The sequence below is a fragment of the Salvelinus fontinalis genome, chromosome 34 (genome assembly GCF_029448725.1).
Source record: "Salvelinus fontinalis isolate EN_2023a chromosome 34, ASM2944872v1, whole genome shotgun sequence".
Lineage (NCBI taxonomy): Eukaryota > Metazoa > Chordata > Actinopteri > Salmoniformes > Salmonidae > Salvelinus > Salvelinus fontinalis.
The window spans coordinates 8,531,752-8,657,127 of NC_074698.1; the positions used below are offsets into that span (position 1 = coordinate 8,531,752).

At 45.3% G+C, this 125,376-nt stretch overlaps 4 protein-coding genes and 3 non-coding genes across 12 annotated transcripts; 3 read left to right on the forward strand and 4 right to left on the reverse strand.

Annotated features, from left to right (window-relative positions):
• Positions 1–2,444: 2,444 nt before the first annotated feature.
• LOC129833002 (LIM and SH3 domain protein 1-like) lies at positions 2,445–37,114 on the reverse strand. Of its 2 annotated transcripts, none has more exons than XM_055897208.1 (7): positions 36,834–37,114; positions 25,928–26,022; positions 17,305–17,389; positions 10,371–10,478; positions 7,538–7,616; positions 6,578–6,696; positions 2,445–6,203 (listed from the first exon to the last, which is right to left on the reverse strand). In XM_055897208.1, exons 1-7 carry the CDS (start codon positions 36,900–36,902, stop codon positions 6,030–6,032), a joined length of 729 nt encoding a protein of 242 aa, XP_055753183.1. In that variant the 5' UTR covers positions 36,903–37,114; the 3' UTR covers positions 2,445–6,029. The 2 variants fall into 2 exon arrangements, with proteins under 2 accessions (XP_055753183.1, XP_055753182.1); XM_055897207.1 differs by lacking the exon at positions 36,834–37,114 and adding an exon at positions 26,902–27,043.
• A 730-nt stretch (positions 37,115–37,844) lies between these two features.
• Positions 37,845–53,575, reverse strand: LOC129833003 (plexin domain-containing protein 1-like). Of its 2 annotated transcripts, XM_055897210.1 has the most exons (13): positions 53,416–53,575; positions 42,015–42,160; positions 41,319–41,462; positions 41,165–41,234; positions 40,856–40,978; positions 40,646–40,764; positions 40,406–40,505; positions 40,205–40,297; positions 39,971–40,052; positions 39,828–39,888; positions 39,583–39,709; positions 39,023–39,180; positions 37,845–38,907 (listed from the first exon to the last, which is right to left on the reverse strand). In XM_055897210.1, the coding sequence occupies exons 1-13, from the start codon at positions 53,489–53,491 to the stop codon at positions 38,788–38,790; spliced, it is 1,419 nt and encodes a 472-aa protein (XP_055753185.1). In that variant the 5' UTR covers positions 53,492–53,575; the 3' UTR covers positions 37,845–38,787. The 2 variants fall into 2 exon arrangements, with proteins under 2 accessions (XP_055753185.1, XP_055753184.1); XM_055897209.1 differs by having other exon boundaries at positions 41,165–41,462.
• A 2,495-nt stretch (positions 53,576–56,070) lies between these two features.
• trnac-gca (transfer RNA cysteine (anticodon GCA)) lies at positions 56,071–56,142 on the forward strand. The gene has a single exon. It is a non-coding gene; the product is annotated as a tRNA-Cys (tRNA).
• A 5,937-nt stretch (positions 56,143–62,079) lies between these two features.
• Positions 62,080–62,151, forward strand: trnac-gca (transfer RNA cysteine (anticodon GCA)). The gene has a single exon. It is a non-coding gene; the product is annotated as a tRNA-Cys (tRNA).
• A 256-nt stretch (positions 62,152–62,407) lies between these two features.
• trnac-gca (transfer RNA cysteine (anticodon GCA)) lies at positions 62,408–62,479 on the forward strand. The gene has a single exon. It is a non-coding gene; the product is annotated as a tRNA-Cys (tRNA).
• A 3,608-nt stretch (positions 62,480–66,087) lies between these two features.
• On the reverse strand, positions 66,088–71,247 carry LOC129833004 (ADP-ribosylation factor-like protein 5B). Its single transcript, XM_055897212.1, has 6 exons — positions 70,813–71,247; positions 69,886–69,946; positions 69,630–69,777; positions 69,095–69,178; positions 67,117–67,268; positions 66,088–66,971 (listed from the first exon to the last, which is right to left on the reverse strand). The coding sequence occupies exons 1-6, from the start codon at positions 70,856–70,858 to the stop codon at positions 66,923–66,925; spliced, it is 540 nt and encodes a 179-aa protein (XP_055753187.1). The 5' UTR covers positions 70,859–71,247; the 3' UTR covers positions 66,088–66,922.
• Positions 71,248–76,951: 5,704 nt separating this feature from the next.
• On the reverse strand, positions 76,952–119,671 carry LOC129833006 (voltage-dependent L-type calcium channel subunit beta-1-like). 4 transcript variants are annotated; one of them, XM_055897214.1, is made up of 14 exons: positions 119,198–119,671; positions 115,175–115,261; positions 89,311–89,430; positions 88,793–88,915; positions 88,339–88,475; positions 87,720–87,787; positions 86,095–86,255; positions 83,241–83,321; positions 83,079–83,137; positions 82,823–82,932; positions 80,418–80,569; positions 80,179–80,274; positions 79,783–79,968; positions 76,952–77,591 (listed from the first exon to the last, which is right to left on the reverse strand). In XM_055897214.1, the coding sequence occupies exons 1-14, from the start codon at positions 119,285–119,287 to the stop codon at positions 77,031–77,033; spliced, it is 2,031 nt and encodes a 676-aa protein (XP_055753189.1). In that variant the 5' UTR covers positions 119,288–119,671; the 3' UTR covers positions 76,952–77,030. The 4 variants fall into 4 exon arrangements, with proteins under 4 accessions (XP_055753189.1, XP_055753190.1, XP_055753191.1 ...); XM_055897215.1 differs by lacking the exon at positions 86,095–86,255 and adding an exon at positions 85,486–85,514 and having other exon boundaries at positions 119,198–119,668; XM_055897216.1 differs by lacking the exons at positions 115,175–115,261; positions 119,198–119,671 and adding an exon at positions 109,583–109,818.
• Between the last annotated feature and the right edge of the window lie 5,705 nt (positions 119,672–125,376).

The window sequence follows — 125,376 nt, forward strand, 5'->3', positions numbered from 1 at the left end:
AACTACTTCTACAGAAGTATTTGAAAATATTTTGAAATACTTATTTCTAAAAACTGAACTGGGTCAAATGCATGGGATTGAAGCGCCTTTGAATGGGGTATAGTAGTAGGTGACGGGCGCAACGGTTTGAGTGTGTCAAGAACTGCAACGCTGCTGGGTTTTTCACTCTGAACAGCTTCCCATGTGTGTCAAGAATGTTCCACGGCCCAAAGGACATCCAGCCAACTTCACACAACTGTGGGAAGCATTGGAGTCAACACGGGCCAGCATCCCTGTGGAATGCATTCAACACATGGTAGAGTCCATGCCCTAACGAATCGAAGCCGTTTAGAGGGCAAAATGGGGTGCAACTCAATCTTAGAAACGTGTTCCGAATGTACTCAAACCTTCAAAATGTAGGCAATTTTTAAAAAATCCTACAAATGATTCACTCCCTCTCGAACACCTATGCACATTCACACATTTTGAAGTGAAATAAAGCTAGCCAGGTTTTCGTGTACAAATCTTTATTTCAATGGCTTAACACAAAACTATCGCCATTTGCCTTGGCTCTGATAAATATAACACTTGTGTTTGTGAGTGATAAACAAACTGCAGTGATGGATCTGAGGGATCAAAACATGCATTTAGTGTGTGGACGACTCGACTGTTATCAATACTGTTTAAGATAAATCAGTCATCCATGATTACAGTGCCTACAGTGATGTGTGAGTTACTTCCGGATCCTATCAATTTAATGCAATAATTAGATGGAATTCCTCTCTTCCAGGACAACAGAGCTCCTGACAAACAGTTTAGCTCAGACCTAAGACAATCTCTCTCCCCTAACACAATTCTTATGAATACTTTTAATGTGTACATTTTTTGTTAGTACTGCCATGTCAATAGAAATCTCTGTCTGACTGTTGCTAATAGCTGTTAAAGGGCAGAGAGGATATATTCCTGTTTCAAGACATATCAAGTAGAGGTCAATCAAGAGCATCGCAGCATGTTCATAGAAAACCACTATGACTAAGAAGATAATAGCAATCAAAGTTCATTGGGACTTATTTATACAGCCTAACACAAAACCATGCACTTAACATGGAGATATTGTACATTGCACAGTTTGGGGGTTAGTGTTAACCCTCACAGTGTAGTCAAATAGGCACAAACAATACTACTGCAATACAACCTTACAGCTTTACATCCTTACTAATTTGACATCTTTACTAACTCATATCTATTTTACACACAGATAATCATTTTAGAAGAGTCAGAAGGGATAGAGCATAGGGTACAGGGGTTGCCAATTGGAGCCTACTAGGGTACAGGAGACCCGATCTCGAGCGGGTCATCATAGTAGGTTGGCTGAATCTACACAGAGGGGAAGTGTCCCACCGGCTGCCAGTCTGTCCTACAAGGTCTCCCCCCTCTGATGGGCCATCTTCATTTCCTCCAGAGTGGCAGTAAAAGCCCGCCTTCTCCTCCATGTAGAAGAGCACTCCTCCCTGGAACAGAAATGCAGCAGGATGCACAGATGTCACATTTATTATGCTCCCCGTCTGTTACGCGTTCCTTTTATTTATATCCTAAGGGACACGTGGTAAAGGGAGTTCACAGCACCTTAATAACCATTAATATTGCTTCATAAGTGAAAGACAATAAATACAGGTGGAAAGAATTCTAACAGTATGAAGTAATATTTCCGTATCATAACGCTGACTACAAACACTGGTTTCATATTATACTCAAATATTATTTGCCCATCAATGTTTCAGCAATGTTATATATACACACACACACAAAAAGAGTCTAAATTATCTTTTCAATGTTACATCTATAATTCAATAACTATAGCATAAGAGGCTGACTTCTTGCAATACAGCTATACAGAATTCTTAGTATAAAACGTGCGCTGCTTACCATTTTCAGCGATGGGTACCGCGGATGCAGGAGAGGCTCGCCACATCTCCGGCCCGTCCACCAGCTGGGACCAAAATCCGGACACACATCATAACATGTAAATGATGTAGGATAGGAAAACGAGTCCCATGATGGCGAAAAACATCAACATTAAAATGTCCAACATGATGAGAATGCAAGAAACGGAGGATGCAGATGTATCGCAAGAACACACGACGAAGAAATAGGCAGCCTCAACACCGGCGCAGATCGGCGGATTCCGGAAATAGTCGGACCAGAATAATCTCTTCCCTACATGAAACCCCTCCCGTCAGATATGTTCTATAATATTTCACGCGTGGAAGCATACCCGTAGACATTAAAACCAGGGTGGGACATATTTATTTTTTGCTATGTCCCTTGTTTAACGCTAAGGGCCCAGTCCCATATACGTTTAAGACATAATCTGCGTTCAGCAAACTCGTAGTCATATAGCCAAGTAATCACAACGAATGAGGAAGCATTTTTCACTGAAGGAAGCAAATAATACTGGACGCTACTGAGTAAAAATGACATTTTATTGAATCTGTAGAATGTTTAAGTACAATTCGAAGTGCTGTAACAGGGCAACATAATGCTTTTCTCAGGTCCTTAAATTCAACTGGAGTCTGTTTTTTTTTTAAAGAATGTCAATATATGCATGTTAAAAAATAGGAATAACAAAACCAAATCATTTTTTTGATGGAATGCACAACATCGGTCTGAATGCTAGGTCAGTGTTTGGTTGATGTGATTTTATATACCAGTATCATACAAAAGCAGGGAATGATTGATTCATCAGAAGCATAGGACATAGGAGTCTTTAATTGGGGTAGAAGGTTGGAGGACTCTTGGCCATAGGACTGATAGGACCACATTGGGGGAGGAGAACAAGGTGATGATATGAGATATGATACAGCAGAGTTCAGGAGTGATACCAAAGCCGAGGAGCATATTGGTCTCCTGGCAGATTCAACGTCTTTCCTTGCTCCCCCTCTCTCAGGTTGGGGGGGGGGGGGGGGGGGGGGGGTAGTATGTGTTAACAGCATCTCTCCCTCTCCCCTAACCCCATCCAACCCAATACAGACTATAACATGGTACAGTAAATGTCTATGCCTTGCCAGTGTGGTCTATCATCACTCCAGTCACAAACACCATTGTCTCGTCTTTGGCCACTTTGGATTCGTTTCCCGCCAATCAACTATCACCGTCATTCACCTCCCTCCTAAGTCTACCTAGCAACTAAAACAAATCCACATCACTTCAATGCAAAGGACAAACAGCTGTGGCAGCCAACGTGGGCTTGGTTTATTCCCCATCTGTAAAACACACCAAAGCCTCCAAGTAGCCAAGGCAATTTTCTTTTGAGAGGCATCGACTGCAGATACTGTACAAGGCAATCCAAATTCATAAAAACTCAGAGCACTCCATTCACTTCAAGCCAAACTGCCTCTTCTTCCTCCTCACTCTTTATTCAGTTACTGAAGCAAAAACAATGAGACTTCCAATAGTTCGGCCCCAAAACTGCCCTTCATACAGTGTATGAGTTTAAAAACGTCCAGTTGTCAAGTAAAGAGGTCTTAGATGCTAAATGCAGGCCTAGACTTACCTTTTTATCTGCATGGCAATCTGATTATCTAGTCAGGTTGAGGTGTGCATTGTGTTCATTCCAATTCATTTAAAACATTGTTATAACTCATCACATTCCAAAAGTTGAAGACAAAAATGATATGAACGGTCAACACCTACTTATTGTCCAACACGTTCCACCACACGGGTATTAAAATGGGTAGTGTTTACCCTTTATACTGCCCCTCACCTCATTAAATCAAATCATTCCACACTACATCTTTAGTCTGCAGGCAAAGCCCCTTCCCCCAGCACCATGACCTGTAACCCAAAACAACTCTACAATATCATCAAACTACGTGGGGAGAGTATTGTTTTCATAAAAGGTGAACATTACTTTTAATCCCATGTTGTCCCCCTCATCTGTGACCGTCACAGTGAAGAGAACGAAACAGTAGGGTGGGAAAGAGAGAAGTAACAGAGGTCAAGGAGGAAGTAGAGTTCACGCTCTACTGAAACCACGTCCCTCTCCAAGCCTCGCGCGGTCCCTTAGGACATGGACTGTACAACGATCGCCGTCACTGGAATTATCTGCCCACGATAGGACAGCCAGACGGATCTCGTAGCTACTACTATGACAGTTAAGTCATTGTTGCATAACATTTCTACGTTTTCCGTGCAACAAAGGAACACTGGTTCGCCACTATATTTGGTAGGGAAAGTCCGCCCATAGAGTGTCAGAAATATCTATACCGCAGGTGAGAGGGCGGGCCTAATGTTACTACGCGCCATGACAACTGCTCATTAACGAGCATGTGAATATTCATGAGCCAGTGGCACTCCAGAACATCGCTGTCCACTTCTCAAGAGTTTCAAGGACAAGAGAACTGGGTGAGATAGTCCAGTCACGAGTTTGCACAATAAAACAGTAACATTGGGTTGACGATTATCTGGCAAAAACATAACCCGGGAGGTTGAAGGTTGATTTACCACATGAATCTAAATCTGTGGGATTGCTAACCCAGCACACGCACACGTCTAGACAAACTAGCGTGCCTTATTGGCTCATAAATCGAGTTGCCGTTTTATTTCTGAAACGTATTTGATACATTGACATTTTTAGAATAAGCCTCTTACAATAACAAAAAAACAAAAACAGCATGATATGAAATATAAACACTAACATTTACCACAGCCTGGATTTCTGACCTCCGTTCAACACTTCTCATAAGGATTGGAATGTTAAACAACCGAACAAAAGAAAAGAAAGATTCACAATACAGAATTCTTTTGAGAATTGTGTTTGGCCTTCGCGCTTACGATCGATCAACTCGGATGTTGGTCATCTTGGAATAGGGGGCAGGGCCTGGCCTGAGCCCGCCCCCTCTCTCCTCCCCAAACCCCCTCCAACCATAACCATCACGTCACTCATCTTCCTGTAAGACTGTCGGAAGGCATTTGAGGCTGCGAGCGGGAGACAGCAAGAATGAGGAATATCTTCACACCCACTGACTAAGGTGATGACATGATTGTAAGATGATTGTAACCACGTCCCCTAACTAACTCGTCCCTGATCCCTCCTGCACTTAAAATGCCTGAACTTGAGGTACAAGGCATGGGCAGGAGGTGCTCTTCAGTTAAGATAGGATTCCAGTTTAGTTTCAGAACAATACCCACAATGCAGTGCAGGACAGGGTAAGACAGGTGAGGGAACAGATAAGTAATATTGATAAATGCGCATGTGTAGTAATATAGAAATATATAAGACCTCTCTGGTAAAACTGATACTGTAGACTGCTCACTGACTGGCTGATGCGACAACAATGGGGTATTGATGGTTAATGGAATGTACACAAGTCAAATGTTCAAGCTTAGTTCTAACTGCCCAGATACAGTAACATTCTACACTGAGCTTCCAGTCAGGCCAATTTCAGACAGTTTCAAAAATGGGAAAGAAGAAGAAAATAAGAAAGAAAAAAAACTTCTGAAGATGCCACACCCACATTCCAAACTCATTTCCTCAGGACCACATTGGCCTCAGTTCTCTGCCGTCATGGCAACTTGATTCACGAGGTGGGGGAAGGGTTCATATCGTTTTGCATCATAGTTTGCTGGAATATGAAGTGCTGTAGCTAGGACAGTTGTGATACACTGTATGACCCCTGACATATATATATAGCCTGTAAGATGGAGGTATGATACTTCTGTAAGACTTAAATTCCACTTGGGACAGCACTTAGTGGACCGAAGAATTGGGACAGAGACAGGCAGACACATTTAGACAGACGGCAGCACAGACAGAGACAGACAGACAGACATTCAGACAGAGAGACAGAGAGGGAGCCTGTCTATGGGAGGAAAGCAGACCAAGGGTACACCGGGGGAGGTTGGAAGGGGAGATAGGGGAGGAAGAGGGGGTCTTACAGGACAGGTCAGAGAACGGGTGAAAGAAATAGAAAGCGGCATTAAGATGAGATGGCACTGGGCTTTTCACTTGCTTCTCTCCCCCCCCCACTCCCACTTCTCTCTCTCTCAGATCAGATGGCCTCTACATAGTTAGCAGGCAGCATGCCCTGCTGGCCAGTGCGCTCCACACGGCCGTACATCCAGCCCTCGTCGATCACCTGCGCGTCTACGATCACGTCTCCCTCCAGGAAGCCCACCTCGTCCTCATCGGCTGCAGCATAGTCATACACTGCCTGGTACCGCTTCTACACACAGAAAGAGAAGGGGGGGGGGGGTGTAAAGGGAATAGGAGGGAAGGGAGAAGGTATGGAGAAAGGGAGAGAAAGAGAACATGAAGTTCCTATAACAGCACATTCAACAGAGACAGGAAGAGTCTCTGCTAACGAGACAAAGCTACAAGGGCGGGTCATGTGGATACTGCCAGGCACAGTGGGGTCCACCTGGACCACGCAGAGAGAACAGTGGCTGCGTCCCAAAATGGCACCCTACTCCCTATATAGTGCACTACATTTGACCGGACCCCAATGGGCCCTGGTCAAAAGCAGTGCTTTAAAGTAGGGAATTAGAGTGCCGTTTGGGACGGATCCTAACACAGTAGAGAGGTGGGTCTCTGTCGTACCCCGGAGCTGGCAGGGGGGGCGGCAGCCGCCTGGCGGACAGGTCCAGGAGCAGCAGCCGGCTCATAGTTGTAGTTCTTAGACGCAGCAGGGGGCTGGTGGGGCAGTTGCTGCTGGAACACTGGTGAGAGAGGGAAGGAGGGGGAGGAGAGAGAGTAATGTGAGAGGGAGAGATTGAGTGACTGAATCAGAGTGAAGGATAGACATTTCTGGCTATTCAGTCTGACAAAAAGACCCCCCCCCCCCCCCAGTCCCTGGCACTCTGAAACAACCCCACCTGTCTCATCTCCTCCTGCTGTATTCCCCCTCTATCTAACTGGCATTCCATTGGTCAGCCCCAGGGCTCTGAATTCCACAGCAAGTCAAAACTTGTAGCCATCATTTAGCGCCTTTCAGTTAATTATTGGCGCCTTTCAGTTAGAGTCATTGTTATAATAGTTATGTTTGTGATATTGAAAGCTGATAACATGTACACAGTGAATGCACAGGTTAACCACTAGCTCACAATCATTGTGTGCTACAAACAGGAACTGTCCACAGAGCAGAAAGATCAAACACATTTTATGACCAGGGATAATGGAACCATTTGTCTACTCTCACGGATGTTAAAGCTCCAAAATGTAACAAAATTCACAACAAAAATGTGAGTTATAGATCTGTCATCCTCATTAAAAGCAAGTCTAAGTGGTAGATTTGTTCTATGTGCGCTATTTCTATGCATCCCGTTATTCTGTCGAGTTTTTGCGTCTTTTCCTTTAGGTTTTGTACACAAACAGCTGAAAACACTATATTTTTGGTTGTGAAAAATATATTTTAGATGGTACAATGATTCTCAACAGTTTACTTGCTTGTGGAATGAGGCAAACTATTCGAATTAAACCTCCCAAGAAATAGCATAGTGAATCTTTAATAAATGCATTTTCATAGTGTGTGTGTGTGTGTGTGTCTCTCAGCATGTGTACCTGGATTGGGGCTGTTGGGCTGGGGAGATGGGATTTCTCCTCCCATCCTGTTCTTCTCAAACTCCTCATGGTACTTAATCTGTACAGACAAAACACACGTGCGAAAATCAGACATTATATTCCCATTGTGACATTTTGCGCCTAGAGTGACTAGAGATAACACCCAGATATCATGTATGGTGCTGCTTAGTTTGATAAGAAAACTCTGATTGCATCCCGTCTCAGTCCAGCAGATAGCCATTTCGAGAAGCAAAATAAAATACAGTTCCTGTTGTGTCCAGCAGGTGTCTCCAGATCCCTCCCCAGGCAGGCAGGCTGTGTGTAATAGGTGGGGCGCTACAGTGCTAGGCTACATACTGCTGTGTTTCTACAATAGGCCTGCTGACACAGAGGAAATGACATCGCAGCCAGGAAGTTGGGTGACCTCAGCGCTGCCTAACAACCCTTGCTGACACATGAGGAACGAACACGAGAGAGACAGAGACCTAAAGCAAGGGTAAGACATTGAAAGACAGAGACCCAAAGTAGGAAAACAGAATGAGAACGGTGCTAACTATATCACGCCTTAACATCTAACAAAAGCAGTGGGTGAGAATGTCCCCTTGTTTATTCAGGTAAATCAAAGCGGCATCAACACCAGCCCTAACATAATAACCCAGCCAACATCACAGAGAGAGACAAGGACAGCATTCATCTCCAGATGACCACCAGCCCAATAAACCGGAGACAAATCCTTTACTGCAGTATAACAGCCCTACTCACATTCCCAGCCTGACTGACATAAAACTGACTGGCACACGCCACCTAGATTCTGCCCTCTTTCTCCCTCCCGCTCTCTCTGTCCGGCTGGGTGAAAAGAGGCCTGTGTGTTCAGGTTGTCAGAGAAGAGTGTGTTCACAGACTGACTGGAGGAGATGACAGTGTTACGTGTGAGTGAGGACGTTGCGTTCAGTGACGGCGAGACAGAGCGAGCAATATGTTCAATATGTTATGTGAGAAAGTGCGTCTGACATTACTTCGGTTTGTCCGGAAGGCGAAGGTTGCACAGAGACGGCGTGTGCGTGCGTGAGACTGAACAGGAAAAGCCCAGCCCAGTCCCAGTCCCAGACACAAAAGAGCCCCCACCCCTCTTAACCTTCACTACACGAATCAGGAGAAAGTAGAAGGCGGTAGGAAGGGAGAGAGGGATGGAGGAAAACAATGGAAAACAAGTGAAAGTTCAAAATAAATGTCAATTAGAGTCATATGACAGAGAGATAAGAAGGAGAGAGAGAGAGAGAGAGACAAGTCCAGACAGACGGCTGTGAACGAGAGGGGGCTGGAGTTGGACATCTCACATTTCAAAGATAGCCGGACATGTCTGTCTCTCGCCGGCCTACTGAGCGTGTGTACAGCCGAGGTGGGAGAGAAAGACGGAGATGATCAGCCGCGCCCCTTGGCTTGGTCTGTCCACACATACTCCTAACAGCTGCGACGTTGCTACGGACTTCTCAAAACTCTTCATGATGTTTCTCTCCTCTCTGCATTTGCCTGGGGTTGCAGAAGTGTTGATGTGTGTGGGGAGGGGGTGGAGGGGTTTGGTAATAAGTGTGTGTCCGTTTCCACCGTCTCAGACACACAGGATCTGTTCCTGTATGAAAGCAGTAATTAACCAACACCCTCCACACACTCATTAAGTCATTAGAGAAGAGCGAGCAGGGCAACTGCATGCTGCGATGCCAGGGTGTGTGTCCTTGGTCAGCCAGCGCAAGCAAGGCCCTAGGTAGCGGCCTTCCGCAACAGAGGATCACACAGGGGGACATAGTAACGTAACCCTGTGCCCGGGCTTCACTCAGCCTAGATAGACACACTGTACTTCTGGACTAAGAGACAATCTGCACATCAATGGAGTGGTAAGGAGGTACATGGAGATATATATATATACACAGACACACCCTATTTCAGCCACACCCATTGCTGACACCATGTGCAATAGTGCCATTACTCTAGAGCAGTGGAAACGCGGTCTCCGGAGTGATGAATCACGCTTCACCATCTGGCAGTCCGACGGACGAATCTGGGTTTGGCGGATGGCAGGAGAACGCTACCTGCCCGAATGTACAATGCCAACTGTAAAGTTTGGTGGAGAAGAACTAATGGAATGTGGCTGTTTTCATTGTTCAGGCTAGGCTCCTTCTTTCCAGTTAAGGGAAATCGTAACGCTACTGCATACAATGACATTCTAGACGATTCCGTGCTTACAACTTTGTGGCAACAGTTTGGGGAAGGCCCTTTCCTGTTTCAGCATGACAATGCCCCCGTACACAATGCGAGGTCCATACAAAAATGGTTTGTTGATATCGTTGTGGAAGAACTTGACTGGCCTGCACAAAGCCCTGACCTCAACCCCATCGAACACCTTTGGCATGAATTGGAATGCCGACTGCGAGCCAGACCTAATCACTCAACATCAGTGGCCGACCTCACTAATGCTCATGGCTGAATGGAAGCAAGTCCGCACAGCAATGTCCCGACTATATATGTGCGTGTGTGTGTGTGTGTGTGTGTGTGTGTGAGTGAGTGAGTGATCTACAGTGCTGGCTCCTTTCAGGCATACCCCAGTACACAAAGGCTGGGCACTTGTGATGATTGGCACCCACTCAGAATATGAAGTGGGTGGGCAGTGTAGGGGGCTGAGTCCCAAATGGCACCCTGATCCCTATATAGTGCACTACTTTGACCAGGGTACCATTTGAGACAACCTGAGGGTGAAGGGGAGAGAGATGGACTGGTTGTTGATCCCGTCCTGTGATAGCTACTGTGTGTGTGTGTGTGTGTTGACAGACAGACGTACGTTGCTGATATGGTCCTGGGTTTTCTTGATTCTCTGCATCTCCGGCGTGTCGGCCACAGCACTGAAACCTTTCCCTTTATTCTTCTCAAACTCCTCCTTGTACTGCACCTAGAACACACACAATCACACCCGGTCAGACCACACTGTATAGTCATAGTAAATCCTCACACACACCAAGAGTCAAACGTTTCAGAGTCAAAAATAACAGATCAAATCACATTTTATGTCGGTACATGATTCGTAAACAACAAATCAAAATGTAGTTATAAAGCCATTTTTTGAAATCAACAACAGGTGTAGACTAACAGTGAAATGCTTACTTACGGGCCCTTCCCAACATCGTAGAGAAATAATAGAAAAGTACTAACACCGTAATAAATACACAATAAGTAACGATAGCGTGGCTAGTCACACACGGGGTACGAGGTAATTGAGAGAGCTATGTAGATATAACTAATGAAATGTAAATATAGGCTATAGTTTTAATGATTTTTAGTGTGTGTGTGTGTGTGTGTGAGAAGCCCGCCCGCCCTCCCTCCGTAGTGGTGTTGACAGTCATTTCCTGTTGCCAAGGCAGTGAGACCATACACACAGGATGTGCTGACATAGCCTTATAAGGTCACACCAAGAGGTGTGTGTGTGTGTACAACAGAGAGGGTGTGTATTAATGCACATGGATGTATGGTATAGGCATAGCAGGGATTCCATTAGGAAAACATGGCGCCGGACATTTGACCGGCAGCATTTGAATTCTACTGGACCTTTGAGAAATGTACTGGACCCATATGGATTGGTAGCGTAACCTGATCAGAATGCCAGAAATCACATTGAGATGGTACTTCATACTAACAGAACATGCAAGTTGAGGATGCAACGATGTGCACAGTCCCTTCTTGACGAATTCTGATGTGCACTTTGAAGAAGTTAGAATAACGGTCCACGTTCACTTTTCCTCAGCCAACAAGACAAGTAGGCCCAATGAACAGGACAATCACTAGCCTACGCCAATCTACAGTCGTGGCCTCAAACGTTTTGAAAATGACACAAATATTAATTTCCACAAAATGACACAAATATTAATTTCCACAAAGTTTGCTGCTTCAGTGTCCGGATATTTTTGTCAGATGTTACTATGGAATACTGAAGTATAATTACAAGCCTTTGATAAGTGTCAACGGCTTTTATTGACAATGACATGAAGTTGATGCAAGGAGTCAATATTTGCAGTGTTGACCCTTCTTTTTCAAGACCTCTGCAATCCGCCCGGGCATGCTGTCAATTAACTTCTGGGCCACATCCTGACTGATGGCAGCCCATTCTTGCATAATCAATGCTTGGAGTTTGTCAGAATTTGTGGGGTTTTGTTTATCCACCCGCCTCTTGAGGATTGACCACAAGTTCTCAATGGGACTAAGGTCTGGGGAGTTTCCTGGCCATAAACCCAAAATATCGATGTTTTGTTCCCCGAGCCACTTAGTTATCACTTTTGCCTTATGGCAAGGTGCTCCATCATGCTGGAAAAGGCATTGTTCGTCACCAAACTGTTCCTGGATGGTTGGGAAAAGTTGCTCTCGGAGGATGTGTTGGTACCATTCTTTATTCACGGCTGGGTTCTTAGGCAAAATTGTGAGTGAGCCCACTCCCTTGGCTGAGAAGCAAGCGCACACATGAATGGTCTCAGGATGCTTTACTGTTGGCATGACACAGGACTGATGGTAGCGCTCACCTTGTCTTCTCCGGACAAGCTTTTTTCCAGATGCCCCAAACAATCGGAACGGTGATTTATCAGAGAAAATGACTTTACCCCAGTCCTCAGCAGTCCAATCCCTGTACCTTTTTCAGAATATCAGTCTGTCCCTGATGTTTTTCCTGGAGAGAAGTGGCTTCGTTGCTGCCCTTCTTGACACCAGGCCAGCCTCCAAAAGTCTTTGCCTCACTGTGCGTGCAGATGCACTCACACCTGCCTGCTGCCATTCCTGAGCAAACTCTGTACTGGTGGTGCCCTGATCTCGCAGCTGAATCAACTTTAGGAGACGGTCCTGGCACTTGATGGACTTTCTTGGGCGCCCTGAAGCCTTCTTCACAACAATTGAACCGCTCTCCTTGAAGTTCTTGATGATCCGATAAATGGTTGATTTAGGTGCGATCTTACTGGCAGCAATATCCTTGCTTGTGATGCCCTTTTTGTGCAAAGCAATGATGACGGCACGTGTTTCCTTGCAGGTAACCATGGTTGACAGAGGAAGAACAATGATTCCAAGCACCACCATCCTTTTGAAGCTTCCAGTCTGTTATTCGAACTCAATCAGCATGACAGAGTGATCTCCAGCCTTGTCCTTGTCAACACTCACACCTGTGTTAACGAGAGAATCACTGACATGATGTCAGCTGGTCCTTTTGTGGCAGGGCTGAAATGCAGTGGAAATGTTTTTTGGGGATTCAGTTCATTTGCATGCTAAAGAGGGTCTTTGCAATTAATTGCAATTCATCTGATTACTCTTCATAACATTCTGGAGTATATGCAAATTGCCATCATACAAACTGAGGCAGCAGACTTAGTGAAAATTAATATTTGTGTCACTCAACTTTTGGCCACGACTGTACTATCCCCCATAGTAAAAACAAAGTCGACCTATTATATTGGTCAGTATTTGATTGGTCTATTGGTAGACAGGAAAGTGGAGAGAAGACAGGAACGTATTACGTATTTGATTGGTCTATTGGTAGACAGGAAAGTGGAGAGAAGACAGGAAAGTAGGTAGAGGTGCACTCTGGGCCAGATTGGAACCCATGCTGACTCATGTTGGTCAGGGTCTGCGGCTCTAAACACTCCTTGACCACAGGTCACCTGACTGCTGTTTGACTGACACAGCTCTACAGAGTGCTGACCTGTCCTCTCTGGCCTCCATCAGTCTTAAATGGAAGAAGTTTGGAACCACCAAGACTGACAGAGCTCCAGAGTTCCTCTGTTGAGATGAGAGAACCTTCCAGAAGGACAACCATCTCTGCAGCACTCCACCAATCAGGCCTTTATGGTAGAGTGGCCAGACAGAAGCTACTCCTCAGTAAAAGGCATGACAGCCCGCTTGTAGTTTGCCAAAGGGCACCTAAAGGAAAGGACTCAGACCATGAGAAACAAGATTCTCTAGTCTAATGAAACCAAGATTGAACTATTTTGCCTGAATGCCAACAGGATGAAACCTGGCACCATCCCTACGGTGAAGATTGGTGATCCTGCTGTGGGGATGTTTTTCAGAGGCAGGGACTGGGAGACTAGTCAGGATCAAGGCAAAGATGAACAGAGCAAAGTAGAGATCCTTGATGAAAACCTGCTCCAGAGAGCTCAGACTGGGGTGAAGGTTCACCATCCAACAGGACAATGACCCTAAGCACACAGCCAAGACAACGCAGGAGTGGCTTCAGGGCAAGTCTCTGAATGTCCTTGAGTGGCCCAGCCAGAGCCCGGACTTGAACCCGATAGAATATCTCTGGAGAGATCTGAAAATAGCTGCGCAGCGACGCTCCCCATCCAACCTGACAGAGCTTGAGAGGATCTGCAGAGAAGAATGGGAGAAACTCCCCAAATATAGGTGTACCAAGCTTGTAGCGTCATACCCAAGAAGACTCGAGACGGTAATCGCTGCAAAAGGTGCTTCAAAGTACTGAGTAAAGGGTCTGAATACTTATGTAAATGTTCAAAAGTTTGGGTTCACTTAGAAATGTCCTTGTTTTTGAAAGAAAAGCACATTTTTTTGACCATTAAATTAACAAATTGATCAGAAATACAGTGTAGACATTGTTAATGTTGTAAATGACTATTGTAGCTGGAAACGGCTGATATTTTATGGAATATCTACATAGGCCAATTATCAGAAACCATCAGTCCTGTGTTCCAATGGCAAGTTGTGTTAGCTAATCCAAGTTTATAATTTTAAAATGCTAATTGATCATTAGAAAACCCTTTTGCAATTATGTTAGCACAGCTGAAAACTGTTGTTCTGATTAAAGAAGCAATAAAACTGGCCTTCTTTAGACTAGTTGAGTATCTGGAGCATCAGCATTTGTGCGTTCGATTACAGGCTCAAAATGGACAGAAACAAAGAACTTTCTTCTGAAACTCGTCAGTCTATTCTTGTTCTGAGAAATGAAGGCTATTCCATGCGAGAAATTGCCAAGAAACTGAAGATCTCGTACAACGCTGTGTACTACTCCCTTCACAGAACAGAGCAAACTGGCCCTAACCAGAATAGAAAGGAGTGGGAGGCCCCGGTGCACAACTGAGCAAGAGGACAAGTACATTAGACTGTCTAGTTTGAGAAATAGACACCTCACAAGTCTTCAACTGGCAGCTTCATTAAATAGTACCCGCAAAACACCTGTCTCAACGTCAATAGTGAAGAGGCGACTCCAGGATGCTGGCCTTCCAGGTAGCTGGGAATAAAATCTTCCGTTTCTAGCTACAATAGTCAAGTACAACATTAACAATGTCTACACTGAATTTCTGATCAATTTGATGTCATTTTAAATGGACAAAAAAGGGATTTTCTTTCAAAAACAAGGACATTTCTAAGTGGCCACAAACCTTTGAACAGTAGTGTACATACATTTCTAAAAACCTGTTTTTGCTTTGTCATTATGGGATAGTGTGTGTAGATTGATGAGGGGGGGGGGAAATGATTTAATTCATTTAAGAATAAGGCTCCAATGTAACATGTGGAACAAGTCAAGGGGTCTGAATACTTCCCGAATGCACCGTATGTGATCATTAGTCGGAAAACCACATCGTTTTACTGACGACTGCCTTTCAGATCTTCCCGTCAATCCCTGTACTGTAGTCTACTGGGTACATCCCCACTCTCCTGTTCTAGCAGTATGACAAACCAATGCATTTTCCAGACAGTGTTTCTTAGGGCCAACTGTCTCTCATAACCTTTCACCCCCAGTCTTAACACTCCCAACCCCCCAAAACCATGTCCGGATCTCCCAGCAGCCCCCAGGCCTCAGACCCTGGCCAATAGAAAATCAGCCTTCTATCACAGGATGTACCAGAATAACAGTCTATTTGGAGGGTGGAAAGAAACAGAGCAAAATACTCAAACTGGGTCACCTGTTATTGCTATAATAAAGATGAGATTGGAGATTTGCTCTCTGCACACTAAAAAGTTGGTAGTGTGTGTCCGTTTCAGAGCTACTGCACGTTGTCATATGATGTAGGCTGTGTGTGTGTGTTTACACGTAGCAGAGACGTGGAGCTGGTTGATCTTCTCTGTAGGTTGCTGCTGGAGATACTCGGCTCCAGCATCTGTCAGTGGTCTCATTAGCCTCCTCTGAGAATGTGTGTGTGGCTGGACTCTTATCTCTGTGTGGCCATGTTGCCTCGGTCTGTTTGTTTACTGGTCTTCTAGGATCCTCCCAGTCCTCTTGGAGGCCCCCTGGGAGCCGGTTGAAAGACTACACACACAGACTGTCAGTCAGTGTGGCTGCTAATCCACAGCTAACGCCGACACACACACACACCCCTCCCCTCTGCATGTAATCCGGATTGGCGGTGGTGTTATTAATGAGCATGGGTCCGGACTGTGACTGCGATGGCCATTTCTCCGACTCTAGTCTTCTAGTCATCCTCTCACTTTATACAGAGAAAGAGATAGAACGAGAGAGAGAGAGACGCCAGTGAGGGGGCATCGGGGCTCAGTCGGACTATAGTTTCCAGTCCACATGACTCTTGTGGCAACAAAAAAAAGAAGAGCTGTTGGAGAGATCAGAGAGAAAGAGACGGGCACAGATGGCGGTTTTTCTGCACGGGGTGTGTTAGTCTGTTCAACCCACAACAACTAATAACCAGTCCTTCTAAATACGTATCATAGTCACACATATGAGAACATGCTTATTAATATATACTAAAGGATTTATGAAATGTAGCTGTGTGTGTGTGTGTGTGGGGGGGGAATACTCCATGTAATTGTGGCTGACTACGGGTCCATTGTGAGCATCCCATAGATGTTTCCTGAATATACTGTGTGTGGCCGTAGCACAGAGGCCCTGTCATAGATTATTAGAGGAGAAGACAGGAAATAGGCTCTGACTCAAACTCTCCGTGTGTCTCGGGAAACCGTCAACATCCAAGTGTGTGTGTGTGTAGCCAGCTACTGTACGTCGTGTGTGTGCGCGAGCGTCCATGCGAGCTCATCATGTGAGTGTGTGCGAGTGGAAGTCGAGAGTGCGTGCGGGGAACTGGGGCCGCAATTCCTCTATCCCCCTCACCAATGCCTGCAGTGTTGCCACGGGAACCCTATTGCTATGGTAGCAGGGTAGGGAGGTCTGTCACACCTCATTACAATACTTTACGAGCGGGAGAGAGCAGAGAAAGGAAGGCACTGACACAGGAAGAGGGAGGGGGGCGGTCGAAGGAGGAAGAGATAAAAGTGAAATCTGAAGAGGAAGGAAATGAGAGGAATGCAAAAGAGAGAGAAGCGGAGACAGAGAGAGGATCTTCGTCATAAAGAGGGGGCGCTCCATTGGCGGGGCGCGTACTTTCTGTCTGGAGGAGGTCAAATATGAATGAACGAAAGAGAGGAGAACAGTGGGAGGGGAAAGCGCCGAAGGGGAGGAAAAGGAGAGCCACGAGTGGAGGAGAATCAGCGATGACACAGACAGAGGAAGATGGAAAAAAATGGAGGATGACTACGCTAACATATGGGAGAGAGAGACTGCACATAAATCCCCGCAGTTTAAAGGAGTGTCTCCACAAATAGGCCTGAGCGTCATAGGTCATTAGAGCGTCATAGGTCATTAGAGCCAGAGCGTCATAGATACATTTCAATAGGAGGATCAGTGGTGAGGCCTTTGTACGCATCTCTAATTACTTTCACACTGACGGCCTTATGAGGCCTGTGGACCGGGAGTATCTGTGTTCAGGTGAGTAGGTAGGTACCTGGCTCTGCATCTTGCTCTGCTGTTTGAGGCGGAGGTTCTCAGGAGTGTCGGCCACGCAGGTGAAGTTTGTCTTGGGGTAGTGTCTGTAAAAAACACACAGGAGAGGCAGGAGGAGGAACACATTAGCACAGAGCATTCACACAGGCACACCGTCTAGAACTGTGGTTCACACACACGCACACCTTTTAACCCGCTGTAATTACAGCCATAAAACGGTGATGCATTTTCAAAACACAAGATAACATTTCAATGTCACATGCGCCAAAAAAAAACAGGTGTAGACTTTTTTGTTTTGTGTATTTGACTTTAGGCACAGAAATAAAGTGAGTTTTAAGCCTGCGTTTTGAACTGAAAGTCATGTTTGTAGCCAATATGAACGAGAGATCTCAGGTCACTTCCCTGGAGTCCAGGCCAAGCAGGACCACACAGCCTACCTGTACGCAGCGGGGGTTACAGAATCAGATGGAAATCATGATCCGTCTATAGCCTCTCTTCCTCGCAAATACCGTAATTCATTTGCCAGAATGTTACACCTTCATCGCAAAAGGATTGAAGGTTGTGTGATGTTACAGCTATATTTAGACATACAGCCAATACCACCCACCGAGGTATATAATGACAACCCACCCAAACTAGGCCTATCTGAAATAGGAAAATTATCAATGAAAATCGCCAAGGAGCCATATTGCCGTAGCAGATTGCTAAACTGTATTTTATGTGGATAATATCCACTACCGGTCAAAGGTTTTAGAACACCTACACATTCAAGGGTTTTTCTTTATTTTTTACTATTTTCTACATTGTAGAATAATAGTGAAGACATCACAGCTATGAAATAACACCTATGGAATCATGTAGTATGCAAAAAAGTGTTAAACAAATCAAAATATATTTTATATTTGAGATTCTTCAAAGTGGCCACCCTTTGCCTTGATGACAGCTTTGCACACTCCTGGCATTATCTCAACCAGCTTCATGAGGTAGTCACCTGGAATGCATTTCAATTAACAGGTGCGTCTTGTTAAATTCATTTGTGGAATTTATTTCCTTAATGCATTTGAGCCAATCAGTTTTGTTGTGACAAGGTAGATAGCCCTATTTGGTAAAAGACCAAGTCCATATTATGGCAAGAACAGCTCAAATAAGCAAAGAAACGACAGTCCACTATGATGAAACTGGCTCTCGAGAGGAACGCTATAGGAATGGAAGACCAAGAGTTACCTCTAATGAACTTATCCTTTGCAGCAGAGTTACCAGCCTCAGAAATTGCAGCCCAAATAAATAATTCAGAGTTCAAGTAACAGACACATCTCAACATCAACTGTTCAGAGGAGACAGCGTTTTCCTTCATGGTCGAATTGCTGCAAAGAAACCACTACTAATGGACACCAATAAGAAGAGACTTGATTGGGCCAAGTAACACGAGCAATGGACATTAGACTAGTGGAAATGTGTCCTTTGGTCTGGAGTCCAGATTAGAGATTTTTGATTCCAACCACAGTGTCTTTGTGAAACACGGTGTGGGTGAACGGATGATCTCCGCATGTGTATTTCCCACCGTAAAGCATGGAGGAGGTGGTGTTATGGTGGGGGGGCTTTGCTGGTGACACTGTCAGTGATTTATTTAGAATTCAAGGCACACTTAACCAGCATGGCTATCACAGCATTCTGTAGCAATAATCCATCCCATCTGGTTTGGGCTTAGTGGGACTATCATTTGTTTTTCAACAGGACAATCACCCAACACACCTCCAGGCTGTATACGGGCTATTTGACCAAGAAGGAAAGTGATGGAGTGCTGCATCAGATGACCTGGCCTCCACAATCCCCCGACCTCAACCAAATTGAGATGGTTTGGGATGAGTCGGCTCCGCAGAGTGAAAGAAAAGCAGCCAACAAGTGCTCAGTATATGTGGGAACTCCTTCAAGATTGTTGGAAAAGCATTCCAGGTGAAGCTGGTTGAGGGAATGCCAAGAGTGTGCAAAGCTGTCATCAAGGCAAATAGTGGCTATTTGAATAATCTCAAGTATAAAATGTATTTTGATTTGTTTAACACTTTTTTTGGTTACTACAGGATTCCATCTATGTTATTTCATAGGTTTGAAATTATTCAATAAATACTCTTGAATGAGTAGGTGTTCTAAAACTTTTGACCGGTAGTGTAAACGTACTGTTTTTGCCAGGCAAGTGCTTTCTAGTCACTATTCTGAATATGCGCTTCCCGCCTTGGCGCTCCAATGCTAATGACTGGTCATTGGTCAACAATCAAGACCGATTAGATGTTTTTGAGACAATAATTTGATGCAATACTGTAAGCCTGTGTTCGTAACCAGGTCGAATGGGAAAAGGTATCAAATTTTTTTTTTTTTAATAACGTAAATGCAGCCTATTAAAATGAAGGGGGAAAAAATGTATTTGATCCATTCAGATTTACAACCCCCCAAAAGCTTTTTTCGGGACCCCTGGTCTAGAAAAGGGGTAAATCAGGGAATTATTTTTTTTAAAGCAATGGAACTGGCTTGAGGTCCAGATTTGACTTGAAGGGGGCTAGAATTTTAAGAAAAGCAAGGCATTTCAAATAAACCTTAGTCATTGTTCGAGTTTGTCTCCCGTGTGAATTAGGAACCACTGCAGACAGATGACTAACAGATGACTAACAGAATCTCTCGATCTCTAACAGAATACAAAAAGTCTGTTTCTATGGGTCTCCTGTCACCGTCAACAGAGGTGACTGGCAGAGGGGTATGTGTTGTGGGGAGCTGTTTCTTTCAAGGTTACTAAATGCCTGGTTGAGAGTCATAGCAGGTGTGGGAACAGGAAGAGTAACAGAATACAACACAGAAAGAGGGAAAGAGAGAGGGCCAGGGAGAAACACGGTCACAGGGAAAATTGTCATGGTGTTTTCCACCCGAGCATGAACACAAAGCTCTTCTTGAATAGGTTTTAGGGGATTTCTGGTCTGGTCAACCACACACACACGGAACCAAGCCAGTCAGTCCCACCTCCCACTGCCCTTGAAAAACGCTCTGCCTCAAACACACGCTTCAAGGACCCAAACACATTCTACATACACACCGAGCACAATTCCAAAAGCCCCGCACTGCAGACTTGCGTACTGATTCCTGATCTGTGTAAGCGATGCGTACAAGTATGTTTTTATTCACCAGAGCGTTTCCTGCTAAACTCAGCTGCACTCCTCCTTATGCTGCCTGCCAGTTCACTCAGTCGTCCTGAAGGCAGCGAGAAGCACAACGAGGTTCAGGTCAACATTGAGAGAGAAAAAAAAAAACTCAACTGAATCTAACTGCTCATATGGACTCCACTACCCAGCATGCCCCAGGGGGTGGGACGACCTCAATCTCCCCCCTCTCCGTGCCTCGGGGTATCCCAGTTAGGTCATATGTTTTGTGTTTCCTTGACGACTTGGTAAACACATTGAATTTCTATTTAAACTGATGTAGAGAGATGGACGAGCTCAAAGCCTCAAACAATGAGGCCTTCTGAAGAACGCGGTGCAATTATCTACTACCAGGAATGAGAAGCTAATTAACAAGCACTTTTAAACCCACACACAGCAGAGAGGGAGTGTGAGCCCAGAGTCCTGTGGAAGTGTTGAACAGAGCACTTTACAGGCTCTGTGTGATATTAAGATTACTTTATTGGTCAATTGCACACGAGGACCAACCAAAATTTGACTTCTGCTTTTAACTCCCCAAAAAAAGACACACATACAGGTTTTTTGGAGAGGTGTGGGGAGCTGCCACACTGAGCAACCAGGGAGTTAAGGGTTAAGGTCCTTGCTCAAGGGCACAACGGCAGGCAAAGGCATCGAGGATTTGACACCAGCAACCTTCTGGTTGCCAGTTCACTTCCTGGACGATTTCTCCTGTCGGACCCGGGATTCGAACTGGGAACCCTCTAACGGTTAGGCTACCTGAAACCCTCCTTGCACTCGAGCATGCAAGCACACACAGGCCCGCGTATGCTCAAACACACACGTTCCTGAAAAGGCAGAGAGGCTGCTGCTATCAGATTCCATTCAAATGTAGCGGTTGGCTGTGCTCGTGGCAGCATAGGTCAGGCTGAGCGAGCTGAAGCCTCAGTTTGCCATTGGCATGCGTTACGTTCGGTAACAGCACCCTGTTGTAGCCCGCGGTGCTGTTCTTTAGAGCACTAGGAGTGTGACTGGGTGGCTTGGGTCAACAGATTGCTTGTAGGTTTTATTTGGGGATACGGGTGTGTCTGGTTGGTTTGTGGCGGTGGCCAGCGTGTGCTCTACAGAGCGTCTTTGTGCTTTAGGCTGCTTCAGCATGGAACAGAGAGACCAGTGTGCAGCTGGCACACAGATACCTGATACTCATTGTGTGTTTGAGCTTGTATTGGTGTGTAGTATGTGTGTGGACGAGTTTAACTACACGTTTGTTTCAGAAGTCCCCACAAGAAAAGTAAACAAACAAAAATTGGGAACATTTTGTTAGTCCCCACAAGGTCAAATGCTATTTCTAGGGAGTTTAGGGTTAAGGTTAGAACTAGTGTTAGAATTAGGGTTAAGAGCTAGGTTTAGGGTTAAGGAAGATAGGATTTTGAACGGGACTGAATTGTGTCCCCCCACAAAGTTACAAAGTTAGTCATACAATAATGTGTGTTCTGCGCGCATAAAGGCTATGCAATGCCTGTACATGCATGAGTCAGTAGCCGACAACACTCATGTCAGGCTGCAGTGTAACAAGGTTAGGAGTCACACACTGCCTCCCCCTGCTATCGATGACAGCCACAAACACACACTAGTGCTCTCGTAACAGTCAACATGATAGAACAGGAACTAACCCGTTACTGGAGGAGAGAGTGAGGGTTGTTAGCATAGTGGAACTAGGAGCGGGTGGAAAAAGAACTTTCTGGAAGGTCACACCCGCTCCTGTCCATAGGGGGCACTCAAGGACAAAGTAGCTGATCTAGGATCAGTTTAACCCCCAACGCTAAATTAATTAGCCTAACCCTTAAAACGGGACGAGAACACCTGACGTGACCCCGGATCATGGTTAGGCAAAACGTCAATGGCAGCTACTCTGAGGTAGGCTGGGGCAGAGTACTATAGAGTAGATGTATAGTAGTAGACCTCTGGTTTTAGCTGTGGGACTGAGCTGGTGTAGACCGAGTGGGACCGAGCCGTTGTGAATTCTAGTCTGACTTGACATCCACACAGGGAGACCGACAGAAGCCATTAGGCCGAGTCGAAAATGTTAAAACATGTCTGGCTGAGATATTTCACTGACTGGGGTTCTTATCCAAATCAGTTTCGATCAAGACCCGGCACTGAGCGCTTGGGCAAACCGGAAAGTACCTGTGTGGCGACAACACTGGGATTATGTCATTCTCTCTGAAAGAATGGCTCGTGTTGACTTCTGTTATTGATGAACTATACAGCTGCACACAATTTGAAAGTAAAACTTGCCCGCCGTGTTACTAGAGAACAGGGCTATTCAAATCTGAGCCTAGAGGTCCGGAGTACTGCTGGGTTTCTGTTCTACCCGTCCTGATAATTCATTGCACCCACCTGGTCTCGCAGTCACAGATAAGAGGGGAAGATCGAGTCAAAGTACTACAGCTGATTATCAAAGTATCGATTTGTAAACATAAAACAAAAAGGTGGGGTTAGCTAGTGCTCCTCGGCTGTACCTGCGCCAAAACGCCGGTCATTGTCATCCAATAGTTCCTTCTCCATCTTCTTAAACAGTGAGGCAACATGTTTTCAGCACTTATTTCCATGACTGATCAAAACTCATTTCTCCCGTGCTCTCTCTCGTCTCTCTGCAGCAGACATACATGCACAGAGCAATATTTTTGGAACATCAAATCAGCATCGAATCGCAATGCATATAGAATCGTGCGTCGCAATGCATATCGTACGGGCACCACAGTGGATAACATCGAATGGCAAGGTCCCTGGCGGTTCCCAGGCCTAATCAACAACGGTACTGACTTAGGAAAATTCAAATCTGGACCTCCCGCTATAGAACATGGTGGGACTGGTCAAGGTGAAAACGGCCTCTGTAAACACTATTGATTCAATTCCAGTTTGTTTGCAGCGTTTGTGAATCCGGGGGTCATGAGAACAACAACGGTATGACAGTAGCTTGCCCAAGGCGCGCGCTTCTCCCTCTCAAACTCCACGGAAACGAATCGCCGAGAAAAACGTCCAATCTGTCACGTCCGTCCTAAAGCTCCCGCAATCCCCCTGCGAGCTGGCCGACTAATCAGGGCACAGGGATTCCCAGCCCAGCTGTGGGTGGGCAGCGTTCAGGGAAAACAAACAGGCGTCTATCAGTTGCTGACAGATTTTTTTTTTAAACGATGATTATAGCATAGTTTACCACAGTACAACCACAACACAGATAGAGGAGTTAGAGCCAGCATTCTTTCCCTGGAGAGGGAGTCTCCTCCGCTGATGGGGTGTAAAACCCTAACTAACGGATAGGGATTTACACAAATGGAAAGAAGAGCAATACACAGTCTGGACGGGCCTGCTTCCTGAAGGAGGGATAGCGAGAACGAACGGAGGTCTGAGGAGAGAGTCGAGATTATCCTGCTAAAGGCAAAGCCGCATGATTTCTCTGAAAGATCGGGATCTAAGAGCGACTTGAGAAGTTCATGGGAAAATCCCTACTCTCCAGTATTCAAAATGGACGCGTGTGTGTGCGTTACTGGTTGGATTCTGGGCAGAGGGACGAACATATTGAGAAGCGGTGGAGGAGGTTGCAGGGGTGTAACATTAGTAAAATAGAGTTTGTATTTTCGTAGCTAGGCATGTATGTATTAAGTGCATGCATGTAACCAACTGTGTGCGTTCGTGAGGGAACCAACTGTGTGCGTTCGTGAGGGAACCAACTGTGTGCGTTCGTGAGGGAACCAACTGTGTGCGTTCGTGAGGGAACCAACTGTGTGCGTTCGTGAGGGAACCAACTGTGTGCGTTCGTGAGGGAACCAACTGTGTGCGTTCGTGAGGGAACCAACTGTGTGCGTTCGTGAGGGAACCAACTGTGTGCGTTCGTGAGGGAACCAACTGTGTGCGTTCGTGAGGGAACCAACTGTGTGCGTTCGTGAGGGAACCAACTGTGTGCGTTCGTGAGGGAACCAACTGTGTGCGTTCGTGAGGGAACCAACTGTGTGCGTTCGTGAGGGAACCAACTGTGTGCGTTCGTGAGGGAACCAACTGTGTGCGTTCGTGAGGGAACCAACTGTGTGCGTTCGTGAGGGAACCAACTGTGTGCGTTCGTGAGGGAACCAACTGTGTGCGTTCGTGAGGGAACCAACTGTGTGCGTTCGTGAGGGAACCAACTGTGTGCGTTCGTGAGGGAACCAACTGTGTGCGTTCGTGAGGGAACCAACTGTGTGCGTTCGTGAGGGAACCAACTGTGTGCGTTCGTGAGGGAACCAACTGTGTGCGTTCGTGAGGGAACCAACTGTGTGCGTTCGTGAGGGAACCAACTGTGTGCGTACGTGAGGGAACCAACTGTGTGCGTACGTGAGGGAACCAACTGTGTGCGTACGTGAGGGACTAACTGTGTGCGTACGTGAGGGACTAACTGTGTGCGTACGTGAGGGACTAACTGTGTGCGTACGTGAGGGACTAACTGTGTGCGTACGTGAGGGACTAACTGTGTGCGTACGTGAGGGACTAACTGTGTGCGTACGTGAGGGACTAACTGTGTGCGTACGTGAGGGACTAACTGTGTGCGTACGTGAGGGACTAACTGTGTGCGTACGTGAGGGACTAACTGTGTGCGTACGTGAGGGACTAACTGTGTGCGTACGTGAGGGACTAACTGTGTGCGTACGTGAGGGACTAACTGTGTGCGTACGTGAGGGACTAACTGTGTGCGTACGTGAGGGACTAACTGTGTGCGTACGTGAGGGACTAACTGTGTGCGTACGTGAGGGACTAACTGTGTGCGTACGTGAGGGACTAACTGTGTGCGTACGTGAGGGACTAACTGTGTGTACGTGAGGGACTAACTGTGTGTACGTGAGGGACTAACTGTGTGTACGTGAGGGACTAACTGTGTGTACGTGAGGGACTAACTGTGTGTACGTGAGGGACTAACTGTGTGTAGATGAACAGAACATGAAGCCACGCCTTCTTTCCCCAAACACACACAGTGAGAAGAGACCAAAATTATTGGAGCGGAGAGAGGGGGATTCCAAGGATTCCTAACCAGCCGTGGGAGCGTGGGCTTGAATGGGAGTGGGAGTGTGTGTGTGTGTGTGGGCTGGTGTGTGTCACTGCTGAGGAACTTCTGGAATTTCTCTTGTTGACCCCCAGAGGACGGGGTGTGTGAAAAGGGGTGTAAAGCGTGCTCTTTTCCACACCCCACACAGCCCTTCTCTTTGGTGAGCCAGAGACACAACTGGAGACAAGGAGATAAGGGAGCCTCTACACTGCTCTGAAGTACACAAAGCTGGGTCTGTAACATTGCACACACCACCTTGGGTCAGTCTCTGGACCAGTCTTCTGCAATAGGCTAAATCGGCCACTTCTGTTTGGTATGAGGGATGAACGCCTGAGCCTTTTGTGAACGTCTATTACGTTTCTCAAACACACACACACTTGGGTACTACTTACGCATTGCAGTATGGTCTCTTCTCAAAGCCTTTGTAATTCTTCATGTTTAGAGTCATTTTGCAGATCTCACAGCTGAAGCATCCTTTGTGCCAGTACTGTCAGAGAGAGAGAGGGAGAGAGAGAAAAGGGGGAGATTAGACATTCGTTTCACTGTTCTCAATGCTAGCACGGAGGACCTAAACCACACAGCATATTCACACCAGGAAGTGCCATATTTGGATGAATAAGGCCATAACCATCTTAGCTGGAGGAAAGAGGGAGAACGGAGAGAGAGAGAGAGAGGTCTGTTTGTCGAGACAACTTCCTCTGTACATCTCTACGCGGTGGTTATTTATAAGCCATGCCAGGGGGACGTGTGGCTGTGTGGCGAAAGAGGCTGAGGGCGGCCATGTTTGCAAAAACCCATGCCTGAAGCCCAGCGGCTGACTAGACACCGTTTAGAGCACAGAGCCACATCCACTTTCAGAGAGAACTGCCAACGTCCACCGTGGCACCCCACCCGCCGACTAAGCACCCATATTCTTTAAAAGTAAACTCCCTCATAGAACAAAGCAGCATTGTGGATCCCTGAACAGTTTTGATCGTGTTTTAGTGACGAAACCTGCTCGTTTGAGCAGCCTGGAAGAAAGTCCTGCCGTGGTGGATGGAGAGGTAGGTGTGTGCAGTTGGAAAGTCATTCCAACTGCCCCAGGAATTCAGCACTTCTTCGTATTCCATTAACGCCACTCGGAAAACGGTCAGCATATTCTCTGAAGAGGTAGCACAATGATGCGAACAGCTGAGGACAAACACGGTGTTTAATTAAGAGCCAAATGTCCTGGAAAAGGTTGTTAACCTAGTTGGCAGCATAATCAGGGCCTCAAAGTCACGACCCCTTGATATTCCTGGCCTTGTGTGGAGATCGAACGTTACTCAGAAATACACACACACACATCTAGTGACTGAACCAGTTTCCCTGCCCTGACCCTACTCACCCATACACAACACTGCCAACAGAGCACATTGAGCCCTCCTGATGGGATGACTGACTGCTGGAAAATACCCGTGTTCAGTTTGATTTGACCCTCTCTCTTCCTTTCTGTCCATCTGTTCATCTCCACAAGCCCGGGTCTGCTTCTCTCCCTCGAACCATATTCACAACAGCCCTATCCTTCTTAGTCTCACCCCCACCCCCCGTGTCTCTCTCTCTCGACAGCAGGCTGCTCTGTGGCCTTATGGTTCAGAGGGGGACCGAGGGAGGGAGGCTGGAGGGAAAGAGGAAGGAGCGTGAAAGGAGGGAGAGAGCGAAGGGAGGGAGGGGTGGATGAGAGCAATGCCAGGGAGTGAGGCAATGATCTGGCCGTTCCTGCAGTCAAGGGAAGGCAAAAGAGAGAGGGAGGAAGAAAGAGAAAGACACAGTCCGTATTAACATGGCTCTGGGGTATTCTCTACTCAGCCATCCCCGTTTCTCCCTCTTCCTTTCACTAAACATTCTCCACTACTCGCCTACACACACACATATAGTGGGGCAAAAAAGTATTTAGTCAGCCACCAATTGTGCAAGTTCTCCCACTTAAAAAGATGAGGCCTGTAATTTTCATCATAGGTACACTTCAACTATGAGAGACAAAAGGAGAGAAAAAAATCCAGAAAATCACATTGTAGGATTTTTAATTTATTTATTTGCAAATTATGGTGGAAAATAAGTATTTGGTCAATACCAAAAGTTTCTCAATACTTTGTTATATACCCTTTGTTGGCAATGACAGAGGTCAAACGTTTTCTGTAAGTCTTCACAAGATTTTCACACACTGTTGCCGGTATTTTGGCCCATTCCTCCATGCAGATCTCCTCTAGAGCAGTGATGTTTTGGGGCTGTTGCTGGGCAACACGGACTTTCAACTCCCTCCAAAGATTTCCTATGGGGTTGAGATCTGGAGACTGGCTAGGCCACTCCAGGACCTTGAAATGCTTCTTACGAAGCCACTCCGTTGCCCGGGCGGTGTGTTTGGGATCATTGTCATGCTGAAAGACCCAGCCACGTTTCATCTTCAATGCCCTTGCTGATAGGAGGTTTTCACTCAAAATCTCACGATACATGGCCCCATTCATTCTTTCCTTTACACGGATTAGTCGTCCTGGTCCCTTTGCAGAAAAACAGCCCCAAAGCATGATGTTTCCACCCCCATGCTTCACAGTAGGTATGGTGTTCTTTGGATGCAACTCAGCATTCTTAGTCCTCCAAACGCGACGAGTTGAGTTTTTACCAAAAAGTTATATTTTGGTTTCATCTGACCATATGACATTCTCCCAATCTTCTTCTGGATCATCCAAATGCTCTCTAGCAAACTTCAGACGTGCCTGGACATGTACTGGCTTAAGTAGGGGGACACGTCTGGCACTGCAGGATTTGAGTCCCTGGCGGCGTAGTGTGCTACTGATGGTAGGCTTTGTTACTTTGGTCCCAGCTCTCTGCAGGTCATTCACTAGGTCCCCCCATGTGGTTCTGTGATTTTTGCTCACCGTTCTTGTGTTCATTTTGACCCCATGGGGTGAGATCTTCCGTGGAGCCCTAATAATTGCTCCCACAGTTGATTTCTTCAAACCAAGCTGCTTACCTATTGCAGATTCAGTCTTCCCAGCCTGGTGCAGGTCTACAATTTTGTTTCTGGTGTCCTTTGACAGCTCTTTGGTCTTGGCCATAGTGGAGTTTGGAGTGTGACTGTTTGAGGTTGTGGACAGGTGTCTTTTATACTGATAACACGTTCAAACAGGTGCCATTAATACAGGTAACGAGTGGAGGACAGAGGAGCCTCAAAGAAGAAGTTACAGGTCTGTGAGAGCCAGAAATCTTGCTTGTTTGTAGGTGACCAAATACTTACTTTCCACCATAATTTGCAAATAAATGCATTAAAAATCGTACAATGTGATTTTCTGGATTTGTTTTCCTAATTTTGTCTGTCATAGTTGAAGTGTACCTATGATTAAAATTACAGGCCTCTCTCATCTTTTTAAGTGGGAGAACTTGCACAATTGGTGGCTGACTAAATACTTTTGTGCCCCACTGTAAGTCAGCCCACTGAAGCAGACACACAGCAAACATACAACCATTCAAACACACACACAGTAAATCGTGAAGTGTCCCTGTGGTGGGAAAAGCGCATTACGTCTTGGGGTATCCATCAGGTCCCTGTGTGTTCTACAGTGATACAGGCTGGGGGTATCATCAGGTCCCTGTGTGTTCTACAGTGATACAGGCTGGGGGTATCATCAGGTCCCTGTGTGTTCTACAATGATACAGGCTGGGTGTATCATCAGGTCCCCGTGTGTTCCACAGTGATACAGGCTGGGGGTATCATCAGGTCCCTGTGTGTTCTACAGTGATACAGGCTGGGGGTATCATCAGGTCCCTGTGTGTTCCACAGTGATACAGGCTGGGGGTATCGTCAGGTCCCTGTGTGTTCTACAGTGATACAGGCTAGGGGTATCATCAGGTCCCTGTGTGTTCTACAGTGATACAGGCTGGGGGTATCATCAGGTCCCTGTGTGTTCTACAGTGATACAGGCTGGGGGTATCGTCAGGTCCCTGTGTGTTCCACAGTGATACAGGCTGGGGGTATCATCAGGTCCCTGTGTGTTCTACAGTGATACAGGCTGGGGGTATCGTCAGGTCCCTGTGTGTTCTACAGTGATACAGGCTAGGGGTATCATCAGGTCCCAGTGTGTTCTACAGTGATACAGGCTAGGGGTATCATCAGGTCCCAGTGTGTTCTACAGTGATACAGGCTAGGGGTATCATCAGGTCCCAGTGTGTTCTACAGTGATACAGGCTAGGGGTATCATCAGGTCCCTGTGTGTTCTACAGTGATACAGGCTAGGGGTATCATCAGGTCCCTGTGTGTTCTACAGTGATACAGGCTGGGGGTATCATCAGGTCCCTGTGTGTTCTACAGTGATACAGGCTGGGGGTATCATCAGGTCCCTGTGTGTTCTACAGTGATACAGGCTGGGGGTATCATCAGGTCCCAGTGTGTTCCACAGTGATACAGGCTGGGGGTATCATCAGGTCCCAGTGTGTTCTACAGTGATACAGGCTGGGGGTATCATCAGGTCCCAGTGTGTTCTACAGTGATACAGGCTGGGGGTATCATCAGGTCCCTGTGTATTCTACAGGACTGTAGAACAAGGAGTGTTTCCAGAACATATAGCAGGGTTTCCTGGATGCAGTTAATCCACTAGAGGACAAAAGCATTTGACTTAAATCCATGGCCCCCATTCGCTCTGATACCTTTTCAGAGTTCTAGTCTGGTGTGTTCTCACACTGGCCTTTACGGACGGACCACCCAGGGCTGTGTGTGTGAAGCTGCTGACCAGCAGAGCCGGGCTGAGGCAGACAAAGGAGTGGGCTCATTCTGGACACCGGCCCTGAGCCCTGGTCAATGGAGCTCTGATCCAGAGCCAGCCAGCAACACTGGGCAAAACCTACACCCCGACCACACTACACAGGCCCAGTCGGAGAGATAGGACCCGCTGGCGGATGCATCGTCTCCGCCTCTCCCTCTCTGCCATATCAAACCCCTGACAGTTCAAACACAACTACCCACACAGCGGTTTCCATTTCTACTAAATCTAGGCCTCAGCTTTTCCCAGATGCGGTGGCCATTTTTAGTCTGTCCACCTATCTAAATATTCATCCCAATCTGATGTCTAAACTCCAGTCTCTCTCTGTTACCACACTCTCCACATTCCCTCCGGGCATCACCCCTAATCTGTAATCCCAATATGTGTTATGGAGGAGCGACGGATAAACAAATGTGTGTGACTGCGGGTGCTAAAGCCTTCAAGCGGAGGGGTAAAGGTAAGCTGAATGGCAGCAGTGGACTTTGATCCTGTGTTTACCGGGGTAAACTCAATATTGACCTTGGGTGAATTCCAGCGCCATAGAGAACAGGCTTGGATTGCAGCCGCGGCAACAACAAAAAAAAAATTCTACCCGGCCTTCACCCAACCTGCTAACCCACATTCCACCAGGTCAGGGCTACCCACCCTCCCCCAGATCCCATGACCGTCTCTGGGGCTAACACACTACTGAGCGAGACAAGGAGAGATTCATTTAGAACGAGATGATGATGAGTGTCAGTGTTCAGACTGCAGAAGAACCCGGCCGGGGTCTGGGCGGGTGCTGAGGCTGAGAGGCTGGGATCTGACAGTCAGTAAGAGAATCAGGACACTGCAGACACGGAGGCCGAGAGAAATGTAACTCTGTAAAAAGCAGGACTGTCTCCCTGCATCAGCGCAGCTCCGGGGTCCAGGACTACATGTTGTGAACGTGCTCGGGCAGCCTAACGATCCCTCAGACTGTGGCCGAGACCCCAGCCAGTATGGACAGACCCCAGGCTATAGGAGGCACTCCAGACACGCTGTCTGGCTGTGTGCACACCCGGTAGGGACACTTCTAGACTCACAAGGTTTTCAGTCACACACACATACTCATTCACTGTGTGTGTGTTGCCTCAGTGAGCCCACATCTGGCTGCCACTAACTCAGTGTCCCAAACTGGGTCCTCGGGACCCTAAGGGGTGCCCGTTTAGTTTTTTTGCCCTAGCCCTACACAGCTGATTCAAATAAAATCAACCAATCATCAAGCGTTGATCATTTGAAGTCAGCTGTGTTGCGCGAGGGGCAAAACCCACAACGCGCACCGATTTTGGGAAATGCTACAATAACTCACTGATGCCCACGGTTAATTATTGACCTACTTGATGCAGTCGCTTTCACCACACTCAACCTCTTATCTTGGCCAGCGGGAGAAGCACAGCGCTCGCTAAAGTATGCACTTAACACTCATACACAGACCACTTGTGTGTGGATCTGCTGTAGTGTGCTTAAACAGACAGACACCGCCTGCCCGGCACCAAACCATTCTGAAATCCCTGACTGTGGAGAGCTGAGACGGACTCAGAGCATTTAGGGTAAAATGTTGACTCGCTTGTTTCTGGACAGGAAGCACACACCCAGCTTGAGCTGTTCATTTACACTTCGTCTGAACAGTCCCCTTTTCCACAGTCTCATCCTAAATCCTCCATCTCACACACAGGAGAAACAAATCACTCTGTACTCCTATTAATAGAGCCATAGTATTGAGAGCAACGGGTGTCCCAGTTCCGTAGACACACATACAGAGGACAAAACCTCAGGTGACTGACTCCACCATGGACCCTGCCTCTGATCTGAGTCACAAATGGAGGCGACTGGCTGGAGGAGAACAAAAAGAAACGCTCACCCCTCGGACAACATGAATCAGCTTTTAAATATAATCCATTCCACATTTTGCCAGCCCGTTTAAAAAGGCCTAATCTCATTTCAGTGGGAAACCATTTCTAGACACTACCAGTGAATTACACGACTTGTTTGTCTGATCGGACAGTATCAGCAAGGCCTATTTGAATAAGATCAACTGACAGATCATCAGTGTTAGTCGTTGACGCCGTGTATTTGAATGAGCCTGTTATAAAACCGTGTCTGTAGAAAGGTCCAGTCAGGGCTGACAGGCGGTAGGTAGACGAAGCGTGCAGAGAGTTCGCACTGTTGATCCTGATGAGATAGCCAGGAGGGGGCTATTTGGGGAGGGGGGGGGGGGTTGCATATGTTTTTTTGCAGAGCAACAGTGCATGATGAGGCTTGTGCCTGTGGAGGTGTGACTGCATCAGCTAAGATGATGAGGAGTGGACATGATTCAGCTACATGGGAGGAGTCGGATTTGACCTATCAGCTTTTCTTAAAACGATGGTGGTGGTATCTCTGTTGGTTCAGAGTCAGATTGCATTCTGACCTTTGACCTAACTAAGACTGCACTGTGTACCATGCAGGGATGTTTCTGGATCAAGAGGTGTTTAAGTTGGTGGGTGTGTCAGGGGGTGTAAGAGATTGTTGAGCCTTTAGCATTCTAAGAGAATTTCCTGAAATTCTATACATTTCCAATTATATAGCTCCACCATCTTTTCTACGTGCTGTATACATTTGCTTTAACTCGTGTCAGTTTACACTGAAAGCATTTCCCCCAATGTAATTACATTTTCTTTTTTTAAACAGTTTAGACGTAGGCAACCCGAAGGAAAAAAAATTACCCAACCCAAGGATTTCAATGTCCGAGGAAAAAAACAGTCACGGATTAATACTATACACTGGGCGTTACGGATGAGGCACTCCTCTGTTCCCGAAAGGTCATATCATAAGTGTTTGCTAGATAGAACACAGAGCATCAGACAGCTGTGCTGGAGCCACAAAAAAATCTTAATCTTATCCCCCAGGGCTCTATTTTATAATAATATCTGGAGAGTGATTAGACCTAACCATAACCAAATATATATATATATATATATATATATTTTTTTTTATGTATGAAAAGGCACACAATTTGATCAAACACACCTTGAAGGAACCTCACTGATGAAGTGAGCCTTCCTTTGCCTGTTTATGCATGCTTTATATGCCTGCATTTTGTCCAGTCTTGTTCATTTGAATCCTCTGCCCTGCATTTTCACAGAGCAAAATAAGCTACGGCTTGTATCTAGAAAAATCTGTACGACTGAAAGTCCTAAACCAAAAACCCAAGGCTGTGACCTTTTATGATCTTTAACAAAAAAACTTTTATCGAGTTAGCTTATCGACACGAGCCGACATGTTACCTTGCATTTTAAGAGCCGATATTTGAGCCGGGACCGGGGACAGACTTTTTGTTTTGTTCTTCTTTTAGGACCTTATGTGCTCGCTTCCCCTCCCTGAACCTGCCCTTCTTCCAGGGTTGAGGAAGATCACAGGTTTCTCTCTCTCCCTACTCTACCTGTGTGTGTGTGTGTGTGTGTGTGTGTGTGTGTGTGTGTGTGTGTGTGTGTGTGTGTGTGTGTGTGTGTGTGTGTGTGTGTGTCTGCTTTTTAAAGAGGAGAGGAACTTATCTGTGAGCTTCTTCCCTGCTAGGCCTTCACTCTACTTCCTTGCACACTGCCTAGGCTGCTGTCACACACATTTGAAGCCACAGAGCAGACGTATAGTGGTATGTATGTCACAATGAAATATTGATAAAGCATGCAAGAGTCCTTGCAGAACGGGTTGCGGATAGGGAGAGAGAACGTCCATCGAAAAGAGAAAAAAAAGTATAGGTACGAGTAACAGACACACGCAAAGGCACAGGGTAGAATATTGAGTACGTGATTACCTGTATACAGAATCCCCCGCACAGGAAATCATTCCATCAATATAACAGAGACTCTCAGAACGCAGAAACATCATCATCTGTCTAGTACTTGCACACAGTCAAACAAATTCAGTCTTTCAAATGGGAATACACGCACACAGCCATGTTTCCAGGCTTGGTTCAACCAGTTTTGCATAGTGTGTACAGTCGGCACTCTGGTTATGAATAACCTACTATCTGGCAAAATCCCACCTCCTGCAGTTAACATAACCCTTACAGTGAGGCTCCAGGTACTCAACAGCACCCAGCTGTTTCGATAGCTAGGAGGACTTGTCAAAAACCTCTGAAGCATAGTACTGCATTACTAACAGGCAACGTCCACATATTGAAAGCAAGACAGATGAGTATGCCTAATCTCTTTAGTCTCACATAACATTCACTTCCTGTCTTTACACCTCATCCTCAGGTGCCCCCTCCTGCAGATCCCAGCCCTGTCCCACTATAATGAAATACAGGGCGGCAGACAAACAAGCGTCTGTGGCCCAGCTTCTCCACAGCACAGCCCCATACATTACACCAGAAGACAGTTTGTCAGGTAAGCAAGTATTCAGCGGTCGCCGAGGGAACCGCACGCTGCAGCCTTGACTACCGTCACCTGAACCAGACTGGGGGAAAACTGCCGCCCCTCGCGGCCGGCCTCGTCTGGTTTAAACAAACGAGAAGGGCAGCCGGTGCCCAGGAGGGGAATAGGGAGGTTGTTTTCGTGTGTCTGAGGAGGAGAGCGCTGATGCGGAATAGCAGCTAAGACAGACAGACGCTCCCTGGGCTCAGAGTAGCAGGCTCTGCTCCTGTGTGTAGCTCAGAGGGGGAGACCGGCAGCACAGTAGGCCTCTGACAGAGCACATTTTTATGGGAGTGTCTGTCTGCCGGAATGTGCGCTGCTTTCGGCACGATTTTCCAGAGAACACGGTGGCGGTTCTGCTTGTGTTCAGTAAGTAGTTTGCATGAATGTGTAAGGTGTTGTTTTATTTTGGGATCTACATTTTAATCCAAGGCGAGGGTTGTCAATCTCATCTACATCCTGTTGGACAACAACAACAAGGGCCTTCTTCTAGCACAACAGGGAGTATGACGAGTTCAAACCCATGGGCGTGCAGTGTGCACAAGTATTGGCATCTCTGATAAATGTGCTCTATCGTCTCTCACCAGACGCTCCATCTATCGACCCAAACAGATAACACCCACTTACGGCGATCGGCTCCACAAGGCCTTCCCAATGCCCATTAGACAAATGATACGCTCGGCCCCGGCATCACTAGACTACAGTGTGTAGGAAATGCCAATGCATCCTTCTCTCACCACAAAAGGTGACCCCGCCCACATCCTCCACTAGAGTAATGCGATGTGCTCCGTGCGCTCTGGCAGCAAAAAGAGGGACCACATGAGAATATATGATTATTATAGCCTTGGTCTATCCGGTGGGCAAAAAGAAGTGGCGACAGGGATTGTGTGGTTCAGCCTGATTGACGTGCCATAAAGGTAGTGTCGTTTCAGTTGGCAGCAGAACAACATGCTGCAGAACGTGTTACTGCAGTACTGAGTGGCAAGAGACTAAACAGACAAGACCACGATAGTACAGTGACTGTTTTCTAATACACTCACTAGGCTACGCATGCACACAAAGCCCACACAGATGGATGTTGTGATAGACATTGTGTGAACTTAATAAAATATAAAGTTAATTTCACTTTACGTGTGAAGTATGGCTCTGTTCCCTTGGTGTTTTAAATCTTCCACACCCTGATAGATTACACTTCCTTATCCGGGGTAGCTTGTGTGAGCTGCTAGCAAACACTGGATTTTGATAAGGCACTCTATTGCAACTGAACAACCCCAAATTATTGTTTCTACTTGGAAACAGCATCCTGAAAAACCAAGATGCTTAGCTTGAGTTAAATTGACACGGATTTAAATTACACAGTGAAGTTTTGGCGATGGAATTGGCGATGGTAACGCATCACACATGTTAATCTCTGGATTTGGGGAGAACTGAAACTAACATTAGTTAAATAACTTTGAAATCACGAACATACTAATTCATCTCTCTATCTAGCGTGGTAACGTTACGTTAACTGAAATCATCAATTTGGACTAACCTAGTAGGGTAGATTTTACAATGCAATGTAGTAGTAGTTCATCTTTAGTGACCAGCAAACTAGTTAATCATAATTGATCGTCGTATGCCATCAATCACAATCTGATACGGACTACTCTGATGTTCAGTTGATGAAAATGCTAACCACATTCCTGTCTTTGATAACGTTAGCTAGCTAGCCATACGTTAACGCAGCAAGCCAAAACTGACTTGTTTGTGGTGAAAACAGGAAACGCTTCGTTCAAGAATTCAAATGTGAAAATCCAACGTGGCAAATGTAAAATTAAAAATCAGATCATTTAAACGACTAGTTAGGTAGCAAACCTAATTAGCTAACTAGCTAAACGTTCAACAAATCAAAGAGCAAGCTAGCTAACGTTACTAGTCGTTCACAATCACATACACACAGACAGGTAACGTGCTATCTAGCGAATGTTAGTTAGCCTACCTGCCCGGGCATCACAAATCATTAACAAACACGCTAAAGATAATTGTATTGATAATGGAATGTATAATACACAAACAGAAGAAGGCGACTGCGAATTCAAATGCTTAGTTGCAAATAATTTTTTTCTTACCTTGTCCAGACAATTCACTTTTTCCGTAGGGTACACGACTGTGCCACATCTGCCACACGACGGATTCATGTTTGAGGAATGCTGTTTAGCTGGATAAATTAGACGATAAAAAAATAACTGTCAAGTAAACGTGTTCTTCCCAAACAATACGGGTCGAGTTTGACGGCTGGATTTATCAAATCCCGGAGATTGTTGTCGTTCTAATCGCACAGCTGGCTGTCAGTACACGAACCAGACACGTAAAGCGCGGGCACGGCACCTCTCTTTCCAATGCCGCGCTCCCGAGGAGAAAGGAAAGGGGGCGGTCCCACAAGGAGACGCTTGATTTCAAAGGCGGCGTATATAATTGGATAAATCCTGTAATCAGATATCAATCTATAGAGATCGATCAGCGTATACTATATTTGATACTTAAATCCAACACAAATAGCAATACTCAATGCTTTTAAGTTGGTTGATTCCATGGAATGCGGAACTAGATTTTTCACACCACCATCACTGGTCATCACTAGTTATTACAGCCACAAAGTCCTAAACCCTGCCCATTTCTGCATTTTATCTTCTTAAAATGTAATTTTAAACCTAAACCTAACCCCAACCTTAACCCTCAACTTAACCACACTGCCAAACTTATGTCTAACCATAATATTAAATTAAGACAAAAAATAAAATATGTGTTTTTATGAGTTTTTTCGATAGAGCCAATTTTTACTTTGTGGCTGTAATATCCAGTGGAAACCACCATTACCGTGGAACAAGCGCACGAAAAATCGTGTACAATGACATATAGAAAAGGTATCTAGAATACAGGCCAACGCTTTTTATTTCACATGATGATCATGACATCTGCTACAATCTGTATGTAGGCTACTGTGAAGGCCTACATGGAATAAAGTCGCAAATAAATTTGGTTTGGGTGACATCTGCTGTCGCAAATCAGAATTGGTTTCACTGGTCGGGGTGCAGAAATTATAGGCCCACTACTTTTCTGGTTGACATAACAAATAAACGTTATTCATTCAAATGCCTTTATTACTTGAAAGTACTGTATTTCAAAACATGATCCTCAATCTGGGTTTAATTTATACGGTCAAAGTCTTGTATGAAGAGCACTCTGCCGTTTTGAAGTCATTGAATTGCAATTTTTGAAATACATTCTTGGCATATACAGTACCAGTCACAAGTTTGGACACGCCAACTCATTCAACAGTTTTTCTTTACTTGTACTATTTTCTACATTGTAGAATAATAGTGAAGACATCAAAACTATGAAATAACACATATGGAATCATGTAGTAACCAAAAAAAGTGTTAAACAAATCAAAACATATTTTAGATTTGAGATTCTTCAAAGTAGCCACCTTTTGCCTTGATGGCAGTTTTGCACACTCTTGGCATTCAAACATTAACTATACAATAATAATAAAAAGTTGGAGAGTTGATCATTGAAGAACATCCACAACCGGTCTTCGTTCTTGTCCTGGAAGTGCAGGGATACAGAATCCTTCATAGTGTTTTTTCCATGGATGCTGATAGTCATAATGTACCACAGTTTATTCCAGTTACACATCCCATGGAGGTGTGTGGTAAATGGTGAGACAGCAATCCGTACCTGCTGAGAAACTTGGATCTCATCCACACCCATACTGAACAAAGAAATTCTAGCAAAGCCTAAAAGTGGCCTCTTCTCATTTGTCCCTTTCCCTAAAACCTGAGTCGCGGATGTCTAAAAGAAAAGTAGGAGACTTTGTCCACCAAAAATTATATAAAATGCCACCCACTTTTTAGCCAACAAAGACAGGGACTATATTGAGGTGATTATTGAAAAATGAATGAACAGAAAAACATTATTTGTGTAATGGAGTAAGGGATGTGTGTGTAGCTCTAAGCTCACTCCTTCCTCTCCTACAAACTCATTTTTATCTCCTCATCATCCAGTTGCTCCTCAGTCCGGTCAGCACTGGCCAGCTTCCATGATGCCCTCCTTCTCATGACCTTCGACCTCCACCTCTGCGTAGCTGGAGTGGAATCCCTGCTTCCTGAACTTCATGGATGGCCAGTAGCTGTTGCGTCGCTATTGAAATAAGATCATACAGTTCATTGTTTTAAAGGTTAAAGAGAATGGGAGGAGAAGTCTACATTAAACAGGACAGAGCTGGTTGAATGTGAGCCCTGTTAGTGTCACTAACCTGTAAGAAGTAGAGGGGTGAAGCAGCAGAAGGATGAGAGTTGACGTAAAGAGCCAGCAGTGTCAGAGCCAGCAGTAGCACCAATGCAGCTACTACACCTGCTATAACTCCTGTGTGAGCTGACCCGTCGTGTTGTCTCGGGGGGCCTGTCTTCACGTCTAACCAGGAAAGAGAGACAATGTACAATCAAAATCGTGTAACATGGCTCCATACACACAATTCAAAGTGAATCACGATCCCACCCACCTTTACCATTGTATGGAATCACACGTTTGATTTCATCTGCAGGAAGCTCAAATGTAGGATCAGTTTGAATATTGAGCAGTTAGGACTCAAACTGCTTCCATTGTTATTTTCCTGAACTTCATTTCTGTGCAATTTCTTTGCATGTTCTAAGAACACTCAGATTACTGTAGGCACTGGCTAAAGACAGACACTGAGCACTAGAGCATTACTATGCAGGGCCTTCTAGCTCTGTTTAACGCTGCTGCATGCACAGTTGAACTCTGATACTCCGATATAAACCCTCCCAGGCACACTCATTTACACACTTGACTTACTCTCCGTGGCAGGGCCTTCTAGTAGGGGCCCCAAGGGAGTGGTGACCTCAGAGTCTGGGGGAACTGAAGGGTCAATGGAGCTGTCTGGTCTCCCCATGGAATAATCCTCACACGTAACATCTTTGGCCTGTCCATATAATGGATGGGAATTGTGGTCTTAACAGAGGAAGCTGAGACTGTGATTTACATTTGATGTACAGTACATGTCAAGTATGTGAACGTTCATTGACATTGTCCAATTCTACCTGTTCTGAACAGGCGTAGTCCAGCCACTCCTGCCTGTGTCTGTCCATTCCGTCTGAGCACCTGAAACAGACACAGATGTCAAACACAAAGAAACAAGGACTCCTTTATTCAGATAGTGACCTTACACTCCTCTCCTGCTCACCTCTGGAGGACGTTGCACCAGGTACAGCCAGAGGTTAGGTTGGACGAGAGGCAGAGTTCACAGCTGTCATGCTGCAGACAGGCTGGACAGATGGAGGGAGAGACAGAGAGACCTGGGTTTTGATTCTGCAGCGACATGATTGGCGTTAACATTATACTAAGCGGTGCCTGTGACTGGTTATTGAGGATGAAATGTCTGAGAGGACTGTATGGGGGATAGAGATTAGCTGCTTACTAGGCAATGCAGTGAACTCAAAGGCAGAGTTGTTGGTGATCTTAGTTGTATCGATGTCCACCCGATGGTACTCGTAGAGCCGACGTTGGGCATCTATGTGAGAGATATCATTTCAGATCATTTTAGCAAAAGTCTTTGACATCAAAGATTTGCCAACCTGGATAACTGTGGGTTAGGGTTAGGGAACACTTTTGTGCTAACCTGAGGATTGAGGGGATGGCAGGTTTACCATGAATGCATCTGACAACCCTGCCTTCACTTGGTGCTCAGCAGAACTTATCACCTCCACTGGCAAAGGTATCTGACAGAGCAAGATTGACAGGTAGAGAAGAATGGACAGAGAAACAGAAAAGTGTGACTGTGTTATTAAGATGGAATACATTAAAATCAAAGACGTGTTGAACAAGATTCATAAGTGTGCATGTTGTAAGTCTCTCTCACATCTCTGTAGCTGAAGGTGATGGTCCCTGTGAGGTGCAGGGCAGCCTGGAAGGTGTATGCCCCCTCAGCTTCCCTCCCATGGAGTCTCACCCGCTCCCACTGCACCACAAACACCTCACCTGTGGTCAGTACAGGACAGGTCACACAGAGGTCAACCAAGGGTCAAAAGTCAAATAACAAGCGCTGTCTGAATGTTACTCTATGGCTCACCATTGTCCAGGTACTGCACAATAGACTCCTTGGAGAAGCTGGGGTCAAAGTTGGCCATGAGGGGGGCGATGTACTGTGTTGTTGTCAGCATGCGGTGTGTGACCTCTCCCATGAAAATGAACCCTGGGGAAGGTCAGAGGTCAGGGTTCTGTGGAGATGCATGGCAAGTGGCAACTGGTAGTTACAATAGTTCATTCCTTCTAGGCTTGACGTAAGTAACAAGCAGGGAGTAGAAAGGAAGCATTGTGATAAGTGGCTCCATCTGAGTATGAACAACTTGCCATGTGTCGGAAGAATAATGAAATGTACCTCCTGTTGCTATGGTAATCTGCCTCAAGTAATGTCCGTAGAAGGGGAAGTCAAATGACAGGGCGACCTTCTGGAATACGAGGGAGAGAGAGAGGGAGGGAATTGAAATGCGTGTGCGCGTGCGTGCACGTGTGTATCTGTGTGTATGACTCACCGCAGCCTGTCTGTGTGTGTTGGACAAAATGCCATGCATTCTGACTTGGCCATACTCTAGGTCGTTTAGATCTACCCAGAGTTCATCTGTGCGCTGGTCATCAGGGCCAAAACTACGCCATGAGTAATACCTACCAGCGTCCTCCTGTTATAGAAACAGTAGAGGTGAGTGCAAGAGGGGAAGTTGAGGGATGAGACGGGAGAGATAGAATAATGGTGTGAGAAGGGGTGGAGAGGAGATGTTATAAGGAACAGCAAAAAGCAACATTTGAATGCAGGCCCACATAAACAAACAAACAAACGCACACTCTACATTGAGTTCCAGTCTCCAGTGTATTACATAGTAGTATAACAAGAGAGGGATACTACATATAAAGAATGCAGGGTGCATACTAAATAAGTGAAGGGGATACGCTTTTAGAAACCTTAGGATATCCTTGAATGTCTTGAACTGTACATTTCAGCAGCAAGGTTGAAATGATTCACTGCAATTTGATTTGATCTACATTGTTCAACTTTTTTCAATATACCCTTTGCAGTCTAATGCGGTTCAACATTGATTTGTTTTGTCTAAGGCCAGCAGGGAGCAGTATTCTACCACCACAACTGGAACATGCGAATCTCACATTGACATACTCTATGTACACATCTTGCCCACACTAGTGTGTTGTTGGACCACTGCCCCAGCGCCACTCACCACTAAGTGTGTCATGTTGTCTGGTAGGGTGTCAATGGTCAGTCCTCCTCCCAGTACTTCCCTGGCCACCCTGGCGTCACCCAGCCACGGCTCTCTGGGGGTCATGTGTGATGGCTTCTCATGTCCATTCACATGATACCGCATCTCTGTCCAAAACACAGTGAGTCAGTGACACAGATCAAGTCAGTGTCAGTCACAAGATCCATGTTTGAACCCACTCGGTCAAATTATAAACAAATCAAGCATTTGCTTTAGGCAGAGTTGGGGAAGATTCTCTGAAAATATTTAACCAAGCAACCAATTACTTCTCACTGGTAGAAGTTAAGCTACACTCAAGCTAGCCTTAAGAAAAATATAGTTTACTTAACTAAAGTTACTTTGAAAAAGTAGTTCACTACATCAAACTACTACTGTTGTCAGATGTCAACAGAATGTGTAATTTAGCCCATTAACACAAATCAGTTTAAAGTGGGAATTAGGCAGGTCTAATGCTGAAAAAAGAAAGGACATTCTTGCCTACATCACCCAGATTTTATTTTAGCAAAAAAGTAGTGTGTAGTTCAGTAGTTAGCTACACCCATGGCAGAAAATAAGTATATATTTTTTTTTTTCACCTTTATTTAACCAGGTAGGCAAATTGAGAACACGTTCTCATTTACAATTGCGACCTGGCCAAGATAAAGCAAAGCAGTTCGACACATACAACAACACATAGTTACACATGGAGTAGAACAAACATACAGTCAATAATACAGTGAAAAATAAGTCTATATACAATGTGGGCAAGTGAGGTGAGATAGGGGAGGTGAAGGCAAATAAAATATATTAATAAATAAAAATATAAAAAAAGGCCATGGTGGCGAAGTAAATACAATATAGCAAGTAAAAAAAACACTGGAATGGTTGGTTTGCAGTGGAAGAAGGTGCAAAGTAGAGATAGAAATAATGGGGTGCAAAGGAGCAAAATAAATAAATACAGTAGGTAAAGAGGTAGTTGTTGGGCTAAATTATAGATGGGCTATGTACAGGTGCAGTAATCTATGAGCTGCTCTGACAGCTGGTGCTTAAAGATGAATGAACTTCTGAAAACACTACCAAGATTAGAATTAGGTTCAACTACCACAAAGCTACTGCATAATGTAGTTAAATTACTAGTTGAACTACATGTAGTTCACTACTACTGCATAGCTCTGAACCGGGTGTGTATTACTCAATGCAATGGTTTGGATATTGTGGGCTGAAAGTGAACATAGCATTAACATAGTATCTCTGGCCATGAGGGAATGCTGACATGCATTTCAACTTCTGAACTCCTTTTTTCAGAGTTCCTACACCTGCACCTGCATGCACCCACGCATGCACGCGCACGCGCACACACACACACACACACACACACACACACACACACACACACACACACACACACACACACACACACACACACACATTAAAACGTGTGATGGCTGGACCACAGTCTAATCACAATACAACAAACTAGAAAGGCCTTGAGGATTTCTTGTTTTGTCTGCCACTTTGCTTTTCTCTCCTCCTCCTCCTCCTCTTCTCCTTGTCTTGCATATCCCATGGACTGCAATGTTCTGTCTCTTGGCACCAAAGTTGTGAGCGGTTCCCAAAGCTACTTACAACACAGCATATGTTCCACAGCATTCTGCTAAAACATGATCCAAACAAATAACTCAATGTGGATTTGAGATCATCTGGGATTAGGAGGGACAAATCTCTGAGGACCTCCGTTGTTATCAGATAACACACGTCCCCACATCACTCTGCTTGAGGCCACAATGCATCTGGTTATACTGCTTCGCAGGCCGCAGCCACATAGGGATTTTCTGTCCGGAAATTACCGAAATTACCGATTCGACAAGAATGCATATAGGATTTTATCCGTTTTTTATTTCTCTATGTGTGGCCTTAGCCTCATTCAGGTTTTGTATGCACTTTGTGATGTAGAGCCCCCCCCCCCCCCCCCCCCCCCCCCACCCACTGGACATTTTGTTTAGTTGCATCTGGTTGGTTGTCTTCTCAAGTACTTTGAGCAGGGGGCGGGAAGCAGGGAGTGTTTTTGTTCGGTTTGGGACAGTTCTCAGTGCAGTGCAGTTGCTGTCATTTTTGTTTTTGTTTGTTTATTCTGGCCCTGCATGGCAATTGCTTGTGAGTTATTGAGATGGTTAGTTGCCAGTTCATCTAGCTAAGTCAGGAGGTGTTTGACACGAGTGGCGCTGGAGATGTTGTCTATGTGTGGCGCTGGAGATGTTGTTGTCTACGCTAGCTACATTCCATTGCTAATTCTGCTGGCCTTTCGCCATCCAGTGTCATACAGATGCTGGCTAGCAATGTTTGCAACATCCAAGCCTTCTCGTTTATATGTCAGCAGTGTTGTGTTTTATGTGCACAGAACATTGTACGCGCATTCTATCTTTTATAGTGCACTTCTGTATAGAATACAGTTGCGAGATAAAGTTGTGTATCAAGCTTTATCTTGAAAACTTGACTGTTGACATGCACGTTTTTGGGGGATTGTATTCATTGCACTAATGATCAAAATACTAAAATATACGTTTTGAGTGAACTATACCTTTACAGCTAGAATCCTTAGTTGCTACATCAATTTTTGGACAAATTATCGATATATAGCCATTACATCATGAAGAATATAACTTATAAATACCTCATGAGTATAGTTCAACTGTTGTACCCCATCAGAACCTAACATACAAGCTTATTTTACTCCAATGTTGGTACATAATGGAAACGCAAACCACCAATACTGTGTAGCCTCAAAACATAGTTACAACTATACTTTTGATATCATGGATGGTCAGTCCTTGCATCCATAGCTCTGACTATGAATTCGAAAGTGGTTACATTTCTCTAGGCCCATTCCTCAGCTTTCAGAATATTAAACATGTGGTAAGAGGTCAACTTGAAATAAGCTCGGCAAAAAAAGAAACGCCATCTCACTGTCAACTGCGTTTATTTTCAGCAAACTTAACATGTGTAAATATTTGTGTGAACATAACAAGATTCAACAACTGACACATAAACTGAACAAGTTCCACAGACACGTGACTAACAGAAATTGAATAATGTGTCCCTGAACAAAGGGGGGGGGGGGGAGATCCGGGCTCTTCGCTGGCCATGGCAGAACACTGACATTCCTGTCTTGCAGGAAATCAAGCACAGAATGAGCAGTATGGCTGGTGGCATTGTCATGGTGAAGGGTCATGTCAGGATGAGCCTGCAGGAAGGGTACCACATGAGGGAGGAGGATGTCTTCCCTGTAACGCACAGCGTTGAGATTGCCTGCAATGACAAGAAGCTCAATCCGATGATGCTGTGACCCACCGCCCCAGACCATGACGGACCCTCCACCTGCAAATCGATCCCACTCCAGAGTACAGGCCTCGGTGTAACGCTCATTCCTTCGACGATAAACGCAAATCCGACCATCACCTCTAGTGAGACAAAACCGCGACTCGTGAAGAGCACTTTTTGCCAGTCCAGTTTTGTCCAGCGACGGTGGGTTTGTGCCCATAGGCGACGTTGTTGCCTGGTGAGGACCTGCCTTACAACAGGCCTACAAGCCCTCAGTCCAGCCTCTCTCAGCCTATTGTGAACAGTCTGAGCACTGATGGAGGGATTGTGCGTTCCTGGTGTAACTCGGGCAGTTGTTGTTGCCATCCAGTACCTGTCCCGCAGGTGTGATGTTCGGATGTACCAATCCTGTGCAGGTGTTGTTACACGTGGCCTGCATGTCTGTCCTTTCTCCCTGTAGCGCTGTCTTAGGCGTCTCACAGTACAGACATTGCAATTTATTGCCCTGGCCACATCTGCAGTCCTCATGCCTCTTTGCAGCATGCCTAATGCACTTTCACGCAAATGATCAGGGACCCTGAGCATCTTTCTTTTGGTGTTTTTCAGAGTCAGTAGAAAGGCCTCTTTAGTGTCCTAAGTTTTCATAACTGTGACCTTAATTGCCTACCATCTGGATTTGGATTTTTACGAATTATCTTTGAAAGAGAGGGTCCTTCTTTTTTTTCTGAGTTTACTAACAACTTTTTTTTTTTTTGTTATCTGCATTGGACTATTTTGTCTATTATCATACAGTACATCTCAGTTATTATCAGCGTCATCATTACATTAATCGTTTTTTTCTGGTGAACTTCCCTGCCTGATCCAGACTTCAATGTTGCGCAACTTTTAGGAATACCTCGTCCTACTCTGAAAGATGGGGTGTGTTCATGACGTCACACGTCCTATATAAATCTCACCGCACGTGTTTTTTTTCAAACGGAGTGTCTCTTCTAACCCTAAATTTGGTCGCCTTCCTGTACTACATACGTTTACTGTTTTGTCTCTTGCTTTCAGTAGACGACAGGAAGTTTTCGAATATCGGTAGGCATATGGCAAACAAAAAAGCGAAGAGATTCACTCTGTGACGCTCACTCTTCCCGGTGGAATCACCATGAACGTGCCGTGGTCAGCATGGCTGCCGCGAAGAGTTCGTCTCTGCTGCTCTGGTCATTTTCTCTGGAAAGAACTTGTTGAGCAGATCAAACTGAGCTGGATAACAGGCGGATCTAAATTATGATTCTGGTCGAAAGTCCGTGCTCAAACATTTTCAATCTTTTACTAGTTGTAAAATGTGCAGTCTGTTCACGTTTGAATTTGCTTGCTAGATCAGAGGGAGAGAGATGTTCGTTATTTTCGGATACCGTGTGTGATAAAACTCCGACTCAACACGGCCTTTTTTGTTACCAGATTTTGTTGTTGCACTAACTGGGTGGAATCAATTCTGACTGGCACAGGCATGCATTGTATATTACCAATGCCCTTACTGAATCAAATCACTAAATTCATGTTAACTCTTCCGAACGTTTAGGTATAGTTAACCCTACATTGAAGAAGACTGTGTCACATCCGGCCGTTATTGGGAGTCCCATAGGGCTGCGCACAATTGGCTCAGGGTAGGCCGTCATTGTAAATAAGAAAGTAAAGAAACCAGATTTGCCTGATTATGTAAAAATTATCTGGTGCTTGACTAACACTAGGCAACCGTTTGTGTACATGTGGCTTGTTTCTGACAAATCTGAAAAGAAGCCTATGTTTAGCATATAAACAGAAACCAAACACTGAAATAGCCTGCAAGTGGAATGTGTAGAGGGAGCTAGGGGGGTGTAGGGAGCAGGGCTGTAGTTGGCCATCTCTGATTAGTTAAGTGGTCTAGAATAAAACGCTCAAGGCCATCGGTACTTAAATCACTGGCTAATCACCAAGACAACAAGAGGAGCCTGCCTGTCTACATGACTGAGGGGAGGGCAGGAGGTGGAGGAAGAGATGTCACTTCCTAGTCGTAAAGGACTGTTGTGGTAAAGAGTCCCGCTTCCATCCAGACTGTGTTTTGCATGTGCTCCGTCCCCCAATCTCAAATACCCAGGAAACCAGGAGCTTATCATTCCATCATATTTGTAAATCATAAATGTCTTATTTTATTGCCATTATAATTTGACATTCTTACATGGTACACTCTGAATGGCTCTAGCAGATGTCTATTTCAAAGGATATGTTCAGTTATATATATATATGTCACTAAAACATAATGACCACCATGTCCAACTGGATGTATATAACTGATCTAGATCCTATAAATCACTGTTAAATTCCTATGCGTTCTATAGCCTGGTCCCAGATCTGTTTGTGCTTTTGCCCTGCTCCATTGTCAAGACAAACATGTGTTTGGTAGTCCGCTCCGAGTATTTGAACCAGCAACCTTTTAGTTACTGTCCCAACACTCTTAACCGGTAGGCTACCTACTGCCTGCTTGGCAAGAGAGCAGAAACAAACCGACTAGCACCAAGGCTAGTAATTATATGGCATAACCCTACAGACTATTATACCCAGAGCAGGAGGAGACCAATTAAATACATCAAGAGGCTTCAAGTTGAGATCAGGAGTATATAGAGGGCTGTGAAGGGGGAGATAGGAAATGGAGGGGACTAAAGGACAATTAAAAAGCTAAAAGAGTGTGAGAGGCCAATGATAGTGGGTAGTGTCACAAGGGAGATTTGGTCCTAGATTTGTTTTGTATCTTTGTTTTTGAGGAAAAGTACAGGGACAGTCTGCAAAATAAAATGTAAAAAGTCTAATTGGATCTTTGGTGTCACGGTTTCCCCATAGACATATGTGTTTGCCAGCACTGCAGCATGTTTCTGGGGAAATGAGGTATGGTATGATTGGTGATGTGAAACGTATAGGACCGTTCTATTTCTATGGCTACAACATCCAATTCTCTTGTGAACCCAGTTTCAGCACACTACTACAATCCAGGGTCGTCTCCCCAGATGGGAGAGAGAACACAGAATCAGTATGAAGAATGAGGCACGTGTGACTATGGTGTTTGAGAGGGTCTGTTTTTAAAATGAGCAGGCGTGGGTGATATATCATGTATTGCAGTGGCTCCCAAACTTTTTCACTCTGGGCCCCCCCTTCCATCATTGGCGAACGTCCTGTTGTTTGTTCATGTGGTATCTGAGTGACTCAAGCATTACAACAAAATCAATGGGCAAAAAAATGGACCTAAACAGCGTTAGCTAACATGGGCTAGTTGATCTGGACATTTCTGACAAGTTATAAATATCTCTCTACGGTCTGCGATGACTGACACGGCAAGAGGAAAACTGCACATGCACTACCCAATTTGGTGCGTTCTGCTATTACAACTTTGAAAAATAAGTTGAAAGCCCAACGGGCTCCCCCTGCCGACCCCTCGGCCCCACAGTCTGGGAACCACTGATGTATTGGAATGCCTGATGACAGAGGACAAATAGGATATGACAAGTGAGAATACCATTATAACATAAACACCTCTTCTGTTGGAATATAAGGCTCACACGGGGTGTCTGGCCTGCTTTATCACAGGCAACTCTCACTTAGTCACAGACCTCAGGCTTTCATTTGATATTAATTGTCTTAAACAATTGGAGTCCAAGTATGCTAAAATACTATTTTAAATGACCAAAAGGATAGAACTAGAGCCCAAACTAATTTAACGGGAGGGTCATCTGCCCCCACCCTCTCTCAGGCATAAACAACATGGTAAAGTTTAAGCTACAGCTCATAGGCCGATAGACAGTCAGTCTTCTGGCCTGAGCACTAAAGTAACGCTGATGCTATGAAACCACTCTGCCCATATTTCCAGGCCGGTTTCCGTGAGTGGTCAGTCAGACCGGGAGGCAAGAGGGCACTCCCTTTCCTGCATGGGAGAGGCTGCTAGGGCTGGCTCGGGATCAGCCGGATGGCACATTGCTTCCACAGCTCAACTCAATGTGGCTGATCATATGAATATGAGTACCTTCTTTTTTTTCTCTCTATGCACACTCACAGAACTCTACACACTCACTCACACCGACATTCCAGCACACGGACTTAATTTGCTCACACACATTCATGTTGACTACACACACTCACATACGATGATCATATGCACTGCTGCTACTCTGTTTATCATATATCCTGACGCCTGGTCATCTTACCCCTATACATATCTACCTCTGTCACTCCAGTATCCCTTGTAAATATGATATAGACACTGACCCTGTATATAGCATACTTACTTTCTTGTTTCTATTTCCTGTGTGTTTTTGTTCTTCTTTATTTTATAGCACTACAATGATATTGATTACTGCATTAGGAAAGGCATTTCACTGTACTTGTGCACGTGCCAATAAAAACGTGAAACTACAGACCCACAGCAAATTCTCATTGATACGTGAATTATGTTAACTTTTGACCTAATATGGGAAAAATTTTGTTTTGTTTTCGAAATATTGCTAAATGTATTTTTTCCCAGCGATTATGATGAATTGATGTAATGTATGCTGATTATTAGGCTTTATGTACAGGTCATGGCATTGCCTTTCAACAAGCGGGTTCAGTCTTTACACCAGGGACGGGCTACTTTTATGGGGGTGGGGGCCACAAAAAAATGGAATTCATCATGAGGGGCCGCAGTGGCTCGTGGGTCTGCTCGCCCACATCCATACCCCCCAACCTTGCGAGCGAAACATTTTGCGGCCCCCCTCATGACAGCGAAGAGGGTAAAAAAAAGGTTTTCTGCGATTTTGAAAATGTAGAACTAATTTCATGCAATTCTACTTGCAATTCTATTTTCCCATGGGGCAGAGAGAAAAATTTGCATTTTTACACCATGTGTATTCTACTATTCTAATTCTCAACATTAAGTTGAGACCCCGACTTGAGTTCCTAAAAAAAAATATATATATATTATTTTGTACTGGTCCACGGGCCTGCAAAAAGGGGGCCTGGCCGCCAGCTGCCCATCCCTGCTTTACATTGACACATACTGCATGCACACACACCCACTCACTACAGCTGCAGTGGTAATTGTAGGGTCAGACCCACAAGAGAAACAATTACCATAAAGACTGCCAACAGAAAGTGACTGTGAAGAGTCTGAAAAACCTGCGTGCAGCTAATCAAGCAAATTGTCCTCACATTATAACTTGGACACATTACTAATATCATTCAAATAAAATTGATGCCACCTAGTGGGTGGCATTAAGCACAAAAACTTGCAGGATAAAACTGATAAGGCAGCAGGCGTTATGCTGAAACAAGATTTTCTATTCTGAAAAAACACCAAGATCTCTTCTATGAAAACAAGAGAGCAGTGATGACCTCACACTTCCTCTGTTATGGTGAAACCCAATCTCTCAGTGGATGAGGGAAAAGGAATTAATTCTGGTTTTCATTGTATGATAAGACAAAGCCCATAACGAACTAAGTCAGGCATCTCAATGAAGATCAGGGCTGAACCATGTCTTATTCCCCAATGCCAACATCACGCCTCATCATCCAAGAAATCACTTTCTTTAATTCTGACAAAGAATCGTTAAAGGGCAATTCCACCACTTTTCAACCTCATTTTCATTATTTCCAGCACAATAGCGTTGTCGACATGTGTGAAGACGGCGCATTTATACACTTTGTAGGAGAAAAATGTAAAGTTAAAAAGTCATCAAAAGTTGAAAGATTTTAAAAACGGCGATTTTTCAAACACTATGAGGTTTCACTGTGACACGGCGAGCAAGAAAATACCCCCCCCCCCCCGGCTAGAAACAAGGTTTTAAAAATCCCTGTTTTATTTTGTTTCTTTGAATCCTACTCTGTGATGTCAGAGGAGAAGCACATTTTAGGGCCTTTTCTTCTTATCTCTTTAACCCCAGATCATAGAAACGTGACGGTAACACGTATGTACCCGCTGGCATGGTGCTGGAGATAATGAATATGTGGTTGAAAAGTGGCAGAATTGCCCTTTAGGATTGTAGGTTCTTTTTCTCCCTCCCTGCCTCTCTATCCTTACTTCACGGATCCTTCTGTTCTCTTGGGACTTGCCAGAAGTGTCTGTATAGATGTCACAATGACCCTTGCTGTTGCCGATGAAAATGTCCACGACAGCGAAATCACATCTATGGAGGTCATCCACACAGATATTTAGTATATCCAGATTTATCCTTTCCATTTTTATTCTGTTCAGGCTTGGCTCCAGTATGGCTGCACCAGACACAAGTCGTTTGTTAAGTGAAATTCTCAACAGGACAAAGAACAGAGAGCCAAGCTCTGAGGTCAGCAGCCTCACAATTCATTTTCATCCCTCAAGCTATGTTTTCATAATCTGCGTTAGCTGCTGCAGATAGCTCTCAAGGGGTAGCTCCACTTGATCCTATATCAAACAGCTTTTTTACACTGCAAGTAAAAAAAGAAATCATCTAATTTTATTCTGTGTAAGATAAACACGAAAAGCAATTAATTCAGCCCAGTGAAGAGCTGTTGTTGTTTTGAAGGTGGTAGATAGTATCAGGGAAGGAGAATGGGATGCATCTTCCTTTCCCATATTGGAGCAAACCAAATGTCACGAGGGGAATACACTCGGCAAAGAGTACTAGGTGAAGGAAAATAAAATATGAATTTGGGAGCAGAGATTTGGCCAATAAGAGGCTTACAGGATTTATTGAGACGTGAGGAGGTCATCGAAAGAGGAGTGCAGTGGTGGGACAGTGGTAGTGACAAATCTAAGTACTCAGTCTCTAATAAAAGGCGTTATATGGCTAGGAGGAGAAACACATCAAGATGCATCCCCCTCCATCGGTCTACCAGCATTCCTGTCACACCCCAAGCACTCGGAAATGCATATACTTTCGACACGCGTACATACAAACACACATGTAATATGTCATTGTTGTACTGTATGTGTGTCTACAGTTTTGGTTAATGTTGTGTTAGTGTATGTAAGTTGTTTTGTCTGAAACGTTGTTCCTCCTGCTACTGTTGGACCAGGTGTCTCTTGAAAAAAAAAAGAAAGATTTTTATCTCAATGAGGAAAAACCTGGATTAAAAGAAAAACATGATTCATCAAGCTACCACCTTTTTGCCTACATTCCTGAACAGTTTTTTCTCTCTGTCTGTTCACCTCTCCTTTCCCACCCTGGACTGCCTGACTTTTAGGCTAGCAGAGTGGCAGGGAGAAACATGTCGAAATCTAATTTTAGGCAGAAGCAATGCTGTTTTGTGGGTTGTTGTTCTGAGTCATTCTGGAACATGGTGTTTTTTTTTTTATGGTTACACTTTCATTGCAAACTAGGTCACTAACTTTTCTGCACAAACAAAAAGCATAAGGGTATGCCAAACACAATCATCAACCTGCACCGTTTTCCATTTATAAGTAAGCTAGTAAAAACAGTGTCTTCAAAGATATCTCTATGTAGGTCATGGAAGCCGTGAGATATCAAAAAAAATAATGCCATTACACACACACATCTTTTTTATGTTAAATACAAAAGTTATTATTCCTTGTGATCATATATTGCTGTGACATGTTAGGATGGAAGCATGAGAGAGCCAGGTGGACAGATGTAAATGGCATATATTATGTAAATAAAGGATGATACTGGGATTTTTTTTTTAAAGTAGAGAAGAGTCTGGATGAGGTTAATATTGTACGGCAGAAAGTACAACACCTGATTGACCTGGAGAGAGGCTGTGCGAAGCATTGGAAGCTGCTGAGGGGAGGACGGCTCATAATAATGGCTGGAACAGAGTAAATGGAATGGCATCAAACACATTGAAACCATGTGTTTGATATATTTGATACCAATCCACTAACTCCACTCCAGCCATTAAGACAAGCCCGTCCTCCCCAATTTAGGTGCCACCAACCTCCAGTGTAATGAAGAGAGTGATGCATGGGGAAAATGAGGAGGGAAGGAGGGAGGAGACAACAGGTGAAAAAAGGTGAAGTACAGTGAGAAAAGAGAATCAGGATGGAAAACACAGGAGCGGTAGGGGAGAAAGAAAAGCTTACCTGTTTGTTGCTGAGCCCAAACTCTCCCCAACTCTGCCTGGGAGAAACAGATGAGTAGCAGGGCACTGAGACACATGTTGTTCAGCAACAACAAAAACACAGCTCTTTCCCTCTCACTCTTCCTTCTTCTCCCTCTCTTCTCTTTCAACTACATGGTTTCTCCTGGTCCCAGTCACCCTGTAGCTCCCCCCCCCCCCCCCCCCCCCCTCCCTCACATGCTCTCTCCCCTTACACACTCTCTCTCTCCCTCTACAACACCCCCTTAAAGTTGTTCTTCCGTTGCCATGGTGATTACAAAGACAAGAGGGATGATAAGGCGTAGCAGCTGAGGAGATGAAAGTGTTCTCTCTCGCTCTCCCTGCATGTCCTGCTTCTCACACGTTTTCTATCCATCCTCTTTGCTTTGATGTGCCCCACTCTCTGTCTCTCTCCCTCCATATTTTGACTGGGATGCTAGTGAAATCATCTGGAATCACAGGGGAGCCCTCTCTCTTATCTCTGAGGGAACTCAATAGCAGAAGAGTACATGCATGCCATGGCATCTCCTAGCCTTGGACAATGATATAGTCTCTGTGTTCATACACGGCTGCTGCAGAGAATTAAATGAATGCAGTAAAAACAATAGAATCGCTTCACGGAATCTGTCTACTGACCTTCTGGTTATAAACTGAAGAACAAACCGTTAACAGCACTTCTAACCATACAGCCACCATACCAGATCATTACCACAATGACATTTACATGTACTGTCCATTAGCACTTTAGTTTTGGTATTCCATGCCCGCTGCTGTGAATGTTTATTTGGACAATAAAAGCAAACATATTGTCTTGAGTATTGAGCATACATTTTGTGGGTCATATGAAAAAGGGGCACGTCTTGTTTTGTTTGGCTATGGTTTCATTTCCAGGCACATGCGATAACAGTTTTGTCTGTTATACGGTTCAAATAAGCGTTGCTTTACAAGCACTGTGTGGTTGTCTCGACCATCACTCCGCTTCTCTCTCCGCTGTTTCATTACAATCAGTTCCACTTTGAAGAATCAGGCTAGAGAACGCTGGCGAGGAAATGACAGTTGAGACTTTACTACAAAATGTAGCCTACATACTCGGGCTAGAGGTATATTTAGTAGGGCCTGATACTCAGAATGTCATTGAACGTTGGAATGTTACAATAGAACTGACTATTCTCTTGCACATTGGAAAGATACATCTCGGTTTTACTGTAAACAAATTTATATAAGCATGTTCTGAATAAGCTCCCACAATTTAATTTGCTTACACTGGTCTCTACTGGTCATCTGGGGAATTACAACATTATTAGAGGGAGAGACTTGAATTGTCAATGACTCACATTATACTGCGGTCGGTATGTGTTCAGGCTTTTCCACGAGTCTGTCAGATTCAGAGAGGTCAATAACATGTTGGATCTGGATGTAAAAATACAAACTTCAGAAGAATGTTCTGCTGTTCCAGTGTCATTCGTTTCAACCCAAACTATTTCTCATATTCAGCTCCTCTCCTGTATTACAAACACCCTCTCAGTTCTGTAATCTTTCCCTCTCATTTAACACAGCTCTCTCTCTCTCCATCTTCCTCATTCCCTTTTTTTAAATTGCCTTTTTTTCTTTACCTCCCTCCTCTCTTTTTCTCTTCCCCGGCTCTCTCCCTGAAACCCAGTCTCTCTCCCTGGGACCCAGGCTCTCTCCCTGGGACCCAGGCTCTCTCCCTGGGACCCAGTCTCTCTCCCTGGGACCAAATCTCTCTCCCTGGGACCAAATCTCTCTCCTTGGGACCCAGTCTCTCTCCCTGGGACCCAGTCTCTCTCCCTGGGACCAAGTCTCTCTCCCTGGGACCCAGTCTCTCTCCCTGGGACCCAGGCTTTCTCCCTGGGACCAAGTCTCTCTCCCTGGGACCCAGACTCTCTCCCTGGGACCAAGTCTCTCTCCCTGGGACCCAGGCTCTCTCCCTGGGACCAAGTCTCTCTCCCTGGGACCCAGTCTCTCTCCCTGGGACCCAGTCTCTCTCCCTGGGACCCAGTCTCTCTCCCTGGGACCCAGGCTCTCTCCCTGGGACCCAGTCTCTCTCCCTCTACATATTCTGTTTATATCTTTCATGCGTCTGTACATCTGATCCTCCTGTGCTCTGCAGCCAGCTGGGTAAATATTGTCTCTGTGTTCTGGATGCGGTGCGTTTGTTACTGAAAGTAATCAGATTATGTTACAAAATGTGGGTAATCCAAAAGTTACGTTACTGATGAACAATTTTGGACAGGTAACTAGTAAATTACAGAAAGTAACCTACCCAACCCTGCACACACACACACACATATACACAGTGGTCTAAGGCACTGCATCTCAGTGCTAGAGGCGTCACTACAGACCCTGGTTCGATTCCAGGCTGTATCACAACCAGCCGTGATTGGGAGTCCCATTGTGCGGCACACAATTGACCCAGCGTTGTCCGGGTTAGGGTTAGGCCGTCATTGTAAATAAGAATTTGTTCTTAACTGACTTGCCTAGTTAAATAAAGGTTAAATAAAATAAAACACACACTTTATTATTAAAAGAGGTGGAGCAATGTTCTAGTAGTACTAACCTATAAAACACTTACTCAGAACATTGACTAGAACACATCTGTTGCCTAAGCTCTATATTAGGGGGTATAGCTCAGTGGTAGAGCATTTGACTGCAGATCAAGAGGTCCCTGGTTCAAATCCGGGTGCCCCCTCATTTTCTTTGAAACGGATTGATCACAGATCTAATAGTTGTTATCAATGGTGGGTTGGTGACTAACTAGATATGTAAGTCCGAGATAAACATGGGCCTGATTCCAACACGAAAGAGCTTCATTCCCTTTCTATGCAGTGTTCTCTCTACGTGTATTCTGAGCTTGAGAATAGCATGCTATTCACCTGCTATTTGTTTTGGGTGGAGATCAAATACATGGTGTGGTGAAAATGTGTCTACGGATATCCGGATTCGGGCCTTGACTTAATTCCCTAATAATGCCACCATCTTTGCGCAGAAGGAAACCATGAATAAGGTCTAGAGAACCTAGCACTTCCAAGTGGAAAAAGCATCCGCTTTATTTTTTCTGATAGAAATTCAGTAACACCATTCATCATGCACTGCAATTTACAACTTGATAAGAACTGTTGATAAGAGGCGTTGATAAGAGCTAGGTAAATGAGTAATCCATTTGGAGAAGGGAATTGTAAATATAAATAGATATAGATGTATTTTACCTTATTATCGCGAGAGACAAATGTTGAGCCAGTCAAATGGAAGCAAACTGAAGCTTAGCAACATATCAACTTTCACACACTAAAGTTGATGAAATGCTGTGCCGTTATGCAGAATTTACGTTGTACAGCATTTTATTGTAACTTGCAGGGATGGGTACTCTTGAATGTCCTAATTATAGGTTACCCCTGTTTCCTATTTATATCATGTTAAATATTAGCCACTATCAGTATTTACCGTCAGTGGGCCTAATAACAACAATTTACTGTTAGTTCTCTTCAGTTGGTATAGACTACATTATCATTCTATTTAATTACATTGTTTCGTTTACCCCCATTTTCTTCCTCTGTAAGCGCCGTCACGGCCATGTGGTTGTTGCTGAGGATCATTAGTAACAGTTGATAACATTTTTAAAAAAATGTCATGTTAACTAATTCAATCGTTCCGGAGCTGAGCGCCGACCAAGCCATAGCAGTTTGAACCGGACGCATGGCGCAATACTTGGCCGTGTCGTCACACAATTCCACGGTTAGTGCAGGCAATAGACAAGGGTATAGCCTACTATTGAGAACGATTCTCCCTATTATAATTCTATGTACAATAATTTTCCAACGTTACCATGGGTTTTAAGAACTGAATGTGCCAATTTTCTGAAGGAATCAAACCACCGTGTTCTTTCCTTCGTGTGTAAAGGCTCTCCAAACCATTTTTTTTTGTGATTCATAAATACTTTTCTGACCTCTCAATAAGGTCACATCTAATCTAAGAACATGTCAATTGTCACATGCGTCGTAAACAACAGGTGTAGACTAACAGTGAAATGCACCTTCAAAACAATGCAGGATACGATCAACAAAACCAGATTATAATAGAAAAGAATTGTAGTGTGGAATAAATACACAATGAGCAATGATAGCTTGGCTATGTACATGGGATACCAGTACCGAGTTGCTGTGCAAGGGTACGAGGAAATTGAGTTAGATATGTACATATATGTAGAGGTAAAGTGACTTGGCAACAGAATAGATAATAGGCAGTAGCAGCAGCGTATGTGATGAGTGTGCCTGTGTGTATGTGTTATGTGTGAGTGTCTGTGTTGCAGTGTAAGTACATGTGAGTGTGTGGGTAGAGTTCAGTGTGTGTGCTTAAAGTCAAAAAGAGTTAGTGCAAAAATGAGCAATGCAGATGGTCCAGGTTAGCTATTTGTCTTATGGCTTGGGGTAGATGTTGTTCAGGAGCCTTTTGGTCCTAGACTTGGCGCTCCGGTACCGCTTGCCATACGACAGCAGAGAGAACTGTCAATGACTTGGGTGGCTGGTGTCTTTGACCATTTTTAGGGCCTTGCTATAAAGGTCCTGCATGGCAGGGAGTCCAGCCCCAGTGATGTATCCTCTGCAGCGCCTTGCGGTCCGATGCCGAGCAATTGCCATACCAAGCAGTGATGCAGCCAGTCAAGATTCTCTCAATGGCGCAGCTGTAGAACTTTTTGAGTATCTGCGGGCCCACGCCAAATCTTTTCAGCCTCCTGAGGGAGAAGAGAAATTGTCATGCCCTCTTCACGACTGTGTTGGTGTGTTTGGACCATGATAGGTCCTTAGTGATGTGGACACTGAGGAACTCTCAACCTGCTCCACTACAGCCCCGTTGATGTGAATGGGGGCGTGTCCGGCCCTCCATTTCCTGTAGTCCATGATAAGCGCCTTTGTCTTGCCCACGTTGAGGTAGAGGTTGTTGTCCTGTCACCACACTGCCAGGTCTCTGACCTCCTCCCTATAGGCTGTCTCATTGTCGTTGGTGATCAGGCCTACCACCGTTGTGTCATCGGCAAACTTGATCATGGTGTTGTAGTCATGCGCCACCACGCAGTCGTGGGTGAACAGGGAGTACAGGAGGGTACCAAGCACGCACCCCTGAGGGGCCCCCGTGTTGAGGGTCAGTGTGACGAATGTGTTGTTGCCTACCCTCACCACCTGGGGGGTGGCCTGTCAGGAAGGTCAGGATCCAGTTGCAGAGGGAGGTGTTCAGACCCAGGGACCTAACATGCTGATCAGACCGCATGCGCGTGTGTGCGTCCGCGTGCGCCATCACACGCATGTTAATTTTATCCCCCCCACATCAGATGCGATCAGGACATGCAGGATGAAATATCAAAACAAACTCTGAACCAACTATATTAATTTGGGGACAGGTTGAAAAGCATGAAACATTTATGGCAATTTAGCTAGCTAGCTTGCTGTTGCTAGCTAATTTGTCCTGGGATATAAACATTAGGTTGTTATTTTACCTGAAATGCACAAGGTCCTCTACTCCGACAATTAATCCACAGATAAAAGTGTAAATGTTTGTTTTCTAGTAATCTCTCCTCCTTCAGGCTTCTTCTTCTTCTGACTTTTTATGGTGTAACAGTATAACTTTACGTCGTCCCCTCGCCCCGGGCGCGAACCAGGGACCCTCTGCACACATCAACAACGGTCGCCCACGAAGCATCGTTACCCATCGCTCCACAAAGGCCACGGCCCTTGCAGAGCAAGGGGCAACACTACTTAAGTCTCAGAGCAAGTGACGTAACTGATTGAAATGCTACTAGCGCGTACCCGCTAACTAGCTAGCCATTTCACATCCGTTACACTGGCAGTTGGCTAACCAACTTTAAGGTGCATTACCACAACTGACTGGACTGGAGTGTGGGCCTCAGTTCATCTTTCAATCACCCATGTGCTCTATGCTCCTAAAAACCAATGAGGAGATGGAACGTGGCTATATTCTCCTAAAAACCAATGAGGAGATGGGAGAGGCAGGACTTGCAGCGCGTCGAGCGTCACAAATAGAACCAAGTTCTATTTTAGCGCCTGGCTACGTAGACGCTCATTAGTGTATGCAAACTTCTGACCCACTGGAATTGTGATACAGTGAATTATAGGTGAAATAATCTGTCTGTAAACAATTCTTGGGAAAATTACTTGTGTCATGCACACAGTAGATGTCCGAACCGACTTGCCAACACTATAGTTTGTTAACAAGACATTTGTGTGAAAATGGTGCATCAGAAGGCCAAGTTCCCCCTGACCTTCATCCCAGAGGCCAACTGCCAGATTCTGGATATATTGGGGGGAGGCTACAAACAATGACAGACAACATTTTTGTTTGTTTCATAAAATGAGCTAATAGTTCTGTTCCATAATAAACAACCCTGGACAGGTTAATCGCCCTCGTCTCATTTACCCCTAACATATGCAACAATAAGCGTTTGAGATTTGTTTTTAAAATGTTGTTACGTTACAATAACATTTTATTTGAAGCAATCCCTAATATATACAAGACAATCACAATATGATACACGACAGGCACCAAAAGTCAGTCCATATACTGACCCGGGGCATTTTCTTCTCACCCACATAGTACCTTTATTCAAGTATTTTACTCATCTTTGTTTCCGTATGACAATGTATAAGTAGTACCACAACCTGTCCAGTAGATGGGAGCATTTTATTCTTACACGCATACCGTAGACATGATCTATTTAGCCTTTTTTTGTAAGAAAAAACATGGACCATGGAGGTTATGAATTTCAAGTTCTTTGGAAGACTATTCCAAATAATGACAAAAACCCAACTATTCCTAAAAGGTTTCCTTCCCCATACTGCTCTTAAATCTGAAAGGAACAATGTTGTCTTCACTCCATCTCAGTGGTGGAAAAAGTACCCGATTGTCATTCTTGAGTAAAAGTAAAGATACCTTAATAGAAAATGACTCACCCAGTAAAATACTACTTGAGTAAAAGTCTAAAAGTATTTGGTTGCAAATATACTTAAGTATCAAAAGTAAATGTAATTGTTAAAATATACTTAAGTATCAAAAGTAAAAGTATAATCATTTCACATTTCTTATATTAAGCAAACCAGAAGGCGCCATTGTTTTTATTTTGTATTTTTACAGATAGCCAGGGGTACACTCCAACACTCAGACATCATTACAAATTAGGCATAAGTGTGTGAATTAGACAATTTTCCTGTCCTGCTAAGCAGTCAACATGTAACGAGTACTTTTGGGTGTCAGGGAAAATGTATGGAGTAAAAAGTACATTCTTTTCTTTAGGAACGTACTGAAGTAAACTTAAAAGTTGTCAAAAATAGAAATAGTAAAGTAAAGTACAGATATCCCAAAAACGACTTAAGTAGTACTTTAAAGTATGTTTTACTTAAGTACTTTACACCACTGCTCCTTCTAGTGGAATAGTTATGGTTATCCCTGACCAAGTTAAAGTAGTTACATAAGTACTTGGGGACCATACAGTGGACAAGCTTAAGTACAAGATACATTTTAAAAGACAATAGCAATAGTAGCTCATAATATTAGCTGGCAGTCTAAAACATGTTACCTGATCATAACTGTAACAGTAAAATGGTTAGGTTTATTAGTGTCAGATATTGTTGCAGTCATACTATTGGGCCTATATTTATTATACATGGTATAACCCATAGGATTATCTTTCACTTAGAACAAACTAGCTGTTAATGATACCCGTTCTTTCACAACACTTGTTGAGGAAGTGTAGGAGACATACCTGATGGAAGGTCATTCATTGTATTGCAGGCCTATTGTATTCCTGAAGTCAGAGTCGATCTCTAGTCAGTCACATGTTTTTATCACCACCAGATTTACTTTTGAAATTCTGAGGCACGCAATGTCCTTGTCGGGGTGCAAATAAACCTCAATGCCATTTCAAGTGGCTGGTGTAAAATGGCCTGCAGAGCTGTTTTTTTTCATTGTCTTCCCAACAGGCCTTTTCGCACGCTGTTTGGTTTCCACGGTCACGATTTTAACAACACCATGCACCCTTAATTGTCTCATCATCAAGGCGTACCCTATACACACCATAAACTTCTAATCGAAATGAACCTAAACTGGTCGAAATGTGTCATGTGAGTCGTTGTTGTTGTCGTTTTATGGCAAATGCACGAATGAAATGCACGACAGAACTAGAGCTTTACTATCTGAGGTTTACCATTGTGACCAAACCCATATTTTTATCTAATGTGTTTAGGGTGCACGCATGTTCATAAAAAAATATATATATATATCACTGGGCATGCATGAGAACCGACTGATGTTGTTACTGACAAAAATATACAAAGACACACTAACGTTATTTTCCCCCTTGATAGCCTATATGAAATACTGTGTACTGAACAGTACTGACAGCACCCAGGAGACACATGTATTTGTCTCCTCCTATTGGAGGAAACGAATGCACAGTATGCACTCTCCTAACAGACGAACACGTCTTGAAAAACGTCGATAAACCGTTAAACACATTATTATTTTTTACCGAAAAAAATTATACCTATATAACTATAATTTATTAACATAATTGACATTATCCTTCGAATAATTTGTTTTTATTTCCCTAGTGAAGTGCAACGGGGGTATAGCTCAGTGGTAGAGCATTTGACTGCAGATCAAGAGGTCCCCGGTTCAAATCCGGATGCCCCCTGTTTTGAACCCTGGAGCCAGTCACGCCTAAGATCTATATAAAATACTGTGTACTTGACAGCACCCAGGAGACACAATTATTTGTCTCCTCCCATTGAAACGAATGCACAGTATGCACTCTCCTAACAGTCGATAAACCGTTAAACACATTATTATTTTTTACCGAAAAAAACGATACCTATACAACCATAACCTATTAACATGTAATTGACATTATCCTTTGGATAATTAGTTTTGTTTTCCTAATGAAGTGCAACGGGGGTATAGCTCAGTGGTAGAGCATTTGACTGCAGATCAAGAGGTCCCCGGTTCAAATCCGGATGCCCCCTATTTTGAACCCGCGAGCCAGTAAAGTGAAGTGTAGCTGTTAGAAACAATTCGGTATATAACATAACATAATGCAAACCTTGGATTGCTGACGCTTTGTTTTGGCAATTATAAACTGGGTGGTTTGAGCCCTGAATGCTGATTGGCTGACATAAGTGGTATATTTAAGCAATAAGGCATGAGAGGGTCTGGTATATCAGCTAAGGGCTGATCTAAGATCAGCTAAGGGCTGATCTTAGGCGCGACGCATGGCCATATACCACAAACCCCCGAGGTGCCTTATTGCTATTTTAAACTGGTTACCAGCGTAATTAGAGCAGTAAAAATAAATGTTTGTCATATCCGTGGTATACGGTCTGATATACCATGGCTGTCAGCCAATCTGCATTCAGGGCTCGAACCACCCAGTTTATAACAGACCATATACAACTGGTATGACAAAACATTTATTTTCACTGTTTTAATTACGAGGGTAAACAGTTTAAAATAGCAATAAGGTACCTTGGCAACCCTACAAAATGTACATAGAAATGTGAGTTATAGATCTGTCATTTTTATTGAAAGCAAGTCTAAGACTCCATATATCTGCACTATTTCTATGCTTCCTGTTCTTAAGTTTAGTTTTTGAGTCTTTTAGGTTCGGATTTGTACAGAAGCTTCAAACAGCTGAAAATACAATATTTTTGGTTGCAAAAAATATATTTCACAATGGGTTGGATGGTACAGTGATTCTCCAGTTTCAAACAACTGAAAATACAACATATTTGGTTATAAAAAAATATTTCACAATGGGTTGGATGGTACAGTGATTCTCTACAATGTTTAGCGCCATAATTATAAAGTATGCATTAAGGTGTCTGTAATAGCATAAACCTGGCAAAAACAAATGTAGACATTAATAAATGCATTTCTATAGCTTCCAAAATATTTTTTATACAAAGGTGGGGGAGTGCGAAGATGGAGAGGTTGCTTCAAAACAATGCCCCCTGTCAGTCATCTAGTGCAGTGGTTCCCAACCAGGGGTACTAGGACCCTGGGGATACTTGGCCTATCCACGGGGGAAACTTGAGAATATTATTTTCATGAGCTATAATAAAATATCCCAGAAATGTGCCATATACACAAAAAGCATATTCCTTACAAATTTGTTTACATCCCTGTTAGCGAGCATTCCTCCTTTGCCAAGACAATCCATCCACCTAGACAGGTGTGGCATATCAAGAAGCTGATAAAACAGCATGCTCATTACACAGGTGCACCTTGTGCTGGGGACAATAAAAGGCCACTAAAATGTTGTCACAGGACACAATGCCACAGATGTCTCAAGTAGAGGTCGACCGATTATGATTTTTCAACGCCAATACTGATACCGATTATTGGAGGACCAAAAAAAGCCACTACCGATTAATCAGCCGATTTTTTAATTTATTTGTAATGATGACAATTACAACAATACTGAATGAACACTTATTTTAACTTAATATAATACATCAAAATCAATTTAGCCTCAAATAAATAATGAAACATGTTCAATTTGGTTTAAATAATGCAAAAACAAAGTGTTGGAGAAGAAAGTAAAAGTGCAATATGTGCCATGTAAGAAAGCTAACGTTTAAGTTCCTTGCTCAGAACATGAGAACATATGAAAGCTGGTGGTTCCTTTTAACATGAGTCTTCAATATTCCCAGGTAAGAAGTTTTAGGTTGTAGTTATTATAGGAATTATAGGACTATTTCTCTCTATACCATTTGTATTTCATTAACCTTTGACTATTGAATGTTCTTATAGGCACTTTAGTATTGCCAGTGTAACAGTATAGCTTCCATCCCTCTCCTCGCTCCTACCTGGGCTCGAACCAGGAACACAACGAGAACAGCCACCCTCGAAGCAGCGTTACCCATGCAGAGCAAGGGGAATAACTACTCCAAGTCTCAGAGCGAGTGACGTTTGAAACGCTATTAGCGCGCACCCCGCTAACTAGCTAGCCATTTCACATCGGTTACACCAGCCTAATCTCGGGAGTTGATAGGCTTGAAGCACAGCGAAGAGCTTCTGGCAAAACACAGGAAAGTGCTGTTTGAATGAATGCTTAAGAGCCTGCTGCTGCCTACCACCGCTCAGTCAGACTGCTCTATCAAATCATAGACTTAGTTATAACATAACACACAGAAATACGAGCCTTAGGTCATTTATATGGTCGAATCCGGAAACTATCATCTCGAAAACAAGACGTTTATTCTTTCAGTGAAATACGGAACCATTCCGTATTTTATCTAACGGGTGGCATCCATAAATCTAAATATTCCTGTTACATTGCACAACCTTCAATGTTATGTCATAATTACATAAAATTCTGGCAAATTAGGCGGCCCAAACTGTTGCATATACACTGACTCTGCGTGCAATGAACGCAAGAGAAGTGACACAATTTCACCTGGTTAATATTGCCTGCTAACCTGGATCTCTTTTAGCTAAATATGCAGGTTTAAAAATATATACTTCTGTGTATTGATTTTAAGAAAGGCATTGATGTTTATGGTTAGGTACACATTGGAGCAACGATACGCACCGCAACGATTATATGCAACGCAGGACACGCTAGATAAACTAGTAATATCATCAACCATGTGTAGTTAACTAGTGATTTTGTTTTTTATAAGATAAGATTAATGCTAGCTAGCAACTTACCTTGGCTTCTACTGCATTCGCGTAACAGGCAGGCTCCTCGTGGAGTGCAGTGTAAATCAGGTGGTTAGAGCATTGGACTAGTTAACTGTAAGGTTGCAAGATTGAATCCCCCGAGCTGACAAGGTAAAAATCTGTCGTTCTGCCCCTGAACGAGGCAGTTAACCCACCGCTCCTAGGCCGTCATTGAAAATAAGAATGTGTTCTTAACTGACTTGCCTAGTTAAATAAAGATTAAATAAAGGTGTAAAAAAAAAAAATGTTTTGACCAAATCGGTGTCCAAAAATACAGATTTCCGATTGTTATGAAAACTTGAAATCGGCCCTAATTAATTGGCCATTCCGATTAATCGGTCGAACTCTAGTCTCAAGTTGAGGGAGTGTGCAATTGACATGCTGGCTGCAGGAATGTCCAACAGACCTGTTGCCAGAGAATTGAATGTTCATATCTCTACCATAAGCCGCCTCCAACATCGTTTTAGAGAATTCGGCAGTACATCCAACCGGCCTAACAACTGCAGACCACGACCGCCAGTCCAGGACCTCTACATCCGGCTTCTTCACCTGTGGGATCGTCTGAGAAGAAAGGTGGTGGGGTGGGGGGGGTACTGAGATTTATGTCTGTAAAAAGCCCTTTTGTGGGGAAAAACTCATTCTTATTGACTGGGCCTGGCTCCCAAGTGGGTGGGCCTATGCCCTCCCATGGCTGCATCCCTGCCCAGTCATGTGAAATCCATAGATTAGGGCCTAATGATTCTATTTCAATTGACCGATTTCCTTCTATGAAGTGTAACTCAGTAAAACCTTTGAAATTGCTGCATGTTGCGCTTATATTTTTGTTCAGTATATAAATCATTGGTTCAGACGTTCCCAAACTATTCCATCTGTAATTCCCCTACTACAAAGAAGGCAGCCCAGTCACCAGTTTATCAATAATAACATTTATTTGTACAAAAAATATTTTGTACACCGTAAAATACTGTATATGTATAAAAAATAATAATTATGATTAACCTGTTTTAAATCAGACAATACTTGTTTGTCTTCTTGCTTTTTTAACAGAAATCATGATACTATTTTTCACTGTCAAGCAACCACCTTTTTTTCCTTCTTTGATATAAATACTTCCAAGTCATTTGTGCATTGATAGCTTAGAAGGCTGAGCACCAGTCTGATCCCCATTACGTCTGGCCTCTTAACCTGTGTACTGTGCTTTTCCTCAAGTCAGAGGTACAAAACTGTATGTTAAAGAAATCCAATGCAACCTCCCATTCCATCTCTGTGGACTTCATGAGGACAGGAGGCTTAAATACTGTGATAAGTCCTTATTCAGCTTATGTGGGACATACTGTGTCACCCTCGTGGAATCAGGTCTGACAGGTAGGATTCTTATGTAAACATGGTGGACATCTAGAACAGAGTCTCACACACTATAACACACACACACACCCATGCTAACGCAAATGCACAATGGCATACCCTGGCATGCCTTGTTGAGGTTCTGCCAGGTTCCTCCAGGCCTCCTCTATCGCGATGGACCCTGGTCAGCCCTTGCAGACACAGTAAGGCCTGGGTAAGGCATGCGGGTGACAGGGCAGGTCTGGGACCAGCCCTGGGGCTCAGAGGGGCAGCGTCACAACAGATAGTGGAGGTCCTTATCTGGGCACTGTGGCTTCAGCTGCAATATCTGAGAGGTTGTGTTTGTTGGGTCAAAGGATAGCTGTCCTGGTTCCAATTGGGATGAGCCCACGGAAGGAGTTCTAACTGGCCAGTACACGAGACCTCATCCAGTCCAGACTGGCAGGTAGTCTGGAGGTTAGGAGAAAGAGATGGAAATGGTTTTGAAAATTAAACTGTGTTTGAGTGACTTAAGGTTATTTATGATGGGAATGTTATAACACACACACACACACGGGGAGGCCCAGGCGTGTCTGTAGTTATGCAGTGTACTCACCCCTCCCCTGTGAGGGCACAGCAGGCCTGTACATGCCAGGAGTGGGCTGTGATGGAGTTGAGGGTGAGGCACTGAGAGATCTCTGCCACGGTCATAGAGTCCTTCATGTCCTGCTTGTTGGCCAGAACTAGAATCGCAGCATTCTGTAGGTCCTACACACCAGTCAGACAGGACAGGAGAGATAGGCAGGGTTAGAGTCTGTAGGTACAACACACACCAATCACAATGGACAGGAGAGAAGAGAGAGAGGCACAGTTCTCTCTTGTTTTTATATTCAACATATTTACACGTCTGAGCGTTTCCTGTGGTAATCTACAGAATCTCACCGCGGTGACGTCTCAGATAATAGAAAAGAACAGCGACAGCGGAACAGAAACTGAGCAGCTCAGCTGTCAATGCACAGATTCACACAGGGGAAATGTTGAAACGACCCATCGTGGTTTTGCGATCAGTTTGTTTGCTCTGTAGTGGTGATATGAGTCATCTTGAAAGCATGAACACAGCTCACGCGTCAACACGATAAAGCTACAATGTGTCACTTTTTGGGCAACCTGATCAAATTCACATAGAAATGTGAGTTACAGATCTGCCATTCTCATTGAAAGCAAGTCTAAGAAGCGGTTTTATACCCCAGCGTCAAACAGAAAAAAGAAAAAAAAATTGTTATCAAAAATATATTTTCACAGCGGTTTGGATGGCACAACAATTTTCTACACTATACATTGCTTGTTGAATCACATCACTGAAATTAGGTGAACTATTGGAATTTTAGCAAACAGGAAATGGCGGAGCGATTTATGCATATTGCACCTTTAAAAAACACTCTACACCAAAGCTTTCTTAATGTCCAACAAGTTTCTCTGCCATTAACCTTGTTCTGAACACCTCCAAAACAAAGGTCATGTGGTTTGGTAAGAAGAATGCCTCTCTCCCCAAAGGTGTGATTACTATCTCTGAGGGTTTAGAGCTTGAGGTAGTCACCTCATACAAGTACTTGGGAGTATGGCTAGACGGTACACAGTCCTTCTCTCGGCACATATCAAAGCTGCAGGCTGAGGTTAAATCTAGACTTGGTTTCCTTTATTGTAATCGATAAAGGAAACCCTCTTTCACCACAGCTGCCAAACTAACCCTGATTCAGAGGACCATACTACCCATGCTAGATTATGGAGACATAATATATAGAGCGGCTAGATGTTCTTTACCATTCGGCCATCAGATTTTCCACCAATGCTCTTTATAGGATACATCACTGCACTCTATACTCCTCTGTAAACTGGTCATCTCTGTATACCCGTCGCAAGACCCATTGGTTGATGCTTATTTATAAAACCCTCTTAGGCCTCACTCCCCCCTATCTGAGATATCTACTGCAGCCCTCATCCTCCACATACAACACCCGTTCTGCCAGTCACATTCTGTTAAAGGTCCCGGAAGCACACACATCCCTGTCGCTCCTCTTTTCAGTTCGCTGCAGCTAGCGACTGGAACGAGCTGCAACAAACACTCAAACTGGACAGTTTCATCTCTTCATTCAAAGACTCAATCATGGACACTCTTCCTGACAGTTGTGGCTGCTTCGTGTGATTTCTTGTTGTCTCTACCTTCTTGCCCTTTGTGCTGTTGTCTGTGCCCAATAACGTTTGTACCATGTTTTGTGCTGCTGCCATGTTGTGTTGCTACCATGTTTTTGTCATGTTATGTTGCTACCATGTTGTTGTCATGTTATGTTGCTACCATGCTGTGTTGTCATGTGTTGCTGCCATGCTATGTTGTTGTCTTAGGTCTCTCTTTATCTAGTGATTTATCTCTCTTGTCGTGAAGTGTTTTGTCCTATATAGATATATTTTTGAAATATATATATATATTTTTTAATCCCAGCCCCGTCCCTCTTGCATTTGAAACTGGTCTTCAGAAAAAGAATATTTAAACAGTAAGGTTGAGCTGACCCCCCCCCCAAAACCCGGGTGGTTGTTACCTCATGTTCAAGCATGCGGTGAAGTTCATCTTTGTTCAGAGTTAGGCGCTCGCGGTCTGTGCTGTCCACAACTAGAATCACAATCTGAAGAGAGACAAAACAACTGAATAGCCTGGTCAAAGGGGACCAACTCACTCACTTAACTGCACCCCCAGGCTCTGAGTGTTCTCATCTCATCAACGTTTAACACTTCAGTAAAAGTCTAAAGTGTTAGAGGAATACTCAGGACAGCAGAATGATATGGTTAGTTCTATAACAGATGATGTAATAGTGTTCCCACGCCTTATCAATGACAACAACAATCAGCTGCTGGTTCAAGTGTAATAACTCAGTGTTGGCCTAATCGTTGGGCAGCTGAAAAACACCTCGTCTCCGGCTGTAGCTATTCAGACCGTCTCGGTGGGAAAAAGGGGAAGTTAAAGCAAAATGTGTTCACCGGGGCTCTATTTCTACACCAGCTGTAACTGGCCAGAAACCAACACACATGTTGCTTACGTAGACTTTCTGCGGCGCACACACACCAACAGATCCGTACCTCTGTGTTGCAGTAGTAGGAGTTCCAGCTGGCTCTCAGGCTCTCCTGGCCTCCGACGTCCCACACCAGGAAGCGGGTCTTGCGTACAGAGATCTCCTCTACGTTGCTGCCAATGGTGGGGGAGGTGTGGACCGCCTCTTTCGTAAGGCTGAGGGGACAGAGTGATTGTGGTGACTAGGTGGTTATACATATCACTTGCATACATGTTTGACTTTTGCGATCATGAATTACACAAATCTATTTTGATAGCACTCACAATTGGTAGAGGATAGTGGTCTTCCCAGCATTGTCCAGGCCCACTATGATCACTTTGTGCTCTATGAGAGAAGGAATGAGGAAAGTCATTTACACACTTCTAGATAACAAACACACAGATTGCAATTCACAGATCTGTGACCCCCAAAGCTAATCAATCCTCGCCATGATAACACATCAGACTGATGGACTCTCTTTGAAGAGTCTGTTCGGGATAAAAAATACCAGATCGGGAAAACATGGGCAGACGTTCTTTATTATCCAAATGGGGTCAAAGTCTCGCTGTGTTTGTTTGCAGTGTTACGATTAGGTAAAACAAGGACCATTTGACTATTTTTTTTAAATTACATTTTATTTCACCTTTATTTAACCAGGTAAGCTAGTTGAGAACAAGTTCTCATTTACAACTGCGACCATGATCCTGATAGTAAACCCCAGCGACCTCTTACCCTGCCATCATCTCATCAACGAGGCAAACAGTACTGATTGACAAAATGTTATTGGTTGCATAATATTACTGCAATTCACTACCGCTACATAGAAAACAGACACGGGACACGTGTGCATTACGTTGACACAGTGAACAGAACATCCAGTACGGACTAGCTCGCGTCCCACAGAAATTAACCAGTTATTGGAAGGTGCCCGGTGTAGTTAGAGAATTGAAGCACATCGACGTAGGCTATGCCGAAATTGTCCATTTTATGAAACTGGTCACTCTAAAGTTATTGAAAATCACGTCTAACAGCTTTTTTTTGTTGCGTTTTCTCATCATTTACATCCAGTTCATAACAACACCGTGCTACAAAGCAGCTGACGTTAGTAAACCAAGCAAGCACAAATGATCAGGCACTGAGTGGAGATTATTTAGGAGCAACAATAACAGCAGTAAATTAGCTAAATGTACAGACAAATGATTAACGTTTACCTCTATCTCCGAAGACAGTCATCAGCTTGGTAAAAAGTAGTCCCATATCCACCGGCGATGAGAATGAAGACAACTCAAAAGAAGTATGAAAATATTTCCAACAGAGCAAATCAGATAGCTGTTAACGTTAGCTGGCTAGCTAACACAATAGGCACCCCACAATTCGAGCTAACGTTAGCTACCTAAGTTACTGTATTGATAACTAACCCTGTGCTGTGCTTTGATGCTTTTAAGCCCAGCTACCTGGAAAACATTAGGTAGCACAGCCTAGAAAAGTATTTTTCCTACGTTCATCGACACAAACACAACTAGATATGTGCCCATGGGTTGTCTATCGATACCAAATTGATTCTGAGATCAAAATAGGCAATGCATTCTTGTACTTAGCTAGCTAGATTTTGGGGGATGACTGGAGCGAGTCACGGAAAAAGGCGGGGCAAAGGAATTCCTCAGCTAAAAGAGGGCGCAGCCATGCGTCTATCGCTAAACATGACGCTAATATGACGAATGAGGAAAACGCAAAACGCATCAACCCACACATGGATGCGGAAGTACTTTATAGTTCCTCAAGGGGAATTCTACATGTTTATTAATAGTGACCAAAAGTGAAACAATGACGGTGACATTTACCTGGAATGTCCTTTTTATTCCTGTGATTGAGATTGTGTTTCTCATCATCTTCAGGGCATGACTTTCCAAATTAACCTCACCCATGAGCGTTGTTTCCACGTCATTTCAATGTAATTACATTAAACCAACTTGGAATAGACGTTGAATTGATGTCTGTGCCGTGGGCAGGGTCACTAGCTGATCCCCTTCAATCACATGAATATCCATCAATTGTTTTTAAAACGTCACTCTGCACTAATATTAGTTGCCCTGTAAAGTACTGTGTACTTTGATCAAGCCTCATTTCAAGGGGATTCTACAGGTGATATTTATTGATAGTATCAAAAAGTAAAACAATGACTGTGACATTTCCCTGGAATTCCCTTTCTATTCCTGTGAATGAGAATGTGTTTGAATAAACTTCAGGGCTTGACTTTCCCAAGTTAAAATGTCCTCCCAACACTGGTGGTAGAAGTGATAGTCCCACAACATGAGGCTTCTGCTTAGAAGTCTGGATCTTTATGGCAGTGGAGGGGGTAATGTGTTTGCCATGTAACTTCAGGATCACTAGCTGTTCCACTTCAATCACATTCATATATTTTAAAAACGGTATTATCACACTCATATCTTAGTTGCCCCTTGAAGCGTATGCCCCAGTGCTCCTACTGAATATCATAGCCGGATCCCACCTGACAACACTGACATCCACCCTAATCCGAACACTGATCAGGCCTCTATTTATTTACATGGGATTCACTCAAGAATCGTGTAATGGTAGGACTCAGGGGTCACTTTTTTTTCACCTTTATTGAACCAGGTAGGCCAGTTGAGAACAAGTTCTCGTTTACAACTGCGACCTGGCCAAGATAAAGCAAAGCAGTGCAACAAAAAACAACAACACAGAGTTACACATGGGATAAACAAAAGTACAGTCAATAACACAATAGAAAAATCTATGTACAGTGTGTGCAAATGGAGTAAGGAGGTATGGCAATAAATAGGCCATAGTGGCGAAGTAATTACAATTTAGCAAATTAACACTGGAGTGATAGATGCACAGGTGATGATGTGCAAGTAGAAATACTGGTGTGCAAAAGAGCAAAAAAGTAAATAAAAACAATATAGGGATGAGAGAGGTAGTTGGATGGGCTATTTACAGATGGGCTGTGTACAGCTGCAGCGATCGGTAAGCTGCTCAGATAGCTGATGCTTAAAGTTAGTGAGGGAGATATAAGTCTCCAACTTCAGCAATTTTTGCAATTCGTTCCAGTCATTGGCAGCAGAGAACTGGAAGGAAAGGCAGCCAAAGGAGGTGTTGGCTTTGGGGATTACCAGTGAAATTTACCTGCTGGAGCGCGTGCTACGGGTGGGTGTTGTTATGGTGACCAGTGAGCTGAGATAAGGCGGAGCTTTACCTAGAAAAGACTTATAGATGACCTGGAGCCAGTGGGTCTGGCAATGAATATGTAGAAAGGGCCAGCCAACAAGAGCATACAGGTCGCAGTGTTGGGTGGTATATGGGGCTTTGGTGACAAAACGGCTGGCACTGTGATAGACTGCATCCAGTTTGCTGAGTAGAGTGTTAGAGGCTATTTTGTAAATGACATCGCTAAAGTCGACGATCGGTAGGATAGTCAGTTTTACGAGGGTATGTTTTGCAGCGTGAGTGAAGGAGGCTTCTTTGCGAAATAGGAAGCCGATTCTATATTTAATTTTGGTTTGGAGATGCTTAATGTGAGTCTGGAAGGAGAGTTTACGGTCTAACCAGACACCTAGGTATTTGTAGTTGTCCACATATTCTAAGTCAGAACCATCCAGACTCCAGAGTAGTGATGCTGGTCGGGCGGGCGGGTGCGGGCTGCGATCGGTTGAAGAGCATGCATTTAGTTTTACTAGCGTTTAAGAGCAATTGGAGGCCACGGAAGGAGTGTTGTATGGCATTGAAGCTCATCTGGAGGTTTGTCAACACAGTGACTTTGGGTCATGATGTGGGCGTTAGGGAAAGCCTTAAAAACGATGCAACATATGATCTCAGATTCAGGAAGAGGGACCACCACACCCAAACTTCTAGATATTGAGTTAACTACTTCCTCCTATGGAACATTATATGGTTCTAACTTCCTTTTAAAGAGTCTGGAATTTAAAAATATATACATAGTTTCCTCCACAGTGTATGCATGACAGCACAGGGCATGCCACGCTCTACGCTGAGTCCTGCGGCTGTTGTGTTTTCAACCAGAGATGAGTCAAAAACCACAAGTTCTTAAGAAGCTTTCTTCTTTTTTTTCCTTTGTCAGAGAAACAGAAACCACATTTTAAGCCATAGTTTATGTAACAAAAGGTGAACTACAGCAAGCTTCAGCTATCATACGTATTGTCACGTCATGCACCGGATGACATTATTTGACAATGGCTTCGATCATCAATATACTTAAGTTACTGTATGGTTTTGGGTTGCATTGCAAGAACTGAGTGATCGTTTAAATGAAGGTATAGCTAATTTAAATGGCAAACTAATGTATTCAGTCGTACAGCCCTCTAGGTGTGGAGGATGTGCAAGTGTGTGTCCCTGATAATCAGTGATATCATTTCACAAAACAAAGGAGATGATTGTGGACTTCCGGAAACAGCAGAGGGAGCACCTCCCCTCAATGTGGCTTGCCACCTTTAAATTAGCTATATTTTAAGTTAAACAATCACCACATCGACGGGACAGTAGTGGAGGTGGGACGTTTTAAATTCCTCGGCATACACATCACAGACAAATTTAAATGGTCCACCCACACAGAGAGTTGTGAAGAAGGTGCAACAGCGCCTCTTCAACGTCAGGAGGCTGAAGAAATGTGGCTTGCCACCTAAAACCCTGACAAACTTTAACAGATGCACAATTGAGAGCATCCTGTCGGGCTGTATCACCGGATGGTATGGCAAGTGCACCGCCCTCAACCACAAGGCTCTGCAGAGGGTGGTGCAGTCTGCACAAAATATCACCAGGGGCAAATGACCTGCCTTCCAGGATACTTACAGCACCCGATGTCACAGGAAGGCAAAAAAGATCAAAGACAACAACCACCCGACCCACTGCCTGTTCACCCCGCTACCTGGGACCGAGAGACTGAAAAGGCCATCAGACTGTTAAACAGCCATCACTAACACAGAGGCTGCTGCCTACATAGACTCAAATCATTGGCCACTTTAATAAATGGATCACTAGTCACTTAAATAATGCCACTTTAATAATGTTTACATAACTCATCTCATATGAATATACTGTATCTTATATCATCTATTGCATCTTGCCTATGTCGCTCGGTCATCCATATATTTATATGTACATATTCCATCCCTTTAGATTTGTGTGTATTAGGTAGTTGTTGTGGAATTGTTAGATTACTCGTTATATATTACTGCACTGTTGGAACTACAAGCACAAGCATTTCGCTACACTCGCAATAACATCTGCTAACCATGTGTATGTGTCACGTTCGTCGTAGTGAGGAAACCAAGGCGCAGCGTGATGTGAATACATTCTTTTTTAATTAACAAATGAAACACTAAACAAAACAAAACGAACGTGAAGCTATAAATAACTGAGTGCTGACATGCAACTACACATAGACAACTACCCACAAATACAGGTGGGATAAAGAGCTACCTAAGTATGGTTCTCAGAGACAATGATAGACAGCTGCCTCTGATTGAGAACCACACCCAGCCAAACACACAGAAATACAAATCATAGAAAAAGGAACATAGAATGCCCACCCAAATCACACCCTGACCAAACCAAAATAGAGACATAAAAAGCTCTCTACGGTCAGGGAGTGACAGTATGTGACCAATAAAATTTGATTTGATCAAAGAGTGACACAATGAAATTCCCAAGCATCTTTTTTTTTTTGATTAAAATTTTAATTAAAATACGAATTTATCCACAGATTAAAAATGAAAGGCAGAAAAAGCAAAATGTAGCTACAATCAGGCACCAATGATAAATGTCCTTTCATCTTTTTAACAATTGCGATAACGCAACAATAAACATTATTTACGAATCATTATTTAATATTTATTTATTTGACTGAAGAAAAGGGTGGGCAGAAGGAGCCCACCAAAAACATTTGTGGATCCTCCATTTAGTTAACTGAGTTGAAGACCATGTCTTGTACCTATCCCCGCCCCCCTTTACACTCTTCTCACTAGCGCTAAATAACTGAAGACCTTATAAAATACAAATGTCCACAGGAAAAACAACACCAAAGTCAGTTAGAAATCAAGAAGAGAAGTGCATGGCATCTGACATTCAGACATGCTAGCTGTTTGGTTGAACATTTGGGGTGATTTACCACGCAAAACAACTCTTACATAACTGTTAGCGTGCCCTATAACAAGTAAACAACACAAAGCTGGTGCAGAGAAAACAAGATGGTGGTGGACATCGTGCTGGAGCAACAGAGTTGGCTACAGTGCAGGGTAGGAGCCAAGAAGACACATACCGTAGAGACACACAGATATGAAAACAGTGAGTGTGACACGAGTTAAGACATCCCACCATGACAATGGTGGACGTGGCTTGGCGAAACATTCCGGCACTTGTGATTGGAGTCTTCTTGAAGTGAAGTCTGCAGGTGTGAGAGACTATTAGGTAGGACATTTCATTCACGCGACTACTACTGTAGTGCTGCTTATGAACAGTACCACATTCGAAAAGACAGTGTATACTAACACGAGCAAAGCTATCACCCACAGACAGACAGTATCCCTAAAATAGCAGGAAACAGATGTGGAAAACCAGACCAGACAAATACAGTTCTATTTAAATGCTATGGCTGAAGCCGGTTAGGGAAGAAGAAGTAGTATCTTTGGGGTGTTTCCTTTTATTCTTAGCATTAAGGTAAGTGTCAAACGAATAAACCAATTATCTGAATAAACTATTCTGAAGACAATATGGCAACTTTCCCACCAGATAGCTTTTAAGGTCTGGGTGATGAGGAACCGGACGGAGAGGGACTCAAAAAGCTTAGGATCCATCCTGAAAGTGTCTGAATCCTGAAGCTGAGCCTGAAGCTGTGGGGATAGAGATCCTGATGCTCTGTACTGTACATGGGACATACAACCCTGTTTAAGACTACAGAGGACATGACATGACAGACTACAGCTCTATCAGCCTTCACATTCTACACTACAGAGATCGAGCCATACGGATCACACAATCATAAATTCACAATCATAATGATAACTGTCCTCGTGCTGTCAGTTCAGTAGGATTCCATGGTATTCATGCAGTAGTACTAACAAAAGAAACTAAAAAGAGACCAACCAAACTGCTTTTTTTCTCTCAAAACATAAATAAATTGAATATAGCTAAAATAACCGGATGAGGTGTATGGCATCTGGCAGTTGTTTTTTTCTTTACAGCGTACTCAACCATGAGAAAAGTACCTTTTTAATAAGGGTTGTAAACAGATCAATTCATGAGCCTCTGATTGGCCCCCAAACCCACCCTCCTCTCCCCGCTAACCCCCTAGCCCTAACCGTGAAACCCCCTCCCTCCCTCCCTCCCTCCCCAAGTCTGTCTATCAGCCTCCTAGCCCATACGTTGTGATGTGTGTTTAACGGATGTACACGTCCCTCCCCCAGTCCTCCTGGTTGTGGTTGCGGCCCATGTTGGCGCCGGTATCCCCGGGTTCCTGGCAGTACCTCTCCCTTAGCTTGGCCCGGCTGTGTTGCCCAGGCTGGGTGTGGGAGGGCATGGGAGGGTGGTTGAGGTTCTCCTGGTCCGGCTCAGCCCCTTCGTCTTCCCAGGAGGCCTGGCGGCCGTGGTGTTGGGCCAGGTGGAGGCGGCTGCCCCCGCCCCCTACCCCGCGGTACATCTCAGACTCCTCGTAGGGGTCGGTCTCAATGTCCATGCACGAGTCCCCTGCTTCAGTGTAGGCCGAGTCCCGACTGCCCTGCGTCTCCGAGTCAAAGGTGTCCTGCCGGGACAGGCCCCTCCCACCCCCTCCCCGTAGCTGGCCCCGTGACGAGTGCAGGTAGGTCTGCTGCTTCTGCTGCTGGTGCTGCTGCTGCTGCTTCCCTCCCTGGTCACTCTGGTAGTCATGGAGACTGCCGCTGCCACCGCACTCCGAAAGAGGCCCTTCCCGCTTCTGTTCTCCATGCACCAGGTATGGCCCCTGCAGCGAGCCACGCCCATACCACACGACACGCCATGCAGAGACACAGTGAGAGAGACAAAACAAGGCCCAGGCAGTGGGTTAGTCAACAGGGTTAGGACAGGTTAAGGTGCAGTTAGATAAACAAACAGGATATCAGTAACGTCAGTCAGTCAGTTCACAATGCAACACAAATAGAGGTTCACAGTATAACAATACATGTATTTATGCAGTACTTAAAGCACACTGCTATTGCATTGTTATTGCATTGAAATCATTACTTGGGCAAAGTGACATTATTTTTTGTATGTAATACATGCACGCAGACTCTTTTCCATAGACTACAGAAATGTGTTCATTCATCATCTGTAAGAGAAACAGCCATGCAGTCATTAGGCAAGCAAAACACCACCTTCAGCTCCTGGCTACAAAGCCAACAGTGCCCTCTTCTGGCTGACTTTTCACAGCAGCTAAAATGATGTTTCAACTAAATGTGATATATCTTTTTCATTCACAAGCATGTTCCTCATCCTAAGTAGTAAGTATTACATTCTGTTTAAACTCAGCACAATTAACAAGACACTCTAGAGTTGGGTCAAGCCAACATTTGCCTGATCCTTGTTCTCATGAATAGGCCCGAGCTTAAGTCACACCCATTGACAGTAAAACAATAACTGAACAAAATCTCCTCCGTCTGAACGACTTCTAATGAATCTATACAGCCGCCATTGTCTTATGTCAGATCGCGTTACTCGTACGCGACGCTCGACCGAGACAGGTCCTCGCAGGCGGAATTGACGCGCGGTCTGACGTAAGACAATGTACAGCCAGCCGCACCATATCAAATATGACCTATTGTATCAGAGAAAGCACTGTTCACAATCGTGCATTTATGTCTAACTGAACACGATTAAATCAATTCTGTGGGTATAACTCATTGATATATGGAAGCAGCTTGGACACTTTCACAAGGTCTTGGACTATGACAGTCATGAGTCATGCTGTATGTATTTGGCTGAAGCCATTGGCTGATTGTAGATGAGACCCAGATGATCATTCTTCTGCTGGTTAGAGTTTCCTGTGTGAATTAATGAAATAGGACATTCCTATTAGTCACGGCCCACATCACTTCACACACACACGCGGGCACGCATATGCAAGCTCTCACACACACACAGCCCCATCCCTGCCACGCCACGCCCATCAGAAACCCAGAAACGATGCCACAACAACAAGGCACACATTGGCCAAGCGGCCGAGGTGACTCGCTCCTTTTCAGGGACGGTGCCATGGCAACACGGAGAAGGGAAGTCAACTGGACACCGTTTCCCAGATGATAAAGGAGTGCTGAAGATCGGAGGCCAGGCAGGGAGCCCCGAGGTTGGGTAAGGGGCACGCAATTTTCTCAACCAATTACAGTGAACAGGGAATAGGCAGCAGACCAGAGACAGAGGTACTTCACTGACTGATGGACGGACGATGGAGGATTTTCACTTCTTCCAATAAGTGCCCGCGTCAATTCATTTCACAACTTCAATGTGATTGTGTGTGTGTTATTCTCACTGAAAACCCTTGCCAGTGCTGGTTTGGTCTGGATCCAGTGTCCTGCCCATATAAACTCTCCTTTGCTAATTTTGCTGTGTGTGTTGCTCTAAGATATTGTGTCATTTGTTTTCTTGAAGAGGACGAAGCTCTCTGTTTGTCCTCTCGGTGTTTGTGTGTGTGCATTTTTGAACGCAGAAGGATTTTACAGTAATGTGTGGGGCCTATATAGTTCCGAGTACTCTGATGTGTGTGTGTGTGTTTGTAAGTGTGTGTGTGAATATGAATGTCTGTGTAAGTGTGTGTATGTGCTATTGAGTTGGATCCAGTGTGATGGACCCAGTATACTCTCCAGTAAACAGCCTCCTCCCTCTCTCCATGTACGTGGTGTTTCTCTACACAGTATAATGAATGAGAACATGGTCTAAACATAATGTGATTCGGTTCTTTCCTTCTTTCAGGTAAAGGGGAGGGATGGAGAGAGGGAGGATGGGGGGAGGTATATCTGGAGAGCAGGCAGCCGGGTTTGGAAGGGGGTGTTGCTCCCCCTGAGCCCCCCCACAGCTGGCCTTTAGAGGGCGTGCTCGGCCACCTTCCCGTGCTCGGCCCCGGGGCCATCCAGGCCGGGCCAGAACTCCAGGTTGCGGCGCAGGGAGGTGAGCACCTGTACCTGCAGGTTGGAGACGGGCTCTGGGGAGGCGGCCAGCGCGGCCGTGGCCATGGTGCGGTTGAGGAGGGGGTTGGGGGGGTTACTGCTGGGGGGGTGCGTGGCCTTCCAGTAGGCCTCCAGGTAGTCAGCCAGATGCTCACAGGCGTCCTCCAGCTGGTTCTCATCCAGGATGATGTCAAACAGCTCCTACATACAACACAGAGGGACATTATGTTCGTCTCTCACCTTTCAACTTCAGAGATTCAGCCAACTACCTAAAAGGGCATTCATTTCAATGTTAAGCCAATGCCATTGTTCAGACTGGTCATTGTGAATTCATTTGTTCAGGGCAAACAGCATGTAAGAACATGTGCCGTTCTGGCCACAGAATCCAGGGTCAGACAGACAGACACTCACAGGGGGGCACTGGGCCAGCTTGTCTGCTGCCACCATCTGCACGTTCAGGTGTTTGGCCTGGGACTTCCCCCGGGATTTAATGAGCCTCTGGAGGACCTGAAGGGAAACAGGCAACAACATACCGCTGGTCACTGACAGAGACGTCACATCTACAGACATTTCAGTCACATACATGCCATTTCAGTAGGACGTGATAGAGGAAGTCAATCGACCACAAAGTCATTCCGCTCAGAGGGTACCTTCGGTGAGGCTATTTTGATGTAGACGATGATAGGAGCCAGGGAGGTCTTAGCCAGCTGAGAGGGGTGGTTAATGGTGTCTGCGTCTAGGGCAACCAGCTGCAGGGTGCGGGCCAGCTCAAAGATACGCTCAATTTCACTCTGCACCTCCGCTATGTGGCAGAGAACAACATAGAAATGCAATAAGTAACAGGGTGTAGTAGGTGAACACACAGAGTATACAAACTGAATTGGTGGTCAAATCCCAATTCTGTCCACACTTAAATCGCTTCTGGAGTAATACAGATCAGTGTGACTACTGCCACTTTGCGAACTCATATTTCACACACTTACCATTTCAAAATAACAGGATACACACACGCACATGCAAACGTGGCATGGTAACACTGTATCATGCATGTCAACATTTTGGCAAAAGGGTCGGTGCATGTGAAACAGAATCCATCGTACTCGATGTTCCATTTACACACCGCCAAATGGAACATTGGGGTCATTCTCATTCTGCTGCCACATTCCAACGAGCAGTGACTGATGTTTTGCAAATATGATCTCTGACGCAACTTTGGATATCGACTCAAACTCGGGGGAAGGAAGGAGGCTTGTGAGAATGAGATGCCTTTGGTAGCACTTGATATACTCTTCTGAACATATCAATGAATAAAACACTCGGAAACGGACGAAGTGTAACTGCATTCGCTGTTAGAGCTATCAGGCATCGCAAACGTGTTAGTCTGTTTGGATGTTCCGGCTTTGTACACTCTCGTTCTCCTTTTGGGTACGTAAGGTGGGGGGGGGGGTTGTTCCAGCCACAATGACATAGCAGGGGACAGGTAATCTACAGTGGGCTGCAGACGGTCTCCCTCCGAAGGGCTGAGGTAGAAAGGGAATTAAACCTGCAGGCGGAAGGCAGCGACCAGAGGCTCCACAGAGAGATAAGAGAAATGAAATGTACCTAAAAGGATGAAATCCTAACAAACTGTCCTAGCTTTTATTAACCTGCAAATGTCCTCCATTTACACTGCATCTCTGTGAAGAATGTGTTTCCCTGTATCAGAGATTGGTAGTAACCAATGATGTACGGTATATAAACTCATGAATACATGAACGTCTAATTGTGTATGCATACAGGCTCCTTGTAAGTAAAGTGTTATTACATGTTGCTTTACAGTAGGGTCCCTGATTCTGGGTCACAGGGTGGGAGGCAATGGAGGATGGAGGGGGGAGTATCAGTTTCCCCTGTACACGCATCCCTGACTAAAGTTGGCTCCCCAGCCCCCCCCCCCCCCCCCCCCCCCCCCCTATCACATTTCCCCTGAACCTCAGACAGACAGACAGGCAGACAGCAGGCAGACGCTCAGCTGAGCAGCCTAGAGCCACCAGAGCCAACCAGCCAACTCATTCGGCTGTGTAATTAGTCTACTCTTTCCAAGCCGGAGTTCAAGTTGTTTTATTACTGCAAGCAACAGGCTTTCACAAACATGTGTGAGGAACAGACAGGCAGACAGATGCATGAGGTACGAGTGTAATGAGGGGACGAGGAGAGTAGTGAGAGACAGACAGGGGAGGAGAACAGAGGGGGAAAAAAGCTCTTGGTTGTTTTCCTCGTGGGGTTGAGAGCATACGTACCCAGCACGTCTGAGAGACGTAGAGCGAGTGGAGGGAAGGAGAGTGGTGGAAGAGAGGGATGGGTGGGTGGAGGGGAGGAAAAGACAGGATGGAGAAAGAGAAGAGGCCAGGTCAGAGGGGGACAATGAGTAATAAAGCTAGAAGGCCGACAGCCCTTTCGGGGTTGTCAGGCTACACTGCCCCTCTCTGCTCAGCTAGCCTCTCCTCTAGAGGGGCCTTCCTGTTCTGCTCACTGATATTGAAGACCTTCTACGCCAAATGGAGTGGATTGATGACCTTCTAAATAAAAACCTTTGCGTAATTCAATTCCATTTCAATTCAATGGTTGAATGGGCGACTATGAGGCTCCCTACTGCATGTTATCAATAGATGCTAACATCCAATCAACCAATATTCCCTGACCTTTCGCTGACCAGGTAGCATTTACCAACAGAAACGATACTTTTAAATATCTCTCTCCCAATACTCGGAGACAGGTTAAACACCGGTCATTGTCCAAGTACAACCTGGTGTTTCATTTAGAATCGGGCAAGTCATCAGCAGGATCTAACACTTACACAAGCTAAGATGGATATATGAAAACACGGATAGTGAAAGGTAACAACACAATAGCCCAACGGATGATAAGAAACATGAACTAACAAAGCTTTTTGAAATGTAACACGTGTGGTGCGTGTTGGAAAGGCACCGAGCCAGTCCTGGCAATTATTATGAACAATAGTTTTCTTATAGGTACAAAGAAGGTACAAAGATGTCTTTCCCTACAGGTCCTGTCTTACCCAGGCTGGAGCGCGTGCTGGAGCGCTCGATGATGGCGTGTTTACTGGGGTTGTTGAGGACCGAGCGCTTGGCAAGGGAGATGTCTGCTGTCACCCGGGTGATGGATATCCTGGAAGAAACACGATCAACCAATCAGGGCTGAGAACTGGAAACGTCTTAAAGCAGGTGAACTAAATAATAAGTTGAAGACATTTTCAACCTTTACTAGATATGGTAAATATTTCAGTCGTGTTCTGTGGCTGGCCTGAAACTCACCTGCCCTCAAACTTGTGCTTGAGAAAGTCAAAGAGAGCCTTTTGCATCATGTCAGTCACCTGGTGGGAGCCGAGGAGAAGAAGAACAAAGGAGGCGTGGAATACGACCGCTATAATAAACCGTGAAGAAAGTTGGGGAGATTGAGCTACACAGTAGCCTTACCTCGTAGCCCTTCAGTGACGGCCCCACTAGAATGATGGGTCTCATGGAGGGGACCACGTCGTAAGGGGGGACATGCTCCATCTGAGCCAGGCAGGAGAGCACCAAGAGCGGGGTGAGACACTACAACCACTGTGTCTGAACACAGACACACACGCGAACAGAGCCCACGCATACTCTTGAGACGCACAATCTACAGCCACTTTGTACGCACACGTCCGGAGCTACACAATCTACTGTCACACACATACACATAAATCAACATTATGCCAACACCAACTCTTCCTCTCTCTGTACAGTAGACTACAGTCAGAATGACATGTAATGCTTTTCAGACAGGATAGGATAAAAGACCAAGCTCAACATTTTTCACAGAAAGCACTCATTTCCATTTCTCAGTCTGCCCTCCCAGTCATAGCAAATGAAATAAACCGTCATCAAATTGGATCAGAATGAGCTACGGAGAGTGGTAAGGGCCATTATTGATATATATATAAAAAAAGAATCTCAGGAGCTTTCATGCAGCCAAATGCTTATGTGACTGCGGATCCAGTCAAAAACAAACTCTCTCTCTCCTACTCTCTCGTAGTATGTATCTGTGTGTGGTAGACTCCCCAGATAGACACCGAGCCAAATGGGTTTTTAGGCCCAGAGAAAATGGACAACAAGCACACACTAAACCTACAAAAAGATACCCCTCATTTTGAACCAACATACAGAGAACGGATTTCAGACACTAACTTTTAAACACTCATATCACAATGAAAATGGAAACATACACAGATGACGCGCACTCTTACGCAAAACACACACACCCAGTCAATCAATATCCCGGCAAGTAAAACAAATGCATACATTAACATTCCACCAATATGAACCATGAGAAGCATGATTCATCTGCCCGACAACGCATCTATAAGCATCTGTTCTGTTATAGAAAGCGTCCCGTTTTGGAGTGACAGGTGAGGGGAGAACACTAAGCGGAGAACAGGTCCCATGGTCTATCCACTAACAGACAGGCAGGCATTAGGAGAATACAGATGTAGGATCTTAATTTGACCTATATTGTCACAGCAAAATAATCCTGCAGCAACCGGTTTTGAACGTTTAGTCCATAATGTTGGTTGATCCGTGGTTAGGCCATTAACTGGCCCAAAGTAGAGTACATGAAACGTTTTCAGTAAATGTATGTAAATCACAAAGCTCATTTGCATTTCCTGCAGGAAAATTCTCAGCAACATAAAAGTGATCACATTAAGATCCTACACCTGTAGGGTGCTAGCGTGTACTCGGTGTCAGCTCTCTGTATTCTCAGCACGCCTTCTCCTCTGTATTCCATGCAGCACTTTAGTGCACTGAGAGCAGTAGCATAGAGGCTTGAAGAGCTCTCCTCCACTAAGGTACATTACGTTACATAAAGCCACACCTCCACAACCAGGCAGTGGACTCAGTTCACCTCATTACGATTCACTACATCTAAAAATACACTTAAAGAACTTTTCCAAATGGTGCTCATCACTAGAGGGGCAGTGCTGGGGGAAGTGCACTGCGTATCACCATTAATCTCTCTCTTTCTGAATAACATGAACTTTCACGTAATCTATAGAAAGTGTTTTTGCTATTGGAGGACAAAGCGTGCCTCTGTCTCCACAGTCTCCTGTATCTATGGGATCAAAGCTGTGTTGACAGCTCTGAGATAGCGAGGCGGGCTGATGACAGGCTACTGGCTGTCACTCAAAGCAGCCGTCCAGAATGGGAATGAAAACACATCAGGGAGCATTAACGTTCACCAGAACTGTGAGTGACAGGGGCCGTGACACGCCTGCACCTGCTTACTGACAGCCCGTGTTTACCCAATCAGCTCTGACTGCATACTGACAGCCCGTGTTTACCCAATCAGCTCTGAAGACAGCGACAATGGAAGCCCTGCTTGCATTTGGGGGTGGAACTAACATTCCCCTTCCTACAATTCCTCCCTATCATTTCTCATTTTCCATAATTTATTCATTGATCATTTTGGAACACAATATCCCCGGGGACAACTGCAACACGGAAATCTTCTCCTTGGGGAATAAGTGAAAACCTTGACAAAAAAAATGAGGAAATGTTCAAATCCAGTCACCTCCCACTCTCTCTAGCATAAGCCGACATGAGAGCAGACTGAGGAACATGGAGAGACGACAGAGAGGAAGAGGAGGAGGAGGCAGAACAGAAGGTAAAGGTGAAGTAAAGGTCAGCACAGACTCACCGACTTCTGTTTCTGTTTAGCTGGACCACCTACAGTATCATTCCACACACAACCGCCGCGAGAAGACAGAGCAAAAGGGACAAAAAAAAGAGACATAAAAGCACAAAAGACAGAGGACGTGTTGTTATTGACAGGTGACGGTTAGTTGGGAATTGGGCGTGGAGCTGTTCAATAGGACAGCGGAGACCACACCCACTGTAGTCTGATCGATTCGAGATGCTCCGTCGGACGAATATTCATACGTTGCTTTTGCATCGGCGAATGTATGAACGTGGTCAGGTTCGTCTTTAGCTCAGCTCAACCCCTCCCCCAGTTGACCAGCGCAGAAACACACAGGCAAACATAACTCAACGTTACCACGGTGACCAGAGACTGAGGGGCCAATCGGGATTAGAGAGTCAGACAGGCGCTAGCTAGCTAGCGGCGGGAATGGTGGGTCAGTTTAGGGCAGTAAGTCAGAGACGAGGGGGGTAAGAGGGGCTAGTGGGGACAGACAGAGGTTATTATAGCCTAGGACTGGGCCATAGCTTCGTGCAGAAGGGAGGTTTGGTTGAAGGGAGGTGGGGAGGGGAAGCAGCCGTGCTGCCTGGGTCCCCTGGAGGGCTTTACCTTCTTAAAGAAGGGCAGGCGGTGGATTTGGCCCTGGGGGGAGGTGACGCTGCCTGCGCTGCCCTTGGGGGAGCGAGGGTCACCCTGGGGCTCAGGGGGCTCCTCGGCATCCAGGTCCAGGGGGTCAAGGTCAAAAGCCATCGTGGACATGTCCACATGAGCTGAGGGGTGGGGCGGGGTAGAGTGAGAGAGAAAGAGAGAGAGAGAGAGAGAGAGAGAGAGAGAGAGAGAGAGATTGAGAGAGAGAATGACAGAAAGAGAGAGAAAGAATATCGAGCAATGGTGAAAGGGTGAGAAAAAGGGGAGATGTACACAGAGAAACGAGGACAGAGAAAAAAGGGAGGACAAGAAAGGCACGATAAGAAAGGCAATCAAGAGCAGAGAGAAGACCAGACTCAGATCTGAGATCTAGAAACGGGAGAAATGACAGAGTTCTGAACCAGAAATAACAGCGCTGAAATAAAAGTCAACAGGCGACTAAGTAAAGAATAAATGCTTTTGGCCACGACGAAGTCGGTGTATGAGCAGGTCAGAGAAACAGTGATGGAAACAGAACAGTGAGTAATAGAGCGATGCGTAGAGAAAGGAGGCGGAAGAGAGAGCTATTCACTGCTGAAGAAGAAGTGGCGGAGACGAGGAAAAGAGAGAGAGAGAGCAGAGAAGAAGAGGTGCTAGGAGGTGGAGGCAGAAAAGGGTGTTTAGCTGCCCCGAGGAGGGTTTGCTGTGTGCTGGGACTGGTTAAGGTGCTGAGGGCTCTGTGTTTTGGGTGTGGGTAGGGGTGTTTTAAGCCGGCACAGCAAGGCAGGAGTATGGGTTTGGTTTATCAGTTGAGGTGTAACAAATATGGTTGATAAAGAGAACCATACTATAACTGTCGTGTATTAACGTAACACATCCATCATTGTTAGGTAATCCATCAACGGAGAAACAACGGCAGTTGCAGTCAATCTGCGTGTCTGATCTAGTCCGCCTGTCCTCAATTCAATTATTCAATTCAATGAATTCACTCCCAGTCAGTTCTTATCTAATAAAAACATGTATATATTTCTGTCAATCTTTCTTTCTGTCTCTATGTCAGTCTATTTATTTCCCTCAGTGAACGGTAGTGTCTATCCAGCAGCATGACTGAACTGAACTATCCCGTTGCTGCCCGGTGCTAACACTTAAGGTATGGGCTGCGTCTCAAATCGTGCATCAAAGGGCATATTACCTTTGACCAGGGCCCATAAGGCTTCGGTCAAAACTAGCGCACTATGCAGGGAATAGGGTGCCATTTGGGACGCAGCCCTGGTCTGGCCAAAAGTAGTGATCAGATTGAATGAGAGGAGCGCTATATCCTCAGCTGTATTTCAGGCTGGTCCTGTTGGCCATGCTAATGACAAACCTGCTAGAGGACCCCTCTCTTTCTCTCCATCTGACTCTCACGCTAGCAGCAGCAGCACACCCACCGAGACACTCCCCTCCACACTGCAGATATCTCCTTCATCATGGATCACTAACTATCCAATTCAAATCGACACGAAATATTAGCGACAGGCCGCGGCAAAGGGCTATATCTATAGCTATCGTGTGGGTCTCTTCTAGCCAGCCGAGCTGTGACGATGACACCCTACCCCTGACCTTACCTGTGCCAGGAGTGGTGGGCCTGCGTGTTCCCGTGGCAACGTCCAGGCTGGAGCTGCCACCAGATTTACTGTAAGAGTGAGGAGGAGAGAACAATGAGTGGATGGTTACTGGTAGGTGAAAATTGAAGTGGATTGAAAAAAATTGTCATTGAAAATAAATGAAACTTTTTCCATTTTTAATTGTGAAGTAGTGACTGTTGTGAAGTGGTGATTGGGTGATCATTGTACTGTGTTATGTTGCATGCATTGTGGAAGCTAATTGGATAACAGGGTTGGCTCTGAAAAGTAGACGCTACTTATTTCTAAAGTAAAAAAAAAAAAAAAGAATGAATTTCTGAATGAACTGCCTTCATTCAGAAATTCATTCTTTTTTTTTTTTACTTTAGAAATAAGTAGCGTCTACTTTTCAGTTTATTGAGAAGTCAATGAAAATAAATGCCCTTATTGAATTGTGATTTTAGTTTACTTTTTAAATTGACTGCCTTCAATTCGAATTGAGCCCAACCCTGTTGGATAACAGCTCTGACATGACGGTAGCCGATAGGTAACTGATCTATGTTGCTGTAAAGTGACTGGGGGATGGGTGCCAGGGGATGTGGGTGTGGGCAGCAGCCAGTACCTGGAGCTGAGGCGGTTCTGTCTCATCTTCTGCTCCTGCAGTAGCCGGGTGTTCTCCAGTTTGACTGGGCTGGGGATGAACCCCACCTCACAGCCCTCCTTCACCAGACGCCCAATCCACCAGTCATTATTGTACTTCTGCACAGAGCACACAGACAGACAGACAGACACGTAAATGCTACCCAATAATACACGCACCAGTCTTCTCCTCCCTCGCTCACAGAGCCCCTGCGGTTGTTGCCAAGGCAACCGCCGCCGCCATCGTAGCTTGCTTATCGACACATCAATCAGATATAAATCTAGAACCCGGATGTTCATATTACAACAAAATGCCATTTCACCATATCCCACTGTCTTCGTAAAGCTCCAGGGGATGGGAACTGAATCATCTTCAGAAATGATCTAACAATAAGGAAATCAGAAGGCCCAGTGTTGTTTACGCAGCTTCCGGGTACCTCTTTGATGTGTAGGAAGTCTTTGGCTTCAAAGGAGATGGCCATGCCCTGCACTGGGACGTCGTCGCTGGGCCCAGAGTTGTAGCCCACATTCGTCCGCACGGCAAAGGCCACTGGTTTGGTCTGGAGAGGTTGAAGCGAGAAGAGAAAGCAGAACAAAGAATGAGAATGGAGGATAAGAATGATGAACGACATGAGGCCGAGAGCGGACAAGACGGGGGTGAGACATTACTCACCTTGTCATGTCGCTCGATGTCTATGATGTCACAAAGACTGTTGTTGAACGTTAATTGACTAGAAATACAGGTTGTAATATGTGTTAACCGTGTACCTAAAACATTGAGGGGACACTGTTAGCGAGATATGTATAGTTAGGGTCAGATGTGTATAGTTAGTTAGTCAGGTGTATAGTTAGGGTCAGGGCGAACGGTTAAAGACCGTGCTGTTCTGTATGGCTGTATGGGGTACTGTATAACAGAAGGATAGGGTCACAGGGAAGGGCCATGGTGACCTCTGACCTTAGCTTTCTCGAGGGTGGCCAGGGCCTGTAGGTCTGCCTCCTTCCTCAGTGCCTCTGGGTCCTCCTCCAGGGACACATCTGAGTCTGACGGCCGGCTGGTGTAGGAGTCGGCAGAGCCCTGCAACACACACACACACACAGAGTAAGGAAGTGAGAGCTTATATGTGAGAGAGAGAGAGCGAGAGAGAGAGAGTGAGAGAGAGAGAGAAAGAAAGAGGGCAGAGAGAGAGAGAGAAAGAAAGAGGGCAGAGAGAGAGAGAGGAGGTATAGAGAGAAGGAAAGAAGGAGAATGTGGGAGATGGTGGCATGGTTATTTTTTCTAGCGTGCTGTATGTTTGTTCGAGCAGGGGTGTGTGTGGGTGTGTGTACACAAGCGTATTCTATGGCATGACCACACGTCCTTGAATAAAAACCTGCGTGCCAGTAAAGGCAATAAAGACAGCAATAGTACTACTGGAACACACACACACACACACACCACACACACCTCCCCATAACAACACCAACAGACAGACAGGGGGGAGAGAAATTAGTTTACTGTAGAGGTGTGTGTGGAATAACACAATCAAGGCCTTGTGCCCAACATGATAATCCGTTTTTTTCTTCCCTGGGATCTCTCTCCCTCTCTGCTTTATGTATCCTTCACTCTGTGCCTCTCAGTCTCTTCTCTCAATATATTTTTTCCCACTGCCTGTCTTTTCACATCTCCCTATGCTTTGCTCCATCTCTGTTTAGACCATAATATGTACTGTAGTGAGTTCTGTACATCTCAGTTTAGACCATAATATGTACTGTAGTGGGTTCTGTCCATCTCTATTTAGACCATAATATGTACTGTAGTGTGTTCTGTACTTCTCTGTTTAGACCATAATATGTACTGTAGTGTGTTCTGTCCATCTGTATTTAGACCATAATATGTACTGTAGTGTGTTCTGTCCATCTGTATTTAGACCATAATATGTACTGTAGTGTGTTCTGTCCATCTGTATTTAGACCCTAATATGTACTGTAGTGTGTTCTGTCCATCTCTATTTAGACCATAATATGTACTGTAGTGTGTTCTGTCCATCTGTATTTAGACCCTAATATGTACTGTGGTGTGTTCTATACTACTGACTGGTTGCCTACCTCATTCTGAATGGCTCGAGGGCAAATATCCCAATCACCTTTAATCGTCATCTACCACCTCTCTGTGGCATATCTTGTGTTTCACCCTTTATTTATAACTTGGAGGCACAAAGGGAACCTGCCTGCCTGCCTGGCTGCCTAACTGGATGCCTGCACTCAAGCCTACTCCTCAAATACACACATTACTGTCTGGCACATAACACTTGGCTGGTGTAATATGAGTGTGAAGTGGATGCAGCAAAACACATATGCAAACCTGAATCCCATCTGATCAGGCGCTTTCATGTGTTTAACACCCAGTGCCTACAGATGCACCGAGTGTGGGCGTGTCAGAGAGAGAGGGGGGGATAGAGAGAGAGATAGAAAAGAGAGATAAAACAGCCTAAGGCCCGGGTTTAATATTAGCACTGATATATTACTCATGAAGTGGCTATGGTTTTTGTCTACTTCCACCACCAGTGATCAATGGTAACCTGAGCCTCTCTGGCTGATCCTAATCCATCCATCCACACAATAAAAACCCTGGCCTGGCCTCCTCTCCTGGGGGGCTCTGCTCAGAGCGGAGCGTTCCCTGCCTGGTATACTGTACACTACAGCCCAGCACTGGTAGTACAGCCTGGCTCACTTGTAAAGTGTTTGAGTGTTCTCTTTATGTAACTATCCCACTTGTTCGGTTATTCCAGGTGTCAGACTCTCTCTCGCTCGCTCGCCGCAAACACCCGTGGGAGGTGCAGACAAGAATGCGGACAGCTGAATGTGCGAGGCAGAATGAGTGAGTCATTAGGTGTGGCGTTTTTAAATAGAGGTGAGAATTGACATCCACCATATGTAATGACTTGAAATAATTCCCAGATGAAAAAAATGGGGAGTTCTAACACGTAGGTATTTGGTAATTAGCACATAAGTATGAGCTTAAACAAAACTGCTTTTTTTTTTTTTAAATGGTGCGATCGCAAAATCCGAAAACTTCCCGACTCCCTATTGGTCCCTCGGCCTCTGCCTGTTATAACAGCAACGGCAGGTACTGTTGCTACGTATAGAGCCGTGTGAAAGAGGAGAAGAAATGAAAAGAAGGGTTGAGTCGCCAGAATGCCCCAGAAGGTAGCACGGGTCAGGGGTCGGAGGTGAAGGTTCAGGCCCCAGCCCCCATCTTTACTCCAGAGCAAATAGAGACCAGACAGGACTCGAAGGACTAAATATACACTAGGGCAACCTGTCACAGACAGACAGAAATACTGTATGTGAGTGAGAGCTAGGTACTTTGACATTTATTGTGTCACTTTACATGGTTTGAATGAATAACAAACAGAACGTTGATTCTAGTGCCGCATCAAAATCAATCGGTGGCTTAGCCATGCCACGCCCGGTAACCAAGGCAACAGGCAGTCACTTCCAGGGGAGCCACCCCTGACCATCCCTACTTCCTGTTTCATTAACACAAACACACCCACCCTTGCCCATCTCCTCGACACAGACAGACAGACATGCAGCGTTTAACAATGATGATAATAGCCGTTGCCACTTACCGGCTCTGAGTCATCCTCTAACCCATACAGGTGCATCCCAACATGGAGAGCTGATTATTATATAAAGGTTAATTAAGATAGATGAGAAACCAAGAGGACTGTGTCTGTCTACGAGAGAGAATAAAGAGGAGAGAATAGCTTACTGCCTCCTCAGAATAACTCTCACAGAACAGCAACTCCCTGACTGCTGCAACAGGTCTGTGATGCAGTGAAGCGAGAGGGAGCAAGAGGGATGTGTGTGTGTGTGTGTGTGTGTGTGTGTGTGTGTGTGTGTGTGTGTGTGTGTGTGTGTGTGTGCGTGTGTGTTTACAGTATGTGTGACTCACTCACTCCTGGTCACACCACATAACAAACCCGCAGAATAGAAAAAGACAAAGACGGGAGTGAAATCCATGGAGAGAAAAGGAGAGGGAGACACAATTAGGGACTTAATCAAACCTTTACTAAACAAACACAGTCTGGTGGGGATTGGAGTGTGAGGCAGGGACCAGGGTGATGTACCGATCAACAGGCAGTATGGATACCTCTAATTAATCGTATTCTTTCTCTCCTACGGTCCTCTCTCTCTCCTCCACCTTTCTCTTCTTCTCTCCCATCGCCTCTCTACATGCTCCTTTACTGCATACTGTCCTTCCCTCTCTTCCACTCCCTCCCTCTGTCAATGGATTCTGTCACTCCTTTAGTTGCTTGCTTCACTTCACAGCTTCTGTTCAAAATAGCTAAAAACCACCTGATCCCATAGCTGCTCTCCCATTGGCCAGGCCAGAGATCCCGGTAGTGTCATAGTAACCAGCCCAGCTGCTTAGTTCAGAGAGAGAGAGAGAGAGAGAGAGAGAGAGAGAGAGAGCGAGAGAGAGAGATAAACATGGAGAGGATGAGAGACACCATCAAAATAGCACCGCTCACTTTTGGAAGTGGTGAAGGCAGGAGAAATGGCTAGATTAACATGCTCTCAGAAACATACTCAAAAGGTGACTAATGGCTACAGCTGAGCTTATTTGATAAACATCCTGCTTCAAGGCTTTGTCTGGAGAGCTGGGCCTATAGACAGACAGTTGAAGTCAGAAGTTGACATACACCTTACATTTCAACTCTGTTTTTCACAATTCCTGACATTTAATCCTAGCAAAGATTCACTGTCTTAGGTCAGTTAGGATCACCACTTTATTTTAAGAATGTGAAATGTCAGAATAATAGTAGAGAGAATGTAACGGCTGTCTTCGGGTGAAAGAGAGGAGGACCAAACTGCAGCGTGATGATAATCCATATTTTAATAGGCTACTTAAACAACGAACAAAAACAACAAACTGACAGAAAGAACCGAAGACGCTACAGTCCCGAACTAGTGAACACAGACCAGATGAACACACGAACAGGAACAATCACCCACAAAACACACTACAAAAATAGGCTACCTAAATATGGTTCCCAATCAGAGACAATGACTAACACCTGCCTCTGATTGAGAACCATATCAGGCCAAACAAGAAACCCCACATAGAAACATAGATAATACCCACCCAGCTCACGTCCTGACCAACTAAATAAAGACTAAACATAGGAAATAAGGTCAGAAACGTGACAGTAACCCCCCCCCCCCCCAAGGTGCGGACTCCGGCCGCAAAACCTGAACCTATAGGGGATGGTCTGGGTGGGCATCTGTCCACGGTGGCGGCTCTGGCGCTGGACGTGGCTCCCACTCCACCATAGTCAATCCCCGCTTCCGTGGCCTCCTCGGAATGGCGACCCTCCTAAATGACCCCAATGGACTGAGGGGCGGCTCATGACTGAGGGGCGGCTCATGACTGAGGGGCGGCTCATGACTGAGAGGCGGCTCCTGACTGAGAGGCGGCTCCTGACCGGCGGGCCGCTCCTGACCGGCGGGCCGCTCCTGACCGGCTGGCGGCTCCTGACCGGCGGGCGGCTCTGGCGGCTCCTGACCGGCGGGCGGCTCTGGCGGCTCCTGACCGGCTCCTCAGATGGCGCTGGGCAGACGGGCGGCTCAGATGGCGCTGGGCAGACGGGCGGCTCAGATGGCGCTGGGCAGACGGGCGGCTCAGATGGCGCTGGGCAGACGGGCGGCTCAGATGGCGCTGGGCAGAAGGGCGGCCAGACGGGCGGCGCAGACGGCGCTGGGCAGACGGGCGGCGCATGCGGCGCTGGGCAGACGGGCGGCGCAGGCGGCGCTGGGCAGACAAGCAGCGCAGGCGGCGCTGGGCAGACGGCAGACTCTGGCCTGCTGAGGCGCACAGTAGGCCTGGTGCGTGGTGCCGGATCTGGTGGTACCGGACTGGAGACACGCACCACTAGGCGAGTGCGGGGAGCAGGAACAGGGCACACTGGATTCTCGAAGCGCATTATAAGCCTGGTGCGTGGTACCGGCACTGGTGGTACCGGGCTGAGGGCACGCACCCCAGGGCGAGTGCGGGGAGAAGGAACAGTGCGTACAGGGCTCGGGAGAATTATTTATTTCAGCTTTTATTTCTTTCAACACATTACCAGTGGGTCAGAAGTTTACATACACTCAATTAGTATTTGATAGCATTGCCTTTAAATGGCTTCCCCAATAAGTTGGGTGAATTTTGGTCCATTCCTCCTGACAGAGCTGGTGTAACTGAGTCAGGTTTGTAGACCTCCTTGCTCGCACACACTTTTTCAGTTTTTCCCACACATTTTCTATAGGATTGAAATCAGGGCTTTGTGATGGCCACTCCAATACCTTGACATTGTTTTCCTTTAGCCATTTTGCCACAACTTTAGAAGTATGTTTGGGGTCGTTGTCCATTTGGAAGATCCATTTGCGACCAAGCTTTAACTTCCTGACTGATGTCTTGAGATGTTGCTTCAATATATCCACATAATTTTCCATCCTCATGATGCCATCTATTTTGTGAAGTGCACCAGTCCCTCCTACAGCAAAGCACATTTCTCCAAAAAGTACGATCTTTGTCCCCATGTGCAGTTGCAAACCGTAGACTGGCTTTTTATGGCGGTTTTGGAGCAGTGACTTCTTCCTTGCTGAGCGGCCTTTCAGGTTATGTCGATATAGGACTCGTTTTACAGTGGATATAGATACTTTTGTACCTATTTCCTCCAGCATCTTCACAAGGTCCTTTGCTGTTGTTCTGGGATTGACTTGCACTTTTCACACCAAAGTACGTTCATCTCTAGGAGACAGAACGCGTCTCCTTCCTGAGCGGTATGACGGCTGCATAGTCCCATGGTGTTTATACTTGCGTACTATTGTTTGTACAGATGAACGTGGCACCTTCAGGCATTTGGAAATTGCTCCCAAGGATGAACCAGACTTGTGGAGGTCTACAATTTCAGTTGAAAACACGGTAAGGTTACTCTACCCCAAAAGCCAAAGGTGCAGCAAACACATGAATTGATCACATAACAATGGACCAATGATTAATGATCAAGTTGCACTGCTGTCAGGTTGGAATTATGTAAGTGTATGTCCTCTGGAGTTTTGTCCAGTGGAGCTAGTAGGTAGAGCTAGTAGGTAGAGCTAGTAGGTAGAGCTAGTAGGCAGAGCTAGTAGGCAGAGCTAGTAGGCAGAGCTAATAGACAGAGCTAATAGACAGAGCTAATAGACAGAGCTAATAGACAGAGCTAATAGACAGAGCTAATAGACAGAGCTAATAGACAGAGCTAATAGACAGAGCTAATAGACAGAGCTAATAGACAGAGCTAATAGACAGAGCTAATAGACAGAGCTAATAGACAGAGCTAGTAGGCAGAGCTAGTAGGCAGAGCTAGTAGGCAGAGCTAATAGACAGAGCTAATAGGCAGAGCTAATAGGCAGAGCTAGTAGGCAGAGCTAGTAGGCAGAGCTAGTAGGCAGAGCTAGTAGGCAGAGCTAGTAGGCAGAGCTAGTAGGCAGAGCTAATAGACAGAGCTAGTAGGCAGAGCTAATAGGCAGAGCTAGTAGGCAGAGCTAGTAGGCAGAGCTAGTAGGCAGAGCTAGTAGGCAGGGCTAGTAGGCATAGTTAGTAGACAGAGTTAGTAGACAGAGCTAGTAGGCAGAGCAAATAGGCAGAGCTAGTAGGCAGAGCTAGTAGGCAGAGCTAGTAGGCAGAGCTAGTAGGCAGAGTTAGTAGGCAGAGTTAGTAGGCAGAGTTAGTAGGCAGAGTTAGTAGGCAGAGCTAGTAGGCAGAGCTAGTAGGCAGAGCTAGTAGGCAGAGCTAGTAGGCAGGGCTAGTAGGCATAGTTAGTAGACAGAGTTAGTAGACAGAGCTAGTAGGCAGAGCAAATAGGCAGAGCTAGTAGGCAGAGCTAGTAGGCAGAGCTAGTAGGCAGAGCTAGTAGGCAGAGCTAGAAGGCAGAGTTATTAGGCAGAACTAATAGACAGAGCTAATAGACAGAGCTAATAGACAGAGCTAATAGACAGAGCTAATAGACAGAGCTAATAGACAGAGCTAATAGACAGAGCTAATAGACAGAGCTAGTAGGCAGAGCTAGTAGGCAGAGCTAGTAGGCAGAGCTAATAGACAGAGCTAATAGGCAGAGCTAATAGGCAGAGCTAGTAGGCAGAGCTAGTAGGCAGAGCTAGTAGGCAGAGCTAGTAGGCAGAGCTAGTAGGCAGAGCTAGTAGGCAGAGCTAAAAGACAGAGCTAGTAGGCAGAGCTAATAGGCAGAGCTAGTAGGCAGAGCTAGTAGGCAGGGCTAGTAGGCATAGTTAGTAGACAGAGTTAGTAGACAGAGCTAGTAGGCAGAGCAAATAGGCAGAGCTAGTAGGCAGAGCTAGTAGGCAGAGCTAGTAGGCAGAGTTAGTAGGCAGAGTTAGTAGGCAGAGTTAGTAGGCAGAGTTAGTAGGCAGAGCTAGTAGGCAGAGCTAGTAGGCAGAGCTAGTAGGCAGGGCTAGTAGGCATAGTTAGTAGACAGAGTTAGTAGACAGAGCTAGTAGGCAGAGCAAATAGGCAGAGCTAGTAGGCAGAGCTAGTAGGCAGAGCTAGTAGGCAGAGCTAGTAGGCAGAGCTAGAAGGCAGAGTTATTAGGCAGAACTAATAGGCAGAGCTAATAGGCAGAGTTAGTAGGCAGAGCTAATAGGCAGAGCTAGTAGGCAGAGCTAGTAGGCAGAGCTAGTAGGCAGAGCTAGTAGGCAGAGCTAGTAGGCAGAGCTAATAGGCAGAGCTAATAGGCAGAGCTAGTAGGCAGAGCTAATAGGCAGAGCTAGTAGGCAGAGCTAATAGGCAGAGCTAGTAGGCAGAGCTAGTAGGCAGAGCTAGTAGGCAGAGCTAATAGACACAGCTAGTAGGCAGAGCTAGAAGACAGGGCTAGCAGGCAGAGCTAATAGACAGGGCTAATAGGCAGAGCTAGTAGGCAGAGCTAGTAGGCAGAGCTAGTAGGCAGAGCTAGTAGGCAGAGCTAGTAGGCAGAGCTGGTAGGCAGAGCTAGTAGGCAGAGCTAATAGGCAGAGCTAGTAGGCAGAGCTAATAGGCAGAGCTAGTAGGCAGAGCTAGTAGGCAGAGCTAGTAGGCAGAGCTAATAGACACAGCTAGTAGGCAGAGCTAGTAGACAGGGCTAGCAGGCAGAGCTAATAGACAGGGCTAGTAGGCAGAGCTAGTAGGCAGAGCTAGTAGGCAGAGCTAATAGGCAGAGCTAATAGGCAGAGCTAGTAGAAAGAGCTAATAGATAGAGCTAGTAGGCAGAGTTAGTAGGCAGAGCTAGTAGGCAGAGCTAATAGACAGAGCTAGTAGGCAGAGCTAGTAGGCAGAGCTAGTAGGCAGAGCTAGTAGGCAGAGCTAGTAGGCAGAGCTAGTAGAAAGAGCTAATAGACAGAGTTAGTAGGCAGAGCTAGTAGACAGAGCTAGTAGGCAGAGCTAGTAGGCAGAGCTAGTAGGCAGAGCTAATAGACAGAGCTAGTAGGCAGAGCTAGTAGGCAGAGCTAGTAGGCAGAGCTAGTAGAAAGAGCTAATAGATAGAGCTAATAGACAGAGCTAGTAGGCAGAGCTAGTAGGCAGAGCTAGTAGGCAGAGCTAGTAGACAGGGCTAGTAGGCAGAGCTAATAGACAGAGTTAGTAGGCAGAGCTAGTAGGCAGAGATAATAGGCAGAGCTAGTAGAAAGAGCTAATAGATAGAGCTAGTAGGCAGAGCTAATAGACAGAGTTAGTAGGCAGAGCTAGTAGGCAGAGCTAATAGACAAAGCTAGTAGGCAGAGCTAAGAAAGAGCTAGTAGGCAGAGCTAATAGACAGAGCTAATAGACAGAGCTAGTAGGCAGAGCTAGTAGGCAGAGCTAGTAGGCAGAGCTAGTAGGCAGAGCTAGTAGGCAGAGCTAGTAGGCAGAGCAAATAGGCAGAGCTAGTAGGCAGAGCTAGTAGGCAGAGCTAGTAGGCAGAGTTAGTAGGCAGAGTTAGTAGGCAGAGCTAGTAGGCAGAGCTAGTAGGCAGAGCTAGTAGACAGGGCTAGTAGGCAGAGCTAATAGACAGAGTTAGTAGGCAGAGCTAGTAGGCAGAGATAATAGGCAGAGCTAGTAGAAAGAGCTAATAGATAGAGCTAGTAGGCAGAGCTAATAGACAGAGTTAGTAGGCAGAGCTAGTAGGCAGAGCTAATAGACAAAGCTAGTAGGCAGAGCTAAGAAAGAGCTAGTAGGCAGAGCTAATAGACAGAGCTAATAGACAGAGCTAGTAGGCAGAGCTAGTAGGCAGAGCTAGTAGGCAGAGCTAGTAGGCAGAGCTAGTAGGCAGAGCTAGTAAGCAGAGCTAGTAGACAGAGGTAGTAGACAGAGGTAGTAGACAGAGCTAGTAGGCAGAGCAAATAGGCAGAGCTAGTAGGCAGAGCTAGTAGGCAGAGTTAGTAGGCAGAGTTAGTAGGCAGAGTTAGTAGGCAGAGTTAGTAGACAGAGCTAGTAGGCAGAGTTATTAGGCAGAGTTAGTAGGCAGAGTTATTAGGCAGAGTTATTAGGCAGAACTAATAGGTAGAGTTATTAGGCAGAACTAATAGGCAGAGCTAATAGGCAGAGCTAGTAGACAGGGCTAGTAGGCAGAGCTAATAGACAGAGTTAGTAGGCAGAGCTAGTAGGCAGAGATAATAGGCAGAGCTAGTAGAAAGAGCTAATAGATAGAGCTAGTAGGCAGAGCTAATAGACAGAGTTAGTAGGCAGAGCTAGTAGGCAGAGCTAATAGACAAAGCTAGTAGGCAGAGCTAAGAAAGAGCTAGTAGGCAGAGCTAATAGACAGAGCTAATAGACAGAGCTAGTAGGCAGAGCTAGTAGGCAGAGCTAGTAGGCAGAGCTAGTAGGCAGAGCTAGTAGGCAGAGCTAGTAGGCAGAGCAAATAGGCAGAGCTAGTAGGCAGAGCTAGTAGGCAGAGCTAGTAGGCAGAGTTAGTAGGCAGAGTTAGTAGGCAGAGCTAGTAGGCAGAGCTAGTAGGCAGAGCTAGTAGACAGGGCTAGTAGGCAGAGCTAATAGACAGAGTTAGTAGGCAGAGCTAGTAGGCAGAGATAATAGGCAGAGCTAGTAGAAAGAGCTAATAGATAGAGCTAGTAGGCAGAGCTAATAGACAGAGTTAGTAGGCAGAGCTAGTAGGCAGAGCTAATAGACAAAGCTAGTAGGCAGAGCTAAGAAAGAGCTAGTAGGCAGAGCTAATAGACAGAGCTAATAGACAGAGCTAGTAGGCAGAGCTAGTAGGCAGAGCTAGTAGGCAGAGCTAGTAGGCAGAGCTAGTAGGCAGAGCTAGTAGACAGAGGTAGTAGACAGAGCTAGTAGGCAGAGCTAGTAGGCAGAGCAAATAGGCAGAGCTAGTAGGCAGAGCTAGTAGGCAGAGTTAGTAGGCAGAGTTAGTAGGCAGAGTTAGTAGGCAGAGTTAGTAGACAGAGCTAGTAGGCAGAGTTATTAGGCAGAGTTAGTAGGCAGAGTTATTAGGCAGAGTTATTAGGCAGAACTAATAGGTAGAGTTATTAGGCAGAACTAATAGGCAGAGCTAATAGGCAGAGCTAATAGGCAGAGCTAATAGGCAGAGCTAATAGGCAGAGCTAATAGGCAGAGCTAATAGGCAGAGCTAATAGGCAGAGCTAATAGGCAGATCAATAGGCAGAGCTAATAGGCAGAGCTAGTAGGCAGAGCTAGTAGACAAAGCTAATAGACAAAGCTAATAGACAAAGCTAATAGACAGAGCTAATAGGCAGAGCTAGTAGGCAGAGCTAGTAGGCAGAGCTAATAGGCAGAGCTAATAGGCAGAGCTAATAGGTAGAGCTAGTAGGCAGAGCTAGTAGGCAGAGCTAGTAGGCAGAGCTAATAGACACAGCTAGTAGGCAGAGCTAGTAGACAGGGCTAGCAGGCAGATTTAATAGACAGGGCTAGTAGGCAGAGCTAGTAGGAAGAGCTAGTAGGCAGAGCTAGTAGGCAGAGCTAATAGGCAGAGCTAATAGGCAGAGCTAGTAGGCAGAGCTAATAGGCAGAGCTAGTAGGCAGAGCTAATAGACAGAGTTACTAGGCAGAGTTACTAGGCAGAGCTAATAGACAGAGCTAATAGACAGAGCTAATAGACAGAGCTAGTAGACAGAGCTAGTAGACAGAGCTAGTAGGCAGAGCTAGTAGGCAGAGCTAGTAGGCAGAGCTAGTAGGCAGAGCTGGTAGAAAGAGCTAATAGAAAGAGTTAGTAGGCAGAGCTAGTAGGCAGAGCTAGTAGGCAGAGCTAGTAGGCAGAGCTAGTAGGCAGAGCTAATAGACAGAGCTAGTAGGCAGAGCTAGTAGGCAGAGCTACTAGAAAGAGCTAATAGATAGAGCTAGTAGGCAGAGCTAATAGACACAGCTAGTAGGCAGAGCTAGTAGACAGGGCTAGTAGGCAGAGCTAATAGACAGAGTTAGTAGGCAGAGCTAGTAGGCAGAGCTAGTAGGCAGAGCTAATAGAAAGAGCTAATAGAAAGAGCTAATAGATAGAGCTAGTAGGCAGAGCTAATAGACAGAGCTAGTAGGCAGAGCTAAGACAGAGCTAGTAGGCAGAGCTAATAGACAGAGCTAATAGACAGAGCTAGTAGGCAGAGCTAGTAGGCAGAGCTAGTAGGCAGAGCTAATAGACAGAGCTAGTAGGCAGAGCTAGTAGGCAGAGCTAGTAGGCAGAGCTAGTAGGCAGAGCTAGTAGGCAGAGCTAATAGACAGAGCTAGTAGGCAGAGCTAGTAGGCAGAGCTAGTAGGCAGAGCTACTAGAAAGAGCTAATAGATAGAGCTAGTAGGCAGAGCTAATAGACACAGCTAGTAGGCAGAGCTAGTAGACAGGGCTAGTAGGCAGAGCTAATAGACAGAGTTAGTAGGCAGAGCTAGTAGGCAGAGCTAGTAGGCAGAGCTAGTAGAAAGAGCTAATAGAAAGAGCTAATAGATAGAGCTAGTAGGCAGAGCTAATAGACAGAGCTAATAGGCAGAGCTAAGACAGAGCTAGTAGGCAGAGCTAATAGACAGTGCTAGTAGGCAGAGCTAGTAGGCAGAGCTAATAGACAGAGCTAGTAGGCAGAGCTAGTAGGCAGAGCTAATAGGCAGAGCTAATAGGCAGAGCTAGTAGGCAGAGTTAGTAGGCAGAGCTAGTAGGCAGAGCTAGTAGGCAGAGCTAGTAGGCAGAGTTAGTAGGCAGAGTTAGTAGGCAGAGTTAGTAGACAGAGCTAGTAGGCAGAGCTAGTAGGCAGAGCTAGTAGGCAGAGCTAGTAGGCAGAGTTATTAGGCAGAACTAATAGGCAGAGCTAGTAGGCAGAGCTAATAGGCAGAGCTAATAGGCAGAGCTAGTAGGCAGAGCTAGTAGGCAGAGCTAGTAGGCAGAGCTAGTAGGCAGAGCTAGTAGGCAGAGCTAGTAGGCAGAGTTATTAGGCAGAACTAATAGGCAGAGCTAGTAGGCAGAGCTAATAGGCAGAGCTAATAGGCAGAGCTAGTAGGCAGAGCTAGTAGGCAGAGCTAGTAGGCAGAGCTAGTAGACAGAGCTGGTAGGCAGAGCTAGTAGGCAGAGCTAGTAGGCAGAGCTAATAGGCAGAGCTAGTAGGCAGAGCTAGTAGGCAGAGCTAATAGACACGGCTAGTAGGCAGAGCTAGTAGACAGGGCTAGCAGGCAGAGCTAATAGACAGGGCTAGTAGGCAGAGCTAGTAGGCAGAGCTAGTAGGCAGAGCTAGTAGGCAGAGCTAATAGGCAGAGCTAATAGGCAGAGCTAGTAGAAAGAGCTAATAGATAGAGCTAGTAGGCAGAGTTAGTAGGCAGAGCTAGTAGGCAGAGCTAGTAGGCAGAGCTAATAGACAGAGCTAGTAGGCAGAGCTAGTAGGCAGAGCTAATAGACAGAGCTAGTAGGCAGAGCTAATAGGCAGAGCTAGTAGGCAGAGCTAGTAGGCAGAGCTAGTAGAAAGAGCTAATAGACAGAGCTAATAGACAGAGTTAGTAGGCAGAGCTAGTAGGCAGAGCTAATAGGCAGAGCTAGTAGAAAGAGCTAATAGATAGAGCTAGTAGGCAGAGCTAATAGACAGAGTTAGTAGGCAGAGCTAGTAGGCAGAGCTAATAGACAAAGCTAGTAGGCAGAGCTAAGAAAGAGCTAGTAGGCAGAGCTAATAGGCAGAGCTAATAGGCAGAGCTAATAGGCAGAGCTAATAGGCAGAGCTAGTAGGCAGAGCTAATAGACACAGCTAGTAGGCAGAGCTAGTAGACAGGGCTAGCAGGCAGATTTAATAGACAGGGCTAGTAGGCAGAGCTAGTAGGCAGAGCTAGTAGGCAGAGCTAGTAGGCAGAGCTAATAGGCAGAGCTAATAGGCAGAGCTAATAGGCAGAGCTAATAGGCAGAGCTAGTAGGCAGAGCTAGTAGGCAGAGCTAGTAGGCAGAGCTAATAGACAGAGTTAGTAGGCAGAGCTAATAGACAGAGCTAATAGACAGAGCTAGTAGGCAGAGCTAATAGACAGAGCTAGTAGGCAGAGCTAATAGACAGAGCTAATTGACAGAGCTAGTAGGCAGAGCTAGTAGGCAGAGCTAGTAGACAGAGCTAATAGACAGAGCTAGTAGGCAGAGCTAGTAGGCAGAGCTAGTAGGCAGAGCTAGTAGGCAGAGCTAATAGACAGAGCTAGTAGGCAGAGCTAGTAGGCAGAGCTAGTAGGCAGAGCTACTAGAAAGAGCTAATAGATAGAGCTAGTAGGCAGAGCTAATAGACACAGCTAGTAGGCAGAACTAGTAGACAGGGCTAGTAGGCAGAGCTAATAGACAGAGTTAGTAGGCAGAGCTAGTAGCCAGAGCTAGTAGGCAGAGCTAGTAGAAAGAGCTAATAGAAAGAGCTAATAGATAGAGCTAGTAGGCAGAGCTAGTAGACAGAGCTAGTAGGCAGAGCTAGTAGGCAGAGCTAGTAGGCAGAGCTAGTAGGCAGAGCTAGTAGGCAGAGCTAATAGAGAGAGCTAGTAGGCAGAGCTAGTAGGCAGAGCTAATAGACAGAGCTAGTAGGCAGAGCTAATAGGCAGAGTTAGTAGGCAGAGCTAGTAGGCAGAGTTAGTAGACAGAGCTAGTAGGCAGAGCTAGTAGACAGAGCTAGTAGGCAGAGCTAGTAGGCAGAGCTATTAGGCAGAGTTATTAGGCAGAACTAATAGGCAGAGTTATTAGGCAGAACTAATAGGCAGAGTTATTAGGCAGAACTAATAGGCAGAGCTAGTAGGCAGAGCTAGTAGGCAGAGCGAATAGGCAGAGCTAATAGGCAGAGCTAATAGGCAGAGCAAGTAGACAAAGCTAATAGACAAAGCTAATAGACAGAGTTAGTAGGCAGAGCTAATAGGCAGAGCTAATAGGCAGAGCTAGTAGGCAGAGCTAGTAGGCAGAGCTAGTAGGCAGAGCTAGTAGGCAGAGCTAATAGACAGAGCTAGTAGGCAGAGCTAAGACAGAGCTAGTAGGCAGAGCTAATAGACAGAGCTAGTAGGCAGAGCTAGTAGGCAGAGCTAATAGACAGAGCTAGTAGGCAGAGCTAGTAGGCAGAGCTAGTAGACAGAGCTAGTAGGCAGAGCTAGTAGGCAGAGCTAGTAGGCAGAGCTAGTAGGCAGAGCTAGTAGGCAGAGTTATTAGGCAGAACTAATAGGCAGAGTTATTAGGCAGAACTAATAGGCAGAGTTATTAGGCAGAACTAATAGGCAGAGCTAGTAGGCAGAGCTAATAGGCAGAGCTAATAGGCAGAGCTAATAGGCAGAGCAAGTAGACAAAGCTAATAGACAAAGCTAATAGACAGAGTTAGTAGGCAGAGCTAATAGGCAGAGCTAATAGGCAGAGCTAATAGGCAGAGCTAATAGGCAGAGCTAGTAGGCAGAGCTAGTAGGCAGAGCTAGTAGGCAGAGCTAGTAGGCAGAGCTAGTAGGCAGAGCTAATAGGCAGAGCTAGTAGGCAGAGCTAGTAGGCAGAGCTAGTAGGCAGAGCTAGTAGGCAGAGCTAGTAGGCAGAGCTAATAGACACAGCTAGTAGGCAGAGCTAGTAGACAGGGCTAGCAGGCAGAGCTAATAGACAGGGCTAGTAGGCAGAGCTAGTAGGCAGAGCTAGTAGGCAGAGCTAATAGGCAGAGCTAATAGGCAGAGCTAATAGGCAGAGCTAGTAGAAAGAGCTAATAGATAGAGCTAGTAGGCAGAGCTAATAGACAGAGTTAGTAGGCAGAGCTAGTAGGCAGAGCTAAGACAGAGCTAATAGACAGAGCTAGTAGACAGAGCTAGTAGGCAGAGCTAGTAGGCAGAGCTAGTAGAAAGAGCTAATAGACAGAGTTAGTAGGCAGAGCTAGTAGGCAGAGCTAATAGGCAGAGCTAGTAGGCAGAGCTAATAGACAGAGCTAGTAGGCAGAGCTAGTAGGCAGAGCTAGTAGGCAGAGCTAGTAGACAGAGCTAATAGACAGAGCTAGTAGGCAGAGCTAGTAGGCAGAGCTAGTAGGCAGAGCTAGTAGGCAGAGCTAATAGACACAGCTAGTAGGCAGAGCTAGTAGACAGGGCTAGTAGGCAGAGCTAATAGACAGAGTTAGTAGGCAGAGCTAGTAGGCAGAGCTAATAGGCAGAGCTAATAGGCAGAGCTAGTAGAAAGAGCTAATAGATAGAGCTAGTAAGCAGAGCTAGTAGGCAGAGCTAGTAGGCAGAGCTAATGGGCAGAGCTAATGGGCAGAGCTAATGGGCAGAGCTAATGGGCAGAGCTAATAGGCAGAGCTAATAGACAGAGCTGGGCTGGCCAGAGTTGGCAGGGCTGGCCAGAGTTAGTAGGCAGGGCTAGTGGGCAGAGCTAGTAGGCAGGGCTGGGCAGAGTTAGTAGGCAGGGCTGGCCAGAGCTAGTAGGCAGGGCTGGCCAAAGCTAGTAGGCAGGGCTGGCCAGAGCTAGTAGGCAGGGCTGGCCAGAGCTAGTAGGCAGGGCTAGTGGGAAGAGTTGGGCAGAGCTAGTAGGCAGGGCTGGGCAGAGTTAGTTGGCAGAGCTAGTGGGCAGAGTTGGGCAGAGCTAGTAGGCAGGGTTGGGCAGAGCTAGTAGGCAGAGCTAGTGGACAGAGTTGGGCAGAGCTAGTAGGCAGGGCTGGCCAGAGTTAGTAGGCAGGGCTAGTGGGCAGAGCTAGTAGGCAGGGCTGGGCAGAGTTAGTAGGCAGAGCTAATAGGCAGAGCTAGTAGGCAGAGCTAGTAGGCAGGGCTGGGCAGAGTTAGTAGAAAGGGCAGAGATGGGCAGAGTTAGTAGGTAGGGCTGGGCAGAGCTAGTGGGCAGAGCTAGTGGGCAGAGCTATTAGAAAGGGCTGGGCAGAGTTAGTAGGTAGGGCTGGGCAGAGGTAGTAGGTAGGGCTAGTGGGCAGAGCTGGGCAGAGCTAGTAGGCAGAGCTAGTGGGCAGAGTTGGGCAGAGCTAGTAGGCAGAGCTGGGCAGAGCTAGTAGGCAGAGCTAGTGGGAAGAGTTGGGCAGAGCTAGTAGGCAGGGCTGGGCAGAGCTAGTAGGCAGAGCTAGTGGGCAGAGTTGGGCAGAGCTAGTAGGCAGGGCTGGGCAGAGCTAGTAGGCAGAGCTAGTGGGCAGAGCTAGTAGGCAGCGCTAGTGGGCAGAGCTAGTAGGCAGAGCTAGTGGGCAGAGCTAGTGGGCAGAGCTAGTGGGCAGAGTTAGTAGGTAGGGCTGGGCAGAGCTAGTAGGCAGAGCTAGTAGGCAGAGCTGGGCAGAGCTAGTAGGCAGAGCTAGTAGGAAGAGTTGGGCAGTACTAGTAGGCAGGGCTGGGCAGAGCTAGTAGGCAGAGCTAGTGGGCAGAGTTGGGCAGAGCTAGTAGGTAGGGCTGGGCAGAGTTAGTAGGTAGGGCTGGGCAGAGCTAGTAGGTAGGGCTGGGCAGAGTTAGCAGGCAGGGCTGGGCAGAGTTAGTAGGCAGGGCTGGGCAGAGCTGGGCAGAGTTAGTAGGTAGGGCTGGGCAGAGTTAGTAGGTAGGGCTGGGCAGAGCTAGTAGGTAGGGCTGGGCAGAGTTAGTAGGTAGGGATGGGCAGAGCTAGTAGGTAGGGCTGGGCAGAGCTAGTAGGTAGGGCTGGGCAGAGTTAGTAGGTAGGGCTGGGCAGAGTTAGTAGGTAGGGCTGGGCAGAGTTAGTAGGTAGGGCTGGGCAGAGTTAGTAGGTAGGGCTGGGCAGAGTTAGTAGGCAGGGCTGGGCAGAGTTAGTAGGCAGGGCTGGGCAGAGTTAGTAGGCAGGGCTGGGCAGAGCTAGTAGGCAGGGCTGGGCAGAGCTAGTAGGCAGGGCTGGGCAGAGCTAGTAGGCAGGGCTGGGCAGAGCTAGTAGGCAGGGCTGGGCAGAGCTAGTAGGCAGGGCTGGGCAGAGCTAGTAGGCATGGCTGGGCAGAGCTAGTAGGCATGGCTGGGCAGAGTTAGTAGGAAGGGCTGGGCAGAGATAGTAGGAAGGGCTGGGCAGAGCTAGTAGGCAGGGCTGAGCAGAGTTAGTAGGAAGGGCTGGGCAGAGTTAGTAGGAAGGGCTGGGCAGAGTTAGTAGGAAGGGCTGGGCAGAGTTAGTAGGAAGGGCTGGGCAGAGTTAGTAGGCAGGGCTAGTCAGCTGAAAACACTGAGACATGGAGGTATGAGAGGTGAGAGGCTGTAATTTTCACCAACAGCCCTGACTGCCTTTCTTCTCCTGCTCTCTTCATCTGCAAAGTGGCTCCTTCCACTGGGATGAATTCACACCTGCTTAGCTCTAATATCAAACAAATTGGGGGAGAGAAGGGCGAGAGAGAACCAGAGTGAGGAAAGGGAGAGAGAGAGAAAGAGGGAGAAGAAAAAGGAAAGAGTGGGAGTGTGAAAGACAAGAGCGTTGAATAATGAGGGGTGAAAAGCGTTGCCTTGAGGGGATAAATTATGTTAATGATGTTGCCTCTTCTGATGCAATGAAGGCCTTACTGTTCCAATACATGATTGCACGATGGAGGAGGGAGAATGGTACAATACTGTTATGGACTGGAGATGTGTACATTGCGTCTTCAGGCTACAGCTTAAGTTACAGATGCATGATATTTACACGTCTGTAACTTTCTCACTCCTAATTATTTACGATTAATTCAGGATTATCCGTAATCATGGTAGCATCCACATTAATGTAGAAGTGTTTTCGAAACATATTCTATTCTTATTTACAATAAAAGTGACAATACTTTATTTACCATTCGTTTCTATCGGGCACAAAGTAATCTGAAACACAACCAAAACAAACAGGAAATGCATCTAACAAATTTGTCGAGTCACAAGCTTGATGTAATCATTTCATGCTAGGAATATGGGACCAAATACTAAACTTGACTACTTTAACACACATAAATTCATTTGTTCCAATACTTTTGGTCCCCTGAAATGGGGGGGACTATGTACAAAAAGTGCAGTAATATCTCAACGGTTCACCCGACGAGATTGATGAAAATACAAGTCAAATTAAAGCTGACAGTCAGCACTTTAACCTCATTGTATCATATCAAATCCAAAGTGCTGGAGTACAGAGCCTGCGGAGCACAGTATGTGTGGATGAATAGTATAAGCAACTATCTAGTGTCCTCCGTTGTGACTGTCGGAGGAAGTATAACACGGGCTGTGAAGTCATACGCCTTTTGCCTTGATGACGATATAAAGATCTACGGATGAAAACAGACTAAGATTCAAAGTGAGAAGGCGGTGTGTGTGGGACAGAGTGAAATAAGATCGAAAAGATAGCAAGGAAAGATACCGAAGTCAAAGACAATAATGGACCAAACCACTCGTATGATTAATGATGACATTCTAATCCTTACAAGATCACACTCTCTCGCTACTCCCCTAGGCTATATTTCTGCCTATCTCCTCCTGCCCTCCCTCCTTCCCTCCCTCCTTCCCTCCCTCCTTCCCTCCCTCCTTCCCTCTGTGTGATCGGAGCAAACAGTCTACCTAGCTGTAATCCCAGTCAGAGACAGGGCAAACACACACTCAGACAGACAGCAGAGAGGGCGACGGACAGAATCCATGATCATGCCCAGGCTCAATCCCTATTCCACAGGGCGTTCACGTCCCACAACTGCAGCACTGACAAACAGTAGTCAGCGGGTGAAACTGGAGATCAACAAGCAACACTCTTCCAGAGGATTAAAAAAGCAACAGGTATTGAGAAGCAGGAAGCCAGGTTGGTAGCTGACAGTGTACTAGAGAGAGGAGCGTTACAAATGTCTCGCGATGGCCAGTGGCGCGTCCCAGGGTCTAAATGGCCATGTGCCTTGGCACACGATGCGTGCCGTTGGCATGACAATGGGCTGGACGACGGACCACCGTGTCTTCGTGGACTGCTATAAAAAAATTAAAAAAAAGGCCCTGCAGTGCTGAGGGAGACAACCACAGAAAACGTGAGTCATGTACAGACCTCCCCCGAGAATACACAGAGGCGTGATTCAGCTCAAAGTGGGCACTAATTAAGTAATATCAACAAAAACTTTTGAAAATGGATAAGCTAATGGCAGATAGACTTGCCTAATTATACTGTTAAACAACTAATTATACTGTTGAGACATACAGCATTTAAAGAGGTACTTTGAAACGAAAACAACAACTAAAACAATACGCATAGGAAATGTAACATTAAAAATAATTATCAGAAATTACCCTCCTAGACGTCCACCTATCAAGAAATCAGCTACATAAATATAGCACTCTGTCTGACATTTGTGGAGGTCAAAACCATTACATTCTCTTGTTGTTAGGAAACACTGACATTACGGACTATGTGATCTGCATCTCTGGGGACCAGCCTGGATCCCCAAAGGTGCAGATCACATGTTTCACAATAGAGGGGGCCTCATAAAATGGCTGTAGGGTCTAGGGTCTGGGACAGTGAGGCTGGCGGGTCCCGCAGCAGGCAGCCAGTCTACCAGGGGGACTGGAAGTCTAATTAAAACCCCAGCGCCTTTCCTGCAGCTGTGGCCCAGCCCAAAATGGAATCACACAACGCAGGCAAAAGAAGAGGATCAAAGAGAGCGCGAGAGAGAGAATGAGAGACACCAGGAAATGGCGCATCACAAACTTTTTTCTACGTTAATGTGTTCTGTCCACCAACCTAAATGTCAATCCTCTCTGACACACTCGCCCACATAGTCTCACAGACATACTCCAACACGCGCACACTCCTACAGTACGGCAAGGCGCCCTTTCCGTACCGGGTGCCATAACAGACTCACCAAAAGTGTAAAGCGTTTAGCTAGATCTGTCTTACCATGCCGGGCCTGCGATACCTGTCAGTCTGTTCCATACCGCCTTCGCCACACCACGGCAAACCAGAGGGGCAAAGCCACAGTCCACACCAACGACCAGCAGTGTGTGTGTGTGCGCGTGTGTGTGCGAGAGAGAGAGAGACTGTGCCGGCAAGTGTGTAAGTCCAAAAGTATGTGTGTGTGTGTGTGTGTGTCTGAAAGAGAGAGACTACTGTACGTGTGAAAATAGGAGAGTGCTCTCCTAACACACACCCCCACCTCCAAGAACCTGAACCTTGTGTATGAGAAAGGGAGAGGGGAGTGAGAGAGCTGGGACTGGTGGGTGGGTGGGGGGGGGGGGTGGGGGTCAGGTTGCAGGACTTGTGCTACATTTGCAAACTGGGGAATTATATTTAGCCCTGGCAGGACAGAAACAGGACCGTGAACGCAACGCAACGAGCCCCAGAAGGAGGCTTGGTATGCCGCCGTCAGTCATTCAATGTCCCAACTGACGTGGGAGAGAGGCTGGGGCAGGGGGGAAAAAAATAAAAACGTTCCTCTATCCTGCTCTCTGTCTCTCTCTGTACCCGGAACAGGACATCAAACAAGGGGATGATATGGGGTTAGAGGGGAGGAAGTGACTAGATGGGGCGGGCGTGAGGAGGGAGGGGTGAACAGTGTATCAGCGGCAACAACAAGGACTTCCAGTGCACAATAATATGACAGCACACTTGGAACCAGTCAGCACCCAGGAGGCGATTGTCCCCTAAAGACAAGGGAAATAAAACGGACACATTTCAAGGCCACACAGGTTTATTCTAAAATCTCTTTGATTAAGTTCAGGCAACAGTTGCCATTCCTGTTCCAGCAACACAAACTGGATACAATACCTACAAGCTTTCACTTCTAAAGTGTTGCACTTCAATGGATTATTCCAGCTTCTACTATCATGAACATGTCCCTTCTTCTTTAGATCATACGTCCTTATGTAGTGATCATACTTCTTCATCAATCCGAAAGCAGATAAGCAAACTTAGGTCAATTCAAGTAGTCAGCAAATAAGTGAAGAGGAGTCGGCAGATTAGTGAAGGAGATGAATTGAACTTGAACTCTTTGGCACAGCCAGCCAGCCAGCCAGCCAGGCAGCAGTCAGTCAGTGTTAAAATGGCTCCAGCTTGCTAAACTAAGGGCCTGATTCAATCATATCTGCTTTAGTTGACATCCACATAGCTGATATTTTGACGTGTCAGAGGTGGGACTGTGTTAGAGCTGTCCAACCCACAAACGGCTCCTCGCATTATGCTGTACCTAAAGCAGACATTGCCATTGGCTGCACGGCGTCGCACTAAGAGAAATCCCATTTAGCCTTGTTTACAAGTTTGAACACTGGAATGTGCGATGTAATCTACACCTCGATTCGGGCTGATAGAAATCCTCATTATTTTTGCTTAATGATTTTACATTTAAGTGTCATTATTTCTATATATCCTACTTTCTTCTTGTTTTCCAATATATCATTGTTTTTAATTTCATGGATGTGGCTCCGTGACAACGATCACAAGAGCAGCTGCAGACGCAGTTCCACCTCTGACACCGCCAAAACATCAGCAGTGGCGTAGCACCCCCCCCGGAAGGTCCAAGCAATTCTAATGCTAACGTTAGATTATTCAAATATTACCGTTCAATTATTCAAATACGTAATCCAAATCTCCAAACTTTATTTCGTTTTATAGCACTATTAAGTGCTGCAGGGCTAATTTCTTTAGCATTTTGTCATGTTTTTCTAGATTTAGAACATAAAATAACGTTTATTAAGCTGACATTATCCTTTAGGTCTATCACGGAAAATACTTAAATTGTTTAAGCATATGAAGCAGAAAAGTGATTACATTTTTTTTCAGAATCTTAATTAGCCATCAGTGACATAGTTGACAAGCCACTGACCCGAGTTGACAGATACTCAAGACAGACATATTTTTGCCTCTAAAAAGAAAAGTTCAATACAAACATCTGTCAAATGATTAATTTCAAAATCTCCAATAAAAAAACAACCATTCTATCAGATCTTTCAGCAATCTGACGGAGTTGACGTTAGACAAAAATCTGTCGGAGTTGATATTTTACGGAGTTGACCAAAATTGCATTTTTCTTCTTCATTCAAGTGGTATACACAGTAGCAATTCGGGTTTTTTTCTCAGTCGCTTTATGACTCTAAAAGCTAATTAAACGTAACATATTTGAACCAAAATTCATATTCCATTTGAATCTATAAGGAAGAGTTGACAGTTTCTGGTTGTGACCATGGTGATTCCAATGTTGTTTGTTTAAATCTATCAAAAGGAGAGAACTTTACAGACCATGAGTGTTGTTGTTGTACTACATGTAATGAGGACATGAATAAGGGGTCCTTATGGTATAGTTGACCCTGCTCATTCCTGATTCATTTAGGATTTTCGACAAATCTGACGCTGTTGACCAAATCTCAAACCTTTTTGGAATCACAGTTTAGAAAAAAATATTCTTTAAAGTCGCAAGAAATAATTTTTCTATTAATATCCATTATTGCCATTTGTATTTTATTTTTTAAACACTTTTTTGGAGAGTTTGAAATTGGGATCCTTTGCATTTACAGGCATAGAGCCGACATGGAAATGAATATTATTGAAGATAGTTTGAAAATTCCAAATATATGTACATTTTAAGCTCAAATAACGCAACAAAATAATTGTTTTAAACTATAAAGTTTCCCTGCCGGACAAGGATAGTACCAACTTTCAAGAATCCCTCCTGAGCAAATGTCCTACTATTCTACACATTTTGCCATGAGACTGAGATAAAATGTTTTATTTTTCAAGTGAATTTCCTCTAATAACAACAACAAAAAATCGTGTTCATGTATATTGTTTTTTTTGTGGGGTGGGCGGGGCTCTTGGGGGTGGGGGTGTATGCTACATCAGTGTACATCAGCTATGTGGGTGTTGGCTATCGCTGGTTAACGCTTGATCTGATTGAATCTAAGTCTAAACTAGGAGAGCAGGGGGTTGGAGGCGGTGTGGAGGGTAGGGGAACGCACAGCTCTGGTGTCTCTCTATTCCACCAGCAGAGGGCAACCTCTGACACTGTGACAGGTGCCTCACCATAGCGGACCGCAGGAGTGGTTGACTGACTGGTGATGAACAGGCAGCCAGCCAGGCCACAGCATGAGGAACAGATTGCCAGAGACAGGCAGCCAGGCAGCCAGGCAGGCTAGTATCCTCAGAGTCACTCCCAAGTGTCAGCCAGTCAGACTACTGTTTGATTCCCTCTCCTCAAAGAGAAGCAGCCTACTGCCAGGCTGCACTGACAGAAGGACTGATTACATTTTCTCTTCCAATGGAAAGGGAACATACACCACAGCAGGATTTCTCTCCCACACAGCTGAGAAAAATCACAAGAGTGAAAAACAATGAGGAAAAATGACAAACTGACACTCACATGGAGGAAATTGTAACTATCGGTTTATCAAATTCTCCTCAGTCAAATGAGAAGAGGTGATTTCAGGGTGTATTATTAAAGATAGGCTTCATCCTGTGAACATTGCGGTCGTAGAATTTCATTTATTTGTCCTGAGCTTGGAGCAGCCTTCTTTTACGTAACACAACCCCCTCTATTGTGAAACAGCCAATTGACCGGACCCTGGTGCCGTCAAAAATAATATTCTGTGATTCATCGGGACCTAATAGCGTTGGACTGACACAGTATCTCGAAATGGAATGGAAGGAAACTGGAGCCCGGCGAATGAGACCCCAGGGATGCCAGAGTGATTATGGTCCTTCACTGACTGTGTTGTGTAGGGGGTTAGCTCATCTCATGTCTCTATGGTAGTATAGCTGGAGGCCATTGCCAGACAGTCCACTGTATTGATCACAAAAACCCGTGTGTGTATATGTGTGTGTGTGTGTGTGTGTGAGGGAGAGAGGAGAAAGCAGAGAGAAGAAAAATAGATGGATAGAGAGAGAGCTGTAGAATTAAATCCTCAAATCATCATCATCTTGTAACAGCGATGAACAATTCCAAAGATGCAAGGAGATGACAAGAGGTGCATCTGATCTACATCTTGTGTCTTTCACACCCATATTACCTCCTCTTTCCCAGGTTACTATCACAACTAGTAACGGTGCTCATTACTACATGCCTGCCACCCCCTGTGTATCTAAAGTACTCTATTCTTGTGTACACACACACACTAATCCATCTCACCATCCTCTCCATCCCACTGCGCCTGCACACAGAGGGGAGATTCAGTGTGCCGGTTGCTATGGAAACCAGGCCGTGTACGAGCTCCACCGCTGGCTGATTGTGTGACAGTGTGTGTGTGTGAGACTAAAGCTTAGAAAGAGGGGGGAAACACACACAGTGCAGCTAGCTGCATACATAGACGTAACACAGCCTGCCGATATAGTGCATTATGACATCTAAATGCAGTATTCACCGCAAATTCAGGTTGTATACAGGTTGGTATCCATTTGGGAAACACCCACTGTAACGGCCCCTCCTACCGTACACGTCCGGCTCAGAGCAGACTTACAGAGAGTTAATGAGGAGACGTGCCAGTGAGTAGGGGAGGAAGGGGGAGGGGTGCCACAGAGGATGAAGTTAGCTAACCTTTAGAATCCACAGGAGGGCTACACTCCCTGTGTTCACTGCCAAGAGAGGGGAGTTTTTTGGGGGGGGTTTAGAGTGACACCCATAGCGAGCAGGTTAATGTCATCAGGCAGGAGCGAAACGTTTCCGGCTCAACTGAGAGAGGTCGAGGAGGAAAAGGGGATGCACGGTGGCATGACACAGGGCCCCTTTAATAAAAATGTCATGTCCGCATGATGAGCTGTGATGGAGGTGACACGTGTGTCACCTTAAACCCCTTCCCCTCTCTCCAGACCCCCGGAAAGGAAGTGCCTCTGTGTGGTACGTTGTGTTCATTTCCCCCATGGGAAAGCTGGAGAAGAGCAGGCTTCCATGGGCTCACCCTGACAGTGTTGATCAATGCAACACAGGGAACCGGGGGAGGGCGTGCTGGGGAGGGTCTGAGCCCTACACGAGAACCCGGAACCAGGACATGACAATCAGGACTGTGGAGATCAACCTCCTGGAGTCCCTACGATACACTCTCTCACTCTCTGTCTTGTTCTTATCCAAGCTGCATCAATCTGACCAGTTTCTTGTTGACTCATAGTGAAAAACATTGAGTTCTGAGTAGGTGGGGGCATCCACTGGGGAGGACAGCAGAGGCATCAATTGTGTTTATGAGAGCAACATAAATGTGGGGCGACAGGGATAGGACAAGAAAAAACAAGAAACAAGACAGCTATTGCACAGATGAGAAGGAAAGTAAAGGAGGACGAGTAAGAGGTTTTAACAACGTGTAACGTAAGTAAAACTGCAGAGAGCTTGGACGGCTGTGTGCGAGTGACCACGCAAATGTGTCTGGGTTTACTGATATGAGAAGGCGCTAACAGTGCTGCAGCCTACCGGGCTATTCTCACCTACGAATCTCTTCAACTTATCACTAGAGGAATCAGGCAGCAACGATACAAGGTACAGTATAGGTACAGCATAAGGCAAAAAGGGGGTCTTACCTGCCGGACAAAGCTGTTGGAGGTGGTGTCAGAGGAGGTGCTTCCATCGGAGCGCTTGAAGCGACTCTTCCGCTTGGAATACTTTCCCTAGAAGGAAGGAAGATAAGGAGACAAGAAACCAAAAATAGACATTAGGGCAAGCTTCACAAAGCAGGTCTTGATAAAAAAAAGTACACTTGAACAAAGTTTTGTTCACAAAACATATTTTCTGTTGAGAAAACATTATGAAACCTCCCAGCTTTGTTCTAGCGGTAAATTCATCTCAAGACCACAAAATTAAATTGTTTATGATACTGGATCTCCATAATCAGGAGAGCTTCGGGGACATAGAAGACAATGACCAGAACAGATGGAGCGCTGCCAGAGATGGGAGTTAAGAGGAGACAACGTTTCCTGATCTTTTCCCAGCACCAGTATACTCCACCCTCTTAGCTCAGCTTCATGTTCAACCTCCATTACGTGTCATTATTCATGTAGGTTGGGACCCTGTAATGCGATTGGCTGATCCCTGGCAAACTGCCTATCCGGCTTGGGCAGTGCCCTCCATTGCATTAGAGCCCACCCTGGTCACGTCACCATGGATACGCCGTGCCGGCTAATTGCATTTGTTGGCAATCAGGAAGACTGGTGGGCTCCTGTGTGTACAGATGCGTGTGTACAGATGCCTGAGCGGAGGCCACAAAAATAGTAAACAGGAACATACAACACACACACACACACACACACACACACACACACACACACACACACACACACACACACACACACACACACACACACACACACACACACACACACACAGTATGCATGAATATGTGTAGTGTTCAAAAGTAGACACCCACATGGGGCAAAATTCCTGCATTCAAAAGCATGATCAACCTCTGAGCCATGTTCTCGTTCATGTACAAAATCATGCTCACATTGAGCACAAACTGTACAGTATACAGTATACTCCACCCTCTTAGCTCAGCTTCATGTTCAACCTCCATTACGTGTCATTATTCATGTAGGTTGGGACCCTGTAATGCGATTGGCTGATCCCTGGCAAACTGCCTATCCGGCTTGGGCAGTGCCCTCCATTGCATTAGAGCCCACCCTGGTCACGTCACCATGGATACGCCGTGCCGGCTAATTGCATTTGTTGGCAATCAGGAAGACTGGTGGGCTCCTGTGTGTACAGATGCGTGTGTACAGATGCCTGAGCGGAGGCCACAAAAATAGTAAACAGGAACATACAACACACACACACACACACACACACACACACACACACACACACACACACACACACACACACACACACACACACACACACACACACACACACACACACACACACACACAGTATGCATGAATATGTGTAGTGTTCAAAAGTAGACACCCACATGGGGCAAAATTCCTGCATTCAAAAGCATGATCAACCTCTGAGCCATGTTCTCGTTCATGTACAAAATCATGCTCACATTGAGCACAAACTGTACAGTTTGTCGCCACACACCTGCTCCCAGCAACCCAAACCAACCAACCACCTCCACCTCCACCTTCACACACACACTCACACACAGGCAAGCATGCATACACGCACGCACGCACACACCTGCGCCCACAGCTATGACCAACTTTAACAGACCGACACTTTACTACAGTTCTAGTCAGAATACTCTTCAGTGTGAGGTACGGACCAGCTGTTAGAGAGTTTGAGTCTAGGTCCAGTCCAGCTGTAGTCCAGCTCCCCTCTCATCATCACTGAGCCGGGGCACCGTAGTCCCCAGAGATATGGCTCTGCCTGTGCTGACAACAGCCGCTACAACGCTGGCCCGGACATGGGCAGCATCCTCTGTGGTCTACACACTACAGATCATACTCAGAGGATGAAGAAAAGAGAAAACGCAACACGATCTCTGCTTCCTTGACAGGTGTTGTAGGAAATGAAGGGTGGGTTTATTGAGCTGGCCACGAGGAGAGTCTGGCTACAGTAAAGGGCAGGGAAATGCCATACCGGGAAAGTAGGGAGGGGAGGTTTCCTGTTGGTAAACAACCTTCAGGGCTAAGTGACTAATTAGAGGGGTGTGTGACGCGAGCGCTGCTCTGTTAGACAGGAACTGTAAACTGGGGAGGGATGGGAGGACAAGCCTGTGGTGTGTCTCCGTCTTCCGGCTCTAGCAGAGCACAGTCGAACATTCTCCAGGCAAACGTACAGCAACAGCACTCCTCCGCTAGTGCTGCAGGCAGAAGAACAAACACAATCTATAATCTGAGTTATCGTAGCCAGGCTTGATTTGGATCAGTTCAGGATTCTCCGGCGCCTGCTCATATGTTTCCATCTCTGTTTGGGTTGGTTGTTGCCATTCAGTGTTGCTGGGGGGCCGGGGGGCCTTTCGTCCAGGATATTAGAAATGGCACCATTTTCTCTATACAGCGCACTGCTTTTGACCAGGACCCACGGGGCTTTAGTCAACATAGGTACACTATGTAGGGAATACGTTGCCATTTGGGACGCATCCTACAATCGTGGTCCCCTGGTCGTCACTCCACAGCTGAGTTATAAATATGCCGGCGTCACCCGCCGCGGGTCTGCGTGAACTTTATATCTATTTGATCCGAGTGCCACACACAAACCCGTCCCCGCCACAGGACACAAGGAGGGGGTCCATCTGTCTCTCAGCACAGCACCGACACGCAAGCGATAGAAATCTGACAGGTGAAACCAGTCAGAGAGAGGGAGATAGAGAGAGTGATGGAGAGATAAGAGAGAATGATGGGCAGGGGAGAGATGGAGAGAGAAAGAGTGGGAGAGTGAGGAGTGCAGGAAGCATACTTGGCATGGCTTGAGGTGTTAGGTTGTATACAGCATGTGTTGTTTATCTGTGATGTCGTGGTTTCCGTGGAGAGACAATGACGGAGCTTAGCGTGGGCGGGTTTGTTCTGGTCATTCTCCTATTTTCTTCTCTTCATTCAATTTTATGTCCCAATCATGCCCATGTAACCAGTGATATCATACACTGTATGATGGATGCCATTTATAGCTACAGAAAAAGTTACATTCTGAACATTTAGCCAATATGCTGTTTATTGGAGAGCAGAATAGGCATGCCTATTAAGGAGGGCATTTTAACACATGATATGATAATTATGTGTGATCTTATTCCATTAAAGGGAGTATGGCATTCATCCCCTCTCATTTCAGAAAAAGTTTGTTAGTGATCCTCATCATTAATCTGCAACACTTTGATGCCATGGCAGTTCCTGTCAGCAAATAAATAACAATGCAATAGGCTACCTATAAGTATAAAGCCATTTAAACAAAATTCGGTGTCCTTACTCCTGCATGAAGGCAAAACGGACGAGAGAGAAAATTGTGTCCACTGTCCACACAGTCCATTAATACGTGGGCGTGGCTTGCATCACTTGGGGACCTCATCCATCTAGTAACATGTGGCACATTGCGCTAATTGCAGAAAAGACATCAGAGTTCGTTACTCAAACACCATTTAGCATTAGCCTACAACAATAGGCAGGCAGCTTTGTGGAATGATTGCATTTTATTTACTACACAATGAAAGCGAACCATCAAATGGTCAAACCAAAAATAGCCAATAATTCCTGTGGTTTTATTTGGAAGTGGAACAGCAACAGCAGCTGGTAACGAGAAACGGAAGAAGAAAATCCGTCCAAAGGGACACACGGCAGCCACAGTTAATTACCATATTAGTGGCCCTCTGTGACCAAACCAATGCTTTTACTATAATAGATGAAAAATACGTGCATTACTTGGTTATTACCCTGGTTATTAGGCCTACTCATTTTTGCTCTGGGAATTATAGCCTACTCCACGAAATCTTATTCTCAAATGGTTTAAAATCGTTCACCTGCTTTCCTGCTTGTATAGTTCCTGTTATGACAAGTGGAACTGTGGACAGTCAAAATGTCTAAACAAAAAGCTTCAGCAACAGGCGGACTGGCTCCATCAAACCTACGATGAGATGTCACGGGTAGAATTGAGTTGTAGCCGACACTGCTTACCTGTGCGTGAGGATGTTGATCAAACATGTCCATTTGGATCTCCTGCGTTGAGGTCGAAGGCGTTCTGGACATACTACTTTTCTGTACCATTGATTTACTTTTTCAATTCAATTTTCTAATTCCTATGTTTATGATGATGTCGCTATAGTCATTGTCAACGAAGATAATTACTTGCCGTTGTTTCCCCGAGGGTGTTCCCCAAGTGTAGTACAATAGCAACAGCTGCGTCGTCTACTGCCGCCCAGCTCACCACCCTCCGTTTATTCGCGCAGACAATTCGGACGGGTGCGCTCCACTCGAGATTCCAGCTGCGAACGGAATACGCCCCATTTGACCAGGCCCCACCCTCATCACTGATCAATCAATGAGAGACCAACACGGAAGGGATGTCTTGTGATTGGGTAATGGGTAAGGCAATTAGGCTAGGTTGCAACCTGATCTATCCACAGATGTTCTCCACATTTGTAGATGCTCACCTCTTTTCATGTGTCGCTGTAGGCAGTGGTACATCAGCGAAATTGTATCTGTCACATCGCTCATTTCATCTCCATACAGAGAAACATGAAAAGCATCAATATAGTCAATATGATGATAATTATACTGTACATTTATTCCAATGTTATACAGATAAGGTAACATTACATTAATAAAATCATGAGACATTAGAATCAATGCTAGATTCCATTTTAGTTTCCCCATATGTTCCCTTTCAGCACTTTAGTCTCCTGAGCACTACATTGTTATAATGGTCATAAATACAGTACCAGTCAAAAGTTTGGACACACCTACTCATTCCAGGGTTTTTATTTATTTTTGACTATTTTCTACAATGTAGAATAATAGTGAAGACATCAAAACTATGAAATAACACATATGGAATCATGTAGTAACCAAAAAAGTGTTAAACAAATCAAAATATATTTTATATTTGAGATTCTTCAAAGTAGCCACCCTTTGCCTTGATGACAGCTTTGCACACGCTTGGCATTCTCTCAACCAGCTTCACCTGGAATTCTTTCCCAAAAGTCTTGAAGGTACTGTGGCCAGCTAGGTTAATCTAGAACTTCTTACTATGGTCTTACTGAATCTGACCACCATCCTTTGTGTGTATTTATCAACTTCACTTCAGTATATATTACATTTTTACAAATCTATTTCCCAATTACTATGTCTTTAAAAGCTTAATGAAAATGTCCCTTTTTTTAAATAGAAATAGTAGTAGCAAGAACGAATACAAAAATAAAATAGAGAGGGGGAAGTCCTGTCTGAATAAGTAGTCTTCTTCAATGTCTTCATTGGGGGAGCTTCATGAATCTAAAACACACAGGTATGTATTGAGTGTAGATTGGTATTCGTCCCCTTCTTCTGTCCAGTGTAAAGTATTTATGTGAGGTCCTCATGCAAGGAATGTCCCTTTATCAGTGTATGTGTCCTGAGTGGCAGGTTATGTGCTTTTATAAACTGGATGGTTCGAGCCTTGAGTGCTGATTGGCTGAAAGCCGTGGTAAATGAGACAATATAGCACGGGTATGACAAAACATTTATTTTTACTGTTCTAATTGCGTTGGTAACCAGTTTATAATAGCAATAAGGCACTTCGGGGGTTCATGGTATATGGCCAATATACCACGGCTATGGGGTGTATCGAGGTACTCCGCGTTGCGTTGTGTGTAAGAACAGTCCTTAACCGTGGTATATTGGCCATATACCACACCCCCTTGTGCCTCATTGTTTAATTTACTAAGTCAATTGGGCTGCAGAAGGGCTTAGCATTCAGGTGAGATCCTTCTCTCTAGCTGTTTGTCCATTTAATTCCTGATTCAGATGACACTGCAGGTGTTAAAGTCATACAGTTATTTTGTGGTCAAGCAAATTACTCCAGTAACCCATTTGGCATGCCTTCTCATCAAGAAGAGAGATGTCAATTGCATTCTATGCTGTTGGGTAGCCTGAATAGCTTGGAGGGCATTTATGTTTAAGGCCCTAAAAATTGAAAAAAGACTCCAGCCACAGTAGTCATAGACTGTTCTCTCTGCTACCGCACGGCAAGCAGTACCGGAGCGCCATGTCTAGGTCCAAGAGGCTTCTAAACAGCTTCTACCCCTAAACCATAAGACTCCTGAACATTGCCCCCCTTTTACGTGGCTGCTACTCTCTGTTATTATCTATGCATAGTCACTTTAATAACTCTACTTATATGTACATATTACCTCAATTACCGGTGCCACCGCACATTGACTCTGTACCGGTACCCCCTGTATATAGTCTCGCTATTTTTCCTTTTATTTCTTATTCTTATTTGTATCTTTTAAACTGCATTTTTGGTTAGGGGCTTGTAAAGTAAGCATTTCACTGTAAGGTCTACACCTGTTGTATTCAGCACATGTGACTAATACAATTTGATTTGATTTTGATTTGATCAACTTGAACATGAACAAAGCAAGCAGGTTAGCTCCGTTGTGAGAATGCTGACTACAGCTGAGCGTTCAACACCATAGTCCCCTTGAAGCTCATCACTAAGCTAATCACCCTGGGACTAACACCTCCCTCTGCAACTGGATCCTGGACTTCTTGACAGGCCGCCCCCAGGTGGTAAGGATAGGCAACAACACATCTGCCACACTGATCCTCAACACGGGGGCCCCTCAGGGGTGCGTGCTTAGTCCCCTCCTGTACTCCCTGTTCACCCACGACTGCGTGGCCAAGCACGACTCCAACACCATCATTACGTTTTCTGAATGGCACAACGGTGGTAGGCCTGATCACCGACAATGATGAGACAGTCTATAGGGAGGTCAGAGACCTGGCAATGTGGTTCCAGGACAACAACCTCTCCCTCAACGTGAGCAAGACAAAGGAGATGACCGTGGACTACAGGAAAAGGAGGGACAAACACGCCCCCATTCACTTCGACGGGGCTGTAGTGGAGCGGGTTGAGAGTTTCAAGTTCCTTGGTGTCCACATCACCAACAAACTATCATGGTCGAAACACACCAAGAAAGTTGTGGGTACGACAATGCCTTTTCCCCCATCAGGAGACTGAAAATATTTGCCATGGGTCTCCAGATCCTCAAAAAGTTATACAGCTGCACCATCGAGAGCATCCTGACCGGTTGCATCAGTTGGTGTAACCTTGACTAACCTGTACCCCCACACATTGACTCGGTTCCCCCTGTAACAGGAACATCATGGCCCGGTCCTAGATGACTTTGTAGAGTGGTGTGAGGAATCACACTTGGTCCTCAATACTAACAAGACCAAAGAGATGTGCATAGACTTCAGGAAGCGTACAACACCTACCTCTGCAACATCTATCAGAGGCCAGAATATAGAAATTGTAGAGGAATATAAATATCTGGGTGTCTTTTTGGACAGTAAGCTTCAGTGGAGTAAATGTACAGACTAGATCTACAAAAAGAGCCAACAGAGACTGTACTTTCTAAAAAAGTTGGGTTCTTTTAATATAGACTGTACTATATTGACTCTGTTTTACAAATCCTTTATTGAGAGTATTTTAACTTTTTGTATTGTTTGTTGGTTTGGCAATGCCACTGTCAGTCAGAGAAACATGCTGAGAAGGATTATTACCACAGCAAGTAAGGTACTTGGAGTCAAACAGACAGGCCTGTATGAGATCTTTAAGGTCAGGGCCCTCCGTAAGGCTCACAAAATCATTTTAGACCCAAGTCACCCCCTGTACCTGGACTTTGAATTACTCCCCTCTCGGCGCAGGTATAGGGCACCCCTCAGCAGGAAAAATAGAACGAGACAATCATTTGTGCCAGGTGTGATATCCCTCTTAAATAGCTCGGGAAAATGTAAGGCCAGCAGGTTAGTCTTTTCTTCTTTTTTTATTTTTAATTTTTAATTTTTTGTATTTAAATGTTTTTAACATTTTTTTATGTTTTAAATGTTTTATTTCTTATTTCTTATTTCTTACTATTATTTTATTTTTATTTTTTATTTGTGCGTGACTGTTATTGAAAGTTGTATTGTCAATCTTGTTTTGTATTTAACACCACTTTAAATGTGTACATGACACTGCAACAAAATTTCCCCATGGGGACAATAAAGTAAGTAAGTAAGTAAGTATATAGCCTCATTTATTTCTATTTTTGTCACACCCTGATCTGTTTCACTTGTTCTTGTGATTGTCTCCACTCCCTCCATGTGTCGCTTGTTTCCCCCAGTGTATTTATCCCTGTGTTTCCTGTCTCTCTGTGCCAGTTCATCTTGTATGTCCAAGTCAACCAGCGTGTTTTTCCTGTGCGCCTGCCTTTTCTATTCTCTTTTTGCTAGTCCTCTCGGTTTTGACCCTTGCCTGTTTCTGGACTCTGTACCCGCCTGCCTGACCATTCTGCCTGCCTTGACCTCGAGCCTGCCTGCGACTCTGTACCTCCTGGACTCTGAACTGGTTTTGACCTTTTGCCTGTCCACGACCATTCTCTTGCCTACCCCTTATTAGATCAATAAACATCTAAGACTATAACCATCTGCCTCCTGTGTCTGCATTTGGGTCTCGCCTCGTGCCCTGAAAATTTTATTGTGTTACTTGTAATTTTTTAAAACTTTGGTTTATTTAGTCAATATTTTCTTAACTCTATTTTCTTAAAACTGCGTTGTTGGTTAAGGGCTTGTAAGTAAGCATTTCACGCTAAGGTCTACTACACCTGTTGTATTTGACGCATGTGACCAGTGGCGATCCGTCATTCATGATATATAATTTTTTGGGGGGGAGGGGCTTGCCTGTTTTGCATGTTATTTTTGCATTAATACGTGTCACATATCATTTTGCAAAGAATGTAAAAAATATATATATCATTGAGTTAATAAATCTGTATACAAACATGGTCTCTTTTTTGTTTTCTTGAGTAAGGCAGCTCTAAAATGCAGGTGTTTCAGCCTAGCTCAGTGCTTTCTGTGGTGGTGGGGCAAGCCAGCAGAAAATACGGAGCATTGCACCGTGATTGGTTCAGTGTTCTGTCACTGATGGGGACACTACATCACCGCCAAGTCTAAGGGTAGAGCTAGAAAATTCTAGCCCCTTAGGAGCTGCCATAGAATTAGATTAGAAGTGCCCATCCAAGAAGGCTCAAGGTCATTGGCCACAGATAAAATTACGTCAAATCACGTTATATGTGCAGCAGCTTTGATTAGACTGATCATGTCAACATCATACTTTAGACATTTTAGCTAGCAGTCATCATCATGAATCAAGTCGACAATCTAGTGGCAAATCCTTTTTAATCCTTGTCATATGAAGATAAATAATGATGAGAAATTATAGATAAAACGTATCGGTGCTCATCGGCCATTGGACATAAACATTACACAACAAGTTGGAAATCGCAAATTCAACAATGAGTGGTTTGGAAGGAATCAGTGACAGTGGCCAACTGCAAGCATTACAAAGCAATCACTTGCCTGCTATTCAGTGGAGTGGCTGTGTGGTCCCAAATCTGGAATTAAGGGGCTCTTTTCCAAGTTTAAAATTATAAACATTCAACTTTGGCCATGCTGTCAATAAAGCATGATTTGTGCCGAGGTTAAAACAACTGTTAACTCGGGAACTGCGAAAACTTGACTTCAGTGAGTTCAAGACAACTGGGAAGTCGGGAATAAATGAGCCCCGACTGGGAAAAAACGTTTTGAACGGTCATCCAACTTGGAATTGTAAATCCGGCCTCTTTCTAGAGCTACGACCTGAAGATCCATGACGTCATCATGATTCAACCTTGTTTTTTCTGAGTTCCCAGTTGTTTTGAAATCACCATAAATCCAGAGAACGCCAGACTTTGATGACAAAATATGTCCACGGAGGACCGCCCGCGCCACCTTCCTGTTCAAGTGAGCACAGGACAACAAGGTGAGTCCAAAAAATGTCTTGTATGCTGCTGCATAAATGATGTAATATGCCAGGGAGATATGTATACTGTAGCTAAGAAAGTAATACTAAGTGTATGTTGTGTAGTGAGATGTTAGTAGCCCATGTGCCTCTCCCTAATAATTTGGTCTACTTACCCCTCTTAATTTCCCCTGGTTAGCAGATGTTAATGCGAGTGTAGCATTTCGAGTGCGAAATGCTTGAAATGCAGTAATATCTAACAAGTAATCAATTCCACAACAACTACCTTATACACGCAAATGGGTAACAATGTAAGAAAAAATACATTGTTTCC

Coding starts and splice junctions, on each gene's coding strand:
- LOC129833003 (XM_055897209.1), bottom strand. CDS start 53,491: ATGTGTCTCAGTGCCCTGCTACTCATCTGTTTCTCCCAGGCAGAGTTG. Junction 40,765..40,855: donor TGTGCAGTACCTGGACAATG/GTGAGCCATAGA, acceptor TACTGACCACAG/GTGAGGTGTTTGTGGTGCAG. Junction 39,889..39,970: donor TGGTGCAACGTCCTCCAGAG/GTGAGCAGGAGA, acceptor TGTCTGTTTCAG/GTGCTCAGACGGAATGGACA.
- LOC129833004 (XM_055897212.1), bottom strand. CDS start 70,858: ATGGGACTACTTTTTACCAAGCTGATGACTGTCTTCGGAGATAGAG. Junction 69,947..70,812: donor GACTGTCTTCGGAGATAGAG/GTAAACGTTAAT, acceptor CTTCTCTCATAG/AGCACAAAGTGATCATAGTG. Junction 69,179..69,629: donor CCTACTACTGCAACACAGAG/GTACGGATCTGT, acceptor GTCTCTCTTCAG/ATTGTGATTCTAGTTGTGGA.
- LOC129833006 (XM_055897214.1), bottom strand. CDS start 119,287: ATGGTACAGAAAAGTAGTATGTCCAGAACGCCTTCGACCTCAACGCAG. Junction 115,262..119,197: donor ATCAACATCCTCACGCACAG/GTAAGCAGTGTC, acceptor CCTTCCTTCTAG/GGAAAGTATTCCAAGCGGAA. Junction 77,592..79,782: donor AGCCCGTCTCCAACCTGCAG/GTACAGGTGCTC, acceptor GGCTCGCTGCAG/GGGCCATACCTGGTGCATGG.
- LOC129833002 (XM_055897207.1), bottom strand. CDS start 27,021: ATGAACAGATGGACAGAAAGGAAGAGAGAGGGTCAAATCAAACTGAAC. Junction 17,390..25,927: donor AAGAGACCATACTGCAATGC/GTAAGTAGTACC, acceptor TGTTTTTTACAG/ACACTACCCCAAGACAAACT. Junction 10,479..17,304: donor AGAGCAAGATGCAGAGCCAG/GTACCTACCTAC, acceptor TGTGTGTTCTAG/GTGCAGTACAAGGAGGAGTT.